This window comes from Populus trichocarpa, chromosome 2, assembly GCF_000002775.5.
Source record: "Populus trichocarpa isolate Nisqually-1 chromosome 2, P.trichocarpa_v4.1, whole genome shotgun sequence".
Lineage (NCBI taxonomy): Eukaryota > Viridiplantae > Streptophyta > Magnoliopsida > Malpighiales > Salicaceae > Populus > Populus trichocarpa.
In genome coordinates this window covers 2,557,720-2,697,708 of record NC_037286.2, presented here as the reverse complement: position 1 = coordinate 2,697,708, position 139,989 = coordinate 2,557,720, and the positions used below count along the sequence as shown (strand labels likewise).

Here is a 139,989-nt window from a genome sequence, read left to right as displayed (position 1 = left end):
GCTCCTCTACAGGTTCTCGGTTGACGAACTTTGTGGGAATACTTAGCCAAGGACTTAGAATAGCTCCTCCTGAAGCACCAACAACTGGCTATATGGTTCTCTTTCTCTCTCTTTGTTTTTCATTGTGTGCATAAATGTGAACACTTATACATATTTGGGTTCATAGGCCTTGGATTATCATTTGTGATTTTCACACGCATGCCTATCGTATCTTCCTCCCTTTTACAAGGCTGATGATTGAACACTTTGCATTACAGTTTGGTAAAGGGGTTTACTTTGCTGACCTGGTCAGTAAGAGTGCTCAGTATTGCTTTACTGATAAGAAAAATCCAGTGGGACTAATGCTTCTCAGTGAAGTTGCCCTAGGGGAGGTCTATGAGCTGAAGAAGGCAACGGTGAGTTCACATTCCATGATTTATATGGTTTGTTAGTGTGTGTATCTGCGCATGTCCACATGCTTGGTTTGAGTTGGTAAGTAACATTGTGCATGTACCCATTCAACATGCTAAAAAACAAGGCCATTATCCTGTTGTGGGCATGAATGTGGGGCTCTAGAGATACTTGGCCTTAACCTTTGTTGCATGAAGTTCTTACTCAAAACATACTAACTTGTGCCTGCAAGTTTGGCACAATTTCCCTCATTCCACTTGCTGTAAGATTTCTGATTTAGTTTGCATAATGACGGCTCTTCCTCACTGGATTTTCTGTAGTAGTGAAACTTGCTTTAGTCACCCAATATTCTCAAATGTTGGTAGGGTGGAAATCTGACACATTCAGTCTTCTGTTTGAATTTGTTTTTCCTTCTTTTCTGAATAAGAACCACAAGTTTATTTATCACAGTATATGGAAAAACCACCGGAGGGAAAGCACTCTACAAAAGGGCTTGGCAAGAAGGTACCTGAGGAGTCGGGATATGTGAAGTGGAGGAATGATGTCATTGTACCTTGTGGCAAACCAGTGTCTTCGAAAGTCAAGGCCTCTGAGCTGATGTACAACGAGTACATTGTTTATAATACAGCTCAAGTAAGTTCTATCTGCCTGGCAAAGTAGAAATTTTAAAAAACCTGCTGATGCATTGCTGTTACCATTTCAAATTTAAATTCAATTTTCAATACCTAATTAATTAAATGATATATCTCATTAGTAGAGTTTTTTTGTGGAAGTTTGGTATGGATTAAAATTCTAAGATTTGATCCGCTTTCGGAACTTTATTTTGACTACTGTACAACTTGATCAAAATGATCGAATCAAAGTCTTTTGCTGCTGTATCAGAGTGGTTATCTGGGTCCTGCCAAGTAATTGAAATAAGTAATGCTCAAGACAGAATTCTTATGATGAATTATCTCTTACGATTACTTGATGATTTTGATATGATTATACTTTTCGATGCCCCATATATGGAGCAGTCCTTAAAATAGTGGTTTTCTTGGACAGGTTAAAATGCAGTTCTTGTTGAAGGTGAGGTTTCATCACAAGAGAAGATGAGGACGTTGTCTTGCCTTAAAAGGATATAATCACTACATTCCCTATGAAATTCATTTTGGATACTGTAAAAGGGTTCTGTGATGAGATCTCATTTTGGGGTTTGCTGGAGATCTATCAACCTTGGCATTTTGCATGTGTAAATGGTGTTCCCTAGCATGGATTATGAAAACATGTCTGAATGTTTAATTATATTAACTATTGTACAGATTATGGGAATTGGTATTATGTATCCAATGCTTTATGGGCTTGCCCTCTTTTGCTATTCATGGGTTTTCCCCTCATTGTATGAAGGGTTTTGGGGGTGCCATGCTGGGATGCAAGCATCCGAGCACCTGGGCCAAAACTATAGGTAGTCATGTTTAAAATTTAGTACTGCGATTGCACTCTTAGATAGCAAAAACTTTACAAGTAGGACCGGGGCCATCTCAACCATGCATGTCCGAGTCTTAGCACTTAAGGTGCATGTGATTTGTGGTCCGTTGCTGCGATTGTGATCAGTTTTGGCTTCTCTGTAAGGCATCTACCAAGTGATTGGATTAAGGAAAAAGCTTTAATGCAAACGTAGAGTCGACTGGCCACATGAGCATGGAGGAGAAGCAGAACTATAAATTTGGAAGCTTACACTTTAATGTGGTGTCAGCCACATTTATGTAGCAGAGGAGGTGGTTGATAGATATCCCAATCTATTCTGTAAACATAGAAGAAAAGGTGGGGCTGTATGTTTACATATCAAAAGGGTATATTCTATATTGGCTAATAATCTGAAAAATCATATTTCAGAGCTTTGTAAATATGAACATACATGCACGATTGAGGGAGGAAGTGCTGTTATAATGGAGGGCGGTGTGTTGGTTAAGCCTTCAAAGCCTGCTTGTGTGTTATGTGCGAGGATAATGTTAAAAAGGGATTCCAAAATCAATGATGATTATGTCATGGTTGAGAGACCAGAAGCTGGAAAGATTTGTCATGCCACTTCCCGAACTGCCTGAAACGGGTTGGCGAGGAAAGATGTGATGCAGTGCTAAAGCTGAGGTAAGAAACATGATATGTGCTCACACTTTTCTATTCAAAGTGCCATTTTCCTTTTGCAGGGTGACGAATCCTTCGTGCTGTTTAATCTGTCCCTTTGCCACACTATTTTATTTATGTTGTTTTAGAGGAGGGACGTGGCTGGCTGGTCCTAGCACCATTTCCATGACCTTACCTATCTCCCCACAGCTGGCTCGTTGTTGTGAGGATGTGTTACCTTTACGCTGGGCAAATCTGTTAAATGATCGACTTTATGCGTTGAAGTTCCTTCACATGTGCTGATGCAAGGGGCAGTAATGCTTCGCATGTTCTCTCCACAACAAACTTACGTCTTGTTCAATACCTTGAGCTGTGAATCATTGTAAAAAACATTCTTCACTTAAATTATATATGAGAATGATCGCCAAGTTAACATGACCAGAGCCATGGAAATGGTAAGCCAAGTCTCAAAATATCACCAAGAAAATGCATTAAATAAACTTAAAATCATGAACAAATACTTTTAAGGAGCTCGATTAAAGTCCCCCCTCTCTGTATCTTCTTTCCTTTTCCTTCTTGAGAACGAGACAATCCATTTCTTGGATATTTGGACTTGCGAGCAATTGTGACACAGCATCATGGACCACCATGGTACTGAGGCCTAGCCACCCATAAGAGGTTGTTATGCTCTCTCTCTCTTTTAATTTTATAATTTGTTTGAATTTTAAAATTAACATTTAAAGAAATTAAAATTTTTAAACATATCAGTTCGATATAAGAAAAATGTATTAAAAGTGTTCAGAAATAAAATTTAAGTTTAACTGATAAGAAAACTATTCTGAGAATATTATTTTTGTTTATAAAAAAATATCTGCCAAGCCAGCCATTGTATTCAAATCCCCTATCTAAACTATATTTTCTTTGTTTAAAAAAAATAATCATAATTCAAGCCACAAGATCCTTGAACCAAGACATTTAGAGTTGCCCCGTGTTTTGTCTCTTGTAATAAAATCGAAGCCTATGCACGAGGGCAAGGCGCCCCACTTCGGTTAGCTTTTCTAGAACTGAACACACTTTAGGCAGGCGAGCACTAACCCCATGACATGATCGACATGAGAGCTCAGGTTTCCAAAGGCTCAAAAAGTCAGCTTCGCTTCTCTACGCCACTAAGGGGTTACAGATATATAAATCCTTAATCTGTAAGTAAATTAAACTTAAATATCCAATTACTTGTATTTAACTCTTAAAATAACTATTTTTAAGACATTGAACTGGTAGTTAAAAAATAATAATGTCTCCACCGTTTGATTCCCCAAGTAAAATTCCTGATTTACTTGTAGTTAATTTATATTTTTTAAATACACCAGACTGATTTGAGGATACATATTTAAGATTGTTTAGAATAAAAAATTTAGTTTCATTGGTGTACAAACTGGTATGAGATAATTCTTATCATTGAATTAAAATAATTTTAAGACTTAGAAACTTATACTAGTAATCATGAATTTGTCCCTTTAACACACATTAGTCCTTAACTAATCACTCACGATGTCTTAAATTATTAGATTAGTTGTCGGTGAACAATCACCGGAAGGTGGAGGTTTAACACCACAGCCACAAAGCGACAAAAACATCAGTTCCCAGGTGCGGCGTTCGGCGGAAAAATAAAAACTTAGCAATCAAACGTCCCAAAAATCAAACTTAAAAAAGTAGCAGTAAGAAATTTCAAAAGCAAACTATATATATAATATATTAATTAATCAAATCATAAGACAGTATTAATGTATAAATCATGTTAATTGAGTTGGTCTTTGTTAATAAAATAGAAGCCTCATATTGCATAAGTCCATTGATAAATGTTCCCTCAAAACCCTACATGGTGGCCTTCGATGTCTCCCATTTACTCTTATAAGAGATCCTTTGTGTCCCTTACTCCTAAAGCCCCCACCTCAATTGATCCCCTCGCCAACCATACCACACACACACTAGCCTCATTCGATTTTTTTGCACCATTTCCTAGTGTGCTCGTGTGCCTTTAAAAAATTCCAAGATTCTCTTCTTCTCTCTGTTTCTTTCTTCTGTTTCTCCCATCATGGCATCATCTGTGACTGGCACTGGTTCTCCTTGTGGAGCATGCAAGTTTCTCCGGAGGAAATGTGCCTCCGATTGTATCTTTGCACCTTATTTTTGCTCTGAACAAGGGACTGCTCGGTTTGCAGCCATTCATAAGGTTTTTGGTGCTAGTAATGTTTCCAAGTTGTTGTTGCATGTCCCGGTTGCCGATCGTTATGAGGCGGTTGTCACTATTGCCTATGAGGCTCAAGCAAGGATCAGAGACCCCGTTTATGGATGTGTTGCACATATTTTTTCCTTGCAGCAACAGGTTTGTGGAATTCTTTGTATCTTGCTTACTCACAATTTATATAGATATATATGTTTTTTTTTCTTTAGCATATTTTTCAAGCATATATACCATATAGATCATAAAGGTATATAGTGCAAAATTTTCCTTCTTGACATTTTTTTTTTTGGAAAAGGGATTTGTAGAAGTCTGTTTATTCATCTCCAAAAGGATTTATGATTTTCTCTGAAATCTAATGCATTATATTGTGTTTTTAAGGATTTTTTTATTTATTTATGTTCAACTCTTTCCGTAGGCTAGCAAGGGAGGATTAATTTTATTTCCAAAACCGATCAAGTTTTTTTTCCCTCTCTGTTGATGATAGAGGGTCTTGCTTGTGAGCCCTTGGTCCTCAAATCATGTAGCTGCAGGTTTCATCTTTACAGATATAGTGTCAGTGTACAAGTTAAGGAAGTTCTAATTTTTGGTAACTGTTTTTGCTTTTGTAGGTGGCATGCTTACAAGCACAGTTGATGCAAGTGAAGGCTCAACTAGCACAAAATCTAATCGATTCAACACGCATTAATATAGAGAATACGCATCATCAGTGGCAAGGAAATAACATTTCTGGGGTGTCATCATTTCCATCTTATCAAACTTACATCAATCCAATCTCTCCACAAAGCTCACTTGATTCGGTTGACCTTAACAACAGCAATATTGATCATGGGATGATGGATATGCAAGATATAAAAAGCGGAGAGGAATTTGCATTCCAATCCTGTGCCAAGGTCAAAAGACCATACAATAGTGACTTGGGTGAGCTTCAAGCACTGGCACTTAGAATGATGAGGAACTAATTAACAGTAATTCATCATGAACATTATCATGTTTCTTTAATTTCTGCGCTAGCTCATCAAATGGAAAATCATGTGTATATACTGAGATCAATCCCATCTAAAGAGACTCCAGTTTTGATCATCAAAAAGCCTGATAGAGGCATTAATTTCCCTTCTGTTCAATCAGCACAAAATTACGTTGTAACAGCTTGAAAATGAAACTCCATCCCTCTCATAAGCTACTAGCAATATTTAATTGCTAGCTAGAGTGGTTAACTTACTTTCTGATGATAATTTAGTTTTCACCGAACAACAATAATGGGATTCTCAACTTTCAATTGTTTTACTTTCTTCTTCTTCTTCTTCTTCTTTACTTTTACTTGCAATGAATATTATAATTTGGAGAAAATATTCTATATTCTTCACCTATCAAGTTGGGGGATAAATTAAGGTGTATATAGATACAAATTTGAACCCTCTGTTGTCTTTTGCCAAAAAAACATACCATACCACCACTATTATAGGTGTTAACTAGAGACGACTATCTTAGATTAATTTGTAGTTGGAATCCCAAGGTTAATCTATCTTTCTTCTCTGGCAAGATTAATATTGGCCCCGGCTGCCCTTTCATCAATTCCAATTATCACTTAGGAAAATTTCATCTCAAGAAATGGGGATCTGGTAATATTTTGAGAGGAGATGAATGCTATGATTGTAGTTAAGGGCATAGGCAGGCACCCTTGTGGTTAGTACCCTTTAATGGACCTACTTGTCTCGGGTTTATATGTCCTAATAAGTAGGTTTACCTAACAAAAATACTCTTTTATGATTTTAGTACGTATAATCTATGACCTTGTATCCATATATGTAGACAATGTGTTCCCTTGATTGAATGCATTGGGCTACATAATGATCAAGTAGCTAGCTTTAACAAGTTTTGTTTAACCGAGTAAGAAGATGGAGGGTTGTTCTGCTCTCTAAAATCTTTAAATAATGAAAAGCCATTGTCCAAAAAACAAGAAATGAATTGCTAATTCATGTACATTGAGTAGATGTATTTACTATTGTGAAGGAAGACGACATTGCCGAACTTGTTTGTTGCAGCTTCAATATTGATATCGTGTTGTGTGCCCAGAGCCCGTCGTCCAGAGAGATAGAGAGGGCCTTTAATGGGAGAGAAAATTTGCGTTTTATATAAATGTCAATTTCTCTTCAAATCATAGAGGAGAAGGGGGAGGAGGAATTCCATGCATCAAACTTGAAAATGTATTTGTATTACTTTTTTAAGGCAACAATGATGGTGTCATAATAGTTATCGTAGGTGTCCGTGCCGTGTTGAGGGATTAAAAAATTGTTTTTTAGTTGTTTGGTTCAGAATTGCTAGAAAATTTAAGTATATTAGTTTTATCAGAGATTTTAAGGGTAAGAAACTAATTATGGTTAAGAAAAGTATTAGTACCCTACTACACTATCTGAGGCAGACTGCATTATATGATTTGAATGTGATTTAAATGTTTTGATGAGTTTCTAATTAATGGTATGTCTATGGCTTAGGACGAGAATTTATTATTGTGAATAAATCTAATGTTTCGAATCTATTACGGGCTCGTGTACCCAGATGAATTTTTATAGAAAGGTTTTTCGCAATAATTTGTATATTGCGATAAAAAAAATACTCCTAATTTAAAATTTGTGAATATTTAAAATAATTTTGAGAATTTCCTGATCAACTCCTGATATTTAAATACCAATTTACTTGTAAGTCCAATATTTATACCTGAATATTGACCATTAATTTCATGAATTAATGGTTTTAGGGGTTATTGAAATATTGGCCAAGTTTTCACGAATTCAATAAAATGATTATTAAATCCAAAATGAGTGCAAATATATATATATATATATATATTCTGTATAAAAATACTAAAACACACCATATATATTTTTTGGAAAAAATATGATTTTTTGTATTTTTGAGAGACTTGGTTGTATGTAACATGCAAAAAGATAATTTTTATTATTATATTATTTTTTTGTATTTTTGTAATGCCATGTTTGGCGAAAACCTAATTTTCCTTAAAATAAAACTACCAAAAACAAGTCTAAGAGGTGTTTGCTAAACACATCCTTAAACGAAAGAAACCTTAACAAAAAAAGCAAACCAAGCAAGGTCTAATGACTAGCCCAGTTCTAAACTAGCTAGGTTGACCCAAATGGACTAACTCGATCAGGGTTTACCTGACCGAGTTAACCCAGAAACAAACAAAAATAAAGATCCACACTCAAAACAGATTCAACATGAGAAAAAACATAAAAATTAAAAATTTCTCAAAAAAAAAAAATAGATCAAACACAAAAAGTATGAATATAAAAAACACTCAAACTTAAACCAACAATGTGAACATCAAACTAAACCAGATTTCAAGAAATAAAAAGCAAGGTTTTAATCATAATCAAGCATAGAACAAGAATCAAGTGTTAGTTTGCTTTGATTATTCCTCAAACATCATGATTTTGTAAAAAATAGATTTCAATTTAAAACTAAAACCCATAAAAACATGTTATCAATGTTTGACTCCAAACCTGAACATTATCATAACTAAGAATACTTGAATAAAAAAAAACTAATAAAAAAAATAAATCATCATAAACATGCAAAAAATTCCAAGTTCTAAAACTGTCAACCTAAAACAGCCTATATATTTATGCAATTTGAATTCAAAATGTTTTCCTAAACCCTCAACCAGTACCAAATAAAACTCAGAAATCTAGAAACATGCAAGAACAAAAGAATATCAACCTTTTTAACACATTTGATAAATTTCAAATCAAACTCAGATGCAAACATATCATATTAAAACAATCATTAATATGTCAACACATTCAAAACATTGTATTTAAACAACATAAATCAATCCAGCAGGTCTCATAAGCTCCACTTTCAAGGTTTGCAAGAATATACCTTCCAAACTTGAAATCTTCAAATAAAAAATGGATTTCTATTGATGCGTTTCTTTTTTCTTCTCTCCAAACCCAATAAAAACAAATTGAATCCTTGAAATCATGAATTTGATAGGATTACTTAAATTTCACCAAAATTTTTTTTCTCTTTGTTTTTTTTTCCTATTCATCTGTTTTTTTTTTTTTATTGACAGATCCAAAGCTTCTAGATGAGTTGTTAGATTTCTAAAATACTTTAGATAATAATACAATAACTCTACAATATGAAGCATTGTTTCGACCAATCACCGGTGATTCAATAGTTTACCTGGATCGTTTGTCTGGATTGGATTTAAAAAGAATTTTTTTCAAGGAATAAGAATGAAAGAGGGGAAATGAACCCTCTTTCATTAGCAAGATTGGTTGTAAGAGACGAGTGGTCCAATTAAAATTTACTCGAAAAGACTTCATTAGCAAGATTGGAAAGACCATCACCGATCCAATCCTTCTTTCTTGGGACGCATATGTCCTTTCTGTAAGGTCCTATGTTATGCTTGCTTGTCTTGAAGGTACTTTGCTGTACTTGAAGGCCTATTTTCACATTTTCCAGAATTCTAATGACCCCGCTCCCTTTATTTTTTTTTCTCCGAAGTGTGGACAGGTAAAAAATTTGGGTTCCAGCTAGCGACGAAGAAAAGGTAACGAGTGTTGCACTTAACTATCCTTATCCTCTGCATCTCTGCAACAAAGTGTTCAAAAAGAATCGATAACCTTACTCAGTCAAGCGGCATTGGATAATATTAATAAAATCCCAGGTTCTTCGAGCCCATGACCATGAGATATATATATAATATATAGAAGTGTATATTATAAGTTATAACCATTTCAAGTCAAGCATCGACTAACAACTTTCACAGGCCAGTCTTTACAATTGGACAATCGAACACAAACAAAAAGGAGAGAAAAGAAGTAGAATCTGTTATTATACATTCCTCTATTGGACTCCATTAATTGCACTTGAGAAAGTGATAATCATATTATTCCAAAGGGTATCCATCGATCCCATTAATTAATTAGTTGGATATTAATTGGTAGAATGTGGGCTCTCGGAAGAGCTGTGTCTCGAGAAAGTTCATTGTCTGAGAACCTAAAAAGAGAAGACAAGAAACAAGGACTCGACTTTAGTAAACACAGCCAATGAACTTAATTAAAGAGATCAAAAGAGAAAAGAAGCTGTGTGGTCTCTCTTCTTTTCAATGGTCTCTTCTTAAAGGGGAGGAGCGCATGCTAATGGTGTTGGAGCCGTGACAAACACTTGTTCCTACCAGCATTATTTTTGTCTCTGTCAAAATATATAGTGCAAAATTATTTAAAGGATTCGCTAGCTGTGGACAAAATGTTGGGTCAAGTGTTCTGTTTGATTCACAGGTCTGAGAGGCAGAGAAGATATGGTATTAATATGGGAAATTAGAAAGTGGGCTCTTGCTAAATTTAATTGGTCAATAATCACTTATAATGTAGACCTGAACAACTTGAGATAAATTAAGATTTTGATGGTGTTAATCATATATATATATATATATATATATATATATATATATATATATCCTCCATGGTTTAGTGCAAGGGTCTAACCTTCTAAAAAGATAATAATAAAAAAAAAATGCACCATAAAATCAAGCTGGCTAGATTTTCAGAAGTGTATGAGGAGTGGACCATGCATCTACTCCATTAAAAAAAAAAAATTGTGTTACCCTAAGAAAATGAGAAGGAATTTATGGTACAACTGGCTTGTTGTAAAGCAATTTTCATTCACATGACAGCCAGGCAAGTGTTCGTGATGTGTCAATTTACTCCAAAGAAATACACAAATTATTAAACAAATAGAAAGAAGACAAAGGGGAACAGAAAGATCAAATAAATGGCTGGGGAGAAAAATAAATAAAAATAAAGAAAGAGTACCAAAGTGTTGACTAGGAGAATTTGCACGCATGTTCAAACTTAGCCGTTTGATTGTGGGGTCAATGACGTGCCTCTCATGTATGTTGAAACTGCATTTTCTTTCCCTTTTTTTTGGTCAAGACACAAAATTATCACCGCTTATAATTTATGTTGGCTAGGATTATTGGACTAAATTATAAATTAATCTTTATCTTTATAATTTAACAAAAATAATTAATTAACTAATTAACTTTAAAAATTGTATTTAGAGTTGAACCGATTCTAAAATTAAATACATCCTGGTATAAAAAGAAAAAAAGCAATTAAAGAATTGCTATTAGGCTGAAAAGCGACCGTGTTTAATGGCTATATGCTATTCGAGAGTCCGAGTCCGTTGCAAATCGGCTTAAAAAATATGAGAAACTAAAAGAGAAAAAAAGAGAACCTATAAAGATTTATCTATTGGGTTGGATTAAATTTGATCAAATGAACTACTCTTTATACTAAATGAATTACTACTTTATATTGAGTTGTGAAATTTATAACTGTTATTAAAAGGTTTTTTTTTAACATCTTTGACACATTTCGAAACACAATCCATTGGCAAGTAGCTATTTTCATAAACTAAATCACGAGGAAGAGCCTACCAATATAAAATCTACTAGAGATCATACACTTATGTATGGGTTAGAAATGCAAGCGGGTAAGATTCAAACTACTCTTTATATTAATAAAGTAATACTACATATTGGGTTGTAAAGTTTATAGCTATTATTAAAAGGTTTTTTTTTTTTAATATTTTAGATATATTTCGGAACACAATAGATTGGGAAGTAGCTATTTTCATAAACTAAGAGCGTGTTTGACAGTGTGGTTGAGGGTGCTTTTCAAATAATTTTTTGTGCCAAAATGCATGTCAATGTTGTTTTTTCATTTTTTAAAAATTATTTTTGATATCGGCAAATTAAAACGATCCAAAACGTACAAATCATATTAAATTTTAGTAAAAAAAAAAATTTTAAATTTTTTGGGAATGCAGCCGCAGCCGCGGCCGCGTTCCCAAACGTTCCCTAAATCACGAGGAAGAGCCTACCAACACAAAGTCTACTAGAGATCATATACTTGTGTGTGGATTAGAAATGCAAGAGGGTAAGATTCAAACTAAGGATGTCCTCATGCCCCGATTCACTCCTTTACTGCTTGACTGCTATTAAAGATTAATTTCAATAAAAATTTGCCATGAAACTTCTTAATTCACAACCCAAAAAAATAAAAATCAATCTAAGAAACCTCAATGTTAATGCCCTTCCGAAAAAATAAATTTTTAGAAGGGGAGTGACTCAAATATATAAAAAATAATGAACATAACTTTTCAAACACTTAATTACCATGGTTTGGAGAATTAATGATCTGCCAACCATTTAATTTCTTAATTGTTATTAAATTAAACCAACCCAGTTTGTAAGAATTCGGACAACATAGATAGCTTGTATCACATCTGTAATAAAATCTAGTCAATATGAACCAAATGTATGGGATCATTTCTCACCAAGAATAGGCTTAAAGTCATGACCTTAATTTTCTCTACCATGTTGATCTTGTGCTCGTTATTGGATGCAGAAACAGAAGCAAGAAATTCTCAAATAAATTATCAACGAAGTTGAAGGATCCCACATATTCTAATAATTAATCGCATATATACGAGTTAATACACTTAAATCCCTTACAGGATAACAAGAAATGGAAGAACAAGTCATAATGTCCATTCAGTATGGGAAATGGAGAAATACTAATGATTAAGCATTCAAAGAACCAGCACTAAATCAAGCATTTCATTGATTAGTTTCAGGCTTAACATCAAACTTGGATCATCACACATTACTCATTCTCCAATAGTGCTTCATCAAGTGTACATGTGCGTGCGTGCGTGCGTTAGTTACTACATATATATATATAGTTTCATGAAGTATGCGCTTTACGCTCATTGATTACAATTTAAGTCGTTCCACCAAGCTGATGCTTTGACAAAGGACGGAGCATGGAAATGTTCTGCTCCTCAACATATATATATATATATCCAGTTTAAACTTCATTCATCTATTCCATGATGAAGAAGCAAGATGAATCAATGTATGAGATTCTGATAAATCAATGTAGGAGATTCTTTCAACTTCGTATAGCAAGCAGAGTAACTCAACCCTGAAATTCAATATAATCCATGATATATTCACTTGAAAAGGATTCGAAGTTCTAATATCAAATTCATCCGCCAGTGACTAAAACAAGTGTCAGTTATGTGGATTTAGCCAATACAATTCTCAAATTTTCAGTCTTTGTTACACCAAGTTCTTATACTAAATTAACCAATGTATGTAACAAGGAATCGCATGCATCATCGGTTATTTTCAACTTTCAAAAGAAGAGACTCAATGTAGTCATTGCACTGGGCATATACAACAAAAAGCAAGTTCCTATAGAAGCATAGATATCTTTAAACGAACGAAGGTGCACGAGCAGCTTTTTAATTCGAAACTATCCCGAGGATCACATCTAACAAGGCTAATACCATTGGTCATATTTGGAATATCGAGCTCAAATTGTTAATTAACAATGGTACTGATGAGGGAAAAGATGCTGATAGGAGTAGTTAGGAGACATAAGAACGTACGAATTAATATTAATAGCAAATTCTTATCTTTTTGGACAATGTGTGTGTTCATACCTAATGTAAATGCATTTGGCAAGGAATCAACAAACATTGGGAAACAAAACATGAAAAATGAGACAGTATGAAGACCAAGTAGGCTTACTCCCAATGACCTAAGAAAGGTGAAGGGAATATTTTATTTTCTCGGGATCATTTATGCTTATGAAAATGAGGCACTCCAAATTCGAGGCATGAACGCATAATTTGTTTCGATAAGATCAAGTTTTCTTCATCTAGCTTTCAGCCATTTATGTTTCATAATCTGCTAAAAGAATGGTTACATAAAAATAACATATACTGTAACAATCAAAGACACTAGCAAAGCAAGCAAACCTCAGGAAATACTGGAGTCATGCTCGGAAAGCTCTGTATAGTTTATATGTGAGCTAAACTATGTAGGTTCAACGCTCAGATTCCAATCTACTACAAGCATCTTATCCATTTCTTGAGAACAGGACCGGGTTTTCAACTATGGAGTATCGGACTACTATCCATGCTATTCTCCTGGAAACACAGACAGTCTTGTATTAATTGAAGGCCTAAATAATGAATATATACTGCAATGAGTTATTGATTATTTTTTCTTCATTTTATAAGAGAAAATGTTCATTAATTTAGACCATATGGGAGCTTTTTTCCCACTGAATATGATTAGGTTTACCAAGGGAAAGTGTAAAAAAGGAGACTAGGAAACTGTCATTATTAGGTCAGAAATCTAGGTCTTCATTAGGTCCATGAACAAGGAAAATCAGCAAGAAATAAAACCAGAATTTCTTAACTTCTTTCAGAGAATCCCACTATTATTATACCAATATCCAAGATTGCACTGGATTAAAGAAAAGGATATATAGTAGGGAGGATTTAGGGTTTCTGATTGTATGAACAATTCTAGGGTCCTAGCTAGCTTTTGTTTATAGCAACAAAGGTGCATATTTCAATGTATGCAGCAGCAATAACAAAATTGACAATAATCTGTCTTCACCAATTATAAATCTCCTGCGCCTTGGCCATTCTCTTCATGAATGTTGAGTATAGCCAAAGGCCATTGACTGAAGATCATCAGCATGTTGATAAGTCCATTGCAAGTTGTCTGTTTGCATGTCAAAGGATGACATGGAATGAGATGCCTCTTCAAAGCTATCAAATGAACTTGATGAATTTCCATAATTTCCCATGGAGTTTGGATCCATGATCCCATTTTCACAGTATGGCATGTTATTGGTGAGGTTATTTGGATTCAATTGCGGCACTGTGCTTGAATTTTCTGAGTGGAACCAGCTTTGCAGTTCCTGTGGATAAGAAGGTTTTCCATAGTACTTGTCATTAGGGTTTGTGGTGGCAGAGCCATTTAGAAAGCTTTGAGCTGCTTGTTCCTTGAGAGAAGCCAGCTGTGCCTGAAGATTGACAACCTGCAAAGTGAAAAGAAATTTTAATAAATGATGGGAAAGAAGGATTTAATTAGGGTTTCAACAATCAATTAAAATAACATCGACAAGTTCAAAGGGTACCAAACCTGTTGTTGAAGAGCAAAAATGTGAGAAACACAGCCATAAATGGGATCTTGAAGCCTGGCTTGAGCTTCATATGAGATTGTGACTGCGGCTTCACTACGATCACTTACAGGAAGGTGAGCAAGCAACTTTGACACATTGCTTGCACCAAAAACTTTGTGGATTGCTGCAAAATGTTGAGCTCCTTGTTCATGGCAGAAATAAGGTGCAAAAACACAACCTCTCACACATTTTCTTCTCAAGAATTTGCAAGCTCCACAAGGTGAACCAGAACCTGTCATCTTGATAAATATTTTAGGCAAAGGTGGGTTTTGATGTTTTTGTGTTTCTAGGTCTTAGCTTTGTGCAAGCATTACCACCATATATGCTTATAAACACTCGAGGAGGAAAGGGTGAATCATATAATAATCAATAATTAACTACGACCGGTTCCCTTAATGGGCTACATAAATGATTATTTTTTTCCTTGAAAAAACCCATATTCCACCTTTCAATCTTAATTTTTTTATACCCTCAAATGAGATTCCTTTAAACACCCTTATATGACAAAAGAGCTAGCATAAACCAAACCCATTTCTATTTGCTTGATGATCTATTGGAGCTTAAATTTCATTAAATGTGGTCCTTATGCACAATTTCCAGGTGAAATTAGATACTGTGACCTGGAAAAACAGAGGATCTGACTAGACAATCAGCACTGAAGTTAATTATGCTCATTTCCTTTAGCGATACTCTAGTATAATCACTAAATTCTTTTCACTTTCCCATGGTAGTTTCGGTCTTACACCAAGTTAACCAACACCCTGCATCTTAATTGCAATAATTTTAGGCTAAGCTCTTATACAATATATTGATTACATGTGTTTTAATTAATCACACACACTGAGATTTTCCCATGAATTTTAATTTCTTCATGATAATTGATCTTGGAACTTCAATTCTCCTTTGCAATCTGATTTCTATATATAGACTGAAAATAAATCAAGTATTGTATTCCATGAATGCTTTTAAGCATGTGGAGAATCAAAGTTAATTTTCCAACTCTGCATGACACGAGAGTCAAGAATCAACACTTTTAGTCCGAAACAAAACAAGATCACCAACATCGGCGGTCCAGGCGAAGCTTCCTAACATGTGAAGAACACTTCTACTTCTTAATATATGTTCAGGTTGGAATATCATAGCATGTGCATGCCTCACGCAGTAATCAAATTATCTGTACGAACCAAGATAGAGTCGGGTTCGAGTTAGTTAAGGTAGCTGAACATGCTTGGAACCAGAATCCAATAACAGATGTTCGTTGGATTGATTGAGTTTAACAGGTCATGCTGATCTAGCTTCTATCTACCCAAAAACAAAACAAAACCAGTCCCATATAAAAGTTCTGACACATATTCTAGCCAATCAGGTAAGTACATTTTTATCAGGAAAAAAATATCAAGCTAGAAAACGATATTGATCAGTACAAATGTTGCAGAATAAAATCGGTTATTTAAGTTGAGCTTAATTGGTATTTCACAACATAAAAAATAAATACTAAAAAAAAAATATATGTTCAGTTGCATAAATTGAGATAGTTTTGAAATGAATATTTATTTTTAAAAAAATATGAAGTACAAGTGCCATATCTCATCTCAAATATTTACCTAGTTTGTTTTGTTCCAAAATAATAATTAAATACTATTTTAATGATGTATTATACTCACTTTTACAAGTTAAAATCCTAGCCTATCATTGATTAAAACCCTATAAATATGATAGTAATGACGGAATTTGAAAGATTATATTCTATCATTTTTTTTTACATCAACGGATCTCGGGTGATTAGTAAAAGGATTACATGTAATATTATTTTTTATAATAATCAAGTGTATTAATAAAAAAAAATCATTTATAAAATGACATCTAAAAAGTTGAATAACTGTTTATAAAAAAAATAAAATGTACGCATTACAACTAAGATAAAAAAAATTAGAAAGAAACATGATAGAAAAGAGAAACCAGATTAGTGATGTGTATTTATCGGCATCCGAATACTTATCTTACAAAAAAGGAGATTAAAGCCAAAATGTTGGATAAAACGCAACCTAAACACATTACTATCAAGTTCAAATTAAGTAGAAGGTTAGCTTGATGCTCAACTCCTTGTTAAGGACATATAAAAACTATAAAATAGTTTAATTCTAGATGGATGATTGGCTATTATTCGATCGATTCTCTTATTGAGTTCATAAAACTATAAAATAGTTCGGAAACAAGGACATATATTTTCAAAAAGCAAAAGATAGGGAAATAATGCTCCTGGTAAAATCATCATCATAATCGGTGACTTGGGCCTAATCTTTTCTTCTTAGCAACATCTCTGGTTCGAGAATTTCATTTTTTAATATAACTTGGAGTACTCGTGACTTCTCTTGGTTCTTAAAAAGATTAATCGTGATCATTTTAAGATTAAGAGGGTACAATCAAACTATAGGTCTAATCTTGGTGTACAACATGTAATTAATTATTTGGAATATAACAACAACTTGCTGACCAAATGCATTGAGCAGGAAAGCTGACCAAACCGAGTGCTCAAACGAGACAAGTTAGTAGTAAGCAATGGTACTTTAACTTCGTGACATAGAAATGATCAGTGAGGATCGATAATGAATGATTTTCAATAGTTTTTTTTTTTTTTTTTTTTTTGCAATCTTTCAATAAGTTAAGCTTGAGAGCTTCGACAGGTAGGTGGCTCAAGATGACTCAAACCAGATCCATTAGGGAAACAACTATTGTTATTAGGGAAAACATTAATTGGTGGATTGTGATTAAGGGATTCTTAACACTGATTAAGTACAGATAATCAGACCGTGGAGGAACAAGAAGAGAAGCATATATTCCAAGAATGAAAGAAACAAGAGATAGTGACACTGGAATAGAACACTTGCCTATAAGTGAAGAGCAAATAGTAGAAAGAGAGAGAAGGCTTCCCCTTTACAGTCTCTGATTTGTTTAAGCACAGCTTGTCGAGCAATACTGTACTATTATCATTAACTAATCTTATATATATATATAATCATTAATCACTTTCAGTCACTTTCTTCTGTCACACATAGGCACCAACATGTAGCCCTTTCCCAAATGTGCACTTAGGCCCCACATCCAACCCTAATAATAATGACACCCTAGCTAGCTTAACACCCCCACCCACCCCACCCCTCCCCTCCCCTCTGATGTTAAGGCACTCTTTTAGAACTCATACAGTAATTGAAGGAAGTGAATTATTTGTAATATCTCTCTGCAACTTATTGCTTATCAGATGCTCTTAGCCACTTCCGAGTTAATAATGGCTTAACAACTGTGCACAATAACATAATGTATGTATGCTACGGCAAAGCTTTTTGAACTATACAGTGAAAATTATATTGTCTTCCCTCCTCATAATTAACCTTTCTAGGCATGAGTCGGTCACTTTATATATATATATATTGACACATTAAGTTGAAGCTTATCAAAAATCATTTTAAAAAATATTAATTTAATATTTTTCATGCAAAAATTAATTTGAAAAATAAATTGAAAAATAGTCGACCCGCATTACAAAAGACCCGCGATCGAGTTATGCTTTCTCCTCGTATGGCAGTGGTGGTTTTAGGTGCAATATTTAACTCTAACCCATTGAAAATCTGGGATTTGATTGAAAAAAATGAACTAAGAACTAAAACGTTCGTTGATTTATGAAAAGAATTGAGAGTAAATATGGCATTAATGAAAGAAATAAGTGTTAGCGTGGTTGGAGTTTCGAGAATTGAAACCAAGGAAGGACTACTCACTAGCTAACTGACAAATTAAGTAAGATGATAATATTGTTAATTTCTGTTCAATTCCTTGGCTAATGTTTTTGTCTTGGATGCTAGTGATAAATGTCCTACAAGTTGATCATAATGTGCGCTTATTATGTCTTAATAAGGGCTCTACATTGCCCGATTGATGGGATGCTCAAAAGTGACCTCCAAATAAAACAAATTAAATACCTCCACAGCGCATCATACAGTATAAAATTGCAGCAATTAATTCTCCACAATGGAACGTTCAAGGCAGACAAGGGTGTAAATCGTATGGACCACTACTGGAAGGCAGCACATGAGCTGGACGTTTCAACTGGGGGTTTTGCATGGCGTCGACCTCATTGGCAGCCATTAATCCCACCATGGGAAATGGGCTATCAATCCATGTGTACTTGTTGGCCACTTGAGCAAGAAAAGGGAGAGTGATCTTGGAGACAAGAAGGCATGCTAAATTAATTTATGGAATTATTAAATTCACATAATCTCTCCTTTAAGACAATAATGTAGGAGGGGTTCAACTAATCTTAAAAGCAGCACACCATGAACTCATCTCTATAAACTTTGTTTAATCTCTGAATCCAGAATTTAAAATTACAAGAAAAACTCCTGGTAGACCTTTTAGCATTCCAAAGGCTCCCTTGTTTGCATTTCTTTTTCCAAATAATAAAACCTGTCTCTGTGTATATACTGCTTCAACATCTTCCACCTCCTCCATTCTCTCCTTCCCCGATTCCCAAAGAAAATAATAATAATAATAATAATAATGTTTTGTGTTGGAAGGTGTTCTAGAAGTATATATAGTTGGTTGTTTTACTTTTCAAAATGTGTTTTATTTGAAAATATATTAAAATATATAATATTTTATTATTTTTAAAAAATAATTTTTTATATTAACATGTAAAAACAATCCAAAAATATATAAAAATAATTTTAAATTTTACCCAACCCTGAAATATGAAATACCAAAAAAGGGGCTTAGTTCGATATTAAAATATCCCTCCTTTAGCTACCCTGAAGGCCTAAAGAATGTAGGCGACTAGCTTCTTAACTACAGGGCCTATTTCTTCTTTCATTTTTTACCTTCTTTATCATTTTTTATTCCTACTCGAAGGATGGAAGAATTTATATAGATATTCTTCTAGTTGAGTTGTGAGCTCCATGGTGAAAGACATGACTTCAGCTTGTAACCATGAACAGTACAAAATCATTAGGGAATTGTCGATGCATGACTTCTTTTTTTTTTTCTCTTTTTCCTTTTTGGTTCTTAATTGAAAGGCTCATTGTGTTCAGGCTATACAATGGGTTTGGAAACGCTATTGAAATTATATTTTTTAAAAATTTAATTTTTTTATTAAAAATTATTATTTTTTATATTTTCATATCGTTTTAATGTGTTGATTTCTAAAATAATTTTTTAAAAATAAAAAAATATCATTTTAATATATTTTTAAATAAAACACATTTTAAACCATAATTACTGTCATAATTTCAAACAGCTCAATATTACTAGCTAGTGCTCCCTTTTCATCAATATTCGTTGGTTATCATTCCAAGAGTGCTGTACAGTAAATTGATATAAATCATTTTTAAAACTCATTCAATAATTAACTTAAGCTTTTCAGATGGTTTTTTTTTTTCATCATTCCAAGTATACATATAAACCTTTTCATCAATCATTCATAGTTATATTTAGTGTTTGAGGAGAGATGATTTTTTAATATAATATTAAAATATCTTGATCAAATAATTAAAATTTTAAATTTTATTATACTTATTTTTTATAATTAAATTAATAAAATTAAGTAAAGGTAGTGATAGGTTTATGTAAGATTTAGACCTAAAAAGTTTTTACTTGAAATGGTTTGTTAGAGTAATATAAAATCATTTATATAGTTTCTTTAAATTTTTAGATTATGATGGTTATTTATAATGAATAATTAAATTATGTACTTAATTATTATTTTATTTCTTACATTGAGAATTATATACCAAATGTTCTAGACCTCTTATCTTATTACATGGTACCACCTTAACCACGTACACTAAAGTGAAATGTGGAAGGCTATTCTATTGACAAACCTGGTCCTATTGGTATTGTTGGGTTCTTCATGATTACAATGGCCTTATGATGAGTTATTTCTCTATTCCTGTGGGAATTAAGGATTCAAATGAGGTTGAATTGCTTTCCGCAATTAAAGCTCTTGAATTATCTTCTTCATACTATATTTTTTTTTTTGGAGAAATTTCATTTTTGAATTTGATTTTGTTTATGTGGTAAATTGGTTGATTAACCATTCTATTAAACCATGAAGATTTCATGAACTTCTTATCCTGAAATCCTTTTTTTATTATTAATGTGGGTGTCCAGACCAGTTTACGCGCACCTCGACTAATCCCACGGGCCCTGAAGTTAACGACCATGTAAGCCTCCAGTGGCCATCATATTAGCAACCACATGACTCAAACCTGATACCACAGGGAGAGCAAACCTCTTAATCCCAAACTATTACCAGTAGACCATCTACTATATGGTTATGTTATGCATATTTTTATTTATATTAGTCTTAATAGGTGTTGTTATGCTTCTACTTATATAAAAAAAAGGACGAATTCAGTTTGAGCTAGGGAATGCCAGGGCCAGGTTTTAAAAATTTTAAAAATTTCTCTTATCCTGTAAATTTTTTCAGAAGTCGTGTGAAAATGACTCCTCCAAAATAAAAATGTTACTCTCTAGGCCCCCAATAGCCGAAGTCTTGAATCGTAACATTATATATATATGATTAATGCCATGGATTGTACTAATGTACTTAAAAATATGCAGATAAAAATAAATTGTAATTATGCATCTAGCTAGTTCCAAATCGTGAAGGGTCCAAAGTAACATATATGTTTAGTGGCTTAAAAGGATCCACGACACCCTCATACAATAAAAAAAACACAACTATTCGATTACTCAAGGACTTGTTCTTTTAAAACTCATTCCACCCTTTTCTATGATTTGAACATGAAACCTTCTAGTAAAGATGCTTATAAATTATAAATTTTGAGTGTTATCCCTTCTTATTCTTTACTCGAGATTAAATTATGTGTATATATTATATTAATTTCTGTATTTTTTTATAATTTTTGTACAAATTACGGATAAGAAGACACAAAACCTAAACCGAAGAAGAAAATTTTAGCTCCGTGCATAATTACTTTTAAAGATCTAAATATATATTTTTTTCTAATTAATTAATGACTTGATATAATATCAATATGAAGATTCTAATTTTAAAAAAAAATTATTTTTTTAACCATCTAAGTTACCCCATGAGTTTATTCAATAGAAGTTTGTTTGTCATATTAAATAATACAAGCACAAATATTATTTTTTAAAGTACAAGGACTTCTATTTTGTTGTTATTCGAAAATGATCCCAGCAAGGGACTTGCCGAACTCTCATGTGATGAAAACTTTTCTCCTTCGAAATTGAATTATATAATATATAATCTTTGGTGAAGCAAACACCCCCACCCCTACCAAGTTAAATTAAATTAAAAAAAAAAAACAGGAGTGTAATAAAGATGAATTTGGTCGATTCCTCGGGATTGCTGTGCACGTGCCCCGTAGAATATACACGCATTCACTGATGCCATCCATCCCTTGATCCTGATGCTGACACGCCGCACGAGTGGTTATTTTTATTCTTTATATATATATATATATATATATATATATATATAAATAAATAATTGTATATTTGTCCCCGTAATTCACCAGTGTTCCATTTCTATCACCATGGTTTTGCAAGTATTTAATTTTACTCCTATAGTTTCAAAATGTTTGAATTTTACTCTTTTCATAAATATTTTTATGAAATATGACGATGAGAACCGATGAAGTCTAAACAAATCCATGTGATATAGAGAATTTGGGTAAAAATAATACATAATAATCCATCAAGAACACATTTTAAATTTTATATTATCACATTTAAAGGTAATTTGACAAAGATAAAATGAGAAAACACACAGAAACAAATGGAAAAAAAAATGGAGAGAGATGAAGTTTTATCTGCTTTTTACCATTTTACACATGGTATATTAATTATTATTTTTATTTTTATTTTTTGTAATATTGTTTTAGTTTTTCCTTCTTTTTTTTACAATTTTTTGGGAAAAAATATTATTTTTTATTCTTTACGCTTGGAATATTTATCACTCTTTATTTAACCTATTTACACCATTCTTTTTGTTTTTATCTTCAATTTTTTGTAATCTATTTTCTTTTAAAAAAATTCTTTTCTTTACATTTTTTTCCTTAAAAAATTACTATATAAAGATTAAGGAGATAGTATTTAACTGTAACAATTGCAATATTATTTTATTTTTTATTACTTTAAAATTAGTTTGAGATCTTACGTATCTTTATTAACACCTATGATCTTTATTATATGTAAGCATCAAATTTTTTATTTACAATTATATTTTTTACATGATGTCAAAAAACACATTAATAACACCTACACATTAATTATTTTGCGCTAGAAAAAATAATTATTCAACCTACGTATAGCTAGGCAAGCCAAACAGATGCGTTAATCAGTAAATAATCTGTGTTGCGATATTGAATATCTTAATCTATATTTGTTTCTTAATTTTTTTTATTTATCATCAATTTCTTTTTATGTTGAATTATCTCAACCCTATGATTTAGAACGCACGATAAACATGTAATCTAGACATATTTCATGTTCGGGTCGCGAGTTTCACGTGTTAGCCTAACTTTGCCCGATGCAATATTTTTTTATTTGTTGTTGTTATCTTATTTTTTATTGTATTATTAAATTAATCAAGATTTAACTTGATTATTAAAAAAAAATTACTTCTTAACAAACCATAATAGTCTCATAATTTTTTTTTCTAGCTATCATCGTTGCACGGTCACCAATCTAGTATAAAAATAAGGGTGGAATATGTAGAGATGAAGTTTACCAAATAGGAGCAATATATAGTAGCTTATGAAATTTGAGTAGAGGATGCTGCAAAACGATAAAGTAAAGGTCACCCAAAAACACACCGGCAAGTTTGGTAGGACAGCTAGCGTTATATAATTAATTTTGGACCGACAATTATGCATAAAAGAAATCAAATCGAGAGATCAACTCGAGAACTAAGTAAGAAGATTACAAGACATGAATGAAACGAAAGTTCCAAGACTGGTCAAATAATCTTTGCACATGCAGATTTTAATTACTCAAACCAATTATGTCCTTTTCGTTAATTATTTTTTCTTAATTAATTGCGCTTGGAAGCCTTAACTTGACTTTGGATGGTTAAAATTATATATTGATAGTAGAATAGATGAAGGGTTCTCGTGAGATATATATTAATTAGCACAGCAATTATTATTTGATTTAAAACAAATATTAAAGAAATTGTGGACATAATTATCGACGGAGTAAGTCTGTCAAAAAATTCCAAAGAGTTGAATAAAAAACTACATGAAATGACATGCATTATTATAAACAGAATCATCGAATGACTAAATCTCTCATAGAGTTTCAGAGAGTTTAAAAGGAAATTACACGACTTTGTTACTGACAATATGTCAATTACTAACAGTTTCAACCTGTCGATAATATAAAATAAATCATTGATGGAATTATAAATAGTTTTCTTTATCAGTGATATGACATGCTCACCAATAGGATTACCGATGGGATGATAACGGTAAATTTTTTTTGTTCATCGTGCTTTTTTAGTCTGTAAATCGACCAGTGTTTATATTATCAACGAATTGACCGATATAATAGAAGTCATTGACGATAAGTCTTTCGATGAACAGTAACCGTTCAAGAGTTTGTTGGTAAATGTTTTTTTAACAAAATTAATTTTTAAATATCAACGGAACAATCCATTAGTAATATGTAAAATTTTAATGGTGATTGTGGTCGAATGATTAAAAAACAATCCTTACGAATGAGAGGTGCTAACATGCATCTAAATAGATAAAAACTCCCAATATTACTTTGCTCACAAATCTTACTATATACACATGCAGTAATTTGCATTGTAAATTCTTATCACATTCTACCACATGCATATGTAAGTTATTTAAGTAAAGGAAAACGTATAAGCTACAATGTTAGGGAATATATATACATGCATATGTAAGTTATTTAAGTAAAGGAAAACGTATAAGCTACAATGTTAGGGAATATATATATATATATATATATATATATATATATATATATATATATATATATATATATATATATGCCTCTTGCTAATCTCTATAATTTAACTTAATTATTAAAGCAAAGAATTGGGTAGAAGTAGACAAAATAAAAAGAAATAAAAACCCTAAGAATCTACAAGTGCAAAGCCACGCGAGGTATTTCTTAATTAGCTTAGCTCACACATTAAAAACTAATGGCTTCTTGTAGCTTCAAGGAGAACATTATATGGTGACTATGGACAAAGATGGAGCTGGAAAATTGATGCTGAAATGTGTCCCTCGAAGACCAGTCAAGCCGACACCCAAGTTGCATATGGGGCCATTGCACGTGTGTGGATGATTGCAAGATTATCTAAGGGTTTTCTTTATTGTTTCCATGAATTTCTTGCTCTCAATCTAGCTCGAATACTAAAACTTACATTCATTGTTTAATTGATTTAGTCACGCAAATTCTCTGAGGTATCAGGCATGATTACAATGTCTTAATCCAACCCATCTCAGCCCTAGATCACAATGCAATAATTGTGTAGAACTTGGAAGGGATCTCTCACAAAACATGGGGAAATACATCATGCATCGACGTTTTCTGTAAATTTGAAAATCCTAAACTGAATAAGGTCAAGTCCCTGTCAAGACCATGCTTGTAAGTAATACTGTTTAGGCGTTCAAACATCAATTTCGATCCCGACAATAAGATTGGCGACGAAAATGTTATTGCTTAATGATTGAGAAACATCGCTAGAAAGCTTCATTTTCAAACTTATATTAAAACCTTGTAATTAATTATATAATATATAATCTTGTATGTATTATATAGTTTAAATGATGTTGCTAATCAACACATTAATATAAATTTTGGATGTATTTTGAATGGGGGGCAATTTTTCAAAGTCCAAACCCCGATCTAGGGATTGAGTAAACTCCAAGTTGTAACACACAAGGACAATGGGGATGTCATTTCAATTGAGTCGATAGAGGATTATTATTGATTATTTTGTTTTTATCTTGTAAAATAACTAGTGATCAATAGGGGTTTTCTATGACTTAGACCAGTTTATACTTTATATGTAAGAAATCTAAATCACAGGTGGAGACAACGTGGGAGGAACTGAGGGTAGAGTTTGTGACACAAGGTAGCTTCATTCGAAGGATTCTTTGACCAAGAGAGGAGTTAACCTGTAGAAATGTGGCTTGTATGGTCCTACAAAGTTTGTCACAATATAGTTGAGTGAAGAAGCTTAGCTCATTCAAAGCTTGGAATCCATATGGACTTGACTCTCGAGCCATGGAAACCCCACAAGAACCCTAGCGAAGAGGGAAAATTAAGGAAAAAAAACTCTCTTGTCACATACCTGCACATACACATTTGTAGACAATTTACGAGTTGTCTTAACATTCTTAATCTACTTTTGAAGTACATTGCTTTCTCCCGACCAAAAAAAAACTTGTACACTACTTTTCTCTTCCCAGCCACAAAAGAGCACATACTTTGTTTGCAATTCTATATTCTACGTTTAGTAGTGCAGTCCATCACAAATTCTATATTTTACAGTACTGTGCATGATCTGATTACACATTAAATCCGGTCCCATTCCACCCCCCCTTTTTTTTTTTTTTCAAAATTCTCAAATTATTAATAGAATTGTTCTTTATGCTTCGAATACAGTATGAGTATTGGACAGTAACCTTTTGAAGCACATGATTTTCGTCCAGGCCAAGCAGTGGCGCCTCAGTTTTCTTCTCTAGGGCAAGTGTAGCCCAAATCAATAAGAGATGGAGCAAGCAACCACTCATTTCTTCATCTCTACAGCCTAGGGCAACTTGCGTGATTTTATGGAAGATTTTTTAGTGTGAAATACCTGGCAGTCTAGTATTTTGGATATGGCCGTTTAGTGTTTGGACGGGGCAAAATTCTTGAACAGATCGAGCACAATTAATTGAAGCAAGATATAATATTATTTTTTTGTTTCCACAATCATGCACGAATAGGAACACTTTCAAAAGTTGAGTCCAGAATTACAACATCAAAATTTAGTTCGGTACAGCTTTGTGTGCAAAATTAAGTCAAGGAAAGCGTGTTCATGAGGCATACAATTTTTAATTGGCTAAGCATTAGCAGTCGGTGTGTTTAATGCGTGTTAAGCATTGGTTTTCTACTTTTTCTTGGATGCTATGAACCCTAGGGTAGGGTGGCCTAGAAGTGGCAATAGATACGGCCAATTCTTGCTTAGCCATTACTTTTTAAGGTAGGTAATGGTGGGGAAGCTTACTCCCATTATTTACAGTTATATGGGTAAGCTCAAATATTTACTATATTCTTAATGGCAAAGACCTTTTCTTTTCTTTTCATGATGCTTATCCGCATAAACCTGATTGCAGAGAAGACAATCAATCCCCCCCTCCCTTTTCATATTTTTAATGTGGGGAAATTTGGAGTTGAATACCTCAACCTCTAAGATTTCAAAGTGCACCGATGCCTCTCCGGGAGCTTTATGGAGATTTTCCTGTCGTTGCTAATTAGCCCTCGGTATCGAGAATCTGTAAAGAAAGAGTTTGTTCAGAGAAGGAAAGAAAACCACCACCCTTGATAAATGGTGGTCGTTTGCATTGAACGAATTATGAACTGAAGCAACATTTGCTGCGGCCCATTAAGATTTTCACCTGTAACAATGGTTACTCGCAACAAAATTATAGAAAGAAAAGGCAAAGACAAAGTGCAGGAATCAGAGAAGCACCCGGTAGCTCAGGGAATTATGACAGGCAAATGGTTGCCAATTCTATTTGCAAGAGTTAACGATTTAGTATCAGCCAGTCCATGAATATTGGACTGCTACATGGCTTCTCCAACATCACAATTCACACATTACCTTCCATAAGACTACTATCAACTGGAACCTACAAATATGATTGTAATTCTTAAGTAAAACATCCAACCTAGCATCACTCTGACATCTTGGTTTGAAATAATTTCTCTTATTAAGCTCCCCTCCCCACATCTCCCCTTGCACTTTTCTACAAAACCTTCTGTTTCATTTGGAAACTGTTGTGACTTCTTCTCAAGACACCATCCCTTACTTCTTCCACAAGTGTCTCCGAATAAACCCGAATTCAGCTGATACAGTACCTCTTGGTACTCAATGTTCACACTTCACGGCACCCAGGCAGCCTCCAAACCCTCTTTTCTCACATTATCCGACTCCAAATATTGCAACACTGCTTCACCATTACTAATCCTCAATAACAACATAATCTTTTGGTCTTGGCATAAAACCCCCCGCTCAAATAGCCTTCCAAACACCTAACCCCATTGCTGACAGGAATTCTTACACACCACCAAAAACTGCTTGGTTCAATGATAAAGGCCTTTGATATCTTTGCTCAATGCTCGGGGTTCGAGAATTCCATGACCAAAGGTTAGAGCCAACTCCATGCCCTGTGGCCCATTCATGGAGATACCCTGATCTTCAGCCATAACAAAGGTGCAGTGGTGAAGTTCCTACATTTGTGAGTAAATACTATGGAGATGGGCATTTGCTTCGTCGGAAGTCTGGGGTAGTCTATCTGCATCCCAATTTATTACCCCAAAAAACAAAAAATTCTACAGACATCTACACCATTCTTTTAAAGTTTTACTAGATGCTAAATCCAAATTAAGCCTGTCTGGTGTCAGGTCTTTTGATAGCCAACCTAAAAATACAACAGATATCGTTCAAGAAATAAAACATTTTCCAGCCATCCGGAATCAGGACACAGCAGGATGGTGTTACCAGAAGAATTTTCTTGCTACCAAACCTGGCATAATCAACAAGTTTCTGAGCAGCATCCTGCACAGAAGAGATGACCTGCTTTGCATTTGTGACCAAACCTATCACACTTTTCCAGTCCTCCTTCTCGACCACACTCATCCTATACAAATAGCAAAGAATAAAGTGGATGCAAAATTGTTGCCTTAAAGGAATTTCAACTTTTAAAAAAAACTACACGAATCAAGTGATGTTGCTAAAAATAATTCATTCATAGGCTATCAATTTTCTTCTAAATTGGAACCAATGAACTAATTTACATGTTCAGAAGTTTTACGAGTTCATTAAGAAACACCACGGATGGAAAATGAAATGAAACAGAGACTAGAAAAGCTTGCCCATTTTCCACCTCCCAAGGAACCCATTACTTATGCATGTAACTTGTACTAACTTACCTTGCACACCAACAAGCAATAAAAAGCTGGTAAGGGAAGTGAGAAAAAAAATATCAACCAGAACAGCAATAGTTTATTTGTACTCATCTTCTAAACTACCATCAGTTTGGAGCATTCAAGTAAGTTAATCCCTCATAACCTCGTTACACTTCTATATTTTTCTGCATCCATTGCTAGATATCAAGAAAACAAATCTAAATTCTCAGCACTCCCAAGAATCACCTTGTTTGGTATGAACTGGCTAATCAGATTGTTTATTCATACCCTGACACAGGTGTAAGAATTCTGGATCCACTTTACAGCCAATAGTTGACAACTCTCACTTCTCTTTGCTCTGTCAAAATTCTCATATGGTGTACGCTAGATTACAGATCAAGGTAAAAATTGTTTGCAAATGATACACAGCCAATTCAAGCATCTGTGAAGTTCAGCAAATCAACAATCCATACATGGGAAAGATCATAAAAGTGAATTCTAGAAAGTTAACATAACGATGGAAAATTAACATAGTTCATCATAAAATTGACAAGAAAGTTAACATAGTTCAAACAAAAGGGACGCGTAAAAATCATCATTTCATCAAACCTGAAGAGTACAACGATGGAACTTGCTAATGCATTCAAAGTTCCCAAAATGTTCCCAAAGTCAACAATCTTAATTTCCAATTTTCCAGACTTAAATAAACAAGCATGAAAAGTTCACAACCCAAATAACTGATACTCTGAGCAAATAGTTGAGTACTTGCTGCACACGCATTATTAAATCAAGTTGATTTCTTGTCCTTCTAATATTTAGAATTTTGTTTTCCTCAAACTTGCTAGTCCATCTAGTGGCATGAATTTACAGCTTGTTATCCTTCAGGTTGTCAGCATAGGCATACTCACCAATCAGTTTGAAGAATTTCATTTCTCAGTCTTGCCAGAGAAGCTGCACTTAATCTATGTATAATGTCATCCTGCCAAAAAACAAAAGGAAATTGAGAAGCAATGGAACAGTAATAAGAGCACGGCATTGAAAGATTATTTTATCCTTTTTCTAGGAGAAGAAAAAAAAATAGCTTTCATGTGAAGAACACCAACGAATGAGAATGAAGAAGAGAATTGAGTGCATCAGGCCACCTGCATTACTATGGTTGTAACAAAATGAGAGCAACTTTCAGCCAGTTCTCTGGAGACACAGGGCAGAGTTGCATAGCCAACATCAGTAACGATGTCAGGGATAAAACCAAGTTCCTTAATTGACTTTTTACGGAGCATGATTGCTAGTAACGAAGCTACAGAAGCTCCAAGAGAATGACCCACCAACCTTAACCTAAATCCCTGTAGGATCAATTAGGTTCACCACAACAGCTTTCTTACCGGGAAAAAAAACAGAGAAAGAGGCCTGATATAACAGTAGATTATCCCTCAGAAAATAAGCCAAGCAAGCTCTAATTTCAACTTATTATCAGTCAAATCATCATCACCAGAGCTGTAATTGTTGAGTGCAGCTCCATTTTTTATTTTTTTTTTATTATTATCAGTCTTTGAAGAAGATTTTTGAGTTAATTTTTCTGATTTGGACTTTTTTATTGGCTCCTGTTTATAACACCGTACAGGAACTTCCTGCATGTTTCTTGCTTATTTATTATATTTTAGCTACAATCTGTAATAGATGAAATACTAAAAAAAAAATGAAAAATTACTAAAAAAGTTGGAAGTTATAATAATCTGGAAAAAAAAGGAAACGGAATTCAAAGCGTAACTTACACATGTCGTGGAAGAGGCGTTTTAGGTACTGGTTTTCTGTTCTTTCTGAGAGAGGCTTTCAGGTGGAGATGAATTGCGGCGGCGGGGGCGGCTGTGTGGTGGTGGTGGTGGTCAGGGCATGATGGAGGCAGCTTGACAGGGACGCGTGGCATTTGATTAGCTGCTGATTATAGCAACTACATTGCGGCGGCGAGAGTTATTCGGATTGAGCTCAGCGAGCAGCAGGGGCAGACGTGGAAGGCGAACGGAAGCTCAGCAGATTATTCTGGTTTTTTGAAGAGAAGTTTAATTTTGATATTATGCTACAGATAGGAGGTTATTATGGTCACTCAATATAATTATCAAATGGGCTTAGTTAGCGTGGGCCTTAAGTGCTCGTGAGTTTTGAGCTTAAACATATACCCTTTCTCATCACCGCCAGTGATCTCTCCCTATAAATGTCTCTCCAGGGTTTAGGGTTTTCAATCCACGACCCTCCACATGGTGAAAGGCTAAAATCTCGCCGCCTTCTCCTCCGCTCTATGACTCTCTTCTCTAGGGTTTATTTCTCTATGATTATCTAGGGTTTAGGGTTTATTTCGATTTCAAAAGGGAGCTGATGTGTTTGCAAAGCTGTTAAAGAGAATGAAATGATGATTATGTGTTTCCCTATTGGTTTGATTTTGCCGCAATGATGGCATCATTGTATTAGCTCTATCTGATCATTCTCTCTTCTTCTTTTTTTGGTTTTATTTCTTCATAATTTTGAAATGTGCACCTGCCATTGATCATTGATTATCGATGTGCTTGCCTGTACTGGGTTGTGTGGTTAAGGGTGGCTTTAACTGAACAGCCATTCGTATGGAAAACATTTCACCACTTCAAAATCAGCCTCGACTGTATATGTTTTCGTAGAAGTGCATGCTATTTTAAGTATTCGCCATGCATAAAGCAGTTGGTAAGATCACTGGCTATAATATACATTAATCTGATCATAGGAGGCGATGCATTCTCAGCTTTTGCCCAACTGTCACTGCTTTTGCTCCATGCTTTCATCAACCTTAGGCCTAGTATTCATGCGGACCTGCATGCAAGAAGAGAACATATGCATATTGATGATCAGCAGGCTAAAATGGCATGGTGACTTTAGTTAACCAAAATGACATATGAAAGAAATATAGGAGAATATTTTGCAGGAAAAAAATAATTTTATAAATAATTTTAAATAAAATAAATAAAAATTAAATTAAAAAAAACAAATTGAAAAATTGTTTTAAAAAAATATAGAGTTTAGATGTGTAATTTTTGGAGGATGAAAAAGAAAAGAAAAAAAGAAAAAATGCCTCTAGTGTCAAATTACTAATTCATACACCAAGTATGTTTTAAAAACACTTTTAAAAAAATTTTAAAAAAAAATTATTTTTTTATTAATTTTAAGTTAATATATTTTTAATATTTTTAAATTATTTTAATATACTAATATTAAAAATAATTTTTTAAAAAAATTATTTAAAAACAACCACATTATTTTAAAAGCTGATTTCCAAACATAATCTAAATAAGTAGAAGTATCTTTGAACCTCAAAGAACACTAAAAATTTATTGTATGAATTTACCCTGCATAAAAAGTTATCTTTAGGATTTCTGATTGAAATCTCCTTCCTGCCCTCTCTTGACATCCAGCTCGTCAACAACAAGCCGTTTAAATCGTAAATATAAACAGATCGAAGGGCATGCTTTGAATTTAAACCAAATTTAACCCGCTCATACCTCTTAAATTCTGCCAAAAAATCCATTTTTAACTTTTTCATTTTTCAGTGTACATTTTTTTAGATTATTATTATCGAAAAAAAAAAATTCCCGTTCCCTGTCCCGGAGCAAAACAGAGTGAGAGATTCACTGCGTCTCTCTCTCTCTCTCTCTCTACCAACAAATGGCTTTCACTTCATTTCTCGGACGAGTTCCCTTTTCCTCTGTTTCCATACTCCCCGCATGTAATATCCTACTTCTTTCTATCTCTGTATGCATTTTTTGCTTGAATGGATCTGCTTCTCCTTCTTTTCCTATACTTTTTTTTTTGGATTTTATCAGTTCGATACTAACCCATGGTTTACTAGCTTGAATTATTAATACTTTTGTCTTATTTAATTAATTATCTAAATAAATGTAGAGATGTTAATATTTAATTGATTGATTAACAACTTATTTACATTTTTTATTGTTTTAATAGCAAGTTGAATAATAATACTAGTTTTTAAGTTTGTATTGGAGTAATTTTGTTTCCCAAGTTGGATAAAGCATAATCAAGAGTAGGAAAGTTGTTTGATCTTGGTTTGGTTAGCAAATGCGTTGAAAAATAATATTAGTGCTGCCGAAATCGTCTCTAGAATGGAATTGAGGCTTTCTATGGATGTGAAAACAGGCCGTGCATTTCCACTATCCTCTGATTTTCTTGAGTGGGTCGACAGAATTATGCTTCACTAATTTTGTTTAGAAATTGTGTTAGAGCCCACCTACTTTTTTTTGGAGATGCCGTATAAGTTGCGTATTAACAAGATTTGTTGATTTGGTTTAGCACTGAGTTTCTGATAAGAATCTTATCCTTTTCTTTTATGATGTGATGGTTGAGACATTGAATTTCAGTTATGTATTGTTTGAAAACCAGCATTAAGCTTTTGATTCCTTGAATGTGGCCTTGTAATCTTTCTTTTGTTTGGAAATAATAATAATAATAATAATAAGGCATTTGATGTTGTTGAACCAGTTTTTATCTTTTGTTTTTTGTTTGTATAATGATGACCGCCTCATTTGTTGCCTAAAGTTCTTTGGATAGTATTTTGTCATAATCTCTTCCTTAATTTCAGGTTTAATGAGCTTTGGGTTGCCGGGGGCCCAGCAGCGAACGCATTGAAACCAAAGTTTGGTGTGTTTGCCAGTCGTGAGCAGTCTCATGCTGGCATACAAGTACCGGAAATTGAAGTGAGGATCTCAGCCATAGAAAAATTTGAGAGAGATTGTAGGCTTATTAGAAAAATAAAAAAAAAATTGTGAGATGTTGATACTTATCTTGAACTCTGGTGTGTGGTGATTGCTTTTTTTCCTCTTTTTTTGTAATGGCAATGGGGCAGCTGGCATCTAGGATTTCAAGGTGGAATATCATGGGCATGCTGCTTGGTGACGAAGGGCCTTTCTCGCTTTGTCACACAACACACAATATGACAAACCCTGGTTATGAGAACATGGAAGCTTTGCTTGGTAGAACTGTTGGTGTTATTTTAAGGAAGTTTGAATCAAAGCTGTAAAGAGGCAGCTGTCATACTGGATTCTTATTTCTTAGCATGCCTCTTGTGTATTTCCATGCACACATTGCAAACAGGTTTAGTGATTAGAAGACAGTGGCTAAATGACTTAAATTAAATGGTGACCCGTTCAATTCTTAGGACTGTTTTGCATTATTTGAGTGGGTATCCATTTTGGCACTCTGGAAAATCTTTATATGCTGGACAACTGATGAATGGGACTTGTATGGGCAACATGTGCAACCGTGAATAGATTTACACCAACAATTAATGATTTTGACTCATAACCAGAATGTTTCACACTCCCAGTTGTCTTTTTTTACATATTGTTCTGTAATTTTAGGCGGTATATGTATGCACAGATCAAACATTTATCCACTGCTGCGATATTTCTTGAGGGCATTGGCGGCATCCTATTTATCTTTGGCAGTTCTCTTGGAGCCTACCTACTGGTTGGTGCAAGAAATAGTATTTGACTTTTGGTCATCTAAAGGGTATAGCTATGAGCAGTGGTGTATCATGTACTCATTTAATGAATATCAAGGTCCTTTCTTGTTGCAGATTATACATCAGTTGATTGCTTTTCCAATCCTATATGATTTCTAAAACTATGACAGCAAGGAGAAATAATTTAATCAACTTTTTATCAAATTCACACAGGTTAGATTTAGCTGATTCTGTACAATGATTCTGTACAATCCTAGTATGATAGTTACTATTGTTTTGCTTTCTGCATGGTTTTGACAAATTTCTAAATTATTTTCCATTCTTTCAATGTATAATATTGCTCTTTATGGAGCACTGCTATTTTTCATAGGTATGAAGAACTCACTTCCCAGGAGACAGCACAAGTAGAAGGTTCCTAAAACTATAACTGGTTAGGAACAAATGGCTATCAGTTGGTAGGTATCTCATTGCAGTAAGGAGCTAATTGGAGTTTTTTTTTCTTTTTGGTTCATGAAACATTATGTACTTTACCAAGACCCAACGTGTATGGTTAAGAGGCTTTTTATCTATTTATTTTTATTAAAAAAACTTGTTTTTTTTCTCCCCTGTATTTCATGGGGATATATTATTTTTCTTCCCTGATATTTGGATTTGTTCTTGTACTGTATCGAAGAAGGTTATGGGACCAGTGGATGTTGATGAGGCCGAACATGCATGTTTTAGAACATGGCAGTGCTGGTCCCTATGTGACATGTTAATAATTTCAGCTATTTAACTTAAGAAATGGCACAAGATATTGTCAAAGCCATATTAATGGGACTTCACTTTCTACGCTTATGAATTTCTCCATCATTTTATTTGAATGTTTATTTAGTGGCTTCCAAAGGTTTATTGTTGTGACTACATGGTTTGGTTTTAATCTTTTTGTGAAACTTGAAAGAATAGCTTGCTCTGTCGAAAAGGTTAGTAGTTTTGAGTCTAAGAAGTTAGTATTTTTTAGTCTAAGATGTTTGGCTACAATCAACCCTCTAAGGTCACAGTTGTTTTTAGATACATATCTGTTGTTAGATCCTCTGGAATCCATTACAGACCGGCATATCATGGTCAGATCTCTTCAGGAACTTTGGGTGATTACCACTCGTTGTGGTCTACAATTTCTTGGTATTTGGTTTCGAAATTCATTGATTGTTGTGTCAGTTTGACAAGCAGTGGTCAATTTGCTAAAAGGATCTGTACTGTACTGCTCATTGGTTGCTGTTAGCAGATTTTTCGCCTGTTGTCCTGTGGTAGGCAAGTATACTGACGTTTGTGAGTTTGCCTCTTTGATAGTGAAGAAGCCTTTTTTTTGTTTTCATTTTACCTGTTTTGTTGTTGTCATTGCCCTTTTAATTGTTGTTTTTATTCCGAGCTGGTCCATCTGTATCCATATAGGTTCTACGGGGATCTTTTGATATTTTGTCCCCTAAACATAATTATCTCCCAGTAACTGAAAGAAGCGATTTCCTGTTTCTTTTATATCTTCTCCTCATGTTTGTCAGCTTGTCGAAATCTATACTAATAATGCCTTGCATTTACCAGCTGCTATTTTCCCCCACTAATCTGCATCTGATGAATGTCAACTCTTTGTAATATATCACAGCTGATTTTCCCCAATATTTTCCAGCAAATGAATGCCATCTTGCTACAATCATCTTCGACATTGCGAAATATTTGTGCCTTTTCTGTATGCATATCTTGCCAGAGCTCATCAAAATCTTGTCTGACTTTTATTGGGATTTGCCGCAATAATCTAGCAATATTAAAATGGAAAAGGCTTGTTCAGGTAGCTTTTTATGGCATGCTGCTTATATGCTTTATAATTGACATGCAAATCTCTTGTGTAATCTAACCTGGGATCTGGAAAAAGAGATTGAAAACTTGGTTTGTACTTCATATGTCAGATTGGTGCATCTTAATACAGGAGCTGCATACCACTTGTGCCATTCCAGAGGTAACAAAATTTGTTTTTCGTGTTATTTGCCCATTGGCTCATTTATTGAAATCCTGAATCGAAGCTTGAATTATTCAGGGAAATTTGTTGCCAAAAATTTGACATTCTTGCCATGTATAGGTTTAAGTGAAAGCAGAATGAGAGGGGTGGTGCATGTACTGGGTATTTTAAATAATTTCTTCGAATTATACACGATGAACATTCCAGCACTGTCCTAATTCAATTATTGGGTAGGTATGCTTTGTTTTATTTTGTTCAATACTAGAGATCTAACAAGGCCTACTATTCTGAAGGAAGAGGCGTCTCTCTCAAGCATTTTGAGGCCAAAAAGATGAGGGAAAGGACGTGCTCGCTCCAATGTGTTGTAACTTCTCAAGATTAAAGACTCCAAGAGCCTATCGTGTTAACTTTTGTTTTTTAAATTATTTTTTATTTAAAAATATATTAAAATAACTTATTTTTTATTTTATAAAAAATAATAATAAATGAAGGTAGCTTTAAGTCTCCATCCCCTATCTATCTACACACACACTACATACAAAGTCTTTAAATTTGATCCCAGATGTCTTCTACGCTGCTGGATTGCATCCTTTTGTCATTTTCTTAAATAGTTTATGAAGAAAAAGTCGATGAATATTAATATTTTATTAGTTTAAAATAACATCAATTTGAAAAAAGAAAAGAAAAGAAAGCTGATGAGCATTAAATTATTATTATCATGGCAATTAATTTATTGTAATGGTGGATCATATTCTAATAAAACACAATATTAAATTATTTTTAATTGTTACAGTACTTCCCGGAAGTCTACGCTCAACTTTATATGTTACCACACCAATTTTTTTATCCTCATGAACTTTGGTCGGTTGAATGGGAATTCTTTTGGCCGCTCGATGATTCCTTACGCTGTCTAGAAAAATAAAATAAAATAAAATAAAAATGATTCCTTGTATGTCACACAACTAGTAATTTATTTATTTACACATTGCATCGAATTATCAATATTGTCAACTCTTTCATTCATAATGTGAGCAAAATGATCCCTAATTAGATCTCAACTCTTCATACGTCTTCTCACACTGAAACCTATTCCATGATCCTTGCTAAGATTCTATTATATTTTATGAAAAAGGCTTGATTTTCGATTGAAAGAAAGAACGAAAAGACAGAGGACGGACCAGGCATCTCCATGATTTTTTTGCTGAGCTAGAGGAAAGAATCGTGTACATTCTCCTATTATATTTGAATTTACACGGTTAAATGAGACTTAATGTATGATTATTTCATAACATATTTAAAAATCTTAATTCTTCTATATCAACTTGGAAGATTTTATATGGAATAGTTTGCTATCTAAACTCAAAAATGTAATTTTCCCACGTAAATTCATTCTAAAAATACCCTATTTTTCGGTCAGGGACGAAGCCAGGAGAAGACTAGCAAGGCACGGGTCCTTGCAAAAAGAAAAAGAATTCCAGCTCCTGATCATGAACAATTTAAAATATTAGGGTAAAAACTAGTAAAATTTAAGTGTATGTTCGGTGGGAGGTGTGGTGGTTTTTTTTCAATAGAAAACATGTATTTTTATTTTTTTTAGTTTAACGTGGGTGTCCGGGCTAACTTGCGCGCACCTCGACTAATCCCACGGGCCCTGAAGTTAACGACCATGTAAACCTCTAGTGGCCATCATATGAGCAACCACGGGGCTCGAACCTGAGACCACAGAGGGAGCAAACCTCTTGATCCCAAGTTTTTATCACTGGCCACGACTTAGATGTATTTTTTTTATTTTAAAAGGTGTGGTATGTTTTAAAATAATTGTACCTTTTAAATTTCAATTCTCCGATCCTAGAAAAAGGATTTCTAACTTGCCCCTCTAAAAACAATTCATGGCTCCGCCTCAACGTTCAACCAAGAAAAAAAAACACCCTTTTGAAATTTTATATTTTAAAAATAGATGAGGATACTAAACACACATCAACATACAAAATCAAGCACAAAAATCTGTTTTGGATCTAAAATTAGTACCAGGGGTATGGAAATATATAGTAGATTTCGTATATCAAACTCCACCATGCATAAAGTCGATCTTTTCCGTAATTATGCAGCATCTTTCCCTGCGCTGTCTTGTTCAAATTCAGGAGGCACAGGCCATCAGGGCCACCACCCTCCGAGCGTAAACACAGGGTTTTATTTGTTTGTTCTGCACATGGGTTCATTAAATGCCAGTAAAATTGGCTAGGCCAGCCCAGTTCGAGCCAATTTTTGGAAACTTGGTAATGCTTAAGCTGTGGGCAATCCATCTTTTACGTCTTAGGTTTTTTTCCAAAATTATTTCAAAGATGTATAAGCGAATTGACCACCCACGTTAGGAAGAATAAATTACTAAAATCTTATCTATGAAATGTTTCAATCATGATAGATATGATAGGGGCAGGGCACTGAATATACATATAAAAGACGTTTTATGTAGACGTCAAACAGTTGGAGGGAAGAAATCAAGGACATCGATCTCTCTCGATGATGGCTTTGCTGCATGTTACATGTGCTGTAATTAACCTCTCAAGATTTTAATGAAGGGTCAACAAAGTGGGCAACCTAGGCTAGCTATACGTAGTATCTTAGCCTCTTGTCCTGTTCGAGTTCCATGTACAATTTGGAACCCAAGGGCATCCAGTACTCTTGTTGTTACTCCATTTTCTTTCCTTAAAATATATACGAGAATGAGAATTCTTTTCTTTATTCTTGAATAGGCTCTCGGTCCTGATTGTGCTCTATTTAATTGAAACCAACTTACATCCTCCTCGATCTATATCTCGGCTCTCACTAATATTCATAAGTACCCTATATTGTTTCAGGCATGGAAGTCATGCCTCCCAATGCTGTGAGTTCATATCTTGAAGATGGGTCGTCCAGCTATGATAAAGCTAAGGAAGTGAGGGCATTCAGTGAAACGAAAGCCGGCGTTAAGGGACTAGTTGACTCTGGTGTGACCAAGATCCCCAGGTTTTTTGTCCACCCACCAGAGTACGTGCAAAACCCGTCATCCGAGACGAGCAGTGATATCGGCCTTCAGATTCCTGTGGTAGACTTTGAAGGGTTCGGAGGTTGTCGACGACAGGAGGTTGTCGACGAGGCTCGGAAAGCATTAGAAACATGGGGGTTTTTTCAAATGGTTAATCATGGAATTCCAGTTAGTGTCTTGGATGAGATGTTAGCCGGTGTGAAACGATTCCACGAGCAACCACAGGATAAGAAGATGGAGTTTTACACGCATGACTATAAGAAGCCAGTAAGGTTCTTCTCCAATGGAGATCTCCTTGTGAATAGAGGGCCAGCTTGCTGGAGAGACACGGTAGCATTTGATTTCAAAGATAGTAAACTGGATCCTGAACTGTTTCCTGATATAGTCAGGTAACCTGTATGTAGATCTGCTATATAATCAGCTAAAAAAACCGCGTATCTATGAACTATATTCCTCACGAGCTTTTTGTTGGATTGATTTAAATTGTCCTGCAGAAATGAAGTGCGTAATTACATCACACAGATGATCAAAATGAAGAAGACAATATGTGAGCTTATATCGGAGGCACTTGGACTTCATAGTGACTACCTTTCCAGCATAGAATGCATGGAAACAGAGATTATATTGGGCCACTATTACCCGACTTGTCCTGAACCAGACTTGACGGTGGGCACCACCATGCATACTGACCCATGTTTTCTGACTCTACTCCTACAAGACAACATGGGTGGTCTCCAAGTTCGCAATCAAAATCAATGGGTAGATGTCCCCACTCTGCAAGGAGCTCTTGTAGTTAACTTGGGGGACTTCATGCAGGTAACATTTTATTTTTCTTACCTGATTTCGTTTTCATTTTGCATCATTTTCATCCAAGTCGGTCGGTAAACGAGAGGCAACCCGACCCCCACCAGCTGGAATGAAAACCAGGAAACCAGCAGTATAAATTTAATAAAGATCCACTTGCACCTCTTCCATATTTAGCGAATCACTTCCCTACTCATCACTTGACACATCCATTTGCACTTGATTATCAATCAATCAATCAATTAATAATCATATAACTCGAGGAACCATTTTAAACACCTCAGAATATATATCATATCATATGATATGATCCACGTACGTTTCAAAAATCAATCAGAACATTATTAATTTGTGGCTCAACACTGATCAAAGCTGATAGAAGTTAAACCATTTTGGTGCACATACGATTATCATGACTTCAGAGTTGTTTCTTCCATTTTGTAGCTGATCACCAATGACAGGTTCAAAAGTGTGGAGCACAGAGTTCTTGTTGGACAAGTTGGATCCCGGACATCAGTTGCATGTCTTTTCTATCCAGGCACTGCAAATTATAATTCGAAACCATACGGGGCAATCAAGGAGCTTCTATCAGACAACAACCCACCAAGATATAGGGAAACTAATATGGCTGAATATATGGCTTACGTAAGGTCCAGGGCTTTAGATTGCAGCTCAAATCTTTCTCATTTTAAACTGGCATGAGGCTCCCCATGTCCATGCTTGGTGCAAATTCTCAACTTCTATATATCCACTGCAGCGACTGGTTGAGAATTTAATGCATCTTGTCTGTAGTGAACATATCAGCCCTTTCTTTGAAGCTATAATATCATCCTTATCATGTCTTTCTTCAATGCATTGCTTTTTATACTCTTTAGTGAGTTCGTGTTGGGAAAGCGTATATTGAAGTAAATTTTCAATTGCTTCATAGACCTTTAATAAAAGCTTTCATAATCCCACAAGAAGTCTTGCCAATCAAAGATTGGAATCAAAGAACAAGACAAAATCTCATAAAATGATTTCAACAATATCACTAAATAATTTCCATCTGTAATTGTTTGCCTCGTAAAAAAGGTTTACAGCTCTTTAAAAAGTCTTAGACTGGCCTTAGAAAGGGAAGAAAAATCTAAATTTCTAAACATACTGAGAAATAATATAAAATTCAAAATTAAGGTAAAAATCTGAAATTAAATAAGAAAATAATAAAATTAAACAATATGATATTTTATAATAACATAAAGTAGTGGAATATATGTGACGCCCGAATTAATATAACTAAATGACACTCAAATATAACCAAAGATGACACCTAGAGTGACCACTACAAGAGGATCAGTCATCATAGACCAGTACTTCTCTCATCAGCTAGGTATACAGATATAATATGCATAAAGACTAACTATTTTCCGTTAGTAAGAGTTTCATACAAGCATATACCGATATCAAGACATAACAGATACTCGTATAAATATTAAAGAAAATAAATGTTATATCAAATATAATTTGATTCAACAAAATACGAGTGCGAAATCAAGAATGAATAAGTATTAAGAAAATAAAGTTATTATATATATATATACACACACACACACACACCAATTGTACTCATCATCTAAACAATACACAAATGTATTTATATTACATGTACATTAAAGATTATCTCACTCACTCGAAAAACAAAAACAAAAACAAAAGATAAATGAATGCAAAACCAGAGACTACTGAAGATCGTTAGGAGAAGCGTTAACAGAACCTATAATGGATATGGAAAACACTAAAAATCGACTCAAAGAAAAATAACATAAAAGATTAAAATTAGAGACCGAAATGTAATTATAAAGCTGAGCTGATTTACCTGATTGATCTAGAACATAAATCAAACCGATCAAACCTAACATACTCGATTAACCCTCTTATTGGTTCAGCTAGTAAATTAAAATGACCAACTGATCGACCGTCACCACAAGCCAATTGGTCAACCACCGATTTAGACTAACCGGTTGATTGGCAACATCAAACCAACTAGTTAGTTGGTGGATTGAGATTTTCAAAATCCCGATATACCAGCCTTCAAATCCACAGATCCTGTAATTAAACAATTTATTATATAAAAACTCATAATTTCAATCATCTAATGTTAAGCTAACTAACACACTAATACTTTAATAAAATCCCTTAAATCATTCAATTACCAAATTGATATAAAAACCTGAAACACTTCATTAATCATTCCACAATTAATTATTAAATCTCTAATAAAAAAAAACAGCAGAAAAGATAATCACCATACTTGCTTCCTTCTTTAACCCTTCTTAAAACTCAAAAGCTGGAGTTTAGATAGAGCTGAATCTTTGATATAATTGAAAGAAAATTTACCTCAAGGGAGGGAGAAGAGAAGAAGGGAAAACCAAATTCCTCTTTAAATACACATGTTAGATTATGTTCTTGGGTTTGGGCTGGACTTGAGTTTGAGTTTGATGGGCCAAAACAATGGTTCTTGCATTTATATGTTTATCTGATCTGTAAAAGTATTTCTTAAGTTTTTATATATATATATATATATATATATATATATATATATATATATATATATATATATATATGCTTTGCAATTTAACAAAGAAGCTAAGTGATGGGAATCATCCGTAGTTTAGGGTACAAGGCATCCAATCTCTGCACGACTAGAAGAACTGAAATCATCTACATCGAGAAATCTCAAAATCCTCTGATCGTAAGACATTCCACCATTCCCTTCTGTTTAGCCACAGCACTACAGCATAGCCCTGATAGCTAAAATATCCTGTCGAGGACGACACGACGTGCTTAGTCTGGCTAGACGGCTCTGGTAATCTCAGCTATCAATAGAGACAGCACTGGTTTTCACTTGTAAAGTCAATGTCACTGCCTCAAAGCAGACTGCTCCTTTTCTCTTACTATTATCACTATTATTTATTCAACTGTGAGCTGGGTATCCTTGAGACTAAAAGCCTGTTTGTTGTTATGGGCAACCGCGATAACGAACAGAACCTAAGTACCTTCAATATTGAGTCCCAGGTCAGCTATCGACGCCTTAAACACACGTAAGCTACAGGTAAATTCAAGAGAAAATTATTTCTTACAACCCCCCCAGATTAGAGTCCGAGATGATAATTGTTGACCTGTCCAGCAATCTTACAATATTTCCAGCTTTGATCTTTCTTGCTTCAGTATCTAACGACTCCCTTCAAGAACAACATGCTGGTCGTAGAGCATCAGATTGACTAGGAGCTGACGGCCAGCAGAGACCTTTAAAAACGGGTTTGAGGTGTCAATATTGTAATGAGCACGAGTGTTCTCCCTCTCCTTTGCTTCAAAGCCTGTTGGCAAAATAAGTTTTAAGTTTGTCATTTATTTAGCAATATTGAATTATAAATTTAGGATTAATGTATAGTAAAATTATCTTCAGACCCAAGGCAGCCTGTCAAAAATGGCAATTCTCTTGGAGCACTTCTGATGTATTTAATTTTGTTTTGCAGAGAGGCAGTTAGTTTGCATGTCAAACACAGTCCTTTGCTTATTGATTTTTAGACCATTTGTTCAAAAGGGAGGAGCACACTGTACAAGTTTTATGAATTTTTTTTTTTAAAAAAAATTAACACAGTAGATAAAAAATAACACAATTCAAAATTTATTTGGGAAAATAGTAAAGTTGTTGGCAGATACGATTTTAAAAGCTATCTTAAATTTTGACTATAAAAAATAAATCAACAAGTAAAAATAGTTATATATAAGATAGTATTAATGTTTTTTATGTGAAATTAAACAAGATTTATATATATAAGATAGTATTAAAAACTGATTTGCAAGGATTAAAATTTACAGCAATTTAGTTAAGATAAAATCAATGTACATCTATCTTTTTAAAATTTACTGGTTTTAATTATAAAAAATATATTATCTTAACTAAATTTGGGAGTCTTTGGGAGGGGAGCCTGTACTTGCACTTTTTTCTATTCGGAAGAGCTGCTCCAGAGTATTATGTGCCTAGGGCAAATACAATCACCATAGCATTTTTAACATCATTTTGCTCGTCTTTTTTTTCTCTTTTTTTAATGTTTCCCACTCCTTGTAACATCTCTTTTTGTGGAAATACAAGAACTAGAGTCAATTTATCAAATGCTCTGAAGATCTTCGACAAATGAGACGGCTGTAACGAGGAAAGAAAGGGAAACCAAACAATGCCAATAGCTCGCTATATTATTACACGAAGGAAATTGCAAACAAATGATAGGTCTGTCTGGCTTGGAAATAAGAAATCAATCCACAAATTCTCAGCCGAGAAAATAGAAGCCTCTTCCAGAAATATTAGCTTCTTTTTCCTCCTCCCCACTTTAGAGATTTTTTGAAAGTGGGGATACAAACAGGAATTGAAACACACGATAAAAAATAATGGTCAATCAGAGATCAAAGATCACAAATCACTCACTATTTTACACAGGAACAGTATGACGAGCAGCAAGAGTTGACCAGCCTTTCTTCTTGGTTAGTTTGTAGTCTTGGGCTGCAATATTTGCACGAGTGACCATAAGATATCCATTCTATGCATAGTTCTGTTGTTCTGCCCCTGAAAAATTCAAAACGCAAAACTGATTAAAGAAGGAAAAAAAAAAAAACACTGCAGTTTGCTGGATAGAGAAGGCCGTGGATCTATAGAACCCATCGATTTGTAATTCGGAAATACTTTAAGGAAATCATTGAGACTTGCTCCCATTGTAACAGATAATTCAGACATACCTCAACCACGAAACATATCCATGTCTTCTCACCATGCACTTCTGTGATTCCTTTCAATATTGTCAGGCCTAAACTTCTGATAGCTTCTGCTACCTCAAGAAAATCATTGCACTCCTCGCATAACATCTGCATAGATCAAAAGGATACTTTTGAGTATTGAGAAGAAACAAAAGCAATGAAAAATAAGTGGCTGCAAACCTGAAACAAAGGAATGCAATGATTTTCTGAGTTTATGTTTCCAAAGAAACAACAACAGACCGATCTCATAATTTACAGATCCAACATATATTTACCTCTACAAGCATCTGTCCGTTTTTGTTTAGATTTTCTACTATTATTGATGAGACCTTTAGATGGCCGCCCACCTCCACTGCCCAGCTTGAACCCTGTTCATATTTGGAGGCATCTGTTCCCTTCTGATGCATCTGTAAATTCAGCCATTCATATACGTGTAAGCAGCAGAAAAATAATATATAACAGAATATAATAATATGCTCTCCCGATGAAATTGTACAGTTCAAGTTGCTGCTTATTAAACATCAAGATGATAAAATCATCTGGCAACAAAAGATTGCAAACTGAAGCATGTCAGTCAATGTTGAGCAATGATGATACTATCAACTAATAGATAGATAACAGAATTTAAAAATTTGCATATATTGGTGTAAATTTCTTACAGAGAGCAAACTCCAGAAATCACTACCAACAACATGGAGGATTGAGAATTTAAAATTTCCATGAGTAAACATATGAAGGAGGTTGCCCAGGCCACGGAGCACAGATACAGAAACAGGGCCCTTGCAGGGAACATGTCTGACCTACCTTCGGTTCAGCACATTTATCGAGCTTGTCAGCATGCTTTGTAATGCTTTCTAGAAAGAGCATATGCTTGATTGTGCGCTCCAGCAACGAATCTATACTGCACTGCAATTTATAAAAAAAAACCTTTAGAACATATCATACAAAAGATTTCCCTGACTAGGAAATGTGACTGGTAAACAGTCAAAAAATCAGCTCAACCATGGAACAGTTACCTTCGATCCACTGGGCACAAGCTCTCTCAGCTCCTTGATGCGATCTTGGATCAGTTGCCTGTCCCTTGGCCGAGGCCTGAATTTTTCACCAGGTTTAGCCCTTTTTTTGCTGTTCTTAGCTGGTTCTGCATGCTTATCCAACTGCTCAGTACAGATGCTTGTACAAGTTGACAAAAACCCTTTAGAAGACATTCCACCAAACACTTCTGTTGAGTTAGAGAAATTCTGTGCATCCTCTTCAACAACAGAGGACGGGTTAATTGAATAGCCTGCTGAATTGAAGATATGCTTAGTCTGGATAGAAGGCTCTGGCATTTTCTCAACCGTTAATAGAGACTGCACTGACTTACAACTTGACTTCTCACTTTTAACATCACTGCCACTATGGCAAGCATTGCCTACTACTGCTTCTAAAAGGTTCTCTGTGCCAAAGTCAAATGTCATCTGGCTGCTACTCATCCCCTCTGGCATCTCAAAACCATTTACAGCTTCACTCTTTCCTGCTTGATAATCAAAGGGCATACATCTGTTGATGAAAGATGGTCCTAGAGCTTCAAGCAACTCACAACCAGCAGAGAACTTAAAAGTGTCTGATGCATTGAAATGAGTTGATTCTGCTTGATGGTCCAGCTTCTTCTCCAAATCCTTTTTGAGTGTTATGTTTGAAGATTCAGGTGCATCCAACACCAATTTTGGATAGAGATTGGTGCCATCAGATTCACAGATGGTTGCGTCAAAGAGGTCTGCAGGGATGCCTGCAAGGTCAGCTCCAAGCTTGTCATTTGGAAGTATAAGATCAGATGGATTAACTTTGTCCTTCATAAAACTATTTGAATGCATAGTCACATTGTGTTCTGATCTCCGGCCCAGATCTTTCCAGACATTGGTCTCCCCTCCATACATCTGGTCACTAATTATATTCATCCCTAGTTGACTCTGGTGATCCAAATAGGAGGCATTTGATCTCAGATGAAGTAATTTGATGCTTTCATCATTTGTTGGTGTCGATATTTCAAGCACTTGTTTATTTCTCAATCCAGCTGCTGTTTTCTGATGAATATCAGGAAGGAAAGAAATGTAAGAAGAACTACAACTATGGTTTTGTCAAAATGAGAATAAAGGCAACAAATCATTTGGTTCTTCCTTCGCATCTTCACATATGATTGCATAAACCATCAGGAAAACCTTTGAAGCCAAATAGGTAGATCTGGCTGAGAAAGGAAGCATTTTAGTATTACCAAAACCTCTAACATCTCAACCTGTTTAGACAATAATTCTTTATAGATGTGAGCATGCATGCACTTATCCACATCCATGTCTGCACACGCACATGCACATAGAGAGAGGGGGAGAGAAAGAGAGTTACCGGACATAATGCATTCTTCATACTATGTTGTAATGGACCACTAACATGCCTGACTGAGGAATCTTGAAGGGTGAAAAAGACATCTTTGATACGTGTCACCAAATTAACATCCTCAATAACCTGCTCAACCCAAATGTGAATATAAAAGAAAAATTAGATGGCAATGACAAGTATATGACCAACCTTACAAATTCAGAGCAGAATTTAACACTTTAACCGGCAATTGACCCACCTTACACCAACCATGTGATGATTAAAATTACTTAAACAACTCAAAAATAGTGAGATATTCTCTTCAGATAAAGTGAAAATGTAACACATCTCGAGTCCAATATCAATTAAGAGTGCAAGCTCGCAATTTTGGAGGATGAGCTTATGATGTTACAAACGGTAACAGAGCCAGTAACACTTGACTAACTAGCATTTCTGGTGAGCAGCCTCATGTCTTAGGGGAGTGTTAAACTGGGATGCAAGCAGAGCTCTGGCTCATGGGTGCATTAATTTTTGGGGGATGTATGTGTGCTCCCTTGCAAGAAAGCAAGGTTTAAAAATTAAAGCCAGTCATGCTCCAAATCAAATATCAGGGGCGTGCGAGAGAGGCCTCGGGTACAAAAACCAAATTTGATGATCTCAATAGCAACTCCAGCTACAACTTTGACAAATATTAGCTGGTCATTCTAGGGATTCAAGGCATAACTAGACCCTCCATTGATTCTTTTTCGACTTGAGAAAACCTTAAACAGAAATTGAATGCCACCACTTAGTCTCTGCATACCAATAACAGATGCCAGCCTACGACTCTGATTGTGACTGCCTACAACAGCCTAGTACGTGTCTAAAAGTGAGGATCTCAATGAAAGCAGAAATGCATTGTATATTTCAATGAATCTTGTAGAAAACACTGCAACATCAATTTGGTTCAAGTAATCAATAAACATGCATGTAAATGACAGTGATTAATTAGTCAGAAATTTTCTTACTTTATTCGAAGAGCCAAGCTGTACAACTCCATATGGCACGACAGCGACAACAACAATGGTCTGCAGAGAAAAACAAAAACTATTTCATCAATGTAACAGCTTATTTTAGTTGGTAGAAAGAAAGGATATCAAAACATAAAGCACCAAGCAAACCCTGAAAACCCAAATAATTTTTGTTTCGGCCCCTTATGGGACAAGAAAAGCATACATTAGATTGGATATCAGAAAATCTTAACAGAAGTTATGAGTTGTGTCCCACTTGTAGCAGTCTCAACACACAGAAACAGACAACCATTGACTCGTTAGTGAACGGGGAAAAACAAGCATTGGAATATATATCATTCACACAAGAAGTGAAATTAGTTTTAGTCGTTGTTTTGTTTTCAAGTCAACATGGAAACATTAAATGCAGCAATGAATTCATTCAGTCTCATCCTATGTCATTATGACAATGAGCAATGAAAATATCACTGATCTATTGAGAAAACAAAAAATAAAGCAGGCATACCTTGATCCCAGCAGAAAACTGACTTTGCCAGCCATCGGAGAACTGAAAACCTCACAGTGAAAAAGAAAACCTCACAGTGAACATACATTGTTTATATTTTCCAACGGGAATATTTAAAAAAGTATAATTCTATAATTGCATTTCAAGGATGTAATTCTACAATTGCATTTCAAGGATATCCTTACCTCATGTGATGAGAAGGAACTTGCAGCATATTTATCAGCAAAGATCCACTGATGCTTTCCACTGACTGCCACCTGCCCAACTATCCTGTAAAACCAAGCATGAATCCAACTCAAACATGCTGATAAGCACAGGGATCTTTCAAAAGTGACAATCCAAAAAAATCTTAAATTAAATTCTGCTTTTTAATCAGATACTTGCAGGAGGGGGGGGGCTAAGAAAGAAAAGCATGAAGAATTCAAACGAGGAGGAAATGATGTGAAGCATGCTCAAATAAAACACTTTCCTAACGCTATTGACAATTTAAGGAGCAAAATCCATCAGTGAATAACTCATACCCTTCGCCTAGAGAGTATACATGATACGACATCTTTGCCACAGCCAATCCAAGCGGGTCACGAGTATAATGCCCACCATGCAATTTTTCTTGTGTCTGACTGAAGCATTTGCTCTCAAAGGCATCATGTTGCTCACAATTTTCATAGTAACCATCTTCCCAAGTTAGCACCCTATTAAATATTTAAAACAAAAAAACAAGAATAAATTTGAAGTAACAATATATATCCTCGAACTCATAACCAACCATACCCAAAAGTTAAACATAACTAAATTATAAACTTAAACTAACTGCATATAATCAGAATTGCTACAAGTAACTAAAGATGAAACAATATTGAAGTAAAATCTGAAGTAACTTACATGCGAGCACGATGTTTAAGCTTCCAGAAAACAGCATAGTTCCAATCAGTATTGAAGCAGAGGCTCCTCAAAGTATTATGCAAGTCAGCACCCATCCCAGTCCTTCCCCTTCCCCTCTCAAAATTCCGAAGTCAAAAGGCTCCTCAGTGCAAATTCCACTACCAAGAACCCAACTTTGTCAGTGAAACAAAAACCCCACCCTCAAAACAAAAACCCTACTTTCGTCTAAGCTAGCTTCCTCTATAAGATCCTCTTCCTGCCTGTTTTCTCCTTAACCCAGCTCTTGCTTTTATCGGTGGTCCTACTGTAGCCAAAAGCAGGCGATCTCTACCCATTCCCTCACTCATACACCACCCTCTTTTCACTCACTAACACCCAATTTAACAACAAAAAAAAACCTAAAAAACTCACAAATTCAAACAACACTAAACTCCAAACTTTCAAGATAAAAAAACAAGATTTCAAAAGAGCAACATTCACTGTATTTAGCCATGAATCTTAGTAAAATTGAATTCAATCTCTCTAAAAAATCAAGCCTGATGAAGATGTGAACTTTGCAATACAGGTCTAGCTAATATCGGACGACATGGATCACACTCAAACAATGACCGTGATTTTGAAAAATCATACAATTAATCAGAAGATTATCTTGCAATTTTCACACGGAGAATTTGATTCCAATAAACCCTTAACTGTAGAGAAAAGAAACAGGGAAATCAAGGGTTTGCTTTAGATTCTTGAGAAAGGAGTAAAGTTGGAGTCTTTTTGGCTAAGAGAAGTGAGGGTTGAAGTCAAGAAAACCCATGCTTTTTCATCGGCAAAGATATAAAGAGTGAAAAGAAGCTTTTTTTCTCCTTACCCCCTTCCTTTACTGAATCACTGTTTCCTCCTCTACAAATTCTAGAGAGATAAAGTAGAGAGAGGGCTTCAAATCCAATGGCTTTTAATTCCGAGTCTCTTTTTCGGAGTTCAAGACTATTTTATAATATATAAATACAATAGAGCAAGTAACAGCAGCCGCTATTTGGCGCACTCTGTTCACTTTAGCTTTTCTGACGTGAAAATGAAGGCAAAAACGGTGAGATACGGGTGTCGTTTCAAACCTTGGCGCTATGTGTGAGTGCGTCATCTCTTACCCTGCGCATCATAGCGCGCACTTTAAACCTCTCTCTTGCTCCCTCCATTTTCTTCACACAGTTGGGGGGGACTAGGGTTTTTGAGGGATATTATTTATGGATGGATGGATGGATGATAAAAAGAGGGAGAAAAAGAGAGGGTAATGTGTTATGAGTGCACTTTCTAGGTAGTGTTATGTTATGGCCAACAAAATGATGCCCAAGTGAAGAAAATGCTTCTTGTCTTTCTACTGCAATCTCTTTTTTGTGAAGAGGGGTCTTGTCTTTCTTTCCTTCCCCTACATTTCTCAATGAACCTTTTTTAAACCCAATGAACTTACCCATGGGGATGACCCTTTTCATCCATCATTTTATTGCTACAAAGGTTGTCACACCCACACCACCATCCTTCCATTGCAAATTGTACACGTCCATGTTCTTTTATGAAATTCGCATTTTCAAAATATCAGAAGCAACATCTCTTTTCTCGATGGAGGTTTCGCATTTGCAGCAAAAACGATATTTATCTAAATTGTTAGTGTGTTTAAAATCGTCTTGATATACTTATGTCAAATACATATTTTTTTAAAAAAAATATTATTTTGATGTATTTACAAGCAAAAAGTATGTTAAAATACAATCGATACTGGAATACCAAAGGAGCTCGGATGCTAAAATATCAAAAGCAACATCTCTTTTCTCGATGGAGGTTTCGCATTTGCAGCCAAAACGATATTTACCTAAATTCTTAGTGTTTTTAGATCGTCTTGATATACTGATGTCAAATATATTTTTAAAAAAAAATATTATTTTGATGTATTTACAAGCAAAAAGTATGTTAAAATACAATCGATACTGGAATACCAAAGGAGCTCGGATGCTAAAATATCAAAAGCAACATCTCTTTTCTCGATGGATGTTTCGCATTTGCAGCCAAAACGATATTTACCTAAATTCTTAGTGTTTTTAGATCGTCTTAATATACTAATGTCAAATATATTTTTTAAAAAAAAACAATATTATTTTGATGTATTTACAAGTAAAAAATATATTAAAAAAACAATCGATACTGGAATACTAAACAAGCTCGGATGCTAAAATTTAATAAAAAATTAAAAAAGGGTTGGAATTGGGTTACGAGGTTAATTGAGGGGTGTTTTTTTCTTTTTTATTTCACTGCAACCCTATTAGTGCTCATTGAGTGGCATTTGAGAGTGATGATTGAAGCAGCATATGGGAATTTTGTCTAGACGTCTCCATTTTGATTTTAATGATGTATTATGATCTCATGACACATTTATGAAGTAACGTTTCCTGCACCATACCAGCTCGACATCATTGTCCAAATCGCATTATTTTGTGTTCTAACAGTGGGATCTACGAGTGATTATTATGGCCATTGATTTCTAATCATTCTCTTCTATTTATTTATTTATTTCTTTTTTCACGTCCTTGTAGTTATGAGGGACTGGGGCTGGGGGCCATACATTTGTTGATCACAAAGGACAACTGTACAAAAACGAATAAAAAAAAAAGAGAAGAAAAAATGAAGAAATCATCACATGATCAATACTCCAAAACAATCTCCTACCATTGTTTTTTGCTTTGATCTTTAAAGATTCAATTTGTCGGGAGTAAATGAAGAGTGTTCGCCCTGGCTCACTAGCAAGTTTTACAGGCATAATCATTTTCTTACTCGATGGTGTATCTCTTATCTTTGGTGGTTAGTTGTCACTAGCTATACTTTATTTTCTCCCTATTATCAAAGCTACACTTATAATTGAAGTGTTGGACATGGAGAGATTTTTAAATATTTCATGAGTAATTATTAATATTTACTCCACAAGAAAAATAAACACGAGAATTAGAGAGAAAAAATAAAAAAATATTTTCTTACTTTTAATGGTTCGGATATGATTAATTTTTTCATTCATTGTCTATCTTTCTCTTAAAAGAAAGTCCATGGCTATCATAGTATTCTAAGAAAGATAAATCTTATGCATTCAAATTTGAATTTGCAAAAACTATACCATCGATCGCAGAATATTGGTTTTAGAAAAACCCTACTACATAGATCGAATTCGTGTAGTTTGACTAATTTCTTGAATTCATTTTTGGATGGAATAGATCAAAGATTTGGATTCTTCATTTTATTTCTTGAACATTAATAGTAATAATAATAATGTTCAGTGAACAACTTGGTTCGAGATTTCCATTCCATCGAAGAAGACTCCCTCTTCTCCACTCGTCTCTTCCCTGAGTTTTTCTACCTGGTTCAAAACTTCAACTTATATACTGGATCATGATATCAGTTTTTGACCATTTTCTCTCCTAATTTCATGGTAAAAAGGCTCATGAAAAGCTTTGGATGGTTAACAAGTTTTCATCGGTGCTGGTTTCGGTATGCCTGCAAAGGGTTTTTTTTCTCTCTCTCTTGTAGATGTTCATAGAATAAAGTCAGCTAATCTATTTTTTTGGAATTGCAGTTTAAATGGAGGTTTGTAAAAATTTAATTTAAAAAAAAATTATTTTTTAATATTTTTAGATAATTTTGATATCAATTTTAAAAAATAAAATAAAAATTTTATTTTAATATATTTCTAAATAAAAAATATTTTAAAAACAATCTCTACTACATTTACAAAAACTCTTTAAAATTCTACACGAATAAACTGAGTTATAGCTGATCTCATTTTCCATTGATATAGAATAGTAAAAGAAATGAGTAGGGTCATCATAAATACCGAAGGAGGGCAAAAAAGAATGATTTGTTTCCCTAGCTATTTCAATAAATTATTCGATTTCATTTCGAGTAAATCCCATTCCATGGTCTTTAAAGTAAATTGTAGAATATATGGTTAATTAATATATATATATATATATATATATTATAGTTTTGCATCATTTAAAATTTTTAAACCGCGGCATGAAAAGCTAGCTACCAAAGTGTAAAAACCACACATAATGAAGTTAAGTAATTAATGAAGTAAAGCAATGGTGTTACCAGATTTTTTTGCATTTGAACTTGAAGGCCACCTTTTATCTTTCCCATCACCTCATACTTTTCTTCTCTTTACACTCTTTTAGATGAAGATTGGGAACCAAATCATCCCGAGTAGATTCTGTAGCTTAGCTTTTCACTAACATGTAATCCAGGAGGATCGATGGCTTGTTAGTCTCCACACTCATGAGCAGTGGGTTGATCTCTTTCTCACTGTGCATCCCTCAGTCAATATAGATGGGCGTGAAAATGGAAGTCCCATTTTCAAGTACATTCTCCCTACATACAATGCATGTGTGACGCTAGTGGCCACTACCTGAATAAACTATACACACCCTTGTTAGGAAATAAGATTTGTAAAGAAGAAAAGCTGCTAACTTTCACCAATAGTCAACTTGGCCTCGACTATGGTGATTCAATATTTTGCCACCCCTTCTTCTTTAACCCCAGCTCACTAATGACCTAATGGTGGCCCCAGAAAATCGAATGAAGGGAATCTAATGATCATTGGCATGAAAAGGAATTCTAGCTAGGAAAGCATCCTCGATCGTGCAAGGTATTGTTGTTGATGTCGTATTTTACTTAAAAATATATTTATTTTTGACATGGAGATATCAAAATAATATGCCCCCAAACAAGCAGTGTCTTTGTCTTTCATGACTATAAAACACATGCAGTTTCTCAAGCAAATGCAAAGGATTAAAGAAAGATGAATTAAATGTGATCAAGACGGAGCCTGATCAACAAACGATTTCTCGGCCGAAACTAGATTTCTATCTCTGGATTTGTTCAGGCCATAATCGCACATTGATCGGTACATAATTAATACTCATTTTAATGGCTCTAATATGCGGTAAAATGCCATTAACTTTTTTGTTATATATATGAAGTACAGAAAGAAAACCAAAGGTACAAGCCAAAAGTTAAGTAGCATGTCGTTAGCTTTTGTTTCATGCGATCATTGTAATTAGTTAATGGGTTAATACCAGTCCAAGCCCTTGTGGGTTCCTGTCATTAAAAGGTTAATCTTTGAGTGAAGGTTAAGATCATGAAATCAATGCAATGCTAATTAAGTTATTGACCGAATCAGCATGTGATCTCGAGTGATAGAGTTGTCAAGGAAAAAAGTCAAAAGTTAAGAGTTGTTTCGAGGAACAAGTCTGCATAATACAAGTGCTCTCTACCCACCAAGGAAAGCAGGAACATGACAGAATGTTTTGTAGCCTCAAAGTAAGAATCTGGTGAGATTAGCTGCTTGATCCAATCTGTACACTTGGAAGATAAGGTGGGCTTAGTGGTCTTAGTCATTAAAATAGACTACATAAAGTTGGCTAGTAGCTAGCCACTATGATCCAGCAAGTTTCACTCTTGTTTATTCTCTGTCTTCTTGGCCCTTTTCCTATAAAAAAGAAGCATGTCCATGGTATTTGTAGGAAAATATTATCATCGAACAATGTCTAGTCGAAGACTTAAGTGCCTTCCACTTCCAACATCATTTTTGGAGCATATAGTACATTAGTACTCACCTAAGTATAGAAAAAATAATGCCATCGATTTTATTTTCTCCCGTATATGTCAAATCAAAACATGCTGTATACAAGTGCTTATACAAGTGCTTGTGTAAGGAGATAGCTTGTCAAGCTGAAGAACATTCCAGGTTCAAACATTTGGCATCAAGGGAGGTCATATGATATTTTTTTAATATTATTTTTTAAAAATTTATTTTCATGTTGTTTTTTAAAGTGTTTTTTCTTTAAATACATTAAAATAATATTTTTTTTTTATTTTTTTAAATTTATTTTTAATATCAACATATCAAAACAAGCTAAAAACACTAAAAAAATTATTTTAAAGCTAAAAAAATTAAAAATTTTCAAAAACATAGTCGTATAAATATGATCATAGTTTAAATTCTATTGATTTTTTCTTTTAATGGAACAAATGAGGTCATTTTTTATTTATTTTCAAGGTTCTAAATCCTTTTTTCTTAATGAGTGAGTTTGAATATGATATAATTTTTATTTTTTTATTTCTACTTTAATAATAGAAATATTTTCTAATATTTTTGTTTGTATTGAGACTAAATTTTTTTTTAAACTGGATTATTTAATGATTCTTACTCAAATGCATATAGAATCATAATGATTATTTAGCGAATCCACAAAGCCTTTTTTGATGGGTTAGACTTTTTTCCTTTAATTTTATCCTTTTGATATTTGTTTAATTCATGAACACACTTTATAGTTTGCTTAAGCCAGATTCTCGTAATGTCGGGAAAAAAGTTTGGTACTTAGTTTTTTTCTCACATGCATTTTTTTTTCAAATAAAAGAAAATAATTTAAATTATAATTGTAAAAGACTCGAGACAAACGAAATGAAACTAAATTCCATTGGCTTTGGGAATAAAAAGTAACTAAAAGTTTAGAGTTCATGAAATTAGTCAAGGTACGTGTAAATTAGTTCAAACACCTACGTTAAAAATAAATAACTATAAGAAGGAGAAAAAAAAAGTTTGGTGAACTCTCCATGAATTATATATATATATATATATATAAAGTACTGCTCTTTTCATTCTGAATTGAGGGGAGGGCTAACTCATAAAATGGGTGCATGAAACTTGTAATACAGAAGAGAAGTCTATTCAATTAAATCTGATATACATAGAAAAGAAGATCAATCGATTTTGAAAATAAAGCACTCAATAAAGGTGCTTGTAACGCTCAAGGGGCGGGGATCCCTAGTATCTTCAATACAAGTGTGAAGAAAATCTTTGTACACAAGAGTTCTATGGAGTTGAGTATGGCAGTTGCTAGCCAGCACTTTTGCAGGTTCAATATGGCTATCAAAGGAAGGATGGATAAAGCTGCCAACTTCTGTTCTTGCAACCTTTGAATTGGTGATCATCAGTTGAACTATATAGCCAGCATAAAACACCAGTGACTAGTCCACAAAATCTAACATAAAGAAGATGAATTTTGCCATTGTTAATGCAGATTATAAGTGATGGGAGGCTAGAGAGTTCCGACCTGTTCTAGAGTGGGCTGCAACTCATTATCTTTGACAAAGAGGAAAGAAAAGAGAGAAAAACAAATGGGAATGTACGTACGTACCTGCAACATATGGGCAATGTTGATTACAAATGCAATAGGAAGAATCTCTCCTTGGAGCAAAATGGTCGAGAGGATCACATCACTATGGTTAGGTAATCCCAAGGTCAAACTCCGATCTGGGCAAATTAATGCATTTAAGCCCATTGCAACCTGTTGTTTCTAGGGAAAAAAAAATTCATGTAATTCCTTTTTCTATATATGAATTAGACAAATACAAATTAACAAGACAATTCATTTAAGCAAAAGGAAGTTCATTAAATTTCATCCAATTGATAAACATCATTGTCATTCAATTTTGAAAGTGAAAGTATAGCAAGAGCAACAGGAGTCTTGCAATTTAAGCTTATATTGCTTCAGAAAGTTGGGATCAACCTGTCCAGGTGAATTATTCAGAAAGATGGAGTTTATAACGCTCAGTTGTTATTCCATTGATGATCTCAGAGATATATGTGTCACTAAAATCTTTGCATATGAAACTTTTATAGAGTGGAGGATGGCACTTGTCAACCAGATCTTTTGCGGGTTCGATACGGCTATCAGAAGAAGGAAAGATGCAGATGCCAACCGTTGTTCGTGCAACCTTTGAATTCGTGACCACCCTTTGATCGACACTCTTCAGCTTCCCATTACTTATAACCTGCATTAAAAACGGAAAATTCTTGATTTTAGATTTGAATTAAGGGTTCGTGTACAAATCAGTTAATTTGTATACGGATTAGTGATACATGGTGTTTTATGCTGGATACCACATACTTTTCTGATGGAAGCTAAAAGCAATAAGCTTTGGCAAAGAGCAGAAATGGGGATGTCCGTACCTGAAACACATAGCCAATGGTGATGACAAATGCAGTAGGAAGAGGATCAACAGCAAGCCATTTTCCGTCCTCGAGGACTTGAAGCCCTGGCACTTCTCCAGCTTGGAGCAAAATGGTAAAGAGGTTAACACTTAACATCACTATGTTTAGGCAATCCCAAGGTTAAACTCGGATCTGAGGATGGTGGATAGTGATTAATGCTCATCAATTGGACTTGGCTTAGGCCATTCCCATTAAAATATCTACTTTCAAGTCCTAACCCTTCGCAGATTAGATCCAATAGCAACAAGCTCAGTTTCCTAACCTCGACCGAATACGTCCCAGCCACTTCTCTGCATGATTGGAGGGTCAAAAAGATGAAAGAGGAGGATGATTTGAAAGACAATTGCAATCGCCTTAAACTCTTGCTTACAACGAAGGCCTAGGAAGAACAGAATTATATGCTTACCGCTATTGCGAAGGTTTTTCAGCCCAACACTGAAAGTGTTCCTCAAGAGGATGGCATTGGTGTCGCAAGTTGTCTCTCCAGTATTGTATCTTTTCCTGAAAATAGTCGATGCTTGTGGATAGTCTGCAACTTTGTTTCGGGTCATTAGAGCAGAACCTTTCTTTTTCGTTGGCAGGCAGTTGAAAGAACTCATTCACCACCTCTGAGACATCATGCATTATCTTCTCCGAGATCCCATGATTAATCAACCGTATTTTCATTTTTTTAGTTCGAAAGTATATCATTTGTCAGAAAAACTATATGTACTATTAGGATTTTCTGTTTTATCATGGACTCAAATTAAGAAACTGTTCTTGTAATCTTGGTGCATGTAAAGTTCTAAACATGTAATTCAGGTGAAGCAAAGAAAAAAGGAAAGGAGTAAAGATCAAAACCTGAAAGAATCCATGTTCTTGACTAGCCTTCACGATTTGATGAATGACTTTAAATCGATCACAATTAGTGAGAAGATCTCCTCCAAGATCGATTAACGGAATGGTGTCACATCAAGGAACCACACCATTGCCAGGTATGATTCCGGTGGCAAAATATTAGACTCGGGAACAGATTTAATGCTGTCTCACCAACCTGAAGTGAGCTTCTCCATTTCCTCAAACTAGTCCAGCATAATGAAATAGGAAGGTCAAAAAAACAAAATGCAAACCTCAAAGCCAACCACTTCCTAAACAAAACGTAATCAGCTGTTGACAATTAATGCTGTACTGATCGCCTGTCGGTGCTACTCTATATAATATACATACAATTTGATGCCACATAGGCTTACGGTATTAGGATCTTAAACTTTAATGCATAGAAAACCATGCAATCGAACATATATTATAGGCACAACTAATGTCCTGGGAGAGGAAGCTGCCCTTATCCTCGGCAGTTGACTCAAAAAGCTCAACCTGTATTCGGTACATCTAGTGAAGAGGCTACTGATCTTAGCATGTATTTAGGATTCCCCATTAAAGTTTGTATTGTAATCCAAATCTTATAGTATTAAGCACAACATAAATAACAATGCCAAATGCATTAATTTAGAACACGGAATAAACATTATTTGATAAAAATTTAAAATATTTTTTTATATTCTTAAATTGTATTGATATGCTAATATTAAAAATAAATTTAAAAAAAATATATATTATTTTAATATATTTCCGAGAAAAAACAATTTTAAAAGCAATCAATATCACAGTATCAAACATTACCTTATAAGAGCAAGCTAACCTACATTGAAATATTCATTCAATGAGAAATTATTAGGTAAAATTATAGGCTGCTGAATATTTAAATTTTGAACCTATCTCAACAGTACTGTTCACATAGTGGCTAATAGTGTTTTGTACATTAATTTGTTCTGTAATTCTCGGCCAAGTCACTTTCAAGAGTTAGGTGTAGGATTCGAAAGATAAGAACAGTCATGGAACATCTTCCAACTTGTGTTTTACTGCCTAGTAATGCAAAATTCCAGCAAAGCTGTCATTTTTGCAAACCTATATGCATTTTGGTTAAACCTTTACGTTTATTTTTAAGCTAAAAGACAACGGGAATATAGCAGAGCAGAACCTGACTCACTCAGTAGGCCATAAATAGCCGGATGAGATCCTCTCTTTGTTCACGACGGTATTATCTATGAGCATATAACTATCGTACATAGCTTGATTGACTGTGGAAAGGCTGGCATGGAGGATACCTTGTCGTAGTTTTAATTACTTGTACTTTGGGCATCACATTGCTTTGTGCATGGCCTACGAGTTTCCTCTTTCAATTACCATTCATTTGCCACCATTCAGTAGCATGTTGTCTTTTCCCCCCTTGTCTCCATTATTTCTAGACTTGAAAAGAAATTTGCAGGTCTATAATCTGATGCGAGATGTGGAGAATCTTAGCCATGAGTAAATTGTTACGACTTGGGGAGAAAAATCTGAAATAATTCAAAAACATATGGGAGAATTAAGTTGGATTTTTGTATTTTGATGAGAAGTTCTTGGTTTGCTTACAAGCGAACCAGCAAAACCCTTTGGCTGTCACTGAGCAAAATATATTGCTTTACCACATTTCACATGGCATCCACAACAACAACTACAAAGCAAGATATGAATTTAGTATTGACGCAAACATTGTGAAACAAGAAGTCATCCGTACACATTTCAACACCAGAAGAGAAAAGGCTAAAAGCTTCCAGTTGGGTGTATCTGAAATTTTGTAACTGTTCTTAAGATGTGCCCCCATCGTTCATCACTAACTGACTGGACCAATTATCTCTGTACCTTTAAGACTGAATCTTCCTCTATAATGAAATGATCAGCATGTTGTTTACCATCATGCAGTCACTGCCAGCATCACAAATCATAAGATTAACTTAACACCAACCTTGAGGCCATCTATTTTTAGGATCCCATCTAGGAAACCATCTCTTTCTCTTTGAATTTGAATTTGAACCCAAGGTAATAATATTCTCCTCCTCAGGAAACAAAAACTTCAACAGAATTCCCTTATGTCTGCGACTTGGTGTTTGGGGGACTTCATACTTAGGAGTGTAAGTCTGAGGCAAGTAATTGAAGTCGTCATTAGCCGGAAAGATCTCGTCACGAGTGCGAATGCTGTCGATCCTGAAGTATTTTTGCTCAAGTGATTCCTTCGGTATGTTCCTTGCTAACAAAGGAGAAGCACCATCCCAGTTTTTGGAACCCAAAGAAGGGTGTTGAGGTGTTCTAAAGTTTAATGCTTCTCTCTGCCTCATCCCTGCTCTCACTAATCTCACTTTTACTATCTTTCTGTTCTTTGCAGTGGTATCTTTGGTATCTGGTTCTTGTAGATTTATAGGGGAGAAAACCCCCAAGCATTAATCGGATTCTTCCTTGAAGTTGTAAAGCTTCATTGTAATACTCATTTTAAACAATTAACAGGTGAGAGTGATAGGTGGGTAGCATTGTAAGGATGTCCATATCACCCTTGTACTAACACACCGGCTCGCCATATGAATTACGCCCTAGACAGCCTTTTATTTTTCACTACAAGCACTCATCTCCTGCAATCTGATAGAATTCAGTACACACTTCAGCACAAAAGGGCTATAACTAATTATTACCATTGTCTATTAGCCATACTCCTTCACGCTAAGAGTCATAAGGAAGAAGGGCGGGGATGGTAACTTAGGTCTTTAGTAGGCCAGAGAGAAGTTGACAAAATTAAGGAGACGGCTGCTACAAGAAGTTGTCGATGCAAACATATTCAGACCATTTTCAATTGACAAAAGATGTTCATAGGCCAACAAAATTAAATCAGAAAAGCTAATTTTAGACTCCTAGTTGTCAGCTCTTCTTTAAAGCTAACTTGAGAATCCTAGTTGTTTGCTCTTCTTTATTCTATGATCTGTTGGTATCTGTTTACTTGACAGGCCATTTCTATTATTTTCTGATAGTGTTTCAAGAGCAAAACAAATTGACCGCAGCTATACACATACCAGGACTTGGATTTCAAGCATGGATTTAGTTTTAATCCCACAAAAAAAACAAAACGATACCATGCATTTATCAAGCCTTTTCTCTAACAAGTCTTCATTACAGCAAGGAAAGTTCAGAAGAACTAATCAAAAAATAAATATCCAAAAAACAAGAAACAAAGGAATATTTGGAGGTGTCTCGACTTGCTGATATGTGCCAAACATACCTCCAACTTGCTGATATGCTATACAAGTTTATTTCAGGCTCAAGCATATTCTATGTCTATCTCAAAAAGTGCAAAGCACATCTTTAATTAGATTGTTACCTTTCAAGAGCATCCACATGTGTCTTGTGAAAAAAATTAGGAATTGAATGCACGTTAGCTTAATCTGTTCAATTCTGAGCTTAGAATCTGATCTAAAAAGATTAATTCGAACTATTCTGAAAGTAACCAAAGATAGCTGGCTCTGGTACATAGGAAGTTCATGTTTGTCCACATCAGAAATGAGAAGCTGCTTTCATTGACGAATTCATTGAGCACATGTAGCTTCGGACTCAGAAATTTCAGGACCCACTTGTTATTACTGTAACGAGCACCTGTAGAATAATTAATTCGTGTCTTAAACGCAGAACAAGGATATTATCTTATTTTCTCAATCCCACTTCATTGTTGTCAGTTTTCAGTGTTGGAATTTCATAAAGTAAATAATTCTTAAAAAATGTGCAAGCAAAAGCGGTATTATTCCATTCACATACACGAGTATAGATGCATTTTGTGCTACAAATATAAACAAGGAAACAAGGCAAAATATGTGGTTCTATACTCAAGAGCTATGGCAATTTTATATGCTTACTCGAGATTTATCCCACATCTTCTCATGATTTTGGTCCAAATTGGCTATTCGTTTCTCTACTTTCTTGCAGAAGCTGCCTTCAGTCATGGGATGAGCCCTCATGTCTTTGTTACTTATCGATATATTGTAGGCGGCTTAGTGATGTTTCCGCTTGCATATTTTCTTGAGAGGTACATTATACACATGTGTAAACATTCACCAAAAAAATGTATTGCAAAGCTATTAGCTATACAGTGGATACCAACTGATCTATTGTATGAAATTATGCTACCAAACGCATTTTGCCTGATATTATTTTCTTTTTTGCTTGCAGAAAAGTGAGGCCAAAGCTAACACTTGTGTTGTTTCTGGAGATATTTGTGCTTTCTCTTCTAGGGTGTGTAGGACAATCCTTATGCTTCAACATAGAGTAAAAACAATTGTTTTTTGAGAATAGAAAACTCACCAGTTTTCTCTTTTGATGAAAGCCAGGGCCAGCTTAACTGTTAACATTTACTTTGCAAGCTTGAGATACACTTCTCCTACCTACATTACATCAATGACCAATACCGTTCCCTCCATGACTTTTATAATTGCAATTATGCTCAGGTGGGACTTCAAAACCTGAAGAACAGAAATCTTCTTTGTTTTAATTTTGAGACTAAGACTGCATCTATTTCATGTAGGTTGGAGATTGTCAATTTAAGGAACCCTCGTGGAATAGCTAAAATTGTCGGAACCTTATTATCACTGGCTGGGGTCTTGACCATCACTTTATACAAAGGACCTGAGGTGCAAAGCTTGCAGGGTGCTCCAATCCATATCAAAAGTAATGCTTCTCAACAGAACTGGGTGAAGGGAACTATTCTGCTCGTTGTGAGTTGCATAACATGGTCTCTCTGGTTCATCATGCAGGTATAGAATTCCCCAACCTGATATTTCCTTTGGACTTACCTTTTAACATGAGGCTGATTCTCTACGCTAAAGTATCTTTGCCTTCAGAGATGCTAGAATCTATCAGTGCATGTGCATGTAAATGGATGCTGAATTTTCACCTGCTTTATAGGTTTTCTTTAATAAGATCAGAGATTGTGTACCTTGTAGGCATACACGTTGAAAAGGTATCCTGCACAATTATCACTGTCTGCATGGATAAACGGCTTCGCGGCAGCACAATCAGCTGTCTTCACTGTGTTCATGCAACATAAACCAGCAGCATGGTCCATCGGATCCAGCATCGTATTCTGGTCCATTATATATGCTGTAAGTACATCCATGAACAGCGCTACAGAAAATTAAACTGGTTTGTCAGAAATCATATTATTGACAATCAATTGCAGGGAGTCATTAGTTGTGGCTTGACAGTCTCCATTCAACTATGGTGCACAGAACAAAAAGGGCCAGTCTTTGTGACCATGTTTAGTCCCCTTGCAACTGTAATGGTCGCCATCCTGGCTTACTTTCTTTTTGGTGAAGAGTTGCACGCAGGCAGGTAAAATGAAATTTCATTTCGCAGTTATTAGTCAGTAATATAACCCAAAAAAGAACGACAAAAAGCAAGGGTGGATATTGTTCCTAATTTATCTGACTAAATCAGCATATTGGGAGGAGCTGTTGTTATTATCGGACTTTACATGCTGCTGTGGGGAAAAGAAAAGGATGGAGATCGAAACAAGTCCCAAAAACAATCTCTTTCCACTAATGACGAGGAAAAGTTAAGCCACTTAGCAGTGGAAAGTTCAGCAGGAAGAGACAATGAAACAGGACTTGAGAAATAAATCAAGAAGTGGGACCGGCACCAATGCATCCTACATTTCTCAGATCATGATATTGGAAATGAATGGCATAGCAACTAAATCAAAGCTCATATATTAAGCGCTTGTGAAGAATTAGTTTCGTATTGCTTTTGTAAAGGAAGCAAGGGGGCAAAAAATAACTAAAGGAGTCTTACCCTGCTTTTAACTTTATGGAGCAAGCATAATAAACGTTTGGTTAAACTACAAACTGTTTTGACCTAATTTTCTCACATAGCTTCCATATATGGACTCACCACCTGATATTACAGTCTGGATTCTGAAGCAATTTTAACATGCATACAATCCTGAACATACAGGTTATTCATTGTAATCATTTTCTGCAGCAATTAGCTAACAAGTTTTTCAATATTTCCAAGTGAGCTTTGATATCCCCAAACAGCTAGAAAAGCAAATCCTTGGTAGATGCCAAATTCTCCATCTGTTCTTAATCGGTTAACTTCTGCAGTTCCTTACTGCAATGGAGTTCTACAATTGTCACTGAAGTCGTCTCCGTAGTACTTTGTTAAATAGATGAGCTGCAAAAGGTATATTACACTTGCAGCTAGTAGAGAGAACATTGCAGTTGCAAAAAAAGGGGCTTTTCATTATCTTGCTATTTGGTCAGGAAATTAATCATTCACGGACATCTAAAATACCTGCACTTCTTTACAAAAATTGGCTAGCGTATCATAAATTAAGACATCCAGGAATAGCCAACAAAAGAGGTAGAATTTACACAGCGCACTCGATAAGTTCCTAACTATAATTTCAAAAGAATTAGCATTCTCTTTCTCAGTTGGCTTCTTCAAGTTGTGCACGTACAGTTTCTGGACTATACAGTTTGTTGATGCTGCAAACATAAGATTAGATTGCGACATTAGCAGCTTGAAAAGCTTCAGTTTTAACAATGTTTTATCATGCTCATTTTCTTTAAAAACCAATAATTGAATTTCAATGAAATTTCAACTGCCATTGGAAATTTCTCAAAACAGAGAAAGCATAAGCTGTTCATGAGGGCTTACCGAAAGAGCAAGTCCCCACTAGATGCCAACTTCTCAGAAATCCATTCAGGAACGAGTTCAAGCAACAAGTTTAGCTGCTCTTCAACTTCTCCTGCAAACAAAAGTCAGAATGATTTAGCTTAACATAGAGTTCTGAAATATATGTGATGGTTTTTGACAGGAAACCACTTGCTTACTTCTGTCAGCAATATCAGAGTGGCTTGCAATTATCTTGTGTATAAGCTCTTCTTTTGTGAGAACTGATTGTTTTATTGACTGAAACAAGAAATGAATCTTGTTGAAGAGCTTAGGAAGACAGGCAATCATTTGTCTCCGCCTCTTTGCTTGTGAGATTGCAGGATCTCGCTCTTCTTTAGCCTTCTGCTCTTTCTCTCGTATCTGCAGAAGGAAAAATGATTACAAACCAATCACAGCATTATATATCTCAATTGAAACGCAGATCTGCTATCATGGCTTTGTTTTTGGATAAATGAAGTTACTGGTTGTTAGTTGTTATGCTACCTGCCTGTTTTATTTATTTCCAACATATTGTATTCTCCCAGTATTAGATTCCCTGGTCATTTGGATAGTACAATTAGATGCCAAAAAGGTCATTATAGAACTGAGCTGACAATGGCATGACAAAAGCAAAAAATCACCAAGACTAAGCCACCTGATGTGACATCTTCAGCCGCCCTTTGTGTTAAGATAACATGATGATTGAAAGGGGACAATTTTTAATACATCATATTTTGTCTGATGAAGTTTTCCATGTTCAATTTTTGAAGCTTGAGAAATCTTATAAAAGCATATTGCTCATGCAGGACACTACTATGTTGTGACAGGTGTATGCCACCCTGGTGGTGCAAGAGGTGATAAAATGCCACATAACTAAGTATAACATTTTATAAATGAATTGAAGGCACAAGTATTGAGTCCAAGAAAACAGAAACAGAAGAGATCAATTTGAATAGCAGAACTAATTTATACAATCAATCAAAGATAACAGTTAAGATGTATCAATGACTTGTAACATTCACAGACCAACAAAGTGAAAGTAAATGAGAATTAAGGATGAGCCTACCGATTGCAGAAGACTCTCGGGAAGAATTTTCAAGATATTATCATCATCTGATACATCCTCTTTTTGTTCATCCTTAGCATGCTTCACCGGAGTTTCAAATATCAGTGACCTGCTGGGCGGACGCCTGACAAGCTTGTCTGGTGAGCTGAAAGAATCATCATCACATGAGCTCATACATCTTTTATGTGGATGCAAAGCAGGTGTGGTAGATATCAATGTAGCTGGAGTTGAAGCAAGTTTTGCAGGAGTTGACTGGACACTAGCCATCTTTATGGGAGAGTCAAATACTTCATTCATGGAATCTTTCTCTTTGCTTGGAGTTGCAGATGAAAAATTTTGGTCACAGGTTGGTTTCAAAGACACTTCGGCTGGGGATGGAGCAGAACAACTAATTTCCTCATTTAAGGAGATTTTGTTGGGGCATGGCTCGAAAGCTGAGGAAACTGGTTTTTGGAGGGCGTTTTCTGCTTCAACTTTTGTACCTTTCTGGGAGAAGCGCCTCTGGAAACTTTGGGGTAAAAGAGATGCCACTATTGGTTGCTCTTCTTCAACTGCTGTGGTTTCTTTCAGCAATGACAGGCGATTGAAAGGCTCCGGGAGCATTTCCTCTGGAATGTCATCACCCTGAAGCCATTGCAACGTATTACTAACACATTTAGACCCTGTTTGGGAACGCGGTTGAAAGCAAGTTTCCTAAAAATTTGAGTTTTTTTTCTTATAATATGTTTTTTATCATTGATATGCTGATTTTCAAAGGAGAAAAGCAATTTAAAAAATAACCACTACCAAACACCCTTTAAGAAGAATTTAGAAACAGAAGCACATTGAATCAAATAAGTGTTTTGTAAAGAAGCAAAAAAGTAACCTACAAATTCATTTTCATCAAACTCAAAGCAACTCTTAGCTAGTGTCAAATAATAAAGGTTGTCACTAAAATTCTAATCTGTGGTTTCCTTAGTACATTTAATCACACTATATTGCAATGGTTGAGCATACAGGAATAACAGAACCTAATCAAATGCCGCTTCCCAAACTGCAAAATCATACTTTATAACAACATAATCATAAATACATTAATCTTAAATTCAAACCAATGTATAGATAATTGATAGCATCCATTTTAAGCACTAATAACATAAACAGAAGCACAGTACCTGAGGATGGTCTCTGTAAAAATCTGCAAGCCTCGAGCGAAAAACCTTGCGTAAATATATGTTCTTACTTTCAGATTTCAACTTTCCATCATCACATTCAATTGCATCAGCATTGACAGTAACATGAAGTTCCGGCTTCATACAACTGGTTTGCTCGTTAAACCGAAGCACCCGCTTTATCTCAATTGCCTCCGGCATAATATATTTCAATTGAGCCAAATGCTTATGCGTAAACCTCCTACAAAAACACAATTAAAATTAAAACAATATAATTTTAAAATCAAATGAAAAATTCAAAACAGTACAATGATCAGCAGTACCTGTCAGTTAAAGACTCGATTTTGGGAGAAATATTAGAGAAAGTAGACATTGAGCCCTTCATACGCAGCAACCGTATCGAGCTATCCAAGTTATCAAAAAGCTCACCCAGCATTTCATACCTTTTCAAAATCAAGACATATAAATTAGCATAAATCACTGAGATTTTGTAAAAGAAATTCATAAAAAAATTGACCCCGAGTACTTACTTATCGGGGATTTTAGTGAGCCCGTTACGAGTCTGATTCTTCCTGGGCTTGTGTAGTTTACTGGTGGTGGTGGTGGAATCTTCAGGCCAAGACGCGATCTGTCTTCGGGCGGACTTGGATTGGCTGGTTCCAAGGTCTTGAGAGGCGATCTGACGGACTTCTTTTAGGGAGAGAGCGACGCGGCGGCTGCGGAGGCGGGGAGGGACTTGGGATGGCTGAGTTGGGGTTTGAGTGGCGATGGTTGGGTTTGAAGAAGGTTTAGATTTTGGGGTTGCAGCAGTTGATTCAGAATCTGGTTTGGGTCTTTTAGATTTCGAAGAAGGGATTGGAGAGTGTAGGGAGGAGGAGTTCATTGCTTCTGTGCTTCTTCTTGTTGATTTTGAGATCAAAAGGAGATTTGCTGGTTTGGAAGAGGCGGAGGAGGGCTGGTTCTTGGTAATTAGGGGTTTTTTTTGGCGGGAGTTGCTGAGGTGGAGCTTTGCCACGTCATATTCGCGCCAAGTTGGTCCGTTGCCTCCCGCGATTTTTCTTTCTTGTCTAGCTACATGCCGTTTGGTGTGGTAGTGGGAACGACGAGTCCCTTGGACTGGGGACGGTGAAAGACGAAAGCACCCTTCATTAGGACAGTCGTGATCAAACATTTAAGTTACACGTGTAATCTTGCTCTCTCCTTCGATTGACACGATGGATCAACGTTGTCGAGGGTCCAGTCCTCTCGCCGTCTTGCGTTGTATTTTCATGGGAGTAACGGGTATTGTGTTATGAGTGGTCAATTTTTTTAAAAAAAGTAATTGAATATATAAAATATTTTTTTATATTTTTTATATAAAAAAATTAAAAATATAAATTAAAAAACTTATTCATATATCTAATTAAATAAATTGATAATCATCTATATAAATATAAAAATTAATTATCAATAACTAAAAGATAAACTAAAAAAAATAAGAAATAAACATAGATCGATATATTTGATCTCGCAAACTAAAACATTTACATATTTATATCAATTGAGTTTATTATTAAAAACAATAAGAGATCATAGAAGAAACATATATGAAATTGAGTAAATAAAATAAAATGAAAAAAATATAAGGTCGAGCATAATATAAAAATTATTTTTAAATAACTATTTTTTTATGAAATAAATCTTATATGTATAAAATAAAACAAAAATTGTTCAAAAAATAAATACAAAACAAAATATTTTAAAAAAATAATATGTCCAAAAAAAGCCTGCAAAACTCGTGGTCTAAGTCATGAAATCGGGATAAGTTTATAGAAAATAAATTAAAGACAACTGCAAAATTAATTTTTTTAAAAAAACTTATATAGAATAATAAAATCATAAAATAAAACGAGGAAAGAAAGGATCTCTAACTATATTAAACTCTTAATACTCATGACCCGTGTCATTATATCAGAAACACGATAAAAAAAAAACCATGAAGCTCGATCAAGAATAAATAAAAGGCTAGAGGATGAAGCTAGAAAAAATGACACAAAAATTATAATTAAAAGAATGAAGGTAAAAAATAAAAATAAAAAAAATAAATTAAAGGGCATAAAAAAATTAAATTGGATGGTCAAGTTGAAAAAAAAACATTAATAAAAGGAAAAAAAAATCAACAGAACGAGGACTAAATTGAAAAAAATAAAACAACAGAAACTTTGATTAGATGATGAAATTGAAGACCAATCAAACTTGAATAAAAAAGCCAATAAAAAAAAACCAGAAATAAAAAAAACAGTGATTAAATTGGAAAAAAATAATACATGACAAATTATAATTTAATGACTAAATTGAAAACATCAAAAACTTTTATAGGAGGGCCAGTGATGAAAATAAGTAATAAAAATTACAATGATTGAAATTGAAAAATAAAAAGAAAATAGGACAAACGTGCATTTTCTTTGGATGAGGGAGAAAAGAAAAGGAAAGAAAAAAAATGATCATCGGTGACAAACCGACAATCACTCACGGTTACATGTCACATCATGAAGAAGAGAACACGGCGGCACTTTTAAGGACAAGGCTAAAGGCCAGGTTTGACCACAGGGTGGCGATGCACACGCCATCCAAAAAGTGCGGATGTCATTCACGTACTGGTACATACTAAGCATACATCAACAACTTTTTAAAATTAAAAATTAAAAATTCAACATAAAAATACTAAAACACCCCTCATAACCTTGAGAATTATAAATAAACCCGTGTGAAATGGCAAAAAAAACCCTAAATACACATCTTATTTTTTTTATCTTCTCCTAGAGCAAATACATATTTTTATTGTATCATGAGAAGGAAGAAACCAGAAAACCCTTTGTCCACAACTCTTTTTTTTTCTCTTACATTTGGAGCAAATAAGTACCTTTGTTGTTTTTAAGTATGTGAGAAGACGGAAAAAACCTTGGTCAACATCTCTTAAATTTGTTGATTTCGAGGGTAAAGGCATAATTTTACCATGCAAAAAATTAAAAAAATACTCAAATACCCCCAAATAATTTATTAATAATCAATGAGTTATTGAAAATGATAAAATTATCCCCAAGACCACCATTTTTTTCACCCGAAAGTAAAATAATATTTTTATTGTAGCAATCCAGGGTAAATTGTGTGCAATGCTAGGTGAAAAACTCACACATTATATATTTTGTTCAATATTTTTCTAGATTTTTTTCACTTTTTTTCTATTTTTTTTATCAATGATCTTTTAATTTTTTTTTAATCTTCTTACCACTTAATTATTCTCTCTTCTAGCATAATAGAAAAATTATTTTTTTATAACGTAAAATCACACTTAGTTATATTAATTATTTTTTCACAAGATAGAGATATATCTAGAGCCGACTTATGTTAGGTGTCACTTAAGTAGTGTCCTAAAAAATATTTTTAATATATTTTAAATAAAAATATTTTTAAAAATACACTACAATATAATACCAAACAAATAAATGAACATATGGGATTAACACGCCTGTTATAATTATTATTGTAACGTATTGAATTCAAACATTAAAGTTTAAATGCGTGACTTCCTTGAACATCTTGCGAAGTGGTAAACGTGCCGACATCCGGTGATGCCAAATTCTTAGCATATCGATTTGAAAATTATTTTTACTAGAAAAAATAAAAACAATATTTTTATGACATGTATTTTTATTCAGGAACGAGTTTTAAACATGTTAATACGTGGGCTATTATATATATATATATATATTAATTATCTTTCTAATCTTATTTACAATATAAATTTTAAATTTACTCTTATAAATTTTAGAATTACTGAAAATTTATATAATTATTAATTATTTGTAAAATTAATTAAGATACACTTAAATTAAGTTCATTCGATCAACAATATTAATCTAAAAAAAATTCTGTGAGCTGGCCACACATTGCAGGGTTAAGAAATATTGGTGTTGACCTAATTACCCCTATAAATCAACCTAATAACTCAACACCCACGTTTCTTTTTGGAGTCGGTTCTTGAGCCAGACAAGTATGGTTCTCAAATATCCCTTAAATATTTTATTTTTTATAAAGATCATCTCTGTGGTGCCTAAAATATCCCTAGTCGGCTAGTCCACAAGTAAAGGGGAAGTGCAAGTAGTTGCTGCCTTGGAAACTCGTCGTCCCCTCCAACCTCTTCAGTTCAACTCACGAAGGAGGTGTTTTTTTTATCTTGACGGTGACTGCTTCCTTTAACAACAGGCAAAGAAAGAGAGAGAAGAAGCCCAAAAAGCTTTTTAAATTCTTCTTCTTCTTCTTCTTCTCCTTCTCCTTCTTAGCAATAATAATAATAATTTAAATTAGAAGAAAACGAAACCCCAATTGAATTCCCTCAAGAAAGAAAAGAAGAGGAAAAAAAAAATCCCTCTTTCCTCCACGCAACCCAAACAAAACCCTCTCCCAAGCTACCTCTCTTTCTGCCGTTTCTTTCTTCTCCGAAATCTTCTCTTCTTGGCAAAACAAAATATTTCATTGCCCTCAATTTCTCCAACGATAATCTTAGCCCGCTACTTGTTTCTGATCTCAGTGCAGTTTCTTTTAGTCGGCGCCCCTGAATCCTCACTCTTTTTTCTTGATTCTTTCTTCCCTTCGGTTATATCGTTATTCTTTTCCGGGTTTCCAGGTAATTTCGTATCTTGTCGTATCTCTGATTAATTATTTTCTTACTTTTACGTGATGATAACATCGCACAACATGATTTCTTTTCTTTTTATTGATTTGAATGCTTTGTTTAATTTGTTAATCAATATGGGCAATTGGGATTAAGCTGTCCAAATTTAGCAAACTAGGTTTTGGACTCAATATAGTGATTATATGATCGAATAAATCTTGCCCACCTCCCTTTTTCAGTGAATTAACCAATTAATTTTGGTTTTTCCTTTCTGGGTTTTGCTCTCTGTGGTGTTTTCAGTTTAAAAGTTCGTGACTTGTTGTTTACAGATTGAATCGGAGGCTCCGTCAAAACCCAACTCATAGCCTTCACTGTTACATTGTTTGGCTTGATTTCAAGTGGTAAGTGATTCACTATTCTTACTCTCTTGCAAATATTTGATCTTAGATTAGGTTATAATTAATTTATTAAAGGGAGCAGCAGGGATAGCAAGAATAGTGCACTTGAATTTAAGTAGCTGTAAAAGCAAAACAATGCCTGTACAGAGAGAGATCATACAGGGAGTAGCAAAGTTCTTGTTTATATTGCGGGATTGGGTAAAAATTGATTGCATTTTAGGACTTTGGTAGATGAACAGGCAGATATTTGATCACAATGTTAAGAATAACATCTGGTTCTATTATTTTTTAAATTTTCTTTTACCCATTAATTAAAAGTGTTTGTTTCAGTGGTTCCTAATAGATTTAGGATACTCAAAATGTAAGAGTACCTCCAGAATGATGCTATAATTTGATTATGTTTCGACACATTCTTTGTCGTGTTCTCTTCATACTGATTAATATGGAGCACTGGTAATATTGGTGGTTAACAAGTCTGAAAATTTCTTCCATCACCCCCTTTCCTTCCTGAAGATTTTATTTTCATTTCTGAGTGGCATGTGATGAATGAGAAGTGGAAGATAATGTGGTTCTGTAAATGCTGTAGAAGTGGCATGTGATGAATGAGAAGTGGAAGATACTGTGGTTCTGTAAATGCTGTAGAAGTGGCATAGTTTGTCATGTAACTTCTTTAGTTTCTCAATTTTTTAATGTTAGCTGATTATTGTGGAAACAGGGGATTTTGCAAGCTAAACATAGTTTGCTATAGAAGGCATGACTAGTCTGATCCTTTTTATTTTTATTTTTCAGAGCTTTGCCTTAACCTTTTATGTGGTTTGGGGAATGGACTGGATCCTTTTGCCTATAGTAAGTGTTTGTGAATGATGTTCAGTGGGCAAAAGTTTAATGCTCTGAGCATATTCAAGTGGAAATGGCGTGGTGAATCATCTTTGACAACTAGCTTGCTTGACGATGTTCCACCAGAGATTGAATTGTCAGATTATAGAAGGGTACCAAGTCCTGGTAGCGAGAGCCCTTCTGGGCTCCTTAATGGCGAGAGCTTGAATGTGGAACCAATTGCTGATTTGGACCTTTTCTTTGAAAGACTCTACAATTACTATTGTGAGAAAGGGCTCTGGTGTATTATTATAAAGTGGATAGTTGAGCTTTTTAGCCTGGGTTTCACCATTGGTTTCTCGGGATTTTTCTTATTATATGTTGATTGGAATGGTCTTCGTAATGCTAAGTGTGGGATGAATGCTGTAGAATCTGGAATCAAGCCCTGTGATCTTGCTAAAGAAGCTCTCCATCCTCACCCAGTAACCCCTCTAACGCTTTCAAAAGCTATCATTGTTGGTTATTTGGGGTTATTTTCTATATGTTGGATCTTCTGTTTCTTAAGGTTTTTTGCTCAATTGAAGGACATTCTTGGTATCCGGCACTTCTATTATAACAGGTGTGGCTGATCTTATCTGTATAAAATTTTGTCGGTGGCATTGCTTTTACTTCAGTACAAAGGTTTTCTTGTTTTTCAATTTTTTTTTGTATTTCAATAAGAGCAAAAGATGTTATGTTTTTGCAGTCTCCATGTCACAGACAATGAAATTCAAACCATGCCATGGGCTACAGTTCTTGAAAAGGTTGTTGAGTTGCAACACTCACAACAACTGTGTGTGGTTAAGGACCTTACTGCTCATGACGTGGTGATGCGATTGATGCGGAAGGAGAACTACTTGATTGGAATGCTCAACAAAGGAGTGCTTGCTTTTCCAATCTCCTCATGGATTCCAGGTGCTGGCCCAACTGTCAGGAATGGTTCAAATGGAATGCAGCATCACCTAATACTGACAAAACCCCTCGAGTGGACGTTAAATTGGTGCATATTACAGAGCATGTTTGATCGGTATGTTTAATTTCACACGATTACCTGTTTGAATGCTGATTATATTGCATTTTCTCATTAGAATGTACTTTTTCTGCAGAAACTTTTGTGTTAGGAGGGACTTCATTTATAATCCTAATGCATTAAAGAAAAGGCTTATGGTAGTTGGTCTTGCAATGGTTGTCCTTTCACCATTTCTTGTTATATTCATGCTGGTGTATCTCTTCCTAAGGCATGCTGAACAATTTTATAATCATCCAAGCACAGCATCATCTCGAAGATGGTCAAATTTGTCAAGGTGGACTTTTAGAGAATTCAATGAGGTACGAACTCACCATCTCTCTCCCTCACATTAAGTTCAAGCAAAACTTTTCATAGTTGATATGCCTGCGTTTGAAATGTTGGCAAGGATATCTGTTTGAGTACAATGTTTGAATGTGTTTTAGTAAGAAAGTTTGAATGTGTTCTTGTAATTTTTAATGCTTGCCTCTTATCATTGTAATAAACTAGAAAAGCCTCTTGATATGTTGAACTTATTTTGGTGGTTTTTTAATATTGCTTATAGTCCTAAGAGGATGTGTTTTTCTGACAACCCATTTTCCCATGTGTATGAAATAGAACTTGATTTATTTGATGGGATTTTAATGAACAGAAGCAAGATATTGTTGGGTGTTGTTAATTATTGTACGGATGAGGGCTATGCCTGTCTAAATTAATGTGTTTTTGGCATGTTAGATTGAGAGATTTGCTTCATCACAAGAAAATGTTCTATATGCCATTTTCTCGTGTAAGATGAGAGTTCATTTCCTTACTGTAGCTTTATTTCAATAAAAGAATGAGGGTAGTAATAATTTTTTATATTATTTCTCACACATAGATCTGCCTCCTTGAACTCATCTTCTATAATTAAGATGGTGTATATTTATGTTGCAGGTTGACCATTTGTTCAAGCATCGGATCAATAGCAGTGTGATGCATGCTTCAGAATATCTAAAGCAATTCCCCTCACCTATTATTTCAATCATCGCAAAATTCATCTCTTTTGTCTCTGGAGGCTTTGCTGCTATCCTGATCATCATTGCATTTCTGGAGGAATCTTTGCTAGAGGGCCATGTAATATACTCTCACTAATACTTATAAAAATATTAGATAATACAAAACTGGCAGTGATAATGGATGATAATATGTATTTTTCATAATATTGAATTTTAATTGTAATGCAGATATTTGGGCGCAACTTGTTTTGGTATGCTGCTGTTTTTGGAACTATAACAGCTATCAGCCGGGCTGCTGTTACAGATGAACTCCTGGTCCTTGATCAAGAAGGGGCTATGTCTATGGTTGTCCAACACACACACTACATGCCAAAAAAATGGCGAGGCAAAGAAAATACTGAGAGGGTCCGCATGGAGTTTGAAACCTTATTTCAGGTAATGCAGATGAAGTTCATGCATTTGTATGAAAGAGTGTTGACCAAATATACTTATACCACCCTTGATCACTTGTACCACCACTGAAAAACACCAAAATAAGTGATATTCACTGGGTCAAGAGCACCCCCTCGAGTAAAAGCTTCCATGGCCGGTTGACCAAAATGAGGATCCCAAATTGCATGAGCAATAGGTCTTTACATGCGAAGGGTCCTGCACCCATGTTTCAAAATTTCCTTGCCAAGCTGCATGAAACAGATTTCTAGAAGTCCACAAAAATTATTGTTAATTGCCCGAAATGAGAAGCAAAATATTCTAATAAAGATGTTCCTCCATAATATCATCATGACTCTCGAAGTCATGTGCGGAGCAATAGCAAACCAAATACGACGAGTAGCGGGGTCTTGAGCTAAACCTCAGAAATCTTAATGCCATAATGCCTTTCAAATCCTCCTTGCCATTATCTTACTGCAATAATTTTTGCTAAGAAGAACGCCCATGTTGTGGCAATTCCACCTAGAAGGTAATGAGTTACTCCTACAACACGACCTTGTATAATGCTCAAGGCTCTAGGCTGAGTAGCAAGAGCAACTTTTAATTTATTATGAGCCCAAATGATTGATTCAATAAGTTCTTGCTAATAACCACAACCGCTGAATAGAAACAATAAACTAAAAGCCCATACAAAGTGAGTGCCCAGGAAAAAAAGGCCATACGCAGATAATGAAGAACCATAAGACTGAATTACCTGGGATGCCTGTGCCCATAAGAAATAGCCCATAAGAAATAGCGGAGCCATCCATTAATAGTAATAGAACTCTGCGCAAAATTTCCTCCCGTGATATGAGTTACCGCCTTTTAACTGTTCTATGTGTTTTTTCCCCTGTCACTTATTTTAACTGTTCTATGTGTTTTTTCCCCTGTCACTTATTTTAACTGTTCTATGTGTTTTTTGTGATGCAGTATACTGGAATGATGTTACTTGAGGAGATGGCATCAATTTTCCTCACTCCATTCCTGCTTTTGTTTGTTGTCCCAAAGGTATCCATGTCATCTCTCAATAGACTGTGTATCTGGTTATTTTTATGACATATATTGGCTAATTTCGAGGTGGTGTGCTGTGATTTTTTGCAGCATGTGGATGGCATCTTACAGTTCATTGCTGATTTCACAGTGGATGTTGAAGGTGTTGGCCATGTTTGCAGGTGTGCACTTGTTCTTATGTTTGAAAATTTCGAGTTTATGTTGAGAAATTTGACACCAAACCATTTATTAGCTTTGTTTCTTTGCATTGAAATCATTCAAATCTTGACTTCTAATTGATCTTTCACAGTTTTAGTACTTTCAATTTTCAAAAGCATGGAAATAGCAATTATGGCTCTCCGTATAACATGCTTCGTTCCCAGAGAAGTTGCCAGGGGAAGATGGAGAAATCGTTTTTGAGGTATTATTGTAGAATTGTACCTGTAGATTCTTTCCGTTTCAATTTAAGCTCTTGAAGCCTTGTATTACTGTCCTTGTGCTTGCTTTACAAGCACAAAGAAGTCTTCTATATGTTCCTTAAGGAGAACAAGTCATTTTGGACATATAAATAATTGTTTTGTGTACTTGCCACTGTTATGTTCTATCTTGGAAAATGAAATAAACCATTGCAAGGTGCCTGCTCGTAATTTCGTTTTGTTTTAATTGTTCCCTTCGGTTGCTTCTCATCTTGCATCGTCTATTTTGCAGTTTTCAAAGTAGCTATCCTTCATGGGAACCCAACATTCACGGAAAGCAGTTCCTGTTAAATCTTAGAACTTTTAGGGATCAAAAGTTGCAAGGACAGGGAGTTAGACATGTGTACTCTCCTCGTAGAATGTGGCGAGGGAGCCCCAGTTATAGAGGCCCCGGTGATAGAAATATCCCTTTTTCAAGGGAAATGCCATTTAATACTCCCGGCTTTCAGCTGGGTTCTTTGTGGCTACTTGATATAGATCAGAGGAATCACCCATATCTTCTTGATTGTTATTATACTTCTCGACCTCATACTTCCACGGACAATACAAGAGATGCCACAGCAGTACCATTTGAAGCAGCTGAGCAACAACATTCAAGAGATTATTGGATGCCATCCAACTTGACACAAAATGAAGCACGGTATGATGAAGAGTTATGGGGTCACAATTACCAGGACAGATCAGTCTCTCATTTGGGGGCTTCTACGTCTGCCCCATTCTTCCAGGAAAGTGTGCTTCAACATCATGACTCCAGCAACCTTGCACATCCTACTAGGAGCCATTGGTGGGCTAGAAGTGGCCCGCGTGATGCACAGCCCCAAGCAAGTTTCCTCGAGCCTCCTGGTTTCCACCAAGCAAGTTTCCTCGAGCCTCCTGGTTTCCACCAAGCAAGTTTCCTTGAGCCTCCTGATTTCAACCGCTATGCTTCAGAAAATTATCATGATAATTTCTCAGAAAGAAGCTTGGAGGAGCAAGAGCAACACTTGGATTGGAGAAACTCTAACGGATTGTCCCGGACTACTTATTTGGATGATGACATTGACGCAGGAAGGAGTGTGAGTCTTCATTTTGACGACATTTATAGCAGACCGCCTGAAACGCCCCCTGCATTTCGAGATCCCCCAACCTTTTGACAAACAATTACCTCTCCATTTGTTTGAGAGGTTCTTGTTTTTAGATTTGTGGAATGCATATGGGTTTCCGAAGATGGACTGTGATTTCTTTTCTGTGTAAAAAGGAAACTATGTATTCTTTGTTGTATATAAGGTTCAGTACGAGGTTAGATTCTCAAGTAGGCCCCATCCCATTTTAGAAGGTAGCAGGCTCTAAAGTCACTGCAGCCCTTATGGAACTGTAAAAACATTTCCCATCTATTGATCTATTTCAAATCCTATTCTAATCAACTAGTTCATTTGATCATTTGTTTGCCGTCGATTGAGTGAATTTTGTTCTCGAGTTGTCCCAGGTAGTCTGGTCTTAGCTGTACTTCAAAATTGAAAGATTATAGCCGAAAGGGAAGTTTATTCAACTCAACCCAACAGGGTCTGTCCAAAGATTGTTTTTTCTTTTCCCTAATGAAAATAAAACCTCCTCAGACATTGATGAGTTTATGAATTCTGTGGAGACTATTCGATTCAACTCAGCCAAACCACAGCGTTTTTAATCAATAGCTCCTTTCTACCCCTTTTTTGAAGGCTTGAACTGTTGTCAACAGATAAGACTCGGGAAACCAGAAATCTCCCTAGGGTTTTGGGTTTTGCAAGGGTTTAAGCAATTCAACAGACTAGACCAAAACCAAAAAGGAGCAAACTTTAACAGAAATCCCACCATGAAAAGAGCTTTGATCTCACTTCTCTCTCATTTTACTCGCCAAAAAACCAAAACAGTAACCCCTCTTCTGTCCAGAAACTACACATCATCTGACCGCACAAATACACCTTCCTCTGCCTCCTCACTTCATTCACCAAAATCCTTCACCTTTTAGTCATGCCCCACCAATTCCAAGCAAACCCATCTCGAAACATTGACACCCTTGTTGGAACACCTCAAATCTCCTCTAGGAAGAAAGATCTCAACTTGAAGAGGCTTTTGAGTCTTTAGTGACAATTGAGGACATGCTCAAAGCTTTTGAAAACATGGAGGCTTGTTTTGATGAGAGAGAACTTGGTTTGGCTTTACTGAAAGTTGGACTTTAACTTGACCAACAAGGCGAGAACCCTGAAAAGGCTTTATCTTTTGCTACAGAGCTTTGAAAGTTCTCGATAGTGGCGATGATAAGATAAGCTTAATTTTCTTGTTGCTATGACTTTACAATTAGTGGGTTCTGTTATTTGTAGTTTAAAAAGGTTTAATGATAGTTTAGGGTGTTTCAATAGAGCTAATATGATGCTGGGGAGGCTAGAGGAGGAGGGGAATGTTAATGTTGAGGATATTAGGCCGGTGTTGCACACTGTGCTGCTTGAGTTAGCTAATGTGAAGACTGCGATGGGGAGGAGAGAGGAGGCTATATATAATTTTAAGAAGTGTTTAGAGATAAAGGAAATGCTGTGGAGAAAGGAAGAAAAGAATTGGGTGTGGATATGGGGAACTGGCGGCGGCTTATGTTGCAGTTCTGAATTTGAAGGAGGCATTGCCGTTTGGTTTGAAGGTGTTGGGATACATAAGAGTGGACTTGGGAATAATTCCGAGGAGTTTACACATGATAGGAAGCTTCTTGGGGTCATCTATAGTGGGTTGGAGGAACATGTCAAGGCATTGGGGAGCAGAATGCACTGTCACGGAAGGTTTTGATGAATTGGGGTCTTAGTTCTGAATTGCTTCATGGAGAGATTGATGCTGCTAATATGGGGATTGAATTGGGCAAGTATGACGAGTTTATTAATACTTTGAAGGGTGTTGTCCAGCAGACAGAGAAAGATAGCTGGACTCAAGCATTAGTGTTTATCTCTATGGCAAAGGCACCGTGTAATCTAGAGAAGTTTGCAGATGCGAAGAGGTGTCTGGAGATTGCTTGTGGAATTCTTGACAAGAAAGAAACGGCGTCTGCAGCTGAAGTCGCTGGGGCACACTCAGAGATAGCGATGCAATATGAGACTAGGGACAGGTTTGAAACGGCAATTTCATTGCTAAAGAGAACCCTGTCTATGCTCGAGAAGCTCCTACAAGAACAGCACGCAGAAGAAAGTTCTTCTGCTATAATCGGGTGGTTACTTTTGTTGACATGTAAGGTGACTTAGGCTATCCCTCACTTGGAGAGTGCTGCTGAAATTTTGAAAGAAAGCTTTGGTCCCAAACATTTTGGAATTGGATATTTCTAGAACAATTTGGGGGCTGGATATTTGGAATTGGATAGACCACAGTGAGCTGCACAGATTTTTGCAGTTGCTAGCATACAGATTCATTTGACGCATGTCAGAATCTCTCAAAAGCATTTGGTGCCAGGGGAAGGTAAGGACATATCCTCAGTTCCTGGTTTGTGGTTTCTGGTTTTATTTCAGGCACATGGCTATTGATTCATTAAGCAATCATTATTTGCTATTCCAAATCTGTTATGCTGATTAAAATGAGTGCTTTGATGCTGTGTTCCTCTTCACTTTATGAAGGGAAAATCATATACGTCAGGCCGAGCAGGTGAATATGCAAGAATGCAAGCACAAACTCAATATTTCTTCTTCATCTGGACCTTTGGCTCTCGGCCATCACGCTTGGTACCTTAAAGGGTTTTAACAAGCCAAATTAGAACATATTCTTAACTCAACTTTTACATAAGCGAGCAAATAAATAACTCTTTTAATTTATAAGTAGATAAAAAAAGGCTTTAGCATCATGTGTCATGTTTGAATATCTTCATGCCATTTGTGGGTTAGGCTAGTACAATTTTACTTTTCTTTTTTATAAATGCTCTGGAACAGTAGTTTGTGTTGTTGTTTATCATGGTAATTGATAAGAACATTCCCTTAGTTCCTGGTTTTATTGCAGGCGCATTGCTTTGATTCATTAAAAAAATCATTATTGTGTTGCTATTCCAAATCTGTTATTCTGATTAAAATGAGTACTTTGATGGTGTCTTCCTCTTCATGAAGCCCTTATCAATGGAAAATCATATATGTTGGGTCGAGCATGTGAATATGCATGAATGCATGCACTTACTCAATATTCCTTCATCATCTGGACCTTTGGCTCTCCACCTTTGGCACTTCTCAAAGGGCTTCAATAAGCCAAATTATAACATACTTCATTAACTCAACCTTTACATGAGCGAGCAAATAAATTATTTTTTATATATAGATAGATAAAAAAAGATATTTTAGCATCATGTTTGGATATCGTCATGCCATTTGAAGGTAAGGTTTATAGAGGTATAATTTTACTTTTTTATGAAGGCTCTGGAACAGTGGATTGTGTTGCTGCTTATCATGGTAATTGAAGTTAATAATTCTGGTGCTATCAAGCATTCCTTGTCTATATGCCCACATTCATTCATCAAGGCAGCAAGCAAATGACATGGAATTTGGTGTCTAGGTTGTTTGGTTTTATGTTGCGATCTCAAATTAGAATTTTGTAGTTTCTAAAAAATCTTTCTTGGATTTTGTAGCTATACCCTTGCCATTTAATTCCAGCGGCGAGCAATAGATGCCTGGGAAAGTCATGGACCAAGGCAACATGAGCTCACGACCAATAGATGCCTCACAGTAGCCCCTCTGGAAGAAACTTACAGCTTGACATTCCTCTCAACCAGTATCGAACAAGCATGATGTAGTCTGATAAACATCCAGCACTGAGTTACATTTCTTTGTTTGGTTAGCTTCTCTCTTTCTATAAGGGTGTTTTTTTTTCCACTTAGCTTTTCCCTGTAAGTAGATATGGTAATTTATTGCTATCTGTGGTGCCTTTTCTTTTCATATGTGCTTATAGAGTTCAAGTTCTTTAAGCAACTCAAACACAGTTTCGATGTGAAAATTGGTTTTGGGGATGTGTGCTTTTTCTTTGATTGTGTTTGCCTGATAAAGACTGAAATTAGTGTATTTTGTGTCTTTTAACTACTAAATTTTCTTTTCAAAGGAACTTGTACATTCATCTTAATCTGTATTCTGACTTTAGAGTTGTCTGTGAATAAATCCATGTTCATGGAAAACTTGATAAAGAAGGCTCAATCATGCTTTCCATGTAATGTCACCATTCTTCTCAACTTTTACTTCACATAATATGATTATATTACACGTGCTTCTAAACATTCAGTTTTGGTGACTTTGAAATTCAACCTGTTTCTTCGTAATCAACAGGACCCTAAAAACCATTTTGAGGATGAGAAACTATAACTGTAGACTCGTCATAGGTGTCCCACTGGAGTTTCATCTGGCTATGATTCACTGAATTTGTGATATTGTTTTGTTATAGTGTCTGCACTACATTGTTATGTTTATGTAGCTTTGCTGAGGCAGGAACACATGGAATGATGCTTGCAAGGCAGGGTTTGCAACTGAGACTGAGGGCATAATGTTTAGCTACGACAGGGTAAAATTTTCCTCTTAGAAAATCTTCGTATGTGATATTTTGCTTACTTCTTTATTTTTCTTTCTTCTATCCTTTTCATATTTTTTTTGTGGGTGGTGAGGGGGTTAAAGATGAGGCCCAATGAACCTTGAGCTGCACAGGTGGGGGTAGCCTTACATCACTCCTAAATTTCATCCATCCTTCCCAGGATTTAAACATCATACTTTCAAGTGGAAATCCCAAATTTAACCGTTAGACCATCCCAAGGACTCACATTGGCATTGTTTCTAAAGATGTAGTTTGCACTCATGTAAGTTATCATGAGTTAGCTGTTAGTCTCTCTTCTGAATTTTTGTAATTAAAAAACAGGAGAAATTATTCAGATCTTTCAAAATATGTATTTGCTGCAAATAAATTGTTCCCTTACAAATAATAAAAAATACTGAGATTTTTATTTCAACTGATATCTGGGATGCTCTTAGTGAAACTCTCCAGCTGCTTTTTGGCATCTGGAAACAGATGGCAGACCTTCACTCAAATCCGTATCTTTAAACCATAATGGAACCTGGGCAGAATAATCTCTTCTGCGCATTACCAACACCAGTATAATTACTACAAGACAAAAGAGGTTGGTGATCATTCACAGAGGAGGTCCCTTTTGCGGTTTTCACTCATAGTTGCTCATTATTCCGGTCCCCTTGCCATGACTTACATAATAGCTCCCCCCTTCCACTCTGCCCCCTCCCCCCGTCTTTGTCTCACAGAGTCTCTCTGGATAAAGAGGTGTTAAAACAATCATTTCTATTCATAAAGAAAAAAGGAACTCAAAACAGAAAAAAAGAGGCGTCCACCCTAAGTGGTTTAAGCAATGATTCTCATAAGCATGCTTGCATCTCAGTAGGAGTCCGTGTATACCGTTCATTCTATGCATGATATCAATCCGAAGCCACCCTAAATTTTTATCAGTTCCTCATTTGTAACTATTCAATCATATGAAAAACACCAGCAAACCCTTCGAAAAAAATGAAATATCAAACAGGACATAAAGACAAGATTTCGGACTAAATCTTCTTGCATTATATCTCAAATTCAACCGGACGTACTGCTTTTCTGGATCCTCGGACATGAACAAATGGAAAAACAGACCTAAGTACTCTGTTACTACTTTCCTCGGTATTGCTAATTTCCCTATGATGGATATTTTGATGAATGATTGCTTGAACACTTGAGTAAAGCTGTCGATCCACTGCAGAATCCAGTGAGAAAGATCTCCTCAACGGTTGGATGGAAAACTGATCATCTTTCCCCCTTACATCAATGCATTCATCACCCATAATTGAGACATGGTGTTGCTTCCTTGTTTTCAACTTTCCAAGCTTCTGCTCCATCTTCATTGGTGATCGACTTCTGAGTCTCATCTGAACTTCTCTTGAAGTGTTTCTTTCATGTTGCCTAGGAGGTAACAAAGCTCCATCATCTTCTCCACCCAATTCGATCACCACATAATCTTCATCACTTCCCATAAGACTATCGGTGTATGGCTGCGAGCCTTGAGGTGATGAGCTAGGAGCAATGATGCGGTCAACTGGATATTTAGTACCAGAGCCTGAAATGCTTGTTCTGCAAAGTGGGCAATTAGCATTGCTTTGGAACCATATGTCAATGCAATCCAAGTGAAATGCATGGCTACAGTTTGGAAGAACTCTAAGCATGTCTTGTTCTTGGAACTCATTCAAACAGACCACACAGCCACAGCTACTCCTCTCCCGACCTTCTTCTCTCCTGTACTGAAATGTTGGTATCTCGCGAATTACTGACTCGTCCAGCCCACGATTCCACATGGTTGGAGAGAGGGCTATAAACGAATCTTCGTTACGTCTAGCTCTCCAAACAGTGAACCACCTTAGAAGATTAAACTGGTTCCAGTTGGAGCAACATTTGTTCACAAAGACGTAGTAACCAACTAGCAAGAAAGCTGTGCCCATGATGCTCAACACAGCAATAGCTAATAGAGGGAAAGCATGGTCTGAAGTAGGGGAAGGTTGTTGATAGATAAGATTCTGCTGGTTTCTGAAGGCATGAATGTAGTATTGTCTGTGTGCTGGTGCCATAGGTAAATGGGTTTCAATTCAAAGTGTTGGATTCTACAAGTAGAGAGACAAAAGGGGAGGTTGACTGATGGGTTTAGCTTCTTCCATAAAAAGAATTTCTTCAATCAGAATAAAGAGAAAATAGAGGAGAGAGATGGGAGAAGCTTAATGGAAAACACTCCTACACAAGGGTTAAAACGTGCGCCACAGATTCACCAGGTAAACCACAATGATATCTCATTGAATGAAGAGGATAAACTTGAGATGAACACAAGCATGTCCATGTTTAAAGTTAAGTCAGAGTGGTAAAGCTGCCATCATACTTCCCACTAGCAGTTTATATTAAAGAAATGAATTTGGACCCAACATGCTATATACTTGCTTCATGATGTTGGACCCCTGCTGTTTTATTTCTCATTTTTCTTGGGAAACAGCATTTCTTTTGTTCCCTTTTCCTCAACTCTCTAAAGTTTTAGGACATACCTTAACAGCAAAGCAAGACTTTTTTTGCGAAAAAACAGAGTTTATAGATGTCTTTTGCTCCCCTTTTCACTCGGTAAAAGGCCTACAAAATCTTCAAGATAAAGGAGTTGGAACATAGAATTTCTAAATCAAAATTCCCAAATTTGAACAACTGGGCTATTGTTATAGATCATTCATATGGTATGCAATAGGCAATGACCGCGGGCATAGTGTGCAGGAAACTTAGCTTGGAGCATCGGACTCCCAACGGCAGGTATCACTAGTAACATAGTCGCAGAGTTAAGGAGCATTTGCTGAGCTTCAGTTTGGCTCGGGACTTGAGTTGTCGTAATATGATCCCTGAATCGTGATTTAAAACCATGCTAATAATGCCTCCATCTCTGCTATCTGTTAGGATACAGAGAAATGAACAATCAAAACGAGCTTTGTTGTTCCCTTGAATTATACCTCTTGCATAGTTGTCGGCTCGGCTTCGGACTGGCTCAATTTGTACGTCACCAGGTTCATTTAAATCAGTCATATTAGTCAAAATAAAAACTTAAAAGTTCAACCAGCTTGATTTGGACTGGATTTGATCGAGCTAACATGTCATTAAATCAAATTAATTCCATTTAATTCGATTTGAAACCTGACCAAAATCGATATTCGAATTGTGAAATTCCCGCTCTACCCCCACCTGGCCAGTTCTAATTTAATATTTTGATTGTCAATTGTCAAAAAATGGGCCAATAGAAGGAAAAAAAAGAAGAAGAAAAAGGATTGAACATGGCTTTGCCTATTTCCAGATTTCAGGACAAGTTTCTTTTGTTCCCTGCCCAGCAACTAGGTCAGGCCCATTTCTATCTTCATCTCTTCTTTTTATGGGCCGTGTCCATGTTCTCTGGGCTTGGACCAGCTCACGATTATCGTTTAATACATCAACACCACTGGAACAGAACAGAATTTTGTTAATTAATTCAGCAAAATAATGTAATGTGTAGAGTATGGTTTTTTAAAGTGTTTTTTGTGTTGAAATGTATTAAAGTAATATTTTTTTTAATTTTTAAAAATTATTTTTAAGATCCGCGTATCAAAACGATGCAAAATATATAATTTTTTTTAATTTTTAACAAAAACAATTTTTAAATTTTTTAGAAACACAGTTTATCCTACATTTCTAAATAAGCTCTATATCAACAAGTAAATCCCTTCCCTTCCCATCCATTCTCCTCCCTCCCCCATCATTTATAAAATACAAGCATTACTTGTTATAAACTAACTATCAAAAAAATTATTTTAATCTAAAATTTTAAATCATTGTCTTTAAAATATTATTTATATTAATTTTTAATATATTATTTCAAGTAAAAATCATCTAAACTTAAAACTTGTATAAATTTATATTAACTTATACTTAATTTTATTAATTAAAATGAGATAAGTAAAATTTGAATTTATAACTGTTTAATTGTCAAATCTTTAATACTATAATAAAAAATAATGTCAAACAAAATACTTAAAACTTAAAATTATTAAATAAAATTTTAAAATAAAATTTATATTATCCTTAGATACAATTAACTAGCAAGAAAAAAAAAAAACAAGGTGAAATGGTACATGATAGAGTGCCCAAAACTAATCCATGAACAAAGTTTGCTAAACAATCTGCAAGAGAACCCGTCTCACAGGAGCATCAGAAAGCGACTCTCTAATAACCCGAAGAATAGAATAGCTGTAAGAAACTTGATGGTTAGTGTCCGAAATCGAGTCAACTACAAACTGAAAGCAATTCAATTTTACCAGCGAGGCTAGCAAGCAAGCATCTCCACCATCTTTCAAGCTTCAAAATTCTAGTTGAGCAAATTAAAATATGGCTCAAAGCTGGTTTGAGATCAGGGAAAAAAGATGTGGCAGTAAAAGACAATTACTGAACTCCAGTACTCACTCAGCCATTTGGGCCTGCATTTCAGGTGAGTTCAATAATATCAGCCATGATCGAGGATTTGATTATATTTCTTTCATGCCAACTAGGGTTTCTTAATTATACTGGCATTTGTAAAGCCAGATTCCATCGGCAAGCTTTGTAATTGATTCCACACACTCTACTCCAATTTGACTAGCTAGTACTTCTGAAGCAAGTTACATGCATGTTCTTATTAAATGTCTCATCACTAAAATTATTCAGTAAAGTTGTTATTTTTAGAAAAACAGATATTTCTCTATTCTTAACTATGATTCTTTTCTAGTTTTTTTTTCTTAGTTTATCATAAAAAATACATTTTGGCAAGTGAAAACACTTATGATGTTTTTGGTCCTCTGAAGATTTTAAAATATAATAAATCTCTCTATCATTTGTTTATGTCTGCGATCACTGTCAGTTAATGATACCACAAGAATAACTACTATGTATCAACACCACTGGTCCAACCAAAACATCTTCTGTTAATATATAGTTTTCTAATCGGTTCTCGTAATTAAGATTTTTAGAAAAAGTTTTCCCTGTTCCTTTTTAGTATAGTTTATTACACAGCTGCTCAGCTTGTTCTTGACAATGCTATAGACATAACACTTCGGTTGTGTTTTCCACTTTTCAGAAAAAAAGATTGTGGGAAATAGAGAACTAAGAACAATACTTTTATTAATTGAGAATAAAAATTGTTTTTTTAAATTGTTGAGAATGTGTGTTTCTAACTCTTCATTTCTTTAGAAAATAAATTGAAAAATACCAAAAAAATCCTCCATTATATTGTTTGCTTGATCATTCCTTTTTATTGAAAATCATTAAGAATAATTTATTCTTTAAATACAATAAGATTAAAGAAAAAAATTGAGAAATTTTCAGACATTTATAATTCTTTTTTACGATGAAACGATCAACTTAGACACTTTTAGTTTTTAATTTAACTATATAAAATAAAGAGCTATATATATATATAACTTGAACCTGTCTTAAAAGTTTTAGCTCGATGCAACATAAATAAGTTAGAAACAAGAGATTAAACAGACTATACTCAAGCTGATTTTCTCTCTCTGGAATTCTCTTTTGTTTTTGCTGCTGCCGACACTATTTAAGAGACAGTCAGACCTCTTATATCTGAACAAACTCTTTTGTTTCCTTCATCTCATAAGTGGTGTGGTGGTCCCATTCACATGGATCCGGGACCCCCAGCAAGAGTCAACTGGCAGCCCTTTTTTCTTCTGCAATCCATTTTTGTCATCAACTATCGCAATGACGAAAACGCCAATTAAATATATACAGATTTGAAAAGGCGTATATAAACATATAATGAAGGTTATTGGGAATATGAAACCAAACTAACACACAGCATTCTTAATTTCCAAGATATCATTAAAAACACACACATTTTGGAATTTTGGTCTGACCTATCATGATTAGCCTGTTCCTGGACCGAGACAGAATCCTTGGTGACATTCCGGTTGTTTTTCTTCAAGTTTCTGGCAAGATTCCTGCCAGAAGTCCATTTCATACTACATTCAAGCTCTATTCACCTAGCTAGCCATTTTACAAGTCACATTTGCTTCGGGGGTTTAAAATCTAATACAACAACTAGTTTTGTCTTAGAGCAGGAATTTTCACATTCCGAGTTATGGAGATCCTCGTCTCAAGCCGCTGTAACCTTCAATCCTTGTCTGAGAAGTATATTTTCCCAGAAGAAATCCGACCAGGGAAGGTAGCTATTGCCTTATGCGAGTCCATTCCAGTAATAGATCTCGGTGATATAGCAGGTCAAAACCGAGCCAATATTGCTCAGGAAATTTTGAAGGCAAGCCAGGAGTTCGGTTTTTTCCAGGTTCGCACTTTATTAAGCAATAATCCTACTCAATTGATATAAAATATCATAGCTTTAAGACGTTAATCAAGCCATGAATAATGAATGTTATATTCTCATTGTAAAACAGGTGATTAACCATGGAGTTTCTAAGGAATTGATGAATGATACAATGAGTGTCTTCAATGAAGTCTTTGAGATGCCTGCAGAGGATCTGGCAGGCATCTACTCTGAAGACCCAGATAGAAGCTGCAGACTTTTCACAAGTAGTAACTCTTATGCAAGTGAAGATGTTCACAACTGGCGTGACTTTTTGAGACACCCATGCCATCCTGATCTAGATGCATGCATTCAACAATGGCCCGAGAAGCCAACCAGATATCGGTAAAACGTTATGCCTGCTGACTGCTATGTTGTATCACCTGTCAAATTTCAGTCTTCCTAAAACAATTAATGAAGCAGACATAAGTTTAAGTTTAACCTTTCCTAATGCTTATGCCTCCATAATTTCACAGACAGGTTGTTGGGAATTACTCGACTGAAGTGATGAAATTAGCCTCAGGGATATTGGAGCTGATCACTGAAGGTTTAGGATTAGAGTCTAGGTATTTTGGAGGTAAACTAAGTGAAAATGCATTTTTGTCAATCAATCGTTACCCTCCATGCCCAGATCCAAGTTTAACCCTGGGATTGCCGAAACATTGTGATCCTAATCTCATAACCATTTTACTCCAAGGTGATGTGTGCGGGCTTCAAGTCTTCAAGGATGGTGAATGGATTGGTGTTGGGCCTGTTCCCAATGCATTTGTGATTAACATTGGGTACCAGCTACAGGTATACTTCTTATATCATTGTTATCGCTACTGTAAAGTTCTTGAAATGTTTGGGTATAATTAAGCTGAAGAATGCTGGCTAATTCCTGTCATAGATTATCAGTAACAACAAGCTAAAAGGTGCCGAACATCGAGCAGTGACAAATTCAAAGGATGCTAGGACAAGTGCTGCCTTCTTTGTCAGTCCTAGTCGTGACAGCATTGTCGAACCTGCCAGGGAACTTATTAAAGAGGACAATCGCCCACTCTATAGAGCCTTTGAGTTCACAGAGTTTTTTTCCAACTACATGAATGAGAAAGGCAACGTTGAAGTTGTATTGGAGCCTTTCAAGTTGCAAGCATAACCTGTGATTGATGCAACAAGGAAATCGTACAGATTGGTATGTCAAATACTGTGAATCTCAGTAAACCAATCTCAAGTTTGTATCATGTCAAATGGATCATATTATATGAAGTTTGTGTGTACCTAAAGGTTGTGAGAAAGCAGCATGCGATAATTTCCTGTATGAAATGGGTTGAACTGTGATTCAACATCTGAAATAATGTTAAGCTACTGTCTAATATATATCTTTGGATTTAGATTTAGTCCTATTGAGTTTGATGTTTGATTTTGATAACATAATGTGATTTAAAATTTTGATAAACATTCATCCAGGATTGATCCAGATGTTTTGTGCCGCGAGACCAATAAAAGAGGGAAGCTCTAATTTATTTTCTTCTTATCAAAACATAATTTTCCATTAACATATGAATTATTGAGGTTAATACATTTTGATTTCACAGAGCATGGGATATTGCAAATCATATTTTATACGGATGAATTTTATTTTTAAAAATAAAAAAATCTTATTTTCATATAATATTTCTAATATATGCAACCTTACATTATATTTTTTTTTCCAATCAATTTAATTTGTGTCTCTATTTCTATTATCATTTGCTTGAATAAAATATTATTTTAATAAACAAATTTAGCAAACATGACCGGGTAAATATCTGGTCTTTCAAGATTAAATATCTTAATTTGTATTTGTCTCTTGATTTTTCAAGTTTTATTTCTAAATATTTTTAATGACTTTTTATTTATTTATTTATTAGTATATATAATTCTCGATTTATTTAATTACATATATTTATCAAAATTAATTATAAAAATATTTTTTTCATGGCAATTGAGCACGAATCACATAACTGTTGCTTCCAATACCATATAGGATTTAAGCAAGGGGGAGCCAGGGGAGGCATATAAGGCCCGGGCTCCTGTAAAAATTAAATGAATAAATAAATTTTTTTTTTTATTTGGCTCCTCTGGAACAATTTAAGAATTTAGGGTTAAAAGTAGTAAGACTTAAGTTTTCCCCTTCCCTAAAAAATATTTTCCTAATCTTGGCTCCCTTTAAAAAATTAATTTCCCTGCTCCACACCTAGTTTTAAAAGTTTAATTAAAGACTAAATTCTAATTTTACTGCATTAGTGATGTCCAAGTCATTAACCTCTCATTAACCTCTAATTTTCCATTAATGGACATCACTAATGGAAAAGGCCAACTTATCTCCATCAGTGATGTCCGAGTCATTAACCTCTTGGCACTTTCGTTAACCTCTGAAACATGTGATTGCGGACCAATATTACGGGTATATATATAACCTTTGCAAGCATATTCAATCTTTTATTACTACTATTATTATTAATTAGAAATTCCAATTAATGTTATTTTTATTATATTTATTAAAAAATAATATAAATTATATCTTATAATTTTATTTAAATTTTTAAATTGAAATATTTTTCTAATATGATATCAAAGTTTTAATGACCAAACGGTTACGAGTTTTCTCATTTTTTTTTCTAATTAAAATCTAATTAATAGACAATATAGTATAGATCTGTATAAGTTTTAAATCTAAAGAGTATTTACTCGAGAGAGAATATTAAAGAACAATATAAATTATATATTGAGTTCTTATCTAAAAACTTTAATTTTTAGGTTGAGAAATTAAGGAAATTAACATTAATTATTTTATTAAAAATAGTTGGTGGTTATATTATCTTTACATTGTATTATATATTTATGTAACCATCACCGATCTTTGAAGAAAAACAAAAAAAAAAGTAAGTGCTGTGAACCATCAGTTTGAGAGTGACAAAGAAAAATCAATGGTAAGGCTCAATCTTCTCTGACCAGTTTGTTTGTGATTCACAACCTAAAATTATTTGTAAAATATGCGCTGAAGTATTTTGTTTATCAAGAACTTAAATATATACGCTTTATCTCTTACATTAAAAAAGTCCTTTCAATTAAATAGTTATGTATTATATGTACAATACAAAATCCATTTAAATTTTTAATTTCAGAATTGTACTTATTTCATTTTTTTTTTTATTAACGTGAGTGTCCGGACCAGCTTGCGTATAACTCAACTAATCTTACGGACTCTAAAATTAACGATCATATAAACCTCCGGTAACTATCATATATAATAGTACTTGTTTCGTTCTTATAAGATCATGTGATAGTCAATTGATAAAATCCTGATGGAGCGGTCATATTGCCTTGACCAAATTGTTCATGGGACTAAAATCATAAATTTTATAAGTTCAAGGGTTAATTACTTTTGACCAAATATTCAAAGGGCTAGGATCAATAATGACGTGGAACGTCTAGCTGAAGAATTCATGGATCAATTTGATAAATAAAAGTCCAAATATATATCTTTACTTCACCATATATTGAATTGATGCAAATCTTATTAATTTGAAAAGTTGATTTTATTTGGTATTGCAGTCTAACTTTATTTTTAATTTTTTTAACCGTTTAATATGTTAATGTTAAAAATATATTTTAAAAAATAAAAAAAATATTATTTTAATATATTTTAAAACAAAAAAAACTTTTTATAGTAATAATCTGCCAGCATGCATCTTTTTCAAAGTTATAATTACAGCTTTTCTATTTAATTTTTTTTAATATTAATTCTGTTATATTTTTATTTTTTGTTGGCCACTAATCAATTAGAGTAGACTAATCATCATGTTTTGTAGTTCTTTAACCATCAATCATCAATAATTCAGAAATTCATATTTGAATTTTTCTATACAAGTTTGCTAATTAAAACAATCTGCAAGAGAAGTAGACATGAGTGAGGGTTCAATAATTAATATCAGCCATGATCGAGGATTCGATTATATTTCTTTCATGCCAACTAGGGTTTCTTAATTATACTGGCATTTGTAAGGCCAGATTCCATCGGCAAGCTTTGTAATTGATTCCACACACTCCACTCCAATTTGACTAGCTAGTACTTCTGAAGCAAGTTACATGCATGTTCTTATTAAATGTCTCATTATTTGGCAAGTTGTCTGATGCACGAGCATTGTTAGAAAAATAGATATATTTCTATTTCTATTTTTCTATTCTTAATTTATTTTGATATTTTTCTTCTATTTGAAAGGAATATATTTTCTAGTTTATTTTTTTATTAAGTATTATAGTGTTTTTTTTTTGTTTTTTTCTATATAAAAAGTTGTAACATTCTTTTAACAAGTGAAAAAAAAATTAAATATTTTAAGAGTCTTTAAATATAAAATGTTTTTTATATTTATAAATTTTAATGTGTAACAAATCTCTTTAATTTATTATCCCAAACATCGTATGGTTAATAATTTTTCTAATCGGTTCTCCTGATTAAGATTCTTAGAAAGAGTTTAAGGAGATAATTAATTTAGTGATAAATATGCTCGTCTACCTTATAAATTATTTTAGTTTAAGTCGTGAATATTACTTTAAATTATGGTTCTGACGCAACTACGGGAAGGTTCCTTGCAAGTTTATCAATGTGAAATATATATATAGGGAGTTTAGCATTTCTTAATTTAAAATTTTATAGTTTAATTAAGAAACATTGCATACATTTGGGGAACTAATTAATATTATTCCCAGTTCCTTTTTAGTATAGTTTATTCCGCAATTGCTCTTGTTCTTGACAACGCTGTAACACTTAGATTGTGTTTATTTGTGAAAGATTTTCAGAAAAAATAAAGAAATTGTAGGAAAAAGAAAACTAAAGAAAATATGTTTACTAATTGAAAAATATTTTTTTTTTCGAAAACACATGTTTTCTAACTCTTCATTTTTTCAGAAAATTGAAAAATATGAAATTAGTGTTTTTCAAATTCAATCCCCGTTATAAAAATAGGAGTCCTGTTTGGTTGATTTAATGTTTTATGATCATTATTTTTTTTATTTTCAAGTTAAGCCAAACAATGTACTTATTTTCTATTTTGAGAAATTATATGTAATAAACATTTTTTCTTTATTCTTCAAAGAAAAATCTCTTTAAGAATAGAAAAATTAAAGATGAAAATTAAATATTATTTTCTGAAAGTAAAAACAACCTTATTTGCATCAATGTTGGCTATATATGAAGTATAATTTTCTTAAAGATGCTTCAAAGGAAGAGCTTGGAAAATAAATAATATTTAGTGAAAAGGGCGGTGCAGAGTCTGGTAACCCTTTCTTCTTCTACAAGCCATTTTTGTCATCAATTATTGCAATGACGAAAACGCCAATTATATATATATATATATATATATATATATATACAGCTTTGAAAAGGAATATATAAACATATAATGAAGGTTATTGGGAATATGAAACCAAACTAACACACAACATTCTTTCCAAGATATCATTAAAAAACACAACATTTTGGAATTTATGTTTGTCCTATCATGATTAGCCGGTTCCTGGGATGATCAGACAGAATCCTCGGTAATATTCCTGTTGTTTTTCTTCAAGTTTCTTTCATAATACATTCAAGTTGTATTCAACTAGCTAGATATTATTATATATAAGTCACTTCGGGGATTGAAAATCTAGTACAGAAAATAGTTTTTTCTTAGCACAGGAATTTTCAAATTCCAAGTTATGGAGAAGCTTCTCTCAAGCCGCAGTAACCTTCAATCCTTGTCTGAGAAGTATATTTTCCCAGAAAAAATCCGACCAGGGAAGGTAGCTATTGCCTTATGCGAGTCCATTCCAGTAATAGATCTCGGTGATATAGCAGGTCAAAACCGAGCCAATATTGCTCAGGAAATTTTGAAGGCAAGCCAGGAGTTCGGTTTTTTCCAGGTCAGCAATTTATTAAGTAATAATCCTATTCAATTTTATGTAAAATACCATTAAGTAATAATGATGAATGTTATATTCTCACTGTAAAACAGGTGATTAACCATGGAGTTTCTAAGGAATTGATGAATGATACAATGAGTGTCTTCAATGAAGTCTTTGAGATGCCTGCAGAGGATCTGGCAGACATCTATTCTGAAGACCCAAATAGAAGCTGCAGACTTTTCACAAGCGGTAGCCCTTATGCAAATGAAGATGTTCACTACTGGCGTGACTTTTTGAGACACCCATGCCATCCTGATCTAGATGCATGCATTCAACAATGGCCCGAGAAGCCAACCAGATATCGGTAAAACGTTATGCCTGCTGACTGCTATGTTGTATCACCTGTCAAATTTCAGTCTTCCCAAAACAATTAATGAAGCAGACATAAGTTTAAGTTTAACCTTTCCTAATGCTTATGTCTCCATAATTTCACAGACAGGTTGTTGGGAATTACTCGACTGAAGTGATGAAATTAGCCTCAGGGATATTGGAGCTGATCACTGAAGGTTTAGGATTAGAGTCTGGGTATTTTGGAGGTAAACTAAGTGAAAATGCATTTTTGTCAGTCAATCGTTACCCTCCATGCCCAGATCCAAGTTTAACCCTGGGATTGCCGAAACATTGTGATCCTAATCTCATAACCATTTTACTCCAAGGTGATGTGCGTGGGCTTCAAGTCTTCAAGGATGGTGAATGGATTGATGTTGGGCCTGTTCCCAATGCATTTGTGATTAACATTGGGTACCAGCTACAGGTATGCTTCTTATATCATTGTTATCGCTACTGTAAAGTTCTTGAAATGTTTGGGTATAATTAAGCTGAAGAATGCTGGCTAATTCCTGTCATAGATTATCAGTAACAACAAGCTAAAAGGTGCCGAACATCGAGCAGTGACAAATTCGAAGGATGCTAGGACAAGTGCTGCCTTCTTTGTCAGTCCTAGTCGTGACAGCATTGTCGAACCTGCCAGGGAACTTATTAAAGCGGGCAATCGCCCACTATATAGAGCCTTTGAGTTCACAGAGTTTTTTTCCAACTACATGAATGAGAAAGGCAACAGTGAAGTTGTACTGGAGCCTTTCAAGTTGCAAGCATAACCTGTGATTGATGCAACAAGGCAATCGTACAGATTGGTATGTCAACTATTGGGAATCTCAATAAACCAATCTCAAGTTTGTATCATGTCAAATGTATCATAATGTATGAAGTTTGAGTGTACCTAAACGCTGTGAGAAAGCAGAATTAATGCGATAATTTCTTGTATGAAATGGGTTGGACTGTGATTCAACATCTGAAATAATGATAAGCTACTGTCTGATATTTTTGGGTTTGAATTTAGTTCTATTGAGTTTGAATTTTGATTTTGATATCTTAACGTGATTTAAAATTTTGATAAACATTCATCCAGGATTGATCCGGATTTTTTTGTGCCTCGAGACCAATAAAAGAGGGAAGCTCTAATTTATCTTCTTGTTATCAAAACACAATTTTCCAATAACATTTGAATTATTCAGGTCAATAGATTTTGATTTCACAGAGCATGGGATGCACACTGCTTCATATCCCCGGAGCATTTAAACATGTGCTGACCCTGTTTGTTTTTACCTCATTACTATTTTGATTGCTTCTATAGAACAAATTCAAATGCTATTTGCAATTGTTGTTTTTGATATTATTGTTAAACTCATTTCAGTCTTGTAGGTTTACTCGAAGCTTGACCTAAACTGAGATTTTAATTGAACCAGATAAGTAATTAATCCGATGAAATTCAGTTGACTCGATCATGTTTCTATTGACTCAATTGTCGCAGCAAAACCTGGTCTAAACCTGACAAGATCGACACCAGATTTTTTTTATATATAAAAAAGAAAACAAAATAATATGGTTTTAATAAAAATATTGATATGTGACCTATGGTTTTACCCAATGGACCACGAGTCAACCCAATGGTCTAGTGAGCCGTTTTCCATGTCAATCCCAATTCGAGCATGAGAACACCAGACAAACACAAGCATACTAGTAGTTCCATACAACTGGTTCATCCTGGGTTTCTTCATGAAAACAGGCACATTATGGTTAAAATTCTAGAGATTTTGGGATGAAGAACGCTAGTAAAGATAAAGCAATTGAGATCTTGGGCAAGTTGGTTAGTTTCCTGAGAAAAAGTATGATTCATATCATTTCTGTAGGCCCTATGCCAAATCACATTGCATTTATCATGGATGGGAACGTACCGGAGGTTTGCCTGGAAACATAATTTAGCAGAAGCAGCTGGCTACAAGTTTGGTTTATTGGCTCTCCTTTCCTGTGTCAAATATTGCTATGAGTAGGGAGTAAGATGTGCAACATTCTATGCCTTCAGCATTGATAATTTCAAACAACGTCCTGATGGGATTCAACCTTTGATGGATTCATTTCTAGAACACGTTGAAGGATTGATGAAGGAAGATAGCCTTGTCAGTCGCTATGGAATTAGAGTCTACTTTCAAGGGAACCTTGAACTCTTGAGTGAACCTGTTAGATTGGCAGCGGAAAATGCCATGCTGGCCACTGCTCATAACTCCAAGCTATTATTGATCGTCTGTATTGCCTACACTTCCACCAATGTGATTGTACATGCTGTTCAAGAATCTTGCAGAGAAAAATGGGGTGGAATTATTGTACTGAATGAAAGTGCAGAACCTGAGGAAAATGAGAAGAATGACGGAGAGAGCTTCGTAAAAGTTACCGATGTTGACAAGAACATGTACATGGCAATTGCAGCTGAACCTGATATCCTAATCCGTACCTCTGGTGATACTCGATTGAGCTACTTTCTTCTTTGGCAGACTACATGCACTTACTTGTATTTTCCTTCTGCCTTTTGGCCTGAGATTGGTTTCCGACATCTTCTCTGGGCAATCCTCAACTTTCAAAGGCACCATCAATATTTGAACAAGAGAAAGAAACAAATGTAATTTATATAAATCAAGTTGGAGAATCGTTTTATACCTTTTGCAATAAGATGCTATTGTATTAGTTGATAACAACTTCTTGAAAACTTTATCATTAGGTTTGGGACAAGAAATGGTTTTTGGAGGACTAATGAATATTTTGAGATCAAGTAATTATTCAAACATTTCGAAATTGGATTTAAAAATTATCTACTAAGGATTAATTTGCAAGTTTTTCTATTACAAGGACCCTTACTCATTACGAGGTTTAGATATTTTTTAAAACCATCATTAAAGTTAATGAGTTATTTTGAACTTTGAACGAGCTGAGCCCCCATTTGCATCCCCAAGTTATTTTCATTGATTGACTGGTAATTTATGTATTTAGAGTTCACTGGAGCTAGGTTTTTTTAAAAACAAAATAGATGTTAATATGGTTAAATTTAAGTAACATGACAATTAATTCTAAGATTTTTTAAAAATTTATATTCAAAACAATATTATTTTTTATAAAAAACTATTAAAATAACAGGACCAGCACAACTCGAGACTTGAACGGTTGAACCATGTCCGAGAACTATGATTTAAACACACCTACAACTGGGCTTTTTTGGTCAAATAATGTGTGGGCTTGACCGAATCAGTACGTCTCAAATATATGAATCTGGGGAGGGTTATAAGGGCCGGTTTGGTGTTTCGTATTTAGGACAACAAAACTGAGCAAATGCCAATTTTTACAAGAAAATCCAACTTTTCGGTGATACTTCGATCCTTCCTCTTGGAGCTTTCTTGGTGGCCCGTTATGTGAGATTATAGCACTGAAGCTCCACCATATTAGTCTTATTAAGCCTATCACCGCCACCCCTCCATGCAAGACAAAAGAGCTTTGATGGTGGTTTTATTAAAAGCAAAAGCAGTGACATCTTGTCCGGACCACCAATCCACCGTTAATTAATATATTCCACTAAGAAATGATACTTAAATATTATCAAAACACTGAATTGGCTGCAACTTGATCATTAACCTGAATTTAAACCTTAATTAATTAGTTAATTAAACATAAAGTCGCCGTCCCATCTAATTTATTTAGCTACTCTAACTTGCAGGTGGCAACAACTGTTACAGTTACTATACACCATTGAATTTGAGATTAAGTCCAACAAATTTGATAGGTATATAAAATTCATGAAATTCCTTTCTCCTCCTAGCCCCTGTTCCGATTGTCAGCCTAGATAGACTACCTCGCCACCATGATTAAAATATCCTATTTTTCTTATCATTTCTATATTATTTATTACTATCATCACGGGCTAGCAATAGCACAATTTTTTTAATTAGCTCATTTTTTTAAAATAGTTTTCTTTTGCTTTCAAGTTAACATTAAGGTTTTTTTTTAAAAAATTAGCCCATTTATTTTATTGTTACAATAGCACAATTTGATAAAAATCACGGGTGAAAACTATAATCTTTTAAGAAGTTGAGAAATGTAATATTTTAAATAAATAGTTAAAATGAATTGACAAAAATTCTAAAAAAAAGAGAGAGAGAAAAAAAGAATGAATGAGACCCGTTATTTTTTAACAGTACATGTAGCCTATTTTGATTATTGTTGATGATTTTTTTAATATTATTGTATTTATTTATTTTTTTGCTAGAGATTTATATCAGCCTATTTTAACCATTTGTTTTAAAATACCGCACTTTCCAATTACAACTTCTTAAAAAATTACAGTTTCACCTTAGACTTTTATTAAACTGTACTTTAAAAAAATAAAATTGATGAGTGATAGTATGTAAAAAAAAAAAAAAGAGAGTTCCGAAATTCGTTAAAAAGGAAAAATACCCAACCTCTTGTGTCATAGTAATAAACAAGATGGATGAGTGCCCGTACGCTTTCGGAGAGCTTTTGACGCAAGAATTTTATTATGTCAACGATGCTAAATCACTTGTCATCCTCGGTTGGATTCTCATCAAGTGGGTTAAAACTTAAAACAATGCTTAATTTCTTTTTAATGGTGCTGCTGATCTCGGAATGAACGAGCCGAGTGCTACAGCCATCCATGTGACAAATTAAATCCAATAATTCATCAGTAATCTCCATGTCGACAAGCAAATCAAGTAGTCATTATCCGTAGAAAGTGCCAAATCCTCATTTTAACTCATTCGGAACTAAATGGTGGCTTTGGGACATGAATCCAGGCACCACCACCATCAAAACACAATCAAAAAACGTGCGAGCTAGCTCTTCCTCAAAAGCGTGAAAGAATGCTGAAGCAAAGAAGTATCTCTAGTTAATTGATTTCATGGATCATGGTTACTGTCATGTGACCAAAGCAATTGATCGATGCGTCACTATGATGCCCAAATCAATGTGCAATCAGGGTCCAAATGACCTCATGATCAACTCATAAAGATGACGCCATAGTGTTAAGCTAAGCCATCTCATGTCATCTCTGAAATCGCATCCTCACACGTCCAATTTTAATAATTTTCCTTCTTTAAACCCTGAATCCAGTCCATGCCATGGGGATCTTTTTTTATGCAATTCCAGCCCCATGAAGGAAACTTGAGCATCCTGCTCGCCAATTTACAACATAAGCATGACGAATCCGGCAAACGCAATCACATATGACCTCACTGCAATTAACTTTCCTGGTTTAAATTGTAGCCCAATGAGAAATAAGTCAAATTTAACTCCTTTTATTTTATTTTATAGAATTATTGTTTTTTCTATCCCTGAAATACTCAGAAAGCAGAATCTGTTTTATGCTATCTTATTCTATTCTCACCGATTTAGACAATTTATTAAGAAACAATGATAAATTAGCTCTCGGAAAGGGGTAAAAACACCTGAATAAGCTGAGAGACCAATGGATTGAACAAAATCTACTTGACTTGACCCGCAAACCTCATTTATAAATAGGAGATCTTGACACATAGATATGTCAAGAGTGAAAGAAAGAGGAGGGGTCCTCTCCTCTGATCAGCTCAAGCCATCACCAGCTTCGTCACCCATATACTTTTCACTGACAAAATCTATCTCCATCATAGGCATCTTTAGCAGTTGAATAAGTTCACATCCATGGCTTATTATTAATAATCCTATTATTAATTTGTTCTGGTGAAGCGCATTTTCCACGCCATATAAGTGCTAGGAGTTTAAGCCAATTAGCACTTGCAAATTCACTCAACTATCTAGACAACGATGGACCATCCTAATATAGGAAAGGTCAACCAGAAAGGAGAAGAAATCAGATACAGAGGCGTTAGGAGGCGGCCATGGGGGAAATTTGCAGCGGAGATACGTGATTCGACAAGGCATGGAGCAAGGTTATGGCTAGGGACTTTTAACACAGCAGAAGAGGCTGCAAGGGCTTATGATGGAGCTGCATATGCAATGAGGGGTCCTTTAGCAATCCTTAACTTCCCTGGGGAATATCCTAAAACTAAGGTTGATTCTGATATAACTTCATCTTCCATTTCGTCTTCACCATTGTCATCATCGTCATCATCCTCTGCTTCATCTTCCTCAATGTCACAGAACGCAGAAAGAAGTGGGATTGGACGAGGAAAAGAAGTCTTTGAGATTGAGTACTTGGATGATAAGTTATTGGAGGATCTTCTTGATTTCGAGGAAGAAAATAGTAAGATATCAGAGTGAATCTTGCTTTCGAATCACAAATGAATATTCGTGTGAAGGGAAAGGACTGCTTTTCCCGCCTCTAGAAATTATGAAGCTTTTATTTTGTGCCCCCCGACCAGACAAAAATTGGCTGCTCCTATGTAATTTCAGTATCTATTACAAGTAAGATTAATAATCAGAATATGGTAATTCCAATTCCTCTTCTTTTTTTTTCTTTTCTTTGGCAAACATCAAATGCATCCTCAATATGTCAAGGCAGCATCGATTCTACTCCTAAACTATTTTTTATATCAATTCCATCCTTAAACTATATGGATTTCACACAGATGAAATGCTTTAAAAACGGGTTAAGAATTCTTAAGAGTTCGATGGTAAAATTGATATTAAAGATTGTTTGGGGTCTAAGAAGAACAAAACTAGCAAATCTCTTGGCACCACTAAGATGGAGGGCCAGCCACCCAAATTAACGTTATGCATTGAAGTCCAAGAAAGTTCGTAGCTAGCTAAAATAATCCTGATGGAATATGCCACCATCCTCACCATGCTCTCTCATCACTAGCTAGCAGGAGGCTACGATTATAAAATAGAATACGTGGTCCTCTAGCCACAATGTGTCAAAGCCTAATAAAACTTGACATTATACGATTTTTTATATAAAAAAATAATTCCAATACGTTAGGGCCAGACCCAAACGGCTGAAACCATCGGTGTCCATGCCCTTTGCATAGTCTATTTTGTCCTGATTTTTTCTATAAATTTTCAAACTTTACAACGTTTTTTCCATTCTCAAACTAACATGTCATTCAATCATGCATAAAATATTCTCAAGCTACTTCAATTTAGTAGTCGATATCATGATCAATTAAAACATTGTTTTAGCCGTGAGATTTCTTTATGGATAAATTACATAAAGTTAGAACTAACTGTTATATTTACAAAAATAGGTTCTAATAGCGGTGTTACTCTATAATAAGAAACGTGTTTGGATAGAAGATATGGTGATTTTTTTTTTGAAAATACAATTCTTTTAAAACACACACTACACCTTTTAAATATAAAAAATATATTTTTTTTATTGAAAAAAACCATCATACCTCCCACCTTGTTTACACATGCTCTTCCATGGATAAGTCAGGGTGGGGTATTTTTACTCCCAACTATACAAATAAAAAGAGTTAACTTAAACCATCTAAGTGGTGGCTCAGTGGTAAGAGCTTGGGACCAAGAGATTTGCTCCCTCTGTGGTCTCAGGTTCGAGCCATGTGGTTGCTCATATGATGGCCACTGGAGGCTTACATGGTCGTTAACTTCAGGGCCCGTGGGATTAGTCGAAATACGCGCAAGCTGGCCCGGACACCCACGTTAAACTAAAAAAAAAAAAGAGTTATCTTAGTTATTAAAGGATGCCCCAAATACCCATGGAACTTTGTTTTAAAGATCATGGCACGCCAAGAACAGGCTAAATCCATCATCAACCGTGAAAAAGCCAAGTAAATTCATTAAAGTTTTTCTCATCAAACTATATCCCTTTGTACACCCATTTATGAAAAAAAATCAAAAACAAAATCAAATTACTTAATTATCCATCTATAACCAACAGTCAGCCAAAAACTCACAAGTGCATGTTCTTATTAGAAGCCTGAGACACTACAAACCAAAAAAAGCTTAAGAATTGGTTACTGTCAAGTTACATAAGCAATAGAAGGTGAAAACATATTGTAATTAAGAGGTGCCCATAAAAAAATCAAAACACAAGCATTGGACAGCGTAACTATGATGGAAAAATATAAGCGTAAGCAACATGACCTCACCATGAAACATAAGCATCTAGCCTCCCCTTTGATCGATGTGGTTTTTGCACAGGTGTGGTCCTGTCGTTTAAAGAACCGAGTCCACCTTCAACCTTGTCGCCAAACGTAATCACAGGACGTCATTACCAGCAGCAGCAGCAACAACAACAACAAAGCTAAGCTTCAGTTTCAAATTAGATCATCCTTTTGCGTCATTCCAAGATCATAGCAATTTAGGATTCTTTTTAAACGCTGACAATTTTAATTTAGGGTGGGTACTCTAATAAAGTAATGTAACCAAAATCCTAAAGAGAAACACTTTGGTTTGAAGGGTGGGACTAAAAACCTGTTAATCATAGCTCAAATCTCTCATCACATTAATGTTCAAGCATGGCATGTCAATTAAACACTTTAAAAATTTTGAGTTGAGAGGGTTTTTGGAATAAAAACCACTAGATTTGTGATAGAACATAATTCACTAGCAAGAAAAGGATGAAGAGCTTTAGTTATTAATAGATACAAAACTACATTTACGAATAAGTTATTTTTCATACTAGAAGGGACCAATCAATTCATTTTAATAAATTATAAGGACTAATTTATATTGAACTTTAAATAAGTAATTAAAGTAAAGTAGCTAATCATAAATAAGTCCTTGTAGTTTGTTCCAACTAATTAATTAGTACATGAAGTATAAAAAATTAATTAAATAATCTCTTGACCAACATTGATCACCCTTAATTTAGTAGTTCTTTTGTTCTGAAAATTCAAAAACATACATGAAGTATGTGTGGAGAGTGCTTAGACTCGAATCAAAATTTGAAACCTCAAAAACAAAAACATACATGAAGTTGAAAAAACTGCTTAATACAGCGGCCCATCCACATGTAATTCATCATATTAAATCAAACTAACATTTCTACGATCAAATCAAAAAAGAAAGAAGGGAAAGAAGTTGGTAATTAAACAATGTTCTCCTTTAATTTCCTCATTTCAATCCTTTCTTTTTGTTCTTCTTCCGGGGTGTAATGTTATTAAACAGACAAATAAATAATGGGAATTTGGTTATTTCCATTTTGGATTCACACAAATGGACAAAATTAAAGAATTGCATTGAAAGTTTACGTATTCATCATCAATGGGTCTAAAGCTGCCTGCTGTGATCATCTGTTTCCAGCAGCTCCTCCAACAATTTGTTATCCAGATACTCAAACTCTATAACTTCTTGTCCATTAGTCGAGGAAACTTCATTGCCATAACTCAAAGGATTCTCGGTGGAGAATGAAGATGAAGAAGCAAATGACATGGTAGAGTTTGTTTCCTGATGTTGGTATTCGTTCGGAAAGTTGAGGATGGCTAAATGACCCCGGAAGGCAAAGGCAGCTCGGTCATAGGCCCGGGCCGCCTCCTCTGCTGTGTCAAATGTTCCAAGCCAACGACGTGTTCCATTCCTTGTCGGATCACGTATCTCAGCAGCAAACTTACCCCATGGTCGCCTGCGAATTCCCCTATACGCATTCTCTCTTCTTTTCTCTTGCTTCTTTGTGTTCTTCTCCCCTTGGTATGTTTCCATTTTGTGTTTGAAGTGAAAAGGAGCCCTGTTATAAACTATAAACGCCTGGTTTGAGTTCAAACTTGGTGGCTATATATGCATTCAGGTTTATTCTTGTATATATATTGCATGTCTTGAATTCGATGGTCGAGAAGGCTCTTTTTTGACTGTTGTAATTTGTACTTGCCAGGAAAGTTCCTAGGTAGCCTATGCAGATGTTAGAAGTAGATTTGGCCTTGTCCTTTTATGCGTCTCTAAATTGCTTTTCGACCTCTAGCTACCCCATTTTATTAGCCTTTCATCTCTAATGTTCAATGGACTTGGGCAAAATAAAATCGAATTAGGTTCATAATGGTGGATTCCAAGTGTTCCTGCGGTTCAAAAAGTACTTGGTGTTTTTTATTCAACCCACTCGGCCTGCGTTGATCATGATCAGCACTTACATGCACACAGCCTCTATAACGAGAAGTGTTTTGCTAGTGTACTTAGGAGGGGAAATTATTACAGAAAATGGTCCCATCCCCCCCACGATCTTCTTGGCTAGTGGTTTTACTTTACTTGTCCATCCCAATGTGATATCCTGCGATGACTTATTTAGTGTGTTTAGCGTTAGATTTTGCTGTTATAGTTTGAAAAAATAGATTTAATAAAAGATATAAATTATAATTTTTTCATAACTAAAATTTTAAGAGAGAGTTTTTAGTAAAATTCATGTAAAATCCTAATATATATTGATTAATAAAACAATTTCAAAACTATAATTAAAATAAAACACAATTTCAATCGCAATTCAGCAAATTATCAAACAAATTTTTAGTTGGTTCATTGTATTTGTTTTCCTTTTATATCAATATAAAATTTCATTTTCTTAAGTCTAAATTCAATTGGTCTTGTTGATAGAATAAACAATTTTACTAAGCATAAAACAACAGGAAGAAATTCACTTGCTTCGTCGATTATGACTCGTATTTGATAATAGATTAACAATGGTGATCATGGCATTTGAGGTCATTGCTATTGTGGAAGGAGGAGGCTGAGAGGAAGATGGGAACATGGATTTCAAAATAAGCCCAAGAATTTTGATGAATTCAACGGATGGGACCAGGCCACGTGGATCAACTTTGAGGATGTTTCTAGATTATTCCATTTTGGGTCCTGGATAGAATGGCAGAGGTATTGCATGGATATTGACCGGGCTTGACTTCCCTTTTTGGGCTTAGTTTAGGCTTTATTCCCTTATTGTCTCCGGGGCCGAGTTCTTTTTGTAACTAGGCCCAGTACTGCAATCGCAATTATATGGGTTTAGGCCTTCTAAATGAGATGGAATGCTTCTAAAAAAAAATAAATAAATAAATAAACAAACCTATAAATCCAGTTATCACTGAAACTTCCCACTACACCATTGACACTTTCTCCCACAAATTGAATGTTTAATTGTCAACCCCTTATTGCTAGCTAGTACAGTTGAGTTTCTTACATTCCTTGGATTGTCCGTTATCCAACTCTCAACTCCAAGTTGTGATATTTCAACTTAAAAAAGTTATTTTCAATCATAATTTAATTTTAAAAAATACTCTAAATATCTTGTAAAATATAACAATAGCTCCAAGCAACCTAAATATTAACATGAAAACCAATAATTAATTCAAAATCAAAATTGTTTTTGGACTTATATCTAACATACCAGGCAACGTCTACAAAAAAAAATACTTAGAATAAACTTTTTATATCGAAAAAAACTCATTTACATGAATATTACATTTTCTCGTGGTTGGAAGCACTCTATTTATTAATTAATATGTCATCATTTCATAGGGTTTTAAGGAGTGTTTGACCCTATGTTTCAACTGAAGTTTTTTAAAACTTTGAATTTTTTTTTAAAATTATTATTTTTTTTTTTGTTTTTGAATTATTTTAATGTACTAATATTTTAATGTGCTGATGTTAAAAATAATTTTTTAAAAATAAAAAATATTATTTTAATAAAACCACTACAACCATTCTAAACACCCGTTTAATCTTCTTAGCCTCGTGATTGCAATGTTTGTGGCCTAAAAAAACTTGCAATGTATGGTATTATTAAAGAAAAAAACTGTGATGTAAATAGATACTAATTTTTTATTTTTTTATGATTATTTCAAAATTCAAATGTCAATTCGCATTCCGTATTTGCTGACTCTAAAAGAAAGAGATGGAGAGACTGGACGACAAATTAACTTGATGAACATGATGATGCATTAAGCAAATAGGAAAGTGGGCCCTCTACTAGACCTTCGAATCGAAGGTCCATTTTGATTTCCTTGACCACAAACCTCGGACTCCCTGTTTGTAGCAAAAACAATATCTTTATTTTGAGAAACTTCCAAGAAAGAGCGGCTTCGCATACCCTACTAACGCAAATATAAATCCCAGAATTAATTTAATGCAATTGAACAGAGGAGAATGGAGAAAGAAAAAGACAGCAGAAGATATTTCTCGGCAAGTTCTCAGAATCCCTAATAGGAAACTCCAAAAAGACTCCAGAAATTCTTTGTTCAATCCTCCTGTTTAATGATTACTAGCTAAGATTGCCTTGGGAGCGTGCACGTACTTAGCCATATTGCAGTAGCTTTTATAAATTAAACTAACAATGGGAGTGCGCATGCACTTAGCCATATCGCAGGAGCTCTTAAAAACAAATGACATACCCCAATTAAACCAAACCTGATTTTGTTGTCCCCACAAAAAAAAAAAAAAAAAACGTGGCATAAAGTATGATTCTTTCAAGGTTAAATATGGAGTCAGCTGATAAATTGATAGCTTAAAAAAATATATCTGAACCAAGATTTTCAAAATCATACTCTTCCATGACATTTGACAAAAATAATGCTGCTATTTATGGTTCTTAATTCTATTGCCTCATCTTTGTTTTTCCCATCCCTTGTCTCCTCTTCCTTGAAAAGCACTTTGATCAAGAACTCTATTTTACAAACAAGCTTTGCAAGCTAAGTCGCGGACAGCTGGTCATTTGATAGATTAATTAATGTTTCAATAACTGCCAACGTGACTAATGAGTAATGTTGATATTTTCCTAATCCATTGCTTAGGGCAATGAATTGACCATGTTGTATAGAGCAAGTGGTTGTAAGGAGTCTGTCGTCACCATGGTGCCGACCTTTTTTAAAGTAATTCTTTGCCGACATATAGTGATGAAACTGGAAAAATTCGTGGCAGAAAGATTGGGGTGATTTTTATAGGCTAATAAAACTAAATCCAGGAGATTTGGTGGCTCGCGATACCGTGTAAGAAAAACACCAAAAGTTAATATAATGTTTGTTCAAGTGATGGAGAGTGATAAAGAAATTTATTATATATATATTTTTAATTATTCTTGTTTTATTTTGAAGTGTTCTGTGTGTCTCACAAGTTAACTAGGATTTTAGATGCCTTTGAGTACTATTGACTTCTAGGGGATTAAAGGTGTTTTTCAGGTACTAAATTACTAGAGTAGGTCGAATATGGAATTAAAGCTGAAGATTGATTGGTGTTTGGGTTCTAACAGGAGTTACACAACTCTGTTTCAGGCGTTCTTTGCCATTCTGAAACGCTGAGACATAGGCATACAATTCATATGAAGAGCATGGAAATTAGTTTTGCTGTTTTAAAGCCCAAAAAACGAGTCGAAAGACAGTCCGAATCAAACCCGAAATTCCTACTACCTATACACTGTCTCGGTTTTTGGCCCATACATCGAGTTACAAAGGTCCAAAAATTGCAAGATCAATTTAGTTGGAAAGAAGATTTGATTTTCCATAATTTTTCCAGAAATACAGAAGTCTTAATTTGCACGTTTTATGCTCCAAATTTGACCCTCAATATTAGAAAAGGAAAGAATCCGAGACAGAGAAGGAAACTGACTTCCTATCCTTTAGAGGATAAAGCCAGAATATACATACCTCTTTAGGTAGCAGCTCACACCACAAATGATTGGAGACAGCACCAAAAGAGAGAAGACTAGTACTGAATAGAAAAAAAAAAGGTACCAGCATACTTCAAGACGTCTAGCTTTTCTCGTGTTATTCTCCAATCTTGAGTGATGTTTATTATATCAAGTTTGTTTCTCTTTAATTTAGCTATGGAGTAATCTCATATTCTGGGATTTTTTATGTAACCTAGCTATGAATATGTGAACAATTTCTTTGATTGAATTAATCCACTGGTTGTTTAGTGTCTCATTTTATACTTAATGCTTGTGTACATTTGGCCAACGTTTGCATGATTTGGGATTCAATTTGATACTGAGAAGTGATAACTGTTTCAGCCATTGTTTAAAATACCCTAAGACATCTATAGGATAGACATCTATAGGATAGACATCTATAGGATAGAGATATCTATGAAACTTGTATATCTTTAAAAGTTTTATTATACTTGATAAATTTTGACAAGTTCAGAGTTTTTTATAGAGATGTATGAAGTTTGCATGTTGAAATATTTCATTAATACTCGAGAGAGATTAGTGATTAAATTAGTAAAACCTGATATCAACAATAAAAGTAAATAATTCAATCAAGAAAATTCACATAGAAATAGTTATGGCGAGTCAGAAATCTTAGGATCTATTAAAATTGAATTCAATACTACTTAATTAATTGGTTTTTTGTTTTTATTTTTTTTTGTTTAGTGAACTATCTCATTTGATTTTCAAACAAATCACAATTTAAGATATTTTGGTAGTTATTAGTAATTTTTACAAATTTTTATGGAACGATACTCTACTCATCACTTTATTACGTGTTATAATTCGTGCACTTGCAATTTTGACCAATAAGGAGAATAAATATTCTCTAGGATTAAAGGTTTCTTAAGCCTTCTTTATATAAGTCTTGTATCAAACTTGTGTCCTTTTGAACTTATATTGTCTAGAGAGATGAGTTCTGACATACCTTTAATCTAGAGAGAGAAAACTTTGTTTATATAGACTTTCATAAGATAAATATTTTAAGAAATATCTAAGGTATTTAATAAAAATATCTCATAATATCTAAGTTATAAGATATTTATGGAGGTGTGTACATTGTATAAAATATTTGTATAGTTTTTTCAAGCAATCATCAACTAGAAGGATACGGTACGTGGTGACATTTATTGATGATTTTTAAAGGTTTGTGTGGGTTTTTTTTATGAAAGAAAAATCAAATACATTAAAAAAATTTAAAAAGTTCAAAGAGTTAGTTGAAGGAGAAGTAGATAGAAAGATTCACTGTTTAAGTGCTAACAATAGGGAAGAATATAGTTCATATGAATTTTCTCAGTACTTATGAGAATTTCATATACGTCACCAGTATACTTGTGCAAATACAACACAATAAAATAGAGTGGTTGAGAAGAAAAGTTGACATCTTGTAAAATCTGTCAGAACATGTTATATGAAAAGAATGTACCAATAATATTTTGGGCTGAAACAATGAGAACTGTTGCTTATGTAATCAATAGACTCCCTTAAAAGAGGTTAGAGTTCATATCACCTTATAAGAAACTATGGAATACAAAGCTTATGGTTAGTTATTTTTTGGGTATTTGTTATGTATTTTTCCCTAGCTATCTTTGCAATAAATTTGACGATAAAGTTGTTAAATGTATATTTATGGGATATAATAGCCAAAGAAAAGGGCAAAAATATTGTTATTTTATAACAAGAAAGTGCTACACATCACGAGATGTAGTGTTTCATGAAGCCATCTTGATGGTCTTTAGATAAAAGGGTGATTCTATATTCCAAAGAGTTTGAAGAAAGGCTACAACAACAGGATAATAAACAATCTATATAAATTCAGTCAAGTTTAGAACAACCTAAAGGAGTATACAATGATGTTATTAAAGAGCAAGGAGTTGATCAAAATACTTGGCAGACTGGTGTCTATCAACAACAAGTAGATTGACCTCATACAATAAAAGACTCATCTCCACAAACAAATCTTAAAAGATCAACAAGATTTCATAAGTCAAACTTTAAGTATGCCAATATAGCCTTAATTAAAGAAGCAAATGAAAAGGAGCCTGAAACATTTGAAAAAACATCACATAACTCTGAATGGTTAAAGCTATGAAAGAAGAGGTCAATACGCTAGAACAAAATCAAACCTAGAATATCATGTCGAAACCAGTAAATGTGAAACCAATATCTTGTAAATTGGTTTACAAGATTAGGCGTCAAGAAGATAGATCGATTGAAAGGTATAAAGCTTGTTTGGTGGCTCGCGGGTTCTCATAATAGTTTGGTTTGGACTATGATGAAACATATAGTCCAATAGCAAAACTCACAACTGTACCATTTGTATTTACACTTGCAGCAAACAAGGACAGAAGATTATGACAGATGAATGTAAATAATGCATTTCTTCATAAGGAGTTGGATCGAGAAGTTTACATGAACCAATCAGTGGGTTTTCAAAGTAAAGATCATCATGAGCACGTGTGTAAATTGAGAAAGGCATTATACATATTAAAACAAGCACCAAGAGTTTAGTATGATAAGATTGTTGAATTCTTTATTCAATGAGGATATTTCGTAGCATTTGCAAATTCTAGCTTGTTTGTAAAAGTCAATAAAGAAAAGGTAGCTATTGTACTAGTTTATGTAAATGATTTGATCATAACTGGTGACGATGAGTCGAAAATTCTCCAAACAAGGGAGAATTTGCAGTTTTTTTTCAGATGAAAGAATTTAGAGAACTCAAGATTTTCTTGGGTTGGAAATTGATCTTACACACACAAAAAAAATATTTGTTTGCAAGTAGAAATATTCAAGAAATTTTTTATGCTTGGTTGCAAGCCAGTTCTAACACAAATGAAACCAAACATCAAGATAAGTGCTCATGAAAGAAGAGATTAAACAATTTTGCTTGATTCTATTAAAACTCTTTTCTAAAATCTTGGTTAAAATAAATTATAATTTATAATTTTTTAAAAAATTACTTTTTCAATTCGCATCCACAAAAGCTATTAAAATGTCAAACACACACTAATGAGCCAAATCCAATAGCAATTCTTCCAATAAATCATTTCTTTTCTAGTTGAATTTATAGATATATCTCATACAAGGTTAGAAGTGTATAAATAATTCAGATCAAATAGAAAAATAAGGTTAGAATTCTCATTAATGTGTTTGTTATTAATCTAAATACAAAAAAAAATATATATAGGTTAAATTAAAAACATTATTCTATTCTTAATAAATAAAATTAAATAAATATTATTTAACAATAAAGATGAAGAGAATTGTATCCCGTATTAACTAGTGTTTTTACTTGGAATATCTCCACATAGCGGTCTTGCATATTAATTCTTTATAGTGGGGGTTCTTACAAGCGAGTTGCAAGTGCGGTGGAAAATTGCCCCCCGTCCGCAGTCTCTTTTTTGGATCAGGACTGTGCAAATCCATGATAAGAAATTGAATTAAAGCCTAAATTTCCCTCTCCTTTCCAAGGAAGTGCTCGAAATATTATCCCACCGCCCCTCATATAGTAATTAATATTGGTGGTGAGCAAATCTAGTAAACAAGATTGATATCCAACTTGGAATAGGATTGCGACCATATGTATTTGTTTACTACAAATTACTTCTAAAAATCAATTACTTTATATGCAGTATACACATGCAACTCACTCATTCTTCCGTAGTGGATAAAGATTGAGTTGCCATTTGTCTTTCAACTCGCTTTAAATAATAAATAGTTTAACATAGTCAGCTCTTCTCCCTCCATTTAATTCGCCAATTATGCCAAATAATTGAAGATACATGCATGGACTTTGCTTAAAGTTAAATCGCACCAGAAGACTGAGAATAGTTAATGCTTCGACGGTTGGGAAAAAATCAAGTTGCATACAAGTAGAGATGAAGGGAGGAAAAACCAATGAATCAACCGAACCTCCATTCCAAAGAAAATTATGCAAAATTCTCACATTTCTTCCACGTTATATTTGTGGGACATTTTTTAAAATGATGATTTGTTAAAGTATACGGGTTCATGCACCTCCCTCGAAAAAAAGCTCGCAATATATTCCCCTATGGCCCCATCACCAAACAAGTTGCAAGGAATCGACATTACCTCTCATCAAATGCTATTAATTAGACCGATAGATAGTGAAATGGGACACAGAATCACACCTAACTTTTCTTACCTTTTGTGACCACCAAAAACTTTCCTCTTTTTCTGTGTTAACCATGGGGATGCATAAATGCATAGCAGATTTTGTAATTTGCTGGTATTCTCTCGTTTGCTATACGAAATTGGGGCACAAAAGATTAACAACTGAGTAGTAATTACACAGATATTTTGTTAATCCGGTTAGTAATTGTTAGACTAATTATGGACACTCTTTGTTTAAAAAAAAATTAAAGAAGGAGGTTAAAAGCCTTAATAGTATTAGTATGGTGGCATGGCTTCGAAAGAACAAGGGCTTAACATTGATATTGGCACCACAAGCAAGTTGTGTATATTATATTTACAAGTTGTTGTCAATAGACAATTGAACACAAAATTCAAATAATTCTGGTGGTGGTTCAAGAGTGACCGCACCATTATTCTGACGATATATATATATATATAGAAACAATTCTGCAAATTTAGCCGAGGATTGACGGTTGGTTGCGGTGCCGGCTCCGGACGACCGGCAATCTTGAATCGGATGAGAGTGGTCACAGTAGCTCATTTATGCATTTCATGGTCATCAGTGAGGGCTTGAAAAAGAAATGGTGACAGCTGAAAAAAAATAGATTAATTGTAAGGGAAGTGACTATATACTATGAATCGTTAGGCACCAAAGATAAGTGAGTGCATGTCTTACAACTTTGTCAATATACAAATGACTAATTGACTAGTCGAAAGATGTGCAATATAAGGACCACATTATCACATTCGAGCTCCACGTGACCCTCTATCCCTCTCACGTGATAGGTTTTCCAGCTTTACCTTGTACAAGGACAGCAACCATCCTATTTTTTTCAGAAGAAAAACAATGACCAATTACCTTGTAAGACCCAGATTTGTGGCGTCACAGCTGCCACAAGCTAACAAAAATGAACAGGTGAATATGTCCAGGGAGAAAGCTGGACTTGAATGCTAAGCATGGTTTTCAAAACAAATGATTCTTAAGGGATCAGAGTGAAAAATAAATAACATTTAAGGACTAATAATATCGCTTATCTGAAAAAAGTTTAGGGTGCCATGGATGCCATGGCCCCCTCAGAGCTGCATTACATGCCGCCCACGATGGCGACTGTAAGAGCTGCCATGATTATTTTGAAAATATTATTTAACTTTTATTTCTTAAGATCATTACCAGCTTTGGTTTTATATTGTATTATTAATTATGTAGTCGCATGCTTAAGGTTTTTAATTAACTCGTGTACTTGGAATAAAAAAATGAACAAATAAATCATTAAATAAAAAAGATAATTAGATAACAATATAGTTATTATACTTAATGTTAACACAAAGATCTATAACTTGGGATATGATTGAATCAAGTTTTATTTTAATATTTTTGTATTGATTTGATAAAACCTAGATAGCATGTTAAACTAAATCTATACTCCATCCATCAAGTTAAGATTAAGAATTTTTAAATAAAAATAATAAATTTAATTTAATCATGTGACACGTGAATTTACTCAATAAATTAGCAACTTGAGCTTAACCCATATTATCAGTTCTTGAACGTTGACAACTAGATATTCGAGACGTGTTCATTATTTAATTTTTAACGTAAGAAATGTAGGGTTTTTTTGTTACACACTAAAAAAAAAAAGGTTTGGTATCATTATCGAGGCATGATAGAACTCTTGAAGAAAGGAGATTGTCCTTTTTCTGGATGATATTATTTATAATTCATTGATTATTAATACCAGTCCACCCGTTATTATTATGTTTTAAATATACCAAATCATTTAGCTTTTACTCTTTTTTTTGGTGGATCGATGAAATTGATTTATTCATCATAAATCATCAAATTTAATTTGTTCCGAATGATTATTGCATCATTGAGAGAGTTTTGTTCTTTTTTTAAATAAAATTGGGGCTTGACACCCTTGATCCAACTCCCCATGCCATTATATCCCTCAACAGTCATCCAGCGCCTACAATTCCATCGGATATACTTCCATCCCACCATACTTTCACGTCTGCTTCTCTTGGCTGTTTTGTCCTCATATTCCGCCGCACGCTGAATGTCTTGGAGCATCCTTGTAGCTGGTCCGAGAGGGCTGGTGTTGACTGTTGTAGTCTTCAGTTCCACCGAACATTCGTTGATTTCTAGGTTTCCAGATATTCCAAATGGCTACACCAAATACCATGTCCCATGGCCATCCTTCCTCTAGATACATTCCTGCTAGACAAGTTATTGATGAGCCACATCATTGAGAGAGAGTTGGGTAAGTTTTGAAAAGCTTTTAAAAGGATTTGATCAAATTATTTTGTAAGTAATTCTATTTGATCAAATGTAAAATATAGAGAGGCTGGAAATATGTTTGCTCCATTGGAATTACGAGTAAAGAGAACGACAGGGGTTATATATTTGCTTGCGCTGGAAATTAAGGGATCCATCGATATAAACGAGAGTTCAGGAGGAAAATATGAACAAGGACGAGACAAAAATCTACCCTCATTGTGAACAACAAACTCTCGGTTCCAAGATTTCTGCATAAAAAGAAGAGAGAAAAAATATGAAAGAATTAATAACATTTATAGATGGCTCCCCACTTGCTAAATCAAGTAGCAACGAGGAATTAATTTCAACGTTTTATATTATTCTCACGTGAACAGTGTATTGATAAGTTTCAGTCTTGTACATGCCCAAATTAAACTCATAAAACATTTTTTGGGTTTTTTTTGTTTTTTTCTAGATTTCTTTTTCTAGCTAGATTTTAGAATTTAATTTAATTTAGTTTTTTATGTAAGTTTATATTTGAATGGCCTTCAATGTTTTTTTTTTTATCCGTAATTGATTATTCAAAACCTTTCCAGCTTAAAATTTTTTCCATAATTTAAAAACTATTAAAGGTTGAAAACACTTTTTTTTTCTCTGAGATTTAAAACTAATACTATAAAAACTCTAACTCTAACTTTCCGTTGTTTATTATTTATCACCGAATCTTCTTGATAAATGTATTTCTTAAAGTATATTTTATATAAAAATATTTTTTTTATTTTTAAAATTTTCCTTTAATATACATCATGTAAAGTTTCAAATCGATTTAAAAATTAAACATAATTTTTTTAAAAAAATTAACGGAACCGCAAAAAAATAAAGAGATGGTCGCCATCAACCGTGTAGCAACCCTTTCTTTTCGGAGGACTTTCAAAATTCAGGCATTTCCATGGAGATTTTTTGTCTTCTTGAAGACCGGGAACGGTTTCAAGCAATCCCACGAAAGGGGGCCTGAATCTAGACAACGTTGCTATCAAACAGCTTCATCTGTGTTAAATATTTTATGGATTTGATTTACCTGTCCCCTCTGCCAGTCTTTTCAAATCAAATTTGCCACAAGAAACCATGACTTTTATTTCTTTCATGTGCACATCATTACCTTAAGTGATAACGATTAAAGGTGGAGGTTTGCCTAAAATTACCAGTTGATATTAAATACGCAACAACTTAATTTCACATGAATCCTCACCCGTATTAGCTAGGGTGCCAAACTCTCTTGATCACCATCCGTGATTAAGCGGTGCGTGGTTTTATTGATTAAAACTAATGTGATTTAAATCTGATTATCCCCGAGTTAATTATGAAGGCTCGGAACTCCATTTTCTTCTCCTTTTTTTCACTTTTTTCTTGGACAGGGGACGAAAGTTGGTTCATGTGGCATCAAAAAAGTAGTGTTTAATAATTTAGATGCTTTTAACATTCATTGGACAAGACTAAAAAGATCAGATTTCATAGCAAATCTATCACTTAGTCGACATAAATATGTAAAAAACTCGAGATTTTATTAATGGGTCTTGAATTTAATTAAAACCTTTAAATTAAATAAATATTATTCTCGTCACGAGTCAATCTCTTGTAACATCGTCATTTCTTTAAGATCAGTGACCTTGTTGAAAACTAAAAACACACACAATTTTAATCATTCTTCTCTTTTTCGTGTATTCAACTCACTTAAATTCAACATATAGATTGAAAGATTACAAGTCTAGACCTATTATAATTCAATAAAGATTCTAATTAGCAAGTTGAATAAGTGTTCTAAACACCAATTACTTTTTTCATCGATGATTTCTATTCAAACTACGATGTAAACTAATATCTAACAATTGTCTTGAATTTCGAACAAATAATCACAGCTGCAGCTTTCAAAACATTACCCAGAACCATTTTCCTTGACTTCTTTTTTATTTTCTTATGCTTGAAATAATACAGAACAGATTAACGAGTTCTGTACACTGAAAATGAAACAAGACTTTGAACTTCTAACTTGGTATATTCTATTTTGTTATACCGTCCCATCATGTTAAGACTGGAAAACTAATTAAAAGGTATTTCATGAGATTATGATGCATAATTATTTTTAAAATAATTTTTTATTTAAAAATATATTAAAATAAAATTTCTTATTTATTTTTAATATCAACAGATTAAAACTATCATAAATCACTAAATAATTATCAATTTAATATTTTTCAAACCAAAAACACATTTAAAATACACTTCAAAACTGTGTCAACTTGAAGCTCAAAATTCACAGAGAAGTTAAAAACATTTAACTGTAAATGCGAAGCTACACTGTCCAAACCTTCCAGTGACAATGAAAAGCTTGCCACTTTGTATTGAAATATTGGTACCACGTGTAAGACATATGCGAACAAGGCAATGGTGACGTCGGCAAGGTATAGGCAATCGTGGGACCAATCCCGCCGCCGTACGTCACTAAACACACGTGCCTTAAAAACAAATTCCCAAGCCTTCCTAGCAACAAAGAACAAGAACACAACCTCAAACCTAGCACAGCATTGCTTGCTTGTAATTAAATAATACCGTAAACCTAAGGGCATCCCCTCTTATCGATATCTTTCTTTATCATCGACTGGTGCTCATTCAATCATTTCAATTTTTTAATTTTATTTTTAATTATTTCTTGTTCAAAATCTTTCCTTCTTTTGGTGGTATATAAATGGTTAGTTAGCCGATCAAATATTTTCAAGTCGCCACTTAAGAACAAGCATAACCAAACCCACAAGTCATAGACCAAAGGTTAGCTGTCCGCTCAAAAATCCCAGATGGAACCCTCTTTGTTTTACCATAATCAATACCTAAATTCAGATCTCTCCCCTGAATCTTCTTTTGGTTCTTTAGATTCATTTCCATGGGATGATCTTTTTCAGAGCAGTTCCCTTCCTTTTAACACCAGTGACTCAGGGGAGATGGTACTGTTTAATGATTTAGGCGCCGATGGTGCCAAGGAGTCCTCGGAATCTAATTCCTCGAGTGGAATTAAGGAAGAGGAAGTGACTTCAAATGCCAAAGAAGAGGAGCCAAAGAAAGAGAAATCCTACAGAGGGGTTAGGAGGCGGCCATGGGGTAAATATGCTGCAGAGATAAGGGATTCTACAAGAAATGGCGTCCGGGTTTGGCTAGGAACCTTTGATAGTGCAGAGGCGGCTGCTTTGGCTTATGATCAAGCAGCATTTTCCATGCGGGGTTCGATGGCTGTACTAAATTTCTCTGTGGAGATGGTGAGAGAATCACTTGAAGACATGAAGTATAGATGTGAAGATGGGTGTTCGCCTGTGGTGGCACTTAAGAGGAGACACTCCGTGAGAAGAAAATCAACAAGTAGGAAAAGTAAAGTGAATCAAGTAGCTAATACTAGACAACAAAATGTGGTGGTTTTGGAGGATTTGGGAGCTGACTACCTTGAAGAGCTTCTGAATTCATGTGAGAGCTCTAGTTCTTGGTGAAGTCAGACTGCTTTCATCTCCTTAATTCCTTTATTTGTCAATTACTTTCTTCTTTGCAGACCTTTGATTTTGTTTTCTTTTTCCCTTGTCTTTCCTAAGATGAGGAGAGGGGTAATGTCGTGGCAAGAGTTTCTTTCCTTTCTTGTTGTCCATCCTTATTTCTACACACTCTGTAAAGTTTCTTTTTCATTTATTAGAGGATAAAGTGAGTCTTGTATCATCTACTTAATCTACTCTAGATTTCTAATGCAAGCAAGACCCTCTCTGTAAAGTGGAAATTGATGGAAGGTTGAAAAACAAAAACAGCACTGTACAGTTGCTTTATCTTCTGTTCCTCGGTTTAAAGTCCAGCAAGCAAACAAAAAACGACTCCAAAATTAGCATATAAAAAATCCCATTCCTTTTTATGACCCATCTTGTTCCTCTCTAGATTTTAAGCTACAAGTGGGATTCAAGCTAGCTGTTTTATCTAAAATGGACGGTTTACAGCAATTCTTCTCTCACTCTGGCTACTTAGTGTGGCTAGCTAGCTGTTTATTGGGCCGTGTGTCAAGATCAAAGATCTATATTCTTCTCTCACTAAATTAGTAAAACTATGTAACGGGTTTTCTTTTTTTGCTCCCATTAATTGTTCACTTCCAGCACCAAAATGAAACAATGTGGCCTACACAATCCCTGTTTTGGTAGCAAGGTAAACAAGATATGGCGTCACATGCATAAGCAAGTAGTGTCTCTCTGTGTTGCTCTTGTTCGTTTCCCCCGCCCCCTTTGGACTGAACGTTGCTTGTCTTTTTCATGTAATTTTTCTTTGCTTATAGCTTTGATTGTGGGAGTCGTTATACCATGTTCGACACAAGTGAAAATGAAAAGCAAAATAATCTCGAACAAATTAAGACTGTTGCCTTATCTAGCCAGTACATTTCCAAAAAAAACTTTTCAAGTAAAAATGTAAAATATATATATTAGGGGGACGTTGGAAGCCGGGGCGAAACCAGGGGAGGCGAGCAGGGCTGGGCCTGCAAAATATTTTAAATTTTTATATTTTTAGTGTTTAAATATAAGATAATATAATATATTTTTATTTTAAATAATTGAGTTTTTTAATAATAAATTATATTTTGAGTTTTCATTCTTTTTATTATATAATTTCAGCTTCGTTCCTGATTAGAAAAATCAATAAACAAAAAAGGTCCAAGTCTAGGATGTGAAGTCCTATCTTGAGAGAAAATTTAGGGGGACGTTGCTAGTCTAAAAAGGAAAAATAGTTAAGGGAGAAAAAAAAAAATCAAAGTGCGATCACTTTCACTTTGGTGCCCCATTATTATTTTGTTGAAACCTACTCCTAATGAAAGAAAAGAAAAAAGAGTAAAGACTATCTAGGTATAATATGCAAAGAAATATCCCGATCCTTCAATCCATCATTTGTCCCTTGGAAGGTAGCCTGTAGGTATCTCGTCCTCAGTTTTGGTTTAATAATTAGATAGGTGGCCCGTATTTTTTCATGGGTTAAGCTAGGTTTTTTTTAATGTAAAAAAATGATATTTAAATGCTGTAAATATATTTAGAAAAGGAAACAAATTCATGACTTGACAAAGAAAATTAAAAAAATAACAATTTTCAATCTTCAAAAATTCAAATATAAAAGGATAAAATTAAAAAAAAAGTGAATAAAAAGAATCTAAAAAAACAAAAAAACCAGCAAATCCAAGTAAGGTCGTCAAAACTCACGAGTAGAATCATGCGAACGGGATAACTCGATATAAGGTAAAATGAGAAGGAAAAAAAAATGAAACTTAATTTTAAAAAGAACTGAATCTTAAAGGACAAAACTGAATAAGATAAAAAAAAAGATCAACCTTAAAAAATACCTAGGCCAACCAACCAACCTATTGCCTAGATCATAAAGAAAAAGGGGGTTGTTTGCATTTATTTACAAAAATATCACTACTTGGTCCTTGTGTCATTTTCTATAATTTTATTCGATCATCGTATTTTTGAAAGATCTTATCAAATTCTGATCAACCTGAAATTTTAATCTAAGATAGAACAAAATATCAGGAGACTTCTAGTAGAATTTCAGCATGATCCAACTATCATATTAAGAGATATGATCAATAACGTAAAACTGGACACTCAATAATTTTACGCTAAAAATCCAAATTTATGCATATTATTTAATTTACTCAAATCATCAAGATTTTCAAAGTAATTAATTAAGGACTTTCATCTCTATTCATAATATAAAAAAAAAATCTCCTTTCAGATTCCCTCCCCCTACATGATTGTATGTGAGACTTATATCAACGGTTAGTGTTATTTGAGTTTAAAGTCGTATATTAATTTATTTGAAGTTCCTTTCTATCTTTTCTATAATTATTTCACTCTAAATTTATAAAAATCCTTCATTTGAAATAATTATTTTACCCGATCGGGAAGTTTACATGATTTATCACTAATTAACATTTCACATATCGATTTTATTATTTTATTTCATCTAAATTTTTTATTTAAATTACTAAAAGTTGTTATCCCCATCTATAATAATTTCCATTCTTAATTATCATTTCTCAATTGAAATATATTAGTTTTAGCACTAATTTACTAGTTTTAGGCAGGAGATTTATAACAATATGCAATGAAAATATGAGCTAACCATAATGTCCCTTATAAATTTAGCAATGATATTTGGATTCTAAGAAAAAGACTGAATTACCTTTCTAACAAAGCTAAATATTTTTGTGTGGCAGGGGCAAAACAATAAATTTACTGTGAATCAACAGTAAACTGTGGGTGTGTTTAACTAATCCCTTTTTAACTTTTTTTTTTTAATTTAATTATTTGCATAATTATTTTGATTGAATTTGGTATCTCTTATGCCCTACAAGGAATCGTCTTCTGGTTAATGTGGCCCCGGGGTCCGGTAAGGTGCCCTTAATAAATTTAAGAAGAAAATACGGGAAAAGTGATGACCTCAGGCTTCATCATCTGTACGGATATGTATATTAAATATTAACTATTAGGAGAAATAAACAAATAAAACGTAGATATTGAAAGTTGATTTTTCTTGTGTCGGGACATTAACCCTCGAGCATCGACACCATCCTAAACAGTTGCCGAGCGTACTAATCACATGTTTCCGGGGCCCAAATAGTCCAGACAAGCAAATAAATAAATAATATGCTTATACGCTCATATGTATATGGTAAATTAACTATATATATATATATATAGCCTTTATTGAATATTTAGAAGTGCATGCATAGAGCCATATTCCTCGAAGAAAAGCACTTGGTCCCCGAATAAGAAGACTAAAAACCATATGAAAAAATATTAGATAAATCTATTTCATCATCTAAGATCATTATTCAATTAATAAAACTTTGGTAAATTATTAAATTTGTCCAATACTTTTTCGTTTGATAGCACAACCATAATTATATAATTAAAAAAAATAAGAAAATGCAAATTGTCTACCGGTAAACTTAATGAAATATAATAATATTATTGATTTAATAATTTCTCTAAATCCGCTACTAGTTTTCACTATCATAATAGTTCAAGTAATTAACAAACTGTCTCCAACTAATGATTGGGTCCACATTACAATTGCAAAAGGCAATTTCAATCTGTATTTTTTTGTTTTTGTTGTTTTTCATTCTCTGAATGCAGACTCAATAATTTAATCTTTCTCTGTTGTGTGTGTATACATGGGGCAGATATTAATTATTCAGATGATAGCAAGCCAAAATAGGTCAGCCTAGAAGAAATTGCAGTACCCTGCAATTTGCAACAGATGAAGGATGGATCATTCTTTCTTCAACAATCCAAATCAAGAATTCTCAACATCACCTCCCTTCGGCCTTCTGGATCCATCGTGGGATAAGCTTCCTTTTAACCTTCATGGTTTCTCTCCATTCAACTCGAATGACTCTGAAGGGAGTCAAGAGACTCTTCCATCTGACGTTCCACTCACCGAAGCCAAAGCATCTACTCATAGTATTGCTTCGGATGTTCCACCAAACATAGCCAAAAATAATTTACCGCAACTTAGTTCCTCGAAAGAGATCAAGGAACAGGAAGCCACTCCAAAAGCTAAAAAAAACATTCCGACAAGGAAAAAGACTTACCGAGGGGTCCGAAATCGGCCCTGGGGAACATATGCGGCAGAAATAAGAGATTCCACTAGGAACGGAGTGCGAGTTTGGCTTGGCACATTTGAGACTGGTGAAGCAGCTGCTCTAGCTTATGACCAAGCAGCATTATCATTACAGGGCTCTAAGGCTGTCCTCAATTTTCCGATTGAGCAAGTGAGAAAATCACTCGAAGAGTTAAAGTGCGGTTTCACAGACTGGTGCTCGCCAGCTGAGGCACTGAAGAAGACTCATTCCAAAAGAAAGCCAGTGAGTGGTAAAAGGAAAGGGAAAGGGTTAGCAACAAAAGAAGTGTTGGTGTTGGAGGATCTAGGAGCTGATTATTTGGAAACACTTTTAAGCTCTTGTGAGAGAGGTATTCCCAAGTGAATTTGTTTCTCTCCCTCAGCTAGCTCTCGCCACCGCTGTCTTTTCATTTCCGATTAGATTCTGTACATTTAATTTGCCCTTTCGGTGTGTCTCTTCTTTTTAAGAAAGAGAAAAAAATACTGTGAAAAAACTGGTTGAATTTTATTATTATTATTATTATTTGCATGATTCTGCTTCTCAGAAATAAATCCAAAATAAAACTATGCTCAGCAAAAATATTTTTTTGAAGGCAACTTATTAGATACGTAATTCCCTCTCCAAATACCACATTAAAATTCCTTTTTCATTACATCCATGAACAACCGAGAAAAACTTCATGTTCTTCTGCCGCAATTAGAATATAAATACTATAAATAAAATAAAACGATCGATAATCAAAGCATGAAGCTACCTCCAAACGCTATGCGAAAAATGGTTAGAGAGAAAACGCAAGATTTGACAACAGATTTGCCTGTAAATTTGCTCCAAAAAGAAGGTTAGAGATCAGTAGGAATGGGGTTGACAACATATTTACTTATAAATTCTCTCCAGATCAGAGCGACAACTCTCCACCGTCCAAATCCCGAGTGTATAAATTAATTAATCATATGATAGTGATGCTCACTTTATTGACATCTCAAATAATCTTTCATACTTATAAAAAATTAAGTTGATAATAAAGGAAATTTTAAATTAAAAATAAAAATGCTAAACATTAAGAAAAAATAATAATGACTTAATAAAAATTATGATTGTGAGCAATTGGATCGATAGTGTGAGATTAAATGGTGAATTTCATTATTTTAATAATTTATGTATATTCTTGAAGTCTTTTCTGATTATTTTTAACTAATATTTAGCACTATTCTCTTAGAAAATAGGATAATAGAATTGTAAGAGATATCCCATGTAAAATGAACCACACGCATAACTATATACTTTTAATTAACCTGTAATGATAATTAAAAACTACGAACTCTTTGTGAATTATTGTTTAGACATTTAATTAACCACAATAAGAAGAAAAAAGAAATTACAAACTCCTCGTGAAAAAGTCAAAGCACAACGCTATCATTATTGCAGGAAAAGAAAAGTACTAAGCAGAGATGCTTCCAATAATAGTTCATGTTTATATATATATATATAATGGATTTTAATTAAAACATAAACCTCTTCAGGAAATTCTCCAAGCACAAATAAAAATACTTGCTATTCTAATTAACTAAAAACTTGTATTGCACCAGATCATTGGTATTTTTAAAAATACGTGGAGTATTATTTATGTAATTTCTGAAAAGTAAAATTATTTAAAAAAAAATTGGTGTAAAAATAAAGTAAACACAATCATATGGTAGAAAATATTATGTCTTTCACATTTATACACATACAAAGATTATTCATTGGAATTATATATTAATTAAAAGACTTTATATTAAAATTCATCAAACCCTAGTCTCTCTCTTCTCTAAACATCTCCTCTCTAAAAATACATTTTTTTGGATCCCGTCAGTAAAAATAACACTAGTTTCCTCCCCTCATTATTGTCACTTTTTTTTTCTTTTTTAATAATTTCATATCTAGTTGCTAGATGTGATGTCTTCGGGAGCCCAAATTAATAATTATGAATCTATATTGATATGCTTTTAATTTCATAGTCTTGTTTGGTTTTTTGCCCTCAATCTTTAAGGATTTTCTTTATTTGTGTTGACTGAAAATTTGTTCAATATAATAATATGAAATTGAGACACGTACGTAGAAAAAATCCCAATTATGAACAACCTAAAAAGAAAAGGTTCCTAAATTAAAGATGAAATTTCACTCAATATTTCAATAATTACTATTCTAATAATAATTAAGTATGTTTTCTTTCTATTATATTTAAATTTCATTTTTATTATCTTTATTTGAATTTCATAAAATTCATAATGATAATTTACCTGTTAACATTAATTAATATAAATAATGAAATTACATCTCTCCCTATAAAAAAAATGCCAGAATCAATATTTTTGATATTTCAACCAGTAAAGATAATTAAACGTTGATATAAATTAATTTTGTCCCCAAAAACTAACAATTCTAGTGACGATTCTCCAATTTACCAGTAACAACATGAGAATTTGAGTAAAAAGGAGAGTTTCTTTTTAGATTTTAGCATAATAAAGAAAGAAAACAACACGGTCCAAAAAATTCTTTAAAAATAAAATACTTTAAGGACGGTGTAAATTATATAAGTTAATGTCATGGGAATTATGAATTTTGTTTATTTTCTCCGTTTTCTTTTTTCACTGTGTTAAACTGGAAAAAAAAAAAACTCTGAAAAGGGTCGTAAAGTCCAATCATTGGTCAATCTAACGGAAAACACCAACTGCAGGAGAAGTCAAAAGATTAATCATAATTTCCGTACAATTGTCAGGAAAATAATTAAAAAAAAGAACTCGTGGATACAAGGGAATCTTTCCTCCTCGATAATTCAAGCTTTATCGACGTCTGCAAATTTGGCGTTGAGTAGTCGCCATGGATTTGTCGTATAGTGTATCTCTCGATTACTGTTAGATAATATTTTCCAATCAATCACCTTCACATTAACAAATGTTTGCTGTACAACTTCTTCGCAAGTGGATTCAATAAATATATATATATATATATATATATATATATATAGAGAGAGAGAGAGAGAGAGAGAGAGAAGGAAGCTGTTATCAGATATGTTGGTTCCATCGTTGTTCTTGGAGTACTCGTATATGAACCCTCTGTTAATTTCTACCACTGCAGACTCCAACGAAGAAATACAGCCAAAAATTACAAGATTGTAGAGTTTCAGGCAGGGATGATGATCTAATCAAAGCCTGTGGATATAGATACCAACTTTTAAATAATTATTTTACTTGATGTATTATAAATATGATATAAATATTATTAAACTCGATATAAAACCTTGTATTCCTTTGTATGGATGGCCAAACATGACCATTTTATAAAGGAGGTAGCAATTTAATGCTTGAAAACGGGAAATCTTGAGATAAACAATTAAATACACACACCACATAGAAAACTAAGATATAAAACATATAATAATTCACACATGGTGTTGAATTTATAAGATCACAATTGTTTCAGTCAGTTACACGTATATATATAAAAATTAATTTAGATAAAAAAATTCTGATACGTTTATTAAATTTGGAACATTGGTGATGAGGACAGCTATGATGGGAATCAAAACTTTATATTAAAGCAAAAATATCACTTGTTAGACAAAAAGATTTATATATATATATATATATATATATATATATATATATATATATATATAACCAATAGTTTATAAAATCATGATTTCTTTGGTCAACTACACGTGTGTAGATGTTGATTTACTATGCAACTCAGTGAAAGTTAGAGCCGGGGCTAAAATATATATATATATATAGTGAATAATTAGAGTTGTCATCTAATAATAATAAAAAATTAAGAATTCTGAAAAATAACATTGATTTTAAATATTTAGATAAGGAGTTAGTTATATTTAAGAGAAGAATTATGTCACCCTTATAACATCCTTTTCTATGAAATATTGCTTATATTATGTGTTTTTTTTTAGATTTGTTATTTTGATTGACCTTAATTATTCCAATTAATTTTATCTTATTTTTAATTTTAATTCATGCTTGTTTCATGGGAGATTTGATATTGGTCCCTAAAAATAAAAGACTCATCAAAGATGTTGACGTTAAGTTCCAAAAAAGATTTTCTATCAAAATGGCTAAAATGAATGCAACCTGTATTTGATTTTAAGATATGGACATTAGTTCTTTTAGAAGAAGATAAGTCAAAAATAAAGGTTACGTTGAAGTTGTTGAGAACATGAATTAGACCCGTATGGATGATGAAAAAAATAGGTTTTTAACTTGTATTGATGATGGAGTTGGGGTTTGAACCCAATTATTAGCTTCATGGGTTTTAATAAAATTTGAGTTTTGACCCTTTTATTTTCATTGGTTTTTTATATTATTATTTTTTTACAATTATTATTTTTCTCTCTATTTATGTTTTTCATTACATGAGAATATCACCATAAAAAAATATTCATATTTTTACAATAAAAAAAATCAATACACATGAAATTTAAACACACAAATAACAAAAGTACTTATTTGGAGTTGGAAATTGACCTTCAGGTGGAAAAACACCAGTAAATGCTGGAAAATTCCCGTGGGACCACGTGGAGCGCATGTATACACACGCAGGCCGACTAATTGCTGGATTTGAAACGCGAGTGAATATCACGCTCCTCTCAAATAGATCCTGCAAAACAGAGATGAAAAGAAAATCAAAGCAGGAGCCTTTCTTCTTTTCTTCTAAGCTCATTTATTGTCTTGATGTAGACTTTGAAGTTTCTAAATATCAGCCGCGTGGTGGATTTGATGGTGGCTCGTGGTGATGACAACGACTGGAGCGAGTATAGAAAGAACAATTTTCCATCGATTAAAATTTGTTGTGTTTTTTATTTTATTTTTATATAAAAAGATAAAATAAAAAAAATACATGAAAAATAAGTACTTACATATATTTTTTGATTAATAAAATATTGATATATGAAATAAAATATTCAAAATATTTTATTATAAATGCACGATTTCATCAATAAAAATCAACTAATAAAATAAAATAATGTAATATTTAAAAAAAAAACATGAGAGCCCCTACAAATCTTTATAAATAAAGTGTTTCATCCTAGATAAAAAATAATAATAATAATTCCTAGAGATATAAAAAAAATTTCAAGACAAGCTTTTTGATAAATTTTTTTTTATAAAAAAAATCCACACCAAAAATTTAAAAATAAACTTAGCAAAAATTTCCCTTACATCAAGAACATCTCAAGTTATCAACTTCAATTTATATCACTTCAATCAAGATTTTCAGTCTTTAATCTATATCCAAATAAATTATATCTCCAACAAGATTTATTGAAAATATTCAAAGACAACAACATATCATTGGTTCAATTTGTTATAGTTCATCAAATCTAATACACACATACCATATACTATCAAATAAATTTTTAAAAATGGAATTTAAGATTAAATTAATTAACAATGGTGTTTTCTTCTTTTGGCGAATGAAAGGGTTGGAAGGGTGGTGGCGTGGCTGGGATATGGTTTGGTGGTTTGTGAGGGAAGACAGGTGGTGTTTCATGTCTGGGTTTATTTCTTTGAGAGGAGAGGTGGCTGGTTTAATTAAAAGAGAATTATAGTGGCGGTTTGGGTGGAGATGGTGTTGGTAGGGAAGATTGAAGTCTGGAAAAATTTCCAGGCCTCTTTGATGTTCCTCGTGGGAGGCTTGAGATGGGCTGGGGAATTTTTTTTTTTTTTTTTTGTCTTGGTTTTTTTTCCTGTGCTGTGTATTGATGGAGAACCAAGGCTCTGATTATGAGAATAGATCTTGGAACAAAATTTAGGGAATTGATTGCAGATTTGGGCTATAATTCTGAAGCCAAATTTATGGGATTTGAGAGCTAGAATTGGAAGGTTGAAATTTGGTTTTAATTGCTCGGATTGTTACTGTAAGATATGCAATTAATTCCTTGATTTGAATGGATTATGAAGACAAATGTTTTTATGATTTTCAAGATGTTCTGACACACAAAAGTTAAAAAATAATAAAAAAATAATTAAAATAGCTAAAATTATTGAAAAAACAAATTTTTTGGAATTTTATGAATTTTTTTATTTAAAATATATATCAAAATAAAGGTAAAAAAATTATGCTACAACAATTTATATAAAAAAATCTAACATAATTCATCAGACTTATTAATAAACAAATATATTTTTTTGTTGATTTTTTCCCTCAAAATACATCACATAAATAACTACTAAGTTATCATTAATTACTCTACGAGCACTATAAATATTTTAATTTCAAGAATTACACAAAACATCAAAGTTCAATATATCAATTAAATTGATTGGTGGGCTAATATTTCAAGACGTTAGTGCAATAAGTTCAGTCGAGGTATGAACTTGAATTACGTGGTGGATTTGAATGAAGATCGGCCGTTCATACAAGATGGAAAATCCTACGTCCATGATCCATGTGTGGTACTATGATTGCTTCTTATCCTTTAAGCATGTGAAACTATCCTTATCGATCTGCCCACGATATCCATGTATTAATTTATTTTTAAAAACAAATATCATAAATTACGTGTTCCTCTTTGTGGAATGCTAGCTGTTGCCGAACGTCAAGCTAGCCCATTAGCCTTGTTTTTTAATCAGGCCATATATAATTAACGTTCAACTATTTTAATCCCTCAGATTCCTCAAGAACATAATATTTAATAACAAGCAATGCATAACATCAACAATAATTAGATCCCGATGCAGAAATATATATTCCTCGATTTTAATTTAATAAATATCTGCAAATGAAAAAAGAAAGAATAGATTAAATTAAGATAGGAGTATATAGTTTCAGGTGTTGTGGAAGCTGCAACATATAACAACACCACACGACCTCTTGAACTTCAAATTTGGTGCATTTGTCCTTTTCAAAACTACAGCATTAGCCAGCCTGAATGGACCCATATGAAATCCGTCCACAAATCCATTCGGCCGATGATGTTTTCAAGCAAGAAAGCTAAATATGAAAAGCTACTTTTGGTACTTTCTGAAACCCATTTCGAGGTGCTTATTATTTGTTTAATTTGATTCTCAAAAGGAGAGAAGCAGTGGAGGTGGAGAGAAAGTTAGAGGAGGTGGTGAGAAAAGTTGATAGAGAAAAGAGGTAGATTTTTGTGCGGTTTATTGTTCTTTAGAATGAAGCCACCTTCATGACACTAACACACGATCGAGTAATTATCCAGTCTTCACCCTTTCCGGCTCTCCCCGTTGAAAACTCAAGTTTTCTTGAAGTTTGTCAAGGACGATAAGCTCGCCATTATGCCACTAAATTCGTATTACAGTGACTTATTTATTGCGAGGGTATCAACATGGGCAAGATTGCAAAGTCTGCCAGTCTGATTTTGACAGATAAGGGCTTAATTAAGAAGAAATTAGAAGAAGAGAAGTAAATTTGCAAAATAATAAAAGATAAGGACTCAATTGAACTTTGGAAAAACTTAATTGACTCAATAAGGGGCTAAATTGAAAGGAAAATAAAGTTTGAAAATCAATTTGGCCAAAATTAAAAGAATTAATAAGTCTAGGGGACGTAATTGAATATTGAGTTGGGTTACTTAATGCAAACAAGGGTTTAATTGGAGAAGTGCCAATATTGAAGAATCAATTAGGATAAAAATTACAAGGAATAAAAGTCTAAGGACCAAATCTAATAGGCGTTGAGGTTTTAAGGGTTTTATTGATTTAATCAGGAGTGAGATTGAAAGAATTAGAAGTTTGAAAAGTCAATTGAGGACTGAATTGAAAAAATCTAAAGCCAAAGATCATTTTGTAAGGCATGCAGCAATTCAAGGGTTCGATTGCAAAATTCTAGGGGTGTAATTGAAAAGGTTATCAATGATAAGGACAATTTTGGACTTAATTGAAAATTTTCATAAGTTTATTGGGCAAATTGATATATAACTTTAATTTAACCTAAACCCCTTTTAGAAGATGACTCGTAGTTTCATTTTAAACCAAGGCTTAAAATAACATGTCACTCAAATGCTATTCATTTTCTTTTCTTTCTTGAACCAGTTTGAAAAGAAAAAAAAATAAAAAAGGGGAAAGAGAAAAAAAATCAGCTACTTAACTGTTGATACTGGTTCTTCTTGCCTCTCTTTGCTGTTCTACGTTTAAATGACAATGTTGATGTAAATGGGGGCAGGGGAATTCTGTTTCCATGATCAGAAATAAAGAATGATGTGTTTTAATTTCTTGTCTTTCTTTATGTTTTTTTCCCTAGGGACGACGAAAATTGAATATTTCTCGAAGGCTGTGTTCACAAATGTTGCCTTAATCGATGGCTGATCTCATAATTTACTACTAGCCCTAGCTCTAGGATCTCATCCGATCAGCTTCACTTAGAAAAGCTAAGGCAAACATAAAAGAACAACAATAAAAGTTTATATTGAGAATTAAAATCTTGGATTTTTTTTTTAAAGATTTTATGTAGTTTGTGTTTCTTTTCTTATTTATATAATAAAGTTCCAGGTGCACGCGGAAGGTAATTAGTAATGCAAAAAATCTTAATTCTAGTGTCTAATTAAGTAAATATCGAATACTAATTTGGAAGATTTGGATTAAGATAAAATAATAGACAAAGCTAAAGCTTTTTTCAACGATGAAAAACACCATGACGATCTTACAATATAACTGCATCATAATATTCGTTTCATGCATATACACATGATCAGGATCGAAACTGTCATGTCCAAAGAATCTTTGCTTCTGCTTATTTCATGCTACAGCTGTCCCTAATCCCACTCCATATAGAGTTGCTTGACTCGGTTTGAGAGGCTAAAATGGAAGCAAATAAAAGCGCTACGATTATACAGACAAGATACCCCAACCTGGGATGTTTCTATATCATGTAGCATAATTGAGAAATAATATGCCATGGAATGTGCCAATTACTGCCAACGAAATATTTGAGGTTTGGAAGATAAAGTGAAACCGCTGAGATTTTGCAGGAGAAATAGTAGGAGATGACCGAGTTATAAGAGCGAGGCTGGAGGGAACGGTTGGTATATTCTTGGAATTTTAGGGAGATTATTTTAGTACTTAAATCCACAAAAAAATCCTCACCTGACCCAGACCTTGTCTCGGTCCGCCTCCCTCACCCGACATCTCTATCTCCTCTCTCTAATACTATCTGATCAAGAAAGGAATTAGCAGGTTCAGGTCAGGAAACTGATCTTCGTTGTGCATGTCTTTCTTTCTTTTAATGTTCCTGCTTAATGCTCTTGCAAACTTCATTTGTTGGAGATGACTTTTAAATTTGCAGCATACAATATAAATTAACGATGCATTTTTGCGTTCTTGTGTTTTTCTTTGTTTAAAATTTTGATATAGCTATGATACTGAAGAAGCCGCGGCTTTTCCATTTCATATTTTCTTGAAAATATATATATATTGATCGCCATCTTTTTGTTTGATTGATTCTTTCTTTTTGGGTTTAGGATCACCAGTTTTTCCTTTTTATGATTCTTTTCCGGGTTCGGAATATAGAATGACTGTTACCTGTTAATATTTACATCAAGACTAGATTGCCCTATAGGAGTTGGCGACTTTTCTTCGAATGCATCATGTCGAGGGTGCATCTTAAGATTGCAGGGGTAGAGTACTTAGTCTCTGTTGCATGCAAGCTAGCCCGAGCATATATCCATTAACGTCAAAAAAAAAAAAAAAAAAACAAAGAAGATTGCCCTATAGGAGTTGGTGTGCATTCATGTTTGTCATCTGGCTAATATTTTGGGTGTAAAGAGTGCATGTTCTTATATATATGTTGGTGTTGTTCAAAAACCATGCATGCAGATATATTAGCGGAGAAGGGTGTGTTAGTGAGCATTGTAAGAAATGGCCAAGGAACAGCTGGAGGTGCTTAACGCACTAGATGTGGCAAAAACACAATGGTACCATTTCACTGCTATCATTATTGCTGGAATGGGTTTCTTCACCGATGCATATGATCTGTTCTGCATATCCCTTGTCACAAAATTGCTTGGCCGCATATACTACCATGTCGACGGTGCAGCGAAGCCTGGATCATTGCCTCCCAACGTCGCAGCAGCTGTTAATGGTGTGGCACTCGTTGGAACTCTAGCCGGCCAGCTCTTCTTTGGCTGGCTTGGTGACAAATTGGGAAGGAAGAGGGTCTATGGGCTGACTCTGATGCTCATGGTCTTATGTTCTGTTTGTTCGGGCCTTTCTTTAGGCCGCGATGCCAAGGCTGTCATGTCAACCCTTTGCTTCTTCAGATTCTGGCTTGGTTTTGGCATTGGTGGTGACTACCCGCTTTCTGCAACCATCATGTCTGAGTATGCTAGCAAGAAAACTCGTGGTGCCTTCATTGCAGCGGTATTTGCCATGCAGGGCTTTGGGATTTTAGCTGGCGGGATATTTGCTATAATTATGTCATCTGTATTCGAAGCCAAGTACAGTGCTCCTGCTTATCAAGTTGATCCAATCGCTTCAACCATCCCTCAAGCCGACTATCTTTGGAGAATCATTGTAATGGTCGGAGCACTACCAGCAGCACTGACCTACTATTGGCGTATGAAGATGCCCGAAACTGCTCGGTACACGGCCCTTGTTGCCAAGAATGCCAAGCAGGCAGCCTCTGACATGTCGAAGGTTTTGCAAGTTGACATTGAAGCAGAAACCCAGAAGATTGAGAAGCTTGATGGGCAACCAGCCAACTCTTTTGGTTTGTTCTCGTCGAAGTTTCTTCGTCGCCACGGGCTTCACTTGTTGGGAACAGCAAGCACGTGGTTCTTGCTTGACATTGCATTCTACAGCCAAAATCTTTTCCAAAAGGATATCTTTAGCGCAATTGGATGGATTCCTCCGGCAAAAACTATGAATGCAGTTCAAGAGGTTTATAGAATTGCAAGGGCACAAACACTGATTGCTTTATGCAGTACTGTCCCAGGCTACTGGTTCACGGTGGCTTTTATTGATAAAATCGGAAGGTTTGCCATCCAACTGATGGGTTTCTTCTTCATGACAGTGTTTATGTTTGCGATTGCAATTCCTTACAAACACTGGACCCACAGTGAGAATAGAATTGGATTCGTGGTCATGTACTCATTTACCTTCTTCTTTGCAAACTTCGGACCCAATGCCACCACATTTGTGGTGCCAGCCGAGATATTCCCAGCAAGGTTGAGGTCTACCTGCCACGGAATATCAGCAGCATCAGGGAAGCTTGGGGCTATCGTTGGTGCGTTTGGTTTCTTATATTTGGCTCAGAATCAGGACCAGGCCAAGGCCGATGCAGGATACCCTGCAGGTATTGGGGTGCGCAATTCGCTTCTTGTACTGGGTGTGGTCAACCTCTTGGGTCTGCTGTTTACTTTCTTGGTGCCAGAATCAAAGGGGAAATCTCTTGAGGAGATGTCCGGTGAAAATGAGGTTGACGAGCAGTAACAGTGGTCTGAAGTACACATGGAAAATAACCGTATCAATTTTATTTTATTTTATTTTTTTGGGCAGTAGTTCATTCTCGTATTTTTGCAAATCGAATTCGATTTGCTTCATGTTTGTCTGCGACAGCTTCTAGTGCTGAACATCGTCGGTTAGCCATCAAATTTCCTTCTTTTCCGTTGTAGCAGTGTCCTGTGTCCCTGCATATAAATTTCTGAATTTTTTCTAGTACTTTCCTTGCTTGCTTGTAGCAAATTACTGGGCTGCCTCCAACACTTCAATTTTCTCACCTCTCGGCAACAGCAGGGAAAAACGAGGGCAAGGAAACAAGAGTATCTAATAGAAGAAATTTAAAGGATACAAATATGTAGGATTGCCAAGTATCCACCAACTTACATGCTTTAAGGAAACTGAATTTAATTTCCACAATAATAGCACAGAGCTTCTATCAGTATTTCCCAACGCTAGTTATTTAAGTAACAGGTAGTTTATCTTGTTCACACAAGGATCCTGTGCATAGCTTAAGGGAACAAGAGGGCTTTAATCCGTAAGTTGGCAAGAGCTTCACAACTTTGTTTTCCATGGAAGAAACCATTAATGTCAGAGACTCTTTAATTTGCACGTTCTCTGATCACCTCAAGATCCATCTCTGTAGGGTCAGTAGCCTGAATCTCATAGTGAATACCATCCAGCTCCCTTCTAAATCTGTCTTTAGATGTGGCATAGAGCATCTTTGCACGGATTCGAGAGGTTGAAGGAGACCTGGTCAAACGGTTATACATTGAATAACTGAAAGTTAGATGCCTTCAATTATTCTGCAGAGTTGATGAAGCCACAAAAATGTGCATAAACATAGTCAAAGAACCTGCATAAACATAGTTAAAGAAACAAGGAGCAGTGCATTCCCTTGCAAATGCAATAGCAGTGCTCTTGCCCATAAGACAATATATAAAAGTAGATGGGAGACCTCCAAGTTATTTTCATAACAAAGGTTTATCAGTCGTTGGCATGAAACTGTGGCACAAAATTTCTTTGGCGTATAAGAACACAGGCAAGGAATCAACGCATATTTCAGAAAATTCAAAATCCAGATAACAAATTCTATACTTGCAGTGAGGGTTTTAAAGGCCTATTATAAACAAGTAAAATGATACAATGAGACAAAAAGAAGAAAAATAAAATGAAAAACAATCAAGAGCATAGTATAGTAAAATGGTATTGAATATCAATTCATGCTCTTCAGTGAAATTATCTTTGAGGGTAGAACCCCCTCACTTACCTAATAAGATCCTCATCAGACATCAAATTACCTGGTTTAACTAGAAAGGGTGGACTGCAGAGCACAGTTAAATCAGGCTTCTAGTAGCTTTTGAAGCTAAATATCTATTCCCTGTATACTGGGGCAAAAATTCCAACCTGACTTTCATTGTAAACACCAAAAGAAGATGTGCAAACATCTTATCTAGATAGATTTACAAATTACAAGTATATATACAAATCTTATGCATATGAATAAGTGCAATTGTTAATGTGGACAAATTACAGCAAAACAATGTGCAACTCTGAAGTTACCTTCGCAGCTTTATGTAAGTATTATCATAATCTTAACATTTAGAACTTCAGAGATTTTTCTAACTAACAATAAACAGTGGAGGGCTAAACATATGAAGGCAAGAAGACTTTCCCTGCGTTACATTGCAAGAATGGATGCTCGTAATTGAACTATTTATGTGCCGATAAATTGCTCATGGAGAAGGGGAAAAAATGTATATGCTAGTGCAAAAGTGCTTATATTGAAATGTTCAAGGATTCCAAATGCGCCGTATCATTCAATAAGAAACGGGATCAAATCCCATATGTAGTATGCCATCAGACTTGGAAATTTTATGATTGCAACTAGTCAACAATCAAGTAGGAAACTCATCCAAATAGCATAACAAAATATCTTTTGAGGGTAAAAGTTAATAAAACATAACACACGTATAAAGAATGGCGTGGATTTATTATGTCTCAAACAATTTTCAGAAGATCTTGCTAATCCAAATTAAGCATGTCTTAAATAATTTTCCAATCCAATCAACCAAATCGAAATTAAGCAAATCAAAGGCAGAAGCTCACCATGCAATGAAGAAGATCTTGCTCTTTTGACAATTCTCAGACGTCACAAAGTCAAAGTCATAAACAGCGTATCGACAGTCGTTCTCAGGCAAAGATGCAGTGAAATCTTCATAGCTCTCAGCTGGCCCGCCAGTCTTCTCCACCACAACCTCCTTCTTCTTTTCATCAATTTTGAAGATCACATACCGATGGACCTTCTTCCTCTGTAGTTCCACGAATGCTATTTTGCTGTGATCAGCAACACCCATGCCGGATGATGCATTGGGCTAGAAATTTACAGTGGATTAATAAAAACAATAACTTGTCAAATCAAAACACAACTTGAAAGTATAAAAATTCATTCTTTGAAGAATGATAGGAAATGGGTTCAACCCAACAACAATTTAGCTCTTTTTTATCCCTAAAGATCAAATCTTTATTAACAAGAGAGAAGAAAGGGAGCAACTTTTGGCATAGAAATATCCCTAGTTAACATAGATGAGCAAAACCAAGCATCCACAGACAGTCAAAGCAATCTCATGTTAAAAAGAGAAAACAAGCCCTTGTAGAAATAAACAGAGAAGGAGATGGGGCTTACCCGACTTGCTCCCCTGAAAGACATGGCAGCTTAGAAAGAGCTGTGAGAATTGTAGCAGCGTGAAGATCAGCAACAAACAGCACAAGCTGCTTTAATTACAAGAACTATATAAAAAAAAGAAAAGGTTTCCAGTGGTGGCCAAGTTTTGGACGGAAAGGCAGGAAAAAAAATAGAAAAGGAATAAATACACAAGACTCAAAAGGAGGGAGGGAGAGAGGGGGGGAGAGAGAGAGAGAGAGAGAGAGATCCTTGTGTGATACTGTAATGGTAAAAAAAAAAAAAAATAGAAAATGGAAATTTAGTGCTTTCTCAAGAGACGAAAGGAGCGTAAAAATTCTGCAGTGTAGTGTTGTCGCTTTTGGGGTAGTGAATTGTAACGTGAAAAGAATAGTTATATGAGTTAATTCGGTGGTCGAACCGTTTTAAGATTTGGGTCGGATGGAATGTTTCGGGTTAACTTAATTTTTTTTATAAAAAAAAACTTAGAATAATGCTGTTTAGAAAAATAAATCACCGACCATTCCATCTTTAGATCAATGAGTCACTTCATTCATTATGCCATGTGAAAAGTACTTGTGTTAAAATATATTTTATTTAAAAATATATTAAAATAATTTTTTTATTTTTTTATTTTTAACATAACATATTAAAATTATAAAAATTATTTTAATATTTTTTTCAAATAAAATATATTTTTAAAATCTATAAAAAATAAAAAAATCATTGTCAATCACTCAAGAAACGTGAGTAGGGGAGCGTACGGGTTTTTCACCTTTTTTTCCCTACAATTTCCTGTTGCGAGAGAGAGAAAGTAGAGGACATGGATATTGTTGGGTTTCGATTGGTATTATAGCGTGACCGTAATTTTTAAAAAATTAATTTTTTATTTTAAATTAATTATTCAATATATTTAAATTAATTTGATATGTTAATATTGAGAATAAATTTTTTAAAAATAATAAAATATTTCAAATAAAAAATATTTTAAAAAATATTCTTCTATATCTTTGTTGTATTGCAACATACGATGTATAATAACACCATACATAATTTTAGGTAGGTTTTTTATCTTTGTAAGTGTGGCTGCGGTTTCTGTTTTTTATTTTTTAAGAGCTTGTTTGGCTCTGCGGTTGAACCTGCGGTTGACCAAATTTCAAATTTTTTTTTTTGCTAAAATTGAGTGCGGTTTGTACTTTTTGGATCGTTTTGATGTGCTGATGTCAAAAATGATTTTTAAAAAATAAAAAAACATCATTGGCATATATTTCGGCACGAAAAGCTATTTGAAAAGCAACCACTACCATACTGTCAAACACGCTCTAAGTGTGTGTCGTCTTTGAGGTGATTTTAACATTTTAAAGGCATCGTGAAAATTTAGTGTTTGGTAGAAAAAAATAAAATTGAATATCAGTTATATATCGATTTACCTGATAACTTTTTCATCTTTTTTTTAAATATATTTTTTATTAAATAATAACTTCAACTATGGTTTTAACTAATCATGTATTTATATCAAAACAACTATAACTAAAATTAATTTATCTAGACTTGTAAACTTATTTTTTGAGTCGTTAGTACCTCGAAAACAAATAAACTCGGCCTCGAGGGTGATGATGCAACCCTACACGACTTGGAATGGGAGCGCTTTGTTTTGTTTGGGTGAGGGGTCATATTCATAGTCGACTAATTGAATTGTTGAGTTATTTTGATAGTTTTTAAGAAATGGAATGAAATTTCCAGGGAGACCTAAAGTCAAGTTTAGGATAGAAGATTATGGTTGGTGTCCAATCCTATCATTTTAAACAAGAGAAAATTGCATGTCTATTAATTGGCATGAATTTTCATACCACAATGAGTGGATGTTTTCTTAGTTAGAGACCTGGTTTTTAAATTGCTTTTTTTTATATATAGAAAAACATCGAACTGATTTTTTTTACAATTTTATGGAAAAAATGTACATATAAATGTCAAAAATAAAAAAATATTTTGATGTATTTTTAATTAATTAAAAAGCATCCAACACCATAATACAAAGTGTTTTTGAATGCCATAACTTCTGTATGTTTTATATGTTTAACATGAAAATTATTAAAAAAATAATATAAATCATGTCCTGAGATCCCACCTAACAGTTTAAGCTGTTGGGTTGAGATGATTATTTGACATGATATAAGAATCTTGATGACCAAGTGGTTACGAGTTTGAATTTCGTCATTTCCATTTATTTGATAAAAATTAAGCACAAGATAACGTGTGTCTAAGCAAGTGGTTGAAATGATTATTTGATAAAAATATATTAAATTAATATTTTTTAATATTTTTCAATAGTTTTGATATACTAATATTAAAAAAATAATATATTTAAAAAAAAACACAAAACAAAAACACAACTTCACATTATATCATTGCAAATAATATTTATTTTATTAAAAAAAAATACGTGTGGTTTTTCTGTTTGTGTA

The 139,989-nt window shown here is 34.3% G+C and overlaps 19 protein-coding genes, 1 long non-coding RNA gene, 1 other non-coding gene and 1 pseudogene across 37 annotated transcripts in view; 14 read left to right on the top strand and 8 right to left on the bottom strand.

Annotated features, from left to right (window-relative positions):
• Positions 1-1,747, top strand: part of LOC7471982 (poly [ADP-ribose] polymerase 1) — an 8,737-nt gene extending 6,990 nt beyond the window's left edge. Inside the window, exons 17-20 of the mRNA XM_002302022.4 lie at positions 13-95; positions 258-395; positions 841-1,023; positions 1,435-1,747. Of these exons, the coding sequence (XP_002302058.4) occupies positions 13-95; positions 258-395; positions 841-1,023; positions 1,435-1,485 (455 nt within the window). The 3' untranslated portion in view covers positions 1,486-1,747. The remainder of the gene's footprint in view (positions 1-12; positions 96-257; positions 396-840; positions 1,024-1,434) is intronic.
• Positions 1,748-4,418: 2,671 nt separating this feature from the next.
• On the top strand, positions 4,419-6,019 carry LOC7479982 (LOB domain-containing protein 16). The gene is made up of 2 exons (XM_002302021.3): positions 4,419-4,876; positions 5,344-6,019. The coding sequence occupies exons 1-2, from the start codon at positions 4,586-4,588 to the stop codon at positions 5,692-5,694; spliced, it is 642 nt and encodes a 213-aa protein (XP_002302057.1). The 5' UTR covers positions 4,419-4,585; the 3' UTR covers positions 5,695-6,019.
• An 8,012-nt stretch (positions 6,020-14,031) lies between these two features.
• Positions 14,032-15,144, bottom strand: LOC7479981 (LOB domain-containing protein 29). The gene is made up of 2 exons (XM_002300750.4): positions 14,775-15,144; positions 14,032-14,670 (listed from the first exon to the last, which is right to left on the bottom strand). The coding sequence occupies exons 1-2, from the start codon at positions 15,051-15,053 to the stop codon at positions 14,278-14,280; spliced, it is 672 nt and encodes a 223-aa protein (XP_002300786.2). The 5' UTR covers positions 15,054-15,144; the 3' UTR covers positions 14,032-14,277.
• Positions 15,145-26,764: 11,620 nt separating this feature from the next.
• Positions 26,765-31,663, bottom strand: LOC7471981 (uncharacterized). Of its 4 annotated transcripts, XR_002980173.2 has the most exons (5): positions 30,774-31,647; positions 29,910-29,980; positions 29,248-29,443; positions 27,563-28,733; positions 26,765-27,365 (listed from the first exon to the last, which is right to left on the bottom strand). XR_002980173.2 is itself a non-coding variant. In XM_024594713.2 (4 exons), exons 2-4 carry the CDS (start codon positions 30,279-30,281, stop codon positions 28,478-28,480), a joined length of 465 nt encoding a protein of 154 aa, XP_024450481.2. In that variant the 5' UTR covers positions 30,282-30,344; positions 30,774-31,647; the 3' UTR covers positions 27,556-28,477. The 4 variants fall into 4 exon arrangements, 1 of the variants encoding a protein (XP_024450481.2); XR_002980169.2 differs by lacking the exon at positions 29,248-29,443 and having other exon boundaries at positions 30,774-31,643; XM_024594713.2 differs by lacking the exons at positions 26,765-27,365; positions 29,248-29,443 and adding an exon at positions 30,144-30,344 and having other exon boundaries at positions 27,556-28,733.
• Positions 31,396-31,480, top strand: LOC112326711 (small nucleolar RNA Z102/R77). The gene has a single exon (XR_002980641.1). It is a non-coding gene; the product is annotated as a small nucleolar RNA Z102/R77 (small nucleolar RNA).
• An 837-nt stretch (positions 31,664-32,500) lies between the features above and the next one.
• Positions 32,501-36,991, top strand: LOC7471980 (uncharacterized). 7 transcript variants are annotated; one of them, XR_008058404.1, is made up of 6 exons: positions 32,501-32,746; positions 33,617-34,711; positions 34,869-34,953; positions 36,162-36,320; positions 36,439-36,488; positions 36,567-36,614. It is a non-coding gene; the product is annotated as an uncharacterized LOC7471980 (long non-coding RNA). The 7 variants fall into 7 exon arrangements; XR_008058402.1 differs by lacking the exon at positions 36,567-36,614 and adding an exon at positions 36,782-36,991 and having other exon boundaries at positions 32,502-32,746; XR_008058403.1 differs by lacking the exon at positions 36,162-36,320 and having other exon boundaries at positions 32,512-32,746; positions 33,617-34,503; positions 34,613-34,711; positions 34,851-34,953.
• A 2,000-nt stretch (positions 36,992-38,991) lies between these two features.
• Positions 38,992-41,168, top strand: LOC7479980 (1-aminocyclopropane-1-carboxylate oxidase homolog 1). The gene is made up of 3 exons (XM_002302019.4): positions 38,992-39,902; positions 40,008-40,329; positions 40,762-41,168. Exons 1-3 carry the CDS (start codon positions 39,349-39,351, stop codon positions 41,017-41,019), a joined length of 1,134 nt encoding a protein of 377 aa, XP_002302055.1. The 5' UTR covers positions 38,992-39,348; the 3' UTR covers positions 41,020-41,168.
• A 3,354-nt stretch (positions 41,169-44,522) lies between these two features.
• LOC18096133 (transcription factor bHLH155) lies at positions 44,523-51,064 on the bottom strand. Its single transcript, XM_024595135.2, has 11 exons — positions 49,858-51,064; positions 49,497-49,667; positions 49,161-49,245; positions 48,976-49,017; positions 48,468-48,527; positions 47,488-47,607; positions 46,122-47,171; positions 45,910-46,011; positions 45,381-45,512; positions 45,088-45,213; positions 44,523-44,917 (listed from the first exon to the last, which is right to left on the bottom strand). Exons 1-11 carry the CDS (start codon positions 49,950-49,952, stop codon positions 44,837-44,839), a joined length of 2,064 nt encoding a protein of 687 aa, XP_024450903.2. The 5' UTR covers positions 49,953-51,064; the 3' UTR covers positions 44,523-44,836.
• A 6,274-nt stretch (positions 51,065-57,338) lies between these two features.
• LOC18096132 (2'-deoxymugineic-acid 2'-dioxygenase) lies at positions 57,339-59,042 on the bottom strand. Its single transcript, XM_052450819.1, has 3 exons — positions 58,347-59,042; positions 57,899-58,230; positions 57,339-57,720 (listed from the first exon to the last, which is right to left on the bottom strand). Exons 2-3 carry the CDS (start codon positions 58,034-58,036, stop codon positions 57,469-57,471), a joined length of 390 nt encoding a protein of 129 aa, XP_052306779.1. The 5' UTR covers positions 58,037-58,230; positions 58,347-59,042; the 3' UTR covers positions 57,339-57,468.
• Positions 59,043-62,646: 3,604 nt separating this feature from the next.
• LOC18096131 (WAT1-related protein At1g44800) lies at positions 62,647-64,688 on the top strand. The gene is made up of 7 exons (XM_024594768.2): positions 62,647-62,861; positions 63,005-63,067; positions 63,163-63,279; positions 63,357-63,585; positions 63,775-63,933; positions 64,011-64,162; positions 64,268-64,688. Exons 1-7 carry the CDS (start codon positions 62,671-62,673, stop codon positions 64,446-64,448), a joined length of 1,092 nt encoding a protein of 363 aa, XP_024450536.1. The 5' UTR covers positions 62,647-62,670; the 3' UTR covers positions 64,449-64,688.
• A 361-nt stretch (positions 64,689-65,049) lies between these two features.
• On the bottom strand, positions 65,050-68,670 carry LOC7471978 (CDT1-like protein a, chloroplastic). The gene is made up of 7 exons (XM_024594767.2): positions 68,233-68,670; positions 68,026-68,145; positions 67,706-67,943; positions 66,552-67,175; positions 65,665-65,866; positions 65,489-65,579; positions 65,050-65,316 (listed from the first exon to the last, which is right to left on the bottom strand). The coding sequence occupies exons 1-7, from the start codon at positions 68,583-68,585 to the stop codon at positions 65,259-65,261; spliced, it is 1,686 nt and encodes a 561-aa protein (XP_024450535.1). The 5' UTR covers positions 68,586-68,670; the 3' UTR covers positions 65,050-65,258.
• Positions 68,671-71,808: 3,138 nt separating this feature from the next.
• LOC7471977 (autophagy-related protein 9) lies at positions 71,809-78,963 on the top strand. 4 transcript variants are annotated; one of them, XM_052450312.1, is made up of 12 exons: positions 71,809-72,368; positions 72,686-72,757; positions 73,544-74,189; positions 74,316-74,636; positions 74,716-74,938; positions 75,549-75,728; positions 75,839-76,045; positions 77,009-77,086; positions 77,180-77,250; positions 77,379-77,489; positions 77,777-78,381; positions 78,415-78,963. In XM_052450312.1, the coding sequence occupies exons 3-12, from the start codon at positions 73,615-73,617 to the stop codon at positions 78,675-78,677; spliced, it is 2,634 nt and encodes an 877-aa protein (XP_052306272.1). In that variant the 5' UTR covers positions 71,809-72,368; positions 72,686-72,757; positions 73,544-73,614; the 3' UTR covers positions 78,678-78,963. The 4 variants fall into 4 exon arrangements, with proteins under 4 accessions (XP_052306272.1, XP_002302054.4, XP_024452004.2 ...); XM_002302018.4 differs by having other exon boundaries at positions 77,777-78,963; XM_024596235.2 differs by having other exon boundaries at positions 71,810-72,368; positions 72,657-72,757; positions 77,777-78,963.
• A 131-nt stretch (positions 78,964-79,094) lies between these two features.
• LOC7479977 (protein KINESIN LIGHT CHAIN-RELATED 1-like) lies at positions 79,095-82,568 on the top strand (annotated as a pseudogene).
• A 1,523-nt stretch (positions 82,569-84,091) lies between these two features.
• On the bottom strand, positions 84,092-86,029 carry LOC7471976 (RING-H2 finger protein ATL16). The gene has a single exon (XM_002300745.3). The coding sequence runs from the start codon at positions 85,146-85,148 to the stop codon at positions 84,114-84,116; it is 1,035 nt and encodes a 344-aa protein (XP_002300781.1). The 5' UTR covers positions 85,149-86,029; the 3' UTR covers positions 84,092-84,113.
• A 2,848-nt stretch (positions 86,030-88,877) lies between these two features.
• LOC7471974 (protein DMR6-LIKE OXYGENASE 1) lies at positions 88,878-96,720 on the top strand. 4 transcript variants are annotated; one of them, XM_024595128.2, is made up of 5 exons: positions 95,029-95,344; positions 95,437-95,690; positions 95,822-95,922; positions 96,043-96,140; positions 96,235-96,720. In XM_024595128.2, the coding sequence occupies exons 1-5, from the start codon at positions 95,141-95,143 to the stop codon at positions 96,481-96,483; spliced, it is 906 nt and encodes a 301-aa protein (XP_024450896.1). In that variant the 5' UTR covers positions 95,029-95,140; the 3' UTR covers positions 96,484-96,720. The 4 variants fall into 4 exon arrangements, with proteins under 4 accessions (XP_002302052.4, XP_052306273.1, XP_024450896.1 ...); XM_002302016.4 differs by lacking the exons at positions 95,029-95,344; positions 95,437-95,690; positions 95,822-95,922; positions 96,043-96,140; positions 96,235-96,720 and adding exons at positions 88,878-89,401; positions 89,511-89,764; positions 89,896-90,214; positions 90,309-90,798; XM_052450313.1 differs by lacking the exon at positions 95,029-95,344 and adding an exon at positions 88,884-89,401 and having other exon boundaries at positions 95,822-96,140.
• A 672-nt stretch (positions 96,721-97,392) lies between these two features.
• On the top strand, positions 97,393-98,377 carry LOC18096127 (dehydrodolichyl diphosphate synthase CPT3-like). Its single transcript, XM_052450835.1, has one exon. The coding sequence runs from the start codon at positions 97,792-97,794 to the stop codon at positions 98,341-98,343; it is 552 nt and encodes a 183-aa protein (XP_052306795.1). The 5' UTR covers positions 97,393-97,791; the 3' UTR covers positions 98,344-98,377.
• A 2,909-nt stretch (positions 98,378-101,286) lies between these two features.
• Positions 101,287-102,178, top strand: LOC7479976 (ethylene-responsive transcription factor ERF095). 2 transcript variants are annotated; one of them, XM_024594179.2, is made up of 2 exons: positions 101,287-101,770; positions 101,861-102,178. In XM_024594179.2, the coding sequence occupies exons 1-2, from the start codon at positions 101,525-101,527 to the stop codon at positions 101,978-101,980; spliced, it is 366 nt and encodes a 121-aa protein (XP_024449947.2). In that variant the 5' UTR covers positions 101,287-101,524; the 3' UTR covers positions 101,981-102,178. The 2 variants fall into 2 exon arrangements, with proteins under 2 accessions (XP_024449947.2, XP_052306766.1); XM_052450806.1 differs by having other exon boundaries at positions 101,287-102,176.
• Positions 102,179-104,707: 2,529 nt separating this feature from the next.
• LOC7471972 (ethylene-responsive transcription factor ERF098) lies at positions 104,708-105,423 on the bottom strand. Its single transcript, XM_002300744.4, has one exon. The coding sequence runs from the start codon at positions 105,323-105,325 to the stop codon at positions 104,897-104,899; it is 429 nt and encodes a 142-aa protein (XP_002300780.1). The 5' UTR covers positions 105,326-105,423; the 3' UTR covers positions 104,708-104,896.
• A 12,903-nt stretch (positions 105,424-118,326) lies between these two features.
• Positions 118,327-119,463, top strand: LOC7471971 (ethylene-response factor C3). The gene has a single exon (XM_002302013.4). It carries the CDS (start codon positions 118,563-118,565, stop codon positions 119,241-119,243), a length of 681 nt encoding a protein of 226 aa, XP_002302049.1. The 5' UTR covers positions 118,327-118,562; the 3' UTR covers positions 119,244-119,463.
• A 3,376-nt stretch (positions 119,464-122,839) lies between these two features.
• Positions 122,840-123,928, top strand: LOC7471970 (ethylene-response factor C3). Its single transcript, XM_002302012.4, has one exon. The coding sequence runs from the start codon at positions 123,044-123,046 to the stop codon at positions 123,761-123,763; it is 720 nt and encodes a 239-aa protein (XP_002302048.3). The 5' UTR covers positions 122,840-123,043; the 3' UTR covers positions 123,764-123,928.
• Positions 123,929-132,429: 8,501 nt separating this feature from the next.
• Positions 132,430-135,063, top strand: LOC7479975 (inorganic phosphate transporter 1-4). Its single transcript, XM_002302011.3, has 2 exons — positions 132,430-132,588; positions 133,222-135,063. The coding sequence occupies exon 2, from the start codon at positions 133,264-133,266 to the stop codon at positions 134,833-134,835; it is 1,572 nt and encodes a 523-aa protein (XP_002302047.1). The 5' UTR covers positions 132,430-132,588; positions 133,222-133,263; the 3' UTR covers positions 134,836-135,063.
• An 89-nt stretch (positions 135,064-135,152) lies between these two features.
• LOC7471969 (actin-depolymerizing factor) lies at positions 135,153-137,776 on the bottom strand. The gene is made up of 3 exons (XM_002300743.4): positions 137,528-137,776; positions 136,951-137,216; positions 135,153-135,594 (listed from the first exon to the last, which is right to left on the bottom strand). The coding sequence occupies exons 1-3, from the start codon at positions 137,549-137,551 to the stop codon at positions 135,444-135,446; spliced, it is 441 nt and encodes a 146-aa protein (XP_002300779.1). The 5' UTR covers positions 137,552-137,776; the 3' UTR covers positions 135,153-135,443.
• Positions 137,777-139,989: the final 2,213 nt, after the last annotated feature.

Bases quoted from the DNA above. Each gene is read 5' to 3' on its own strand.
- LOC7479981 (XM_002300750.4), bottom strand. From the start codon at position 15,053: ATGACAGGTTCTGGTTCACCTTGTGGAGCTTGCAAATTCTTGAGAAGA. The intron at 14,671-14,774 runs GTTTGGTACCCT...TTCACTTTGCAG, and splicing joins TTTTTGCTCTTCAACAACAG to GTTGTCAATCTTCAGGCACA.
- LOC7471972 (XM_002300744.4), bottom strand. From the start codon at position 105,325: ATGGAAACATACCAAGGGGAGAAGAACACAAAGAAGCAAGAGAAAAGA.
- LOC7471981 (XM_024594713.2), bottom strand. From the start codon at position 30,281: ATGCTCCGTAAAAAGTCAATTAAGGAACTTGGTTTTATCCCTGACATC. The intron at 29,981-30,143 runs GTGGCCTGATGC...GTTTTTTGGCAG, and splicing joins TTACAACCATAGTAATGCAG to GATGACATTATACATAGATT. The intron at 28,734-29,909 runs GTGAGTATGCCT...CTATTTGTATAG, and splicing joins GAAATTCTTCAAACTGATTG to GATGAGTGTGGTCGAGAAGG.
- LOC7479976 (XM_052450806.1), top strand. From the start codon at position 101,525: ATGGACCATCCTAATATAGGAAAGGTCAACCAGAAAGGAGAAGAAATC.
- LOC7479975 (XM_002302011.3), top strand. From the start codon at position 133,264: ATGGCCAAGGAACAGCTGGAGGTGCTTAACGCACTAGATGTGGCAAAA.
- LOC18096132 (XM_052450819.1), bottom strand. From the start codon at position 58,036: ATGTTAAGTGTTAACCTCTTTACCATTTTGCTCCAAGCTGGAGAAGTG. The intron at 57,721-57,898 runs GTACGGACATCC...TTTTTAATGCAG, and splicing joins CCATTGGCTATGTGTTTCAG to GTTATAAGTAATGGGAAGCT.
- LOC7479980 (XM_002302019.4), top strand. From the start codon at position 39,349: ATGGAAGTCATGCCTCCCAATGCTGTGAGTTCATATCTTGAAGATGGG. The intron at 39,903-40,007 runs GTAACCTGTATG...ATTGTCCTGCAG, and splicing joins CTGTTTCCTGATATAGTCAG to AAATGAAGTGCGTAATTACA. The intron at 40,330-40,761 runs GTAACATTTTAT...TCCATTTTGTAG, and splicing joins ACTTGGGGGACTTCATGCAG to CTGATCACCAATGACAGGTT.
- LOC7471974 (XM_052450313.1), top strand. From the start codon at position 89,198: ATGGAGATCCTCGTCTCAAGCCGCTGTAACCTTCAATCCTTGTCTGAG. The intron at 89,402-95,436 runs GTTCGCACTTTA...ACTGTAAAACAG, and splicing joins AGGAGTTCGGTTTTTTCCAG to GTGATTAACCATGGAGTTTC. The intron at 96,141-96,234 runs GTATGCTTCTTA...TTCCTGTCATAG, and splicing joins ACATTGGGTACCAGCTACAG to ATTATCAGTAACAACAAGCT.
- LOC18096133 (XM_024595135.2), bottom strand. From the start codon at position 49,952: ATGGGTGCTGACTTGCATAATACTTTGAGGAGCCTCTGCTTCAATACT. The intron at 49,246-49,496 runs GTATGAGTTATT...TTGGTTTTACAG, and splicing joins GTATACTCTCTAGGCGAAGG to GATAGTTGGGCAGGTGGCAG. The intron at 47,172-47,487 runs GTAACTCTCTTT...GATATTCATCAG, and splicing joins TGAAGAATGCATTATGTCCG to AAAACAGCAGCTGGATTGAG.
- LOC18096131 (XM_024594768.2), top strand. From the start codon at position 62,671: ATGGCAATTTTATATGCTTACTCGAGATTTATCCCACATCTTCTCATG. The intron at 63,068-63,162 runs GTGTGTAGGACA...GATGAAAGCCAG, and splicing joins TTTGTGCTTTCTCTTCTAGG to GGCCAGCTTAACTGTTAACA. The intron at 63,586-63,774 runs GTATAGAATTCC...TGTACCTTGTAG, and splicing joins CTCTCTGGTTCATCATGCAG to GCATACACGTTGAAAAGGTA.
- LOC7471970 (XM_002302012.4), top strand. From the start codon at position 123,044: ATGGATCATTCTTTCTTCAACAATCCAAATCAAGAATTCTCAACATCA.
- LOC7479982 (XM_002302021.3), top strand. From the start codon at position 4,586: ATGGCATCATCTGTGACTGGCACTGGTTCTCCTTGTGGAGCATGCAAG. The intron at 4,877-5,343 runs GTTTGTGGAATT...TTGCTTTTGTAG, and splicing joins TTTTTTCCTTGCAGCAACAG to GTGGCATGCTTACAAGCACA.
- LOC7471978 (XM_024594767.2), bottom strand. From the start codon at position 68,585: ATGAACTCCTCCTCCCTACACTCTCCAATCCCTTCTTCGAAATCTAAA. The intron at 68,146-68,232 runs GTAAGTACTCGG...GATTTTGAAAAG, and splicing joins CTCACTAAAATCCCCGATAA to GTATGAAATGCTGGGTGAGC. The intron at 65,867-66,551 runs GTAGGCTCATCC...TTCCTTCTGCAG, and splicing joins CCGAGAGTCTTCTGCAATCG to ATACGAGAGAAAGAGCAGAA.
- LOC7471971 (XM_002302013.4), top strand. From the start codon at position 118,563: ATGGAACCCTCTTTGTTTTACCATAATCAATACCTAAATTCAGATCTC.
- LOC7471977 (XM_024596236.2), top strand. From the start codon at position 73,615: ATGATGTTCAGTGGGCAAAAGTTTAATGCTCTGAGCATATTCAAGTGG. The intron at 74,190-74,315 runs GTGTGGCTGATC...ATGTTTTTGCAG, and splicing joins CGGCACTTCTATTATAACAG to TCTCCATGTCACAGACAATG. The intron at 74,939-75,548 runs GTACGAACTCAC...TTTATGTTGCAG, and splicing joins CTTTTAGAGAATTCAATGAG to GTTGACCATTTGTTCAAGCA.
- LOC18096127 (XM_052450835.1), top strand. From the start codon at position 97,792: ATGGATTCATTTCTAGAACACGTTGAAGGATTGATGAAGGAAGATAGC.
- LOC7471969 (XM_002300743.4), bottom strand. From the start codon at position 137,551: ATGTCTTTCAGGGGAGCAAGTCGG. The intron at 137,217-137,527 runs GTAAGCCCCATC...GTAAATTTCTAG, and splicing joins CTTTCAGGGGAGCAAGTCGG to CCCAATGCATCATCCGGCAT. The intron at 135,595-136,950 runs GTGAGCTTCTGC...CCGTTTGACCAG, and splicing joins AAGATCTTCTTCATTGCATG to GTCTCCTTCAACCTCTCGAA.
- LOC7471976 (XM_002300745.3), bottom strand. From the start codon at position 85,148: ATGGCACCAGCACACAGACAATACTACATTCATGCCTTCAGAAACCAG.